Genomic DNA, 137,872 nt, shown 5'->3' on the forward strand with positions numbered 1-137,872 from the left:
TCTCCGGCTTCTACATGGACAGGGATGAAGCTCCTTTGGCCAGTTGGATTAGACTAAGCAGCCTCGAAAACTCCACCCTAATTGTTCTATCTTTATTGCAGGGACAAAGTCTACTAGCTTTCTTAACCACAAAGGCTTTTCGGTTTCTAGTTCTTGTTAAATTAACACCTTATAAATTAGAGCTTCAGTTTGGAAGTATTTTAAGCATACTGGGTACAACAAAGTATAGTTCCAGAATATCATTAATCATATGTGAGTGGGCCAGGTAGAACATTTGAAATTAACAATATACTTTCATGAATATTCCTCACTCCACTATCCCAAGAACCTGATGTCTTCCTTACTTTGTATATGTTGACACTTGAGATAGCCTCTAAAGTCGCTTTAAGCACCACCATTCTATTTTCCTCAGATATTTGCTAGTCTAATCAACTTATGAGGAACTGAAATATAAAGAAGTGACATTTAAAAGAATCTGAGTGTAGAAAGAACATTGGATTTAAGAACCAGAAAGACTTTCTGAGACAAAAATCTATATATCTGACAGGTAACCTTGAAGCTTAACTTCTCTAGGTTTCATTACTATCTCTATTTTTTGGGTGAATACATCATCAGTCCAGACTCACCTGTGATGCGAGATTTCATGTTTATTGAAAGCACATCAGAAGCATAAATTGCAATTTCCCAAGACCACCAAAGACATTTCTAAAAGAACTAAAAAGAAATATTTATTGAAGATTCTAAATGCCAGAAACATCCAAACAACATAAACATTCCAACTCAATTGTTTTTATAATTGCCCATGTAAAAAAAAATCACATGAAGGTAACAAGTGAAGGTGATTTGCTGTACTGTGTGGCTGTGGGAGATGTTCAGTGAGGTCACTGTGGCCAAATATGTACCACAGAGCAGAATATCACAGTAGCATCCTGTCCGTGATGTCACGACACAGTAATGTCCGTGATGTCACGACACAGTAATATTCATGATGAGACAGTTCTTCATCATTTCCATACCAGGCCTGTTGTAAAGTATTGGCTGCTATGGTACAACTGTTTATGGTGTGATGAACCATTTTCCTGTGATCATCATTCAGTTTCTCTACATTCCAAGTGAACGATCTTCAGGGAACCTTTCGACTGAGGTTTTTCTACCCTTTGTCAGCCACCCTCCGCCCTCAGTTTTCCATCAAAGCAGAAATCTCCTCATTTTCAACTAGAAAGAGATCATGAAATGCATTTTGCATGTATTTTTTCCCCCCACCTCATCCTCCTGAACAAGGAAAAGTTGTTGGAAAGAAAAGACAGGCGAATGTTCTCATGCAATCGTAACGATTGGTCTAAAGAAGAAAAAACTGAAAATCATAGATGGTTTGATCGCTTCCTCTTCAGCTTGTTCATGAGGGAGGGATTCTGCTCTAGGGCTTGGGGGTGGACCACACATAGGACACCGCCTGCCAGAGAGTGATGGCAGCCTGTTGTCCAGGGAAAGAAGGTATTCCCCCACCACAGCTGGGCAAGAATTGTCATTGGCAACTGAAGGAACAAGCAGGGGATATTGGGGGGCTGGGCAGGCTTGGCAGGAACAAGAGGTTGGAAGGACTCCTGGTTTTTTTCAGGAAGATGTGATTGTAGATATTTCTGTAGCTGGCAGGGAACTGAGGCCCACTAACTCAGGGCTAAGCAGGCACTGTGCCTTGTCCCCATGATAAGGAGGGTTGTTTGGCTAGCGGACCTTATCTGAGGGAGCAGGGTGGGCAGGGAGCAGCAGTCAGACCATTCAAGGACTTCCCAGTTTCCCAGGGCAGAGCAGGTCTGACACACTATAGAGACGATTGAGACCTACTGACCCATGCAGGCAAAGAAGCTCCTTGTCTGTAAATTATGAGTCATTGTTATAATCCATACCTCTTACCCCTACTCTTAAGTCAAACAAGAGGTCCTTTCAAAATTAGAGATAAAATTAGAAATGTTAGAAGCATTGTTGGGGCTGTTCCCCACCTTGCTCCCTTCTTTGGAAAAAGGTAGAAAGGCCAGGGCTGTGTGATGGCCTGGAGCCCAAGGTTATTCTATCTGCAGGCATACATTCTTGTTACCTGGTGAGATATGTGACTCAACATGGGAGTCCCTGTGGGCTGGCCCCTTGGAGTTTCTGGAACAAGGAAACAGGGTCTGTTGGTCTTGTCAGCCACTGGGAGCCATAACGTCAAAAAATAGAAGCCCAGTTGTGAGCACACTTAGTGAAAAATACAAAGTCTACAGTTAAATAAGGCATTTGTAACTGTTCATGGAAAGGAATTTTAGGGGAATGTATTGAGAATTGTTTTAATTGGAGATCCACATGAAAGGAGATACACTGTATGCTATATTATAATAAAATTAGTAATATAATATCTGCACTACTTACACACTCTGAATGAACTTGAAACAATGTTAATAAATGAAAATCTTTTTCCTGTGCACAAGAACAGTGATAGTGCCTTATTTTTTTTAAAATTTTAAATGTTAAATGATGACATTTCCAATATACAGCTAAGAGCTGAAAATATGAACAGATACTCATGGACTGACCTCCCGTATTAACAGATGGGAATATTTTGCCTTATTTGCTTCAGAATCAATTTTCTCACTTCTTAAGAAAAGATTTTAAGAAAGCATGAAGGACAGATGGAGCACCCTCCTCCCAACCTAACCTCTCTCCCTAAGGGCAACCGCAATTCTGACCACTTAGGTATGTTTAAACTTTTATTGTATAGATATATCCAAAAATGATATATACCATATTTTGTGCATTATATATTTATATAAACATTAGAAATCACATGCTACATTTCTTTTTGTAACTTATTGTTCTTATCAAGATGCTTTTACTTCATTCATGTTAGTATATGTAGATCGTTTGTTTGCTGCACTCTGAATTCTATAGTATTCTATAGTATTTCATTTATAGATCAGTTTAGTTACTCATTGGCCTGTGGTGATATTGTGATTTACCAAGAAATATAACTAATTTGTTGTGCCATGGGAAGGACCAAGATGGCTGAAATTTAGGCCAGAGAGAAGAAATATTACTTAAATGTAAAAAGAGCAATTTAGTTTTCCTCGTGCCTTGTAGAATTATATTTTTCTTGTAGAGTTATATCTTTCAAATTTCCTTGTTTCAAGAGTGGCTTAAGGTGAGGCAGAATTGTTCCTGACATACATTTTCCTCTTTTTTCCTTAATAATAGATCCCACTTTTTTTTTTTTTTTTCTGGGCTCATAGCCTCTTGGAATGAGGTTGTGTAGCTAGGTATGGTGAGAAGACTAATTTCTACTAAAGTAGAAGATAAACTTTCTCAGAAGTTTTCTTAAAGTGAGGAAGAGAACTCTTCCTTATTCTCTTTTGCACTGGCTGGAATGCAGACACAGTGGCTGGAGCTTAAGTAACCATCTCGGGCCATGAGGCAATAGCCCATGCTGAGGATGGCATGGAACCAGAAGAATTCTGGTTCCCTGATACTGTAGAAAAAGGGTCAGCAAAATGCTTCTATAAAGGGACAGATGATACATATCTCCAGCTTGGCAGACCATCCGGTCTCTGTCACAACTAGTCAACAGTGTCATGTTAGAGGGGAAACAGCCATAGATAATATGCAATGAATGAGTTCCAATACGTTCAAATATGTGTTCCAATAAAACTTTGTTTACAGACAGTGAAATGGAATCGCTTATCATTTTCATATGTCATACAAAAGGATACTTCTTTTTATTTATTTTCAACCATTAAAAAATATAAAGCGATTCTTAGGTCACGGGCTCGCAAAACAGGCAGCAGGTCAGCTTTGGTGCAGGGTCTGAATTGCCAGCTTCTGCTATAGGACCTTGTAGTCTCAGATCGTTTATCTTTAGTCTTTGTTTACAGGAAAGGGACAGTTTTGTTTTGTTTTGTCCTTTGTTTTTAAGATGTATTTGAGAGTTATTTGAGAGCGAGAGTTTGCGAGGCCCGGGGTGGGAGAGGTTAGTGGTGGAGGGCGAGGAAGAGGGAGAATCTCAAGCAGACTGTCTGCTGAGCCCGAGCCCGAAGTGAGGCTCGATCTCTCAATCCTGAGATCATGACCTGAGCTGAAATCAAGTCGGACACTTAACCGACTGAGCCACCCAGGCGCCCCAGGAGAGAGACACTCTTGCTGTTTCTGGGAAATGGAGTTTGCTCTGTGACTCAGCAGAGCTAAATCCGATAATAAGTAGATGCCACAGCCCCTAAGCTTCTTCACCACCCCCCCCACACACACACAGCGGTCCTGCACCTGTTTCCCTCAAGACTTCCACTGACTCACCTTGGCTTCCTGTCCCATTTCCCTTACATTTCATTGGACTCCCCACAGGCGCACTTCCTTTATAATTCTTTGTACAAGGACCTGTGTCAGGGTCTGCTTCTGGCAATCCAGGCTTTGTGGTGTAGCTGTTATGGCTCGAGGAATCCGTTCCTCAGGCTTTAATAAAGAGCAGAAGCAGAAGGCTGCTCCTTAGAGAACCTAAAACCCCATGTTCTAAGCGTGGCTTGTTCCTAGTGCAGCATAATGGCTGAGAGCTGGGGCTCTGGAGCCTCCAAGTTAGCTTCTCTGAGCCCCGAGATTCCTTACCTGTAAAATGGAGCTAATATTCCATCCCATTTAGCGCACAATGAATACTCTATAAAAGTTAATTATTATTGTCAATCATAACGTGTTGTCCAAGAGACACAACCACTGCTACTAGTGAATTTCAACACAGCGTCTTCTTTGTAAAAGACAGAACAAGTGGGACGTGCTCTGTGGGAAGCCGAAGAACTATGAGATGAGGGTTCTTTGTAGGGAATAGCTGAAGATCAGGACTTCTAAGTACAGTACAAATATAAAGCGAAAGACATAACCTGCTCTAAAACTTCAGCGACAAGTAAGGCAAAGGGCTGCGCTCTGAAACTAGACCCCCCGGGGCGTAATCCCGACCGGACCACCCACTGATTCTTGAGAGGTGTTACTAATTTATGTAATAGGGCTGCCAATGCTTCTCCACTAAGGTGACTGGTCACGTTAAACAAAACTGTGCACAGAAAGCCCAAGCTACTCCCTATGTAGGACTTCGTATGTACCAGGCAACAGGCTATTATTATCCACAAGCTGATTTCACAGACGAGAAGCAGGGAGATGTCAAACGGTGCTCGGGCACCTTGGCCCTGATGACAGATGGGGCAGTGGGGCCAGTTCCCAGAAAACCTTTTAGGGGTAATCACTGGTTCTTTCCTTGGCCGTGGAATTCCACTGTCTTGGGTCAGTATGCTTGAAACCAACACCCCCTGCCTCCAAACCCTCACTGGGGACCACAAGGGAAATAAAAGACCTTGTTGCTGTTGAGAGCAGGGGCAACGCAGGTCCTCTGACACGTTTTGCTCTTCTTGGTCCCAGCACGTCCGCATGGCAACCAGCGCCAGCCACACAGTGGGTCATACGTATCCCTGCACGGCGGCCTGGAAGCTGCCAGTGTTTGTGTATTGCTCCTGGTGGAGACCGTGCTTGCCATAGCACAGAGCCCCTGTGTGGGGAAGGCAACCTGCCAGAATGCCAAGGGAACACAGATCCCTTCTGTATGGCCATGAAACTCACCAAGGAGCCTTTCTGCTCTGCCTGGGGAGGGAGGCGAGAGGAAAAAGGAGAAACCACACGCTCCAAGGGATTCAATCAATATTTGCAGTCTGCCTGACTCACGAACGTGGTCCAACCAAATAAGACCCACCCTTATTTAAGTATTTAATAAATGATCGATAGCAGGATTGTATTTCCATGAGCTAGAGGGTTCCAACTTAGCGGCACAGATTTTTTTTTTTAATTCAAACTTTTTTTTGCCACATTCAGCAATTGCTATCAGATGCTGAATGTCTGTGGTCACACACTCAGCTTCCTGTTTATAAACGCGCTCTGTTTTCAGTGAGTCAGCGTTTTTTTTTGTTCTGCAGAGGGGTATAACAGCCGTGTCAGGCCAAGGAGGTCGAAAGAGCTTTGTGAAGGGCTTAGGGACATGGGCCTCTGTGTTTCAGACCTCAAGGTTTGTATGTTTGTGGCCAAACACAGCTTAAAGCTACTCTGCCCAGTGGTTTAGGTAGTTTCTTACCTGGTTTCAAGCTGCACTGTTGTCAGAGATAAACAAAACTAGATGCTAGTTAAAGTGATAAGGGCAGATTTTAACCAGTACTAACTACTGCAGTAGGGAAGAGAGTCTGGTGTGAACTCAGCTTGACTCGATATATGTACAGAGGTGACTGGACTTTTGGGGGAGAGAAAGGGGGATGGGGAGGGGTGAGCCGGGCTCAGGGGAACTGAAACCTTACAGCGGGTTTGTCAGGTTTGTACAGCGGATGAGGTCAGCTGGTGTGTTGAGGCAGTGATCCAGGTTAGTATTCTGCTCTCCCCTAACTCCCCCTGAGACTGGGGGGCAGAGGTCGTATTCATCCTGACGATCTCACTTCAAGGAATGTGGAGAAGAAGCTCCTTAGTCGTATGAGATACATGCCTGCCTCAGAGGGACCGCGGAAGGATTTACGATGGGCTCTGAGACAAGGTGCTTAGGCTTCGGCTGGAACAAGGGCCAATGCTTCTGAAAGCCTTGAGTTTTCTCCTCTGGCAGGCAATTCAAGGGGACTAAGGTCATTCCAAGCATGTGGCCTTGAGCTACTAGACCCTGTGTTAGTGTCTCTTCAAGTCTTTAGAAGCCAAGGCTGAGGCCTACTTGAGAAGAGGGCTAAGAGGAGCCTACAGTTTGGCCAAGGAGGGAATCTTTGTCATCGTGAAGCAGGCCAACGTCTTTAGCCTCACTCACGTTCTCTGGTGTGCTACTCCCTACCTAAAAACCGGACCACACGCCACCCTCAGTGCGTCCCAGCCACCAGCTGGGTTGGAACTGCAATGCCCAATCTTCTTCCAGGGAAACTGAGTTCTGGACTTTTCCGTCCCTCTTCCCCTCCAGCCACAGCCTACATTGCTCTGTCAGCCTGGATGTGGTTCTTGCTACCCTCTCTTTACATAGCCCCCCAGTAAGTCAACTGCAGCCACCTTCTGAGTTCAGTTTATCCCCATCTTTTCCCTGGAAAATCCTTCCCTGGTCGCTGAGAGCCAGCTGTGGCACTCCCACGCCGGGTGCTTCCCTCCGCAACATTTATCACTCTGAGCGCAGAGCCTGCTTGAGGTCTTTGTCCCCAAACTCTATGCCATAGGAGGGTGGGGCTGGTGCTCCATTTATTCTTGCTTTCCCATCACTCAGCTATAGTTGGTGCTTAATAGGTGCTTGCTAAGCAAGTGAATGGATGGATGGTAGCTGTCCCTCGATGCATCCTCGTAGCACTCTGTTCTTAACGGGATTCGAATCCCAGCTTCCCAACTTCTGAGCTGTGGGAGCTTGGGCAAGTCGTTAACCTCTCTGAACCCAGGTCTTCCGGACTGTACAATGGATACATGACCACATCTACCCCACAGGAATGAGAATGGAGCCTGGCACACAGGAAGGCTCAGAAAGTACCACTACTACTATTGTTTGTTTTAGGGTGCTGTTAGATAATCTCTGCTGGTGATTTGTTGAGTGAATGATGTGGCATCCCTAATGTCCAGCATCTCAGCTGACCCCTAGTCCCTGCTTTCTCTGCCCTCTGGACAACATTTCAACATTTGCCATTACTGCTTTTGTTTTCCAACTTAACAGGACACAGTGCTGCCCTGCCCCACCGCCGGCACCCCCCCCCCACAACTCCGAGCCCCACCTTGGCCCTGTTGGCTGATGTTCTAAATTGAAACAGATGCTACGTGCTGATGGAAGGTGAAGGGCATGGTTGGTATCTGGTCGGGACTTTCTGCCTTGAGACCCAGGAGCTCCTGTCCCTCTTCCCTATGTTCATGTCTCTGATTCTCTCCAAATTGTCTGGACTCAGGTCTGGCTTTCCTCACCTACCATACACTCCTCACACACACACACACACACACACACACACCAACAAAGCAACAGTAGCCAAAACCACCAATGGCTCCATGTCAGTCAGCAGAACCCAGGACCCTTCTAGTCTACAGCAGACCTTCAGAGGTGTTGGCCACACCTCGCCTCTCAGAATATTCTCCTTTCTTGGCTTCTATGATCCATGTTTCTTATGATTGCCCCCTGCCTCTTCTGTCTCCTCTGCAGATTTGGCCTTTCTTAACCAACCAGTAGGATCTCTCCTAGCATATGCCGCTCATGGCCAAGGCTTCAAATACAACCCACAGGCTCATGAACCACAAGCACCCTCTTGTCTTGAGCCTATCACACTTCTAAGTCTCTGTTCAAATGTCACCCTATCAGAGAGAGCTCCCCTGCCCATTGGAACTAAGAGAGCTCCACACCCCTTCTCACCCTCTCACCCACTTATCCTGTTTTAATCTTGTTCTTAGCACATGTTACCACCCGGGAAATGCTATATTGTTCATTATCTGTTCACCCATACCAGTGAGTAAGCTCTGTGAGACTTTGTGGCAGGTATTATTCTAGGCACTAGAGGCAGAGCAGTGACTAAAACATACTAAGTAAGGTCTTAGTGAATATTTGATAAATGGTGTGGGTAGAATTTAGGTTTCTAGCTACAATCCTTCTCCGAGCTCCAGAGCGATAAAAATCAACTGTTGTCTCAACAGTTCCTCAGGATGCCCCAAAGGTATCTCAAACTCAGTCTTTCTAGACCAGTGCTGCCCACTATTTCCATGGTGGAAATATTCTATCTCTGCATGGTCCAATATGGTTGTCAACAGTCACATGTGACTACAGAACTCTTGAGATGTGGCAATTCTCTTTAAATTAAATAAAGTTTAACTTAAATAGCCACATGTGGCCTAGGAGCTATCTGTAGGACAGTCTAGTTCTGGACTAAGCTGATGATCCTCCTCCCAAAACCTGGTCCAGAAGCCTCTATCTTATCAAATGGCACCACCATCCATCCACATAAGAAAGCAGAAAGACAAAAGTCATTCTTGACTAGCTCCCTTTCCTGTATCAACCAGAGCCGATCCTTCCTGAAGTCTTATCTATTTTATATACTTTTTATTTTTCTTTATTTATATTATCTATTTTATCTATTTTTATTTTATTTATTTACATTATATTATTATATTTATGTTTATTTATATTTTTATTTGTTATTTATATTTACATTTTTGTTATTTTATTTTTTATTTATATTATTTTGCTTCCTAGATTTATATTTTTTAATTTGTCCATTCTTTTTTTCCATCACTACTGCCAGCACAGAGAAAAATACATAATCTCTTACTGTGACTATTTCATTTCTTATCTTGAGCAAAGCCTCTTAAATGATTTTCCCATCCCACTTTATCTTTCTCCAATCCATTCTCCACATTCTACAAGAATGACTCCAAGTGCATGCAGTGTACCCTGATCACATTACCACCACCTCTCGTTCCTCCCCTGCTGCTTTGGATGGCCTGCAATTTCCTGCAATGGCTTGAGTCTTGCCCATCTTTCCTGAAGTGTGGCTTCTTTCTAGGCTCTAGTAGCAGTGGACTTATTTCTGTCCTGCATTTGGGCCATTTTCCTTCCCACCATAGTGTCATCTTCCCTAAGCACTAGACAAGGCCAAACCCCTATCACATGCTCCCATAACACCATGTACTACTACTCAGCCCTTTGATATTCATTTAGTCACTAATTATGTCTATCTGTCCCAATGAAAAATAAGTCTCCTAGAGCAGAGACCTCATATGTCTTGCTGACCACTTAGTAGTATCTGTCTAATAGTAGAGGCTCCATGAATGTTGCTGTGTAAATGTGTAGCCAGACATTCTTTCAAGATAATACAAGTTCTCTGTTACTATATATTTTCCTGATGCCACATTGAGTCAAAGAGTGTATGCAGAACATATTGGGTTTCTCAATGAATGTTTTAAACTCATAGCAAACACAAATGTTAAAGGTGCTTGAAAAGAGCTACTTTCTGAATCTAAAAATTCAAAATTTTCCCTGACTACCAAGGCCCATGTTCTTGTTACTACTGCTGCGTAACAAAATATCCCAAATTTAATGGCATAAAATGAGAATTATTTTATTATGTTCATTGGTTTTGTTATGAGTTGAATTATGTTCTCTTCAAAATTCATATGCTGAAGTTCTTATCCTCAGTATATCAGAATGACCGTATTTAGAGATAGGGTCTTTACAGAGGTAACTGAGCTAAAATGAGATCACTAGGGTGGGCCTTTATCCAATAGGACTGGTGTCCTTTTAAGAAGAGGGAATTTTGAACACAGACATGTATGGAGTGAAGATTTAGGGAGAAGATAGCTGTTTATAAGCCAAAGAGGAAGGCCTAGAATATATCTTTCCCTCATGACCCTCAGAAGAAACCAACCCTGCCCATACCTTGATTTCAGACAAGATCTGGAGGTTTCTAGCATCCAGAACTCTGAGAAAATACATTTTTTGCTCAAGGCACTCAACCTGTGGTACTTTATGATGGAAGACCTAGCAAACATAGAGTTAGGAAGACTCGAAGACCAGAGCACTTACACTGAACTTTCCATGTGGCTTGGCTCTAGGAACTCAGGCTCTTAATAGGGCAGTTTGGGACCTCAAGCTCATACATACTTCAGTGAACAAGGTAGAATTTTTATCATCTTTTCATGACTTAGTTTGAGACATTATCCAATGTCACTGTACTCTATTATCAAAACACATCCCTAAGTCACCCAAATTCAAAGAGGGCAGTGTTAGACTCCATCTGCTGATGAGGTAAGATGAAGAGCACATGAAAGAGGTGCATGTGAAATGAAAGATATTGGTGCCACCATTTTGGAAAATAAACTGTCACTGCCCAGAACCTGAGGGAGAGCATGAGGCATCAAACAATAGATTGAAACAGACTAGACACAAAACTAGTTTTCTTCTTTCTGAGGGAGAAGTTTTTCACGGAGAGGAGGGGAGGTAGAGAAGGAGCTATGCATGTGACTCCCTGAGAGAGATGGTGAGGACCCCCTTCTTCTGAGGTAAAGCCCTGGTAGTGAAGTGAGAGGAAGAGTCCCAGGACAGGAGGATGCTAAGGTAGAGGAGACCTGGGTCTTGCTGCTGGTCCTATAAAGAAGCTCTGACCACTACAGTACCGGAGTGGTAGAACGAGAAAGGCTGAATGAGGTAGGTGTTGGGATGTGGGTTGAGGGCAGCCCACATGGAAATCACAGAAATTTCTCTCAATAAGTGCTTCCTGGGGCCAGGATGTGTGGCTCTATCCCAGTAGAATCAAAGACCTTAGCAATAGAGGCCAGCTTCTTGATAATTCGAGTTTTTGGTGCCGCTAACTGTGGGTTTTACAGAGACAACATTATTCAGAGGTTTACCTTGTTATTCTTAAATTAACTATGATTTATTAAGTTTAAAATTTAAAAAACCTGGTTCTACCTGTAGCTTTGAAGTACAGTTTGTAGATCAAGATTACTAGTCTTGCAAATATTATTTGGGCAATTACTTTTTTTTTAAGATTTTATTTATTCATCTGATAGAGAGAGAGAGAGATCACAAGTAGGCAGAGAGGCAGGCAGAGAGAGAGGAAAGCAGGTGCCCCGCCGAGCAGAGAGCCCAACACGGAGCTCGAACCCAGGACCCTGAGATCATGACCTGAGCTGAAGGCAGAGGCTTACCCCACTGAGCCACCCAGGTGCTCCATTTGGGCAATTACTTTTTAGGTAACTGCCAAGTGATTATGACTGGGCGATTGCTTTGCTTAATATTTGGTTTCATTTACAAATATTCAAAAAATTCAAATCTCTCCAGTGACATTTATATTTGAATATGTTTAGTTTCACTTTATTTCCACTTCAGGTTTTTTAACTTTCCAAGAGAAATTGAACCAATTTATATGAATTACTTAAACTTCAGTTGGTGAGTCGAAGTTGGGTCTTAACTGTTGTGGGAGTATATGGAACAGAAAGATTCTTACTTAAAAATAACAAGTTAAAATCAATTACTTAATTATATACTCCAAATTGGAGTTATAAGGCTGACCTATTATTCTAATAGGCCTAGTTCCCTTAAACATGATGGGCACATGGAATATAAAATATTTTCAAAATACCTTAATGTAAAATATCAACATTATCACTGAGAGTCCTTGAACAGTTTTATCTGTAATTCCAAATCTTTTCAGTTCCACTGAGGAAACTGCTGTCTCACCCCAACCCTATTTAGGACTTGCTTCCTCAGCTCCTGGGTCGTCATCTCAGACCAGACCAGGGCCCAGATGACCTAGTCAGCGGCAGGAGCCCCTGGTGCGATGTATTTAGTTCTACTTGTAGTTGCTAGGTAGTGGGCATCATTACTTCAAGGAGATGACCTCTACCCTCTCAAGATCAAGTTACAAATATCCTAATTCTTCCATCTGCGCAAAGAGATTGTCAGGATTGTCACTTGATTGAAGTCCCTTTTAAAAAGACACTTAGAGGGGCACCTGGGTGGCTCAGTGGGTTAAAGCCTCTGCCTTCAGCTCAGGTCATGATCTCAGGGTCCTGGGATGGAGCCCCGCATTGGGCTCTCTGCTCACAGGAGCCTGCTCCCCCGCCCCCCTGCCTGCCTCTCTGCCCACTTCTGGTCTCTATCTGTCAAATAAATAAATAAAATCTTAAAAAAAAAAAAAAAAGACACTTAGATGGTTTGAGAAGCAAAGAAATGCAAAATCCAAAGAGGAACTAGCATTCTCTCACGTTTAGAAGTTCTCTAGGACTAAGATTATAAAAATGCTCTCAAGCTGAGTTTTATACAGGCCTCACAGCTTCTCTGATCAGTCACCCGGTCCTTGCAAGGTTATTCCGCGGACACATGAGTGAGCTGTTCTGTCTGTTCATTCTAGTCTCTATGGAGGACAACCATGGACCAATCTGCCATGCCCCCGGAGCTCTGCTAGGCTTTCTGACCCAGAGCCTTCGTCTGAATTAGTAACACATGCCCTTCTCTCATGCTGAAGCTGCCCCCACAAAAGGGCTCTAACTTGGAAAGGTGAACAATTTTTGCCTCTGGATCCAGATACCTTATAATGGGCAGAAGACACAATTTCCCATTGTTGTTGTTGTTTATATATATATATATATATATATATATATATATATATATATAAAAACAAGTTAAAAAATTATATATAAAAATATTAAAAAATTATATATATATATATATATATATATATAATTTTTAAGTTTTTTAAAATTCATTTGAGAGAGATACAGAGACAGACAGAGAGAGAGCACAAGTGGAGAAGCAGACTCTCCTGCTGAGCTGTGAGCACTGCCTGGGACTTGATCACATGACCTGGAGATCATGACCTGAGCCGAAGGCAGATGCTTAACCATCTGAGCCACCCAGGCACCCCCACAGTTGTCCATTGTAATCGCCTTGCCCCTCGGATTCCAGAACTGAAAATGAGAACCCTGGGCGCTTGGCCACCCCTGCATAAGAGGACAGGGTAAAAGAGTGAGGGACCATCTTGCACTGACTGCTTAACTCAAATAAGACTGAGAAAATCCAGAACCGCCGAGTTACCTTGACTGGGCAGGAATAAGATTTCTTCTACAGAGCAGAAGTCAAAAGCCAGATTCAATGCCAGGGAAATAAAGCCAATTTTGCACATTTATCTCTAAGGAAGGCTCCTGGGTCACATTCCTCACCCTTTCCGGGCCTCGCTTTCCACATCTGTGAAGTGGGGATGTTCTCTAGACCAGTGCTTCTCCAAGGTTGTGCTTGTGGTCACCTGGGAATCCTGTTGACATGTAGATTCTTTCAGTGGGGATGAGTCAGAGTCTGAGATTCTGCATTTCTAACAAGCTCCCGGTTGTTGCTACACTTTGAGAAGCAAAGTGGAGGCACTTCTAAGGCTTGTTATTTTATGGTTATGAATTATCCAGGGAGAACAATCAACTAACTGTCTCCTGCTAGCGACCAGCCCTGCAACACCAGAGCCCGCTTTTAAGTTAAGCCTCACATCTCCGAGTGGAAAAGGAGAAGTATCTTGTTTTTGAAGAATAATCCACCTCTCCCTTCCTCCATGGCCTCCCATGGCTCCCCCAACCCTAATCCTTCCATTTTTGCTTTCTTATAAGTTGTATGAAATCCCTGGCAAAAAGAAAAAAAGGACAGTGCTGCCAGAACCAAAGCTGAATGCATAAAAAGACATTGAGAAATATGTTTGGGGGAGGACAAAAATCTCTTTTTTGATAAACTTTAAATGAGTGATTAGAGAGAATGGGTGTGGGGACTTCTGAGTATTTTAGGGAAAACTGGGAAAATGATGAAATCTCAATGACACATGACACTAAACACAGAGACCACATATCCTGTTGACCAGTTCAGAAAATATGTTTCGGCCCACAATATTTAAAATAGAGATCCTCTCAGAAAATCTGTGGCGAAAGGTCTCTGCAAAGTTAGTTTGATGGAAGTTGTCAGTCCACTTCCCCTGGGGTAGAATATGTGTACTATAAACACACACATATATTTACACACACACATACACACACGCTGTATGCTACACACACATCTACACCCAGAGACACACTCATACTGTACACTCTACACATGCATGTTTTTTAAACCAGCAAGGAACTAAAGAATAATAATAAAATAGATAACCGAGCAAGGAACTAAACTACATTAAAATTAAATAAACTGGCAAGGAAGTAGCAAGAATGACCAAGGAATATCCTTTTAATAGAAGCTCCACTTCCTTCCTCACAAAATTATTGTGTCTCTTCAGTTCCCTTCCTTCTGACCACTCCAAGTGAGCCTGTGGGCTGCAATGTGCCTGAGGCTTCCTTCAATAAACCTCCCTTGGTTGGTGTTCCCCATTAGGCTCAGAGGCCCCATTCCAGGGCCACCAGACAAACCTGTCAATGTGAACCCAGATCAACGTAAGTTACCTGCTCTTTGGATCTTGCATGAACCCTTGTGTGGAGAACACAAACCCATCCACCTAGCTTAGTGAAAGACCAAAGCACCCACACCAGAACTTTCCATGTGGCTTGGCTCAGGCAGAACGCTAGAGTGGGTCCCAAATAGCTCGTATTCGCTAAGGACACACACTTGAATGAGCATGTTCATAGATTAACTTCTCGAATCTTCACAATGACTCTGTGAGGTAGGCAAAAGTACTCATTTCCAGAGGTTTGTTCTCCATTAAGAATAAAGAGAGATGAAAAGCAGAAAGGATACATAATTTTCCTGATGTTGCTTCTGACATAAGTTAGACTAAAATCAAACCAACCAACCAACCCAGGACAGTGCCTCAGCACTTAGTAGGGGTTAGGAAAATGTTAACCGTTATTGTGAAATATCCATCTCTACCGGTCAACCAGCCTAGTAATAATGATTCTTTGAGGGAAGCATTGTTCCGTCACTTCCATGTGAAGAAAACAAGGTTCTGAGGAGGCTTATCACCTGCCCCATCACATCCTCCCACAGCGGCCAGATCTTTGAGCTACACTCCAGCATTCGTTCATGGTTCAGGCTACCCATCTGTGAGGCGACCCTTGTGGCCACTCTTGCATGCTGGTCATCTTCCCGGTCAGATATGGACAGGCCGACATCCCGATTACATTCCGTTTATTCTCCCTGGAGCCATTCCCAAACCTCAGAGAAGAAAAGACTTGGGTTTCTAGCCACAGAAAGCTGTAGGTATTTCCTTAATTTTGATTCTAATAGGGAATTAAATCTGGAACACTTGTCAGACATTTTTATTTTTCCTCTTCTTAACTTTTACTCTTTATTTTCTTGGGATAGAACAAATATGCCTACCTAGCTCCAATCATAGCAGAGCTGAAATAACCTACTGCCTTGTAACATTTTGCCCACGGCCAACCCTCCACCACCTCATGTTCACTCTCTGCAGTGATATAAGATAACTCACAATGCTCACAGGGGCTTAGCCCTTCTGGCCATATCAACCTTTCTCATCTACTGGGATCCGGGATCTCTTGACATAAAATGTGTAGCATTACTGTTCGCAGAGCAAGTGAAATGTCACTGGCGTATTTTAAGGTTTACCCTCGGCTAGCAGGGAGAAAAACGAGTCCTCAGTCTGAATTCACACCAAGAACATTCTAAGTGTTCTGTATTGGTCCTGACAGCAAGCCTGCTGGACTGTACAGAAATGGGTGTTTTGTCCTCTGACCTCTGTTGTCTTGAACAAAAGATTTACCTTCTCTGGGTATCAATCTCGTTCATGAAACCTACTCAACCCAAATGTTGCCCTTGAGCGAGGCTGTAGAAGGATGTTGAAATAGATGATAGCAGAGGTTGCTTTCAGATCTGTTGATAAGTGCAAGATTCTGTGAGCGGGATGGGTTGGTAGGATTCTTTCTTTCTGTCATGTAGGTTCCTCTGGGATGTAGGCTTGCTCTGTCATGGAACTGGGAATCATAGCGGGAAACGATGATTAGTTTGGGGGCGTTCTCATCTGCCCTCGGTAGTCTCTTCTGGCTTTGAGCCTCACCCCTACTCCCACCACCCTCTGAGCTCTCCTTGACTTGCTTGCTGAACCTCTCCACTGCAAAACCCCTACAAGGCAGAGGTCGAAAAGCAGCCAACCCAAGTGGTTCAAAGAAACAGGCACGATCTCAGCTCCTTGTTCTATGGCTGGTGTGTGGCCCTGGGTTGAGCTCCTTCGGATCGGATCAGTTTTTATTAAAGTATTAATGTATTTCTCAAGGGGTGCAGTGCACCGGCGGGACATCTGAAACTGGGTGCAGAACAAGAGTGCTGCGTGCAACCGCATCTGCTTCCCATTACGCTCTGCGAAAGACAAAAATACAGCCCAAGGAGTCTAAAAATACTTCCTAGTTGTTAGCCAAAAATGCATTTATTCTTGGATTCATAAAAATGCAGGCCATGTGAAATATGTAGGGGGCATGCACTGTCATTGAAAAAAATTGACCAAAGAAAGAGAAGAAAAAGTTAAACTTGAAAATCCTTTATTGAAATTAAAAGGAGAAGGTGGAAATGATAAGGCTTGGGGTATGACTGGGAAGCCCAACACGAAACACTTGGCACCCATTTCTAAGGACCAGGCTGCTCTCCAGTCCCTCCTCAGGAAGGCCCTGAACCCTAGGCCAGGCTCCCCACTCTCACCACTTTGGGGCAACTAGGAAGGCTAGGCAGGAACCTACCCCAACCCCAAATCTCAGCATCTTGGTCTGTGCATTGCTTCTCAAAGCTCCTGGGATTCAGAACCAGTTTTTTTTCCTCCCTTTAAATCCATGGGGAGCTGGTATTTTTACAAAATAATGTAAGTTAATAAAAATGAAATTAAAAAGACATATAAAATGATCCCCACTCCTTTATTACTAGAGTCGACAGACACAAAATTACATTTCAAAAGTATTTTAAGGGGTTCCCGGGTGGCTCAGTTGGTTGAGCAGCTGCCTTCAGCTCAGATTATGATCCCAAAGTCCTGGGATTGAGTCCCGTATCGAGCTTCCTGCTCAGCAGAGAGCTTGCTTCTCCTCTCTCTACTTGCCTCTCTACCTACTTGTGCTCTCTATCTATCAAATAAATAAATAAAATCTTTAAAATATATATATTTTAAAAAAGAAAAGGACTAGGGGCAGCTAAGTGGCTCAGTCTGTTAAGTGTCTGTTGGACTCTTGATTTCACCTCAGATCATGATCTCAGGGTCATGAGATCAAGCCCCACATGGGGCACCATGCTCACTGGGGAGTCTGCTTGAGATGGTCTCCCTTTGCCCCTCCCCTAGCTATTTCTCTTTCTCCCTTTCTTTCTTTCTTTCTTTCTCTAAAATAAGTAAATCTTAAAAAAAAAAAAAAAAGAACTAGTATAAAAAGTTCCTGAACACACAACCACAATATCTGTACTTACTTGACATGGATCAGTAAGAACTGAGTGCCACACTTTGAGCAATACTGGTCATCAAAGAGCATATATCTGAGAGGTTCACAGCCCAGTCTAGCTGTCCCAGGTGGTAAAGGTGTACCCTTGGGCATTAATAACCATTCTGAGCCTCTGATGTCTACTCTGGAAAATAGGATGATACCTGCTTATAAGGACAAGGAAGGATAGAGGGAACATGCCTGGAGGGGTGGTGTTTAATAAATGCTATCATGGGTACCTGGGTGGCTCAGTAGGTTCAGCATCTGACTTCGGGTCTCAGCTCAGGTCTTAATCTGGGGTCATGAGTTCAAGTCCTACACTGGGTTCCATGCTGGTAATGGAGCCTACTTAAAAAAAAAAAAAGAAAAAAAATCAAAGGGTGCCTGGGTGGCTCATTTGGTTGAGTGACTAACTCTTGGTTTCGGCTCAGGTCATGATCTTGTTGGTTATGGAATCGAGCCCCACATGGGACTTCATTATCAGTGGGCTTCTGCTTAAGATTCTCTCTTTCCCTCTCCCTCTGTGCACATGCTCTGTCTTTAAAATAAATAAATAAAACTTTTTTAAAAAATAAAGAAATTTTTAAATAAATAAATAAATAAATAAATAAACAAGTGCTACCAGGACCTAATATTTCCATTACCACCTGGGTTAGTTTCCTATTGCTGCTGTAATCACGAAAAATTTAGTGGCTTAACACAGATATACTGTCTTACAGTTCTAGAGGTCAGAAGTCTGAAAATCACTGAGCTAAACTCAAGGGGTCTGTAGGGCTCTGTTCATCCTGGAAGCTCTAAGGGACAATCTGTTTTTTATCTTTTCTACTTTCTAGGAGCTGCCTGTGTTCCTTGGCTCATGGCCCCTCCTCCATCTTCAAAGCCAACAGCATAGCATTTCAGATCTCTCTCTGACTCTGTCTGACTTTTTTAGTTTCTTTCTTCCTCCTTAAAGGACCTTTGTGATTACAGTAGGCCTTCCTGGATAATCCATGATAATCCCCTTATTTTTTTAAAAAAAGTTTTTATTTATTTGACAGAGACAGCGAGAGAGGGAATACAAGCAGGAGGAGTAGGAAAGGGGGAGAAACAGTCTTCCCGCTGGGCAAGGAGCCTGACGTGGGGCTCAACCCCAGGATCCTGGGATCATGACCCGAGCCAGAGGCAAACGCCCAACAACTGAGCCACCTAGGCACCCCTAATCCCCTTATTTTAAAGTCAGTTGATTAGCAAACTTAACTCTATCCACAACTTTAATTCTCCCTTGCCAGGTGATATCCATATTCATGTTCCTACTGAACATACTCAAATTCTGGGGATTAGAATGGTGACATCTTTGAGGGGCATTTTCTGCATATGTCATTTGTTCAACAGACATTTATTGAGTGTCACTTTGGGAAATGTACAGTGCTGACTTGAGGAATACAACCAGACAGAAGACAGAGGTGGGTCTTGAGTTCATGGAGTTTGTACTTTAGAGAAGACTAACATCACATAAATTATTAATAAATACTGAAGAGTTAAAGTATATGATGAGCACATTGTCTGGGAATCCTGATGTCAGTTGAGGGAGAAGTTCATTTAATATATGTCTAAAGATACTATTCTGTGTGTGTTAACAAAGACCTTAATGGAAAGTCTTATAACAATTGCTTCAGACTTCCTGTATCAGAAAAACTTGGAAAAATTATTAAAACTGTTAAAATCTCAGGTACAGAGCCCAGGAATTAATATTTTTTATACACACTATGCACGTCATGAATACAATGATTCCTTCCCACATTACAATCTGAGAATCAGCACTTCACTTTCCAAACTGGGCTTGGTCAAAGCAACCAATGAAGTTTATCACCCCGCTCCAGGCCTTCTGTGTCAGATTCTTCAGGAAAGGGATTTGGGAATCTTCATTTAAAACCAATTGCCCGGGGTGCCTGGGTGGCTCAGTGGGTTAAAGCCTCTGCCTTCGGCTCAGGTCAAGGTCTCAGAGTCCTGGGATCAAGCCTCACATTGGGTCTCTGCTCAGCGGGGAGCCTGCTTCCCCCCCCACCTCTCTGCCTGCCTCTCTGCCTACTGGTGATCTCTGTCTGTCAAATAAATAAACAAAATCTTAAAAAAAAAAATTGCCCTTCCCCCACCCCCAACATAGACACCATGGATTCTTATAATTGGACAATTTTGGGAAACACAAGTGTAGTGGCAAGAAATAACCAGTGATCTGGGAATCAGGAAATTTAGCTTTTAATCATTTATTTTCTACTTTAGCAGATTCCCAGAACTCAAGGATCCACATTTATAATATTCAAACAGAGGTTTTGAATGGGACAATTTTGTCTCCCAGGAGATATTGGACATTGTCTGGATACATTTTTTATTGTCACAACTATGGAGAAAGGAGGCAAGAACGGGAGATAGGCTACTGAGAGCCCAGGGTTGTGGGGAAACCTCCTACAATGCACAAGGCAGCCCTTACAGAAAAGAATTACCCAGTTCAAAATGTCCACAGTGCCAAAGTTGAGAAATCTTGTATTTAAGTGATTTTTTAGAATGTGTTCCCAGGGAAAATCTGTAGAGGAGAAGGAAGAGGAGAGAGAAGGGTAGAAGGCCAAACAAGGGTGAGGAGCCAGGCTATGGCCTGTGGAGAAGATCTGAAGAAGGCACAACCTCAGAGATGTTCTGGTCAGAGGCAAGGGAGCGCTAGTATTTATACCCCCGTAGTTCAGTCACTAATTGTGGACTGCCTCTGTTCTAGTTCTCCACGTGTGGGCAAAGAGAGTATTGGCTCCAGTGTGAGAACTGCCTTCAGCCAAAGACCCAGATATTGGCTGTTGGGAATGAAAGCATTCAGAAATCCATGGAGAGGAAAACAGTGAAAGATCCTTAAGGTGGAGGTAGACTATTGACAAAATCTGTTACAGTAGAGCATGAGTTTCTAAACTTCTTTTTCACTACAAATCTTTATTAGAAAAAAGCTCTTCTTGGAAGCTCGATATGTACTATTAACAAACACAGGGTTGCGTTGGTTGAGGAAGAGAAGAGTGGAGCCTGTTCCCTCCACCTCAATCCCCACCCCTTGTCAACTCCAGGCTCCACAGAGTTAGAGCTTCCTGGAGAACATTAGTGATACGCTGTGTAAGTCTATCAGAGCTGCTACAACAAAGTACCACACATTAGGGGACTTAAACAACAGAAATGTAATCTCTCAGAGTTTTGGAGGCTAGAAGTCCAAAATCAAGGTATAGGGAAGGTCATGCTCTCTCTGTAGGCTCTAAGGAGAAAAATCCTTCTTTGCCTGTTCCTACCTTCTGGTGTTGCTGACAGTCCTTGGAATTCTTTGGCTTGTAGATGACCTTCTTCTCCCTGTGTCTTCACATTGTTTTCCCTCTGTATGTGTCTATTCCCAAATTGTGTCTTATAAGGACACAAGTTATATTGGATTAGAGCCCATCCTATTGACCTCATATGTATTTGGGGTTAACATATTAATCTACAAATTTTGAGAGACGCAATTCAGCCTATTACAGACAAAATCCCTAAAATCATTTTATTATTAAGCTTTAGTGTCCAATATTTCTACATTAAGTGGCTAACTCATCCTTTAATGGTGTTTTTTGAAGATTTTGTGTGTTAAGATTAAGTGACTTGAACACCATCCTCCAGAGTTCTCACCCTTAGTGAACCCCAAGAGCACCTCAAATTGCTACCTCATTCACAACCAATCCAACAGTCAAGTAAGAAGCCTGAGAGTCACTTACATGTACTGAGATGAGCCAAGCATTATTCATGAACATGAATAATACCACACACCAGACACAAGATTCTCTTCAGCGCTATTATCCTATATAATTTTAAACCACTCAGGAAGGTGCTCAGGGCAGGAATGTTATTCCCATGAGTCAGATGGGGAAACCAAAGCTCAGAGCATGACTTGCCCAAGGCCACATGAGGTCCAGCCTTCTGCCACTCACTAGTGAAGCCTAGTGCTCTTTTTAATAAAACCAGCTTACCTGGTTTCTTCCAGCTAATAAGGAAAGTTTTTATAGAGAATGAAACCTGTGGCCAATGCGTAGGAAAAGATGATATAATGTTTTTGACTAAACCAAATTTTCCTTTGAAGAAAAATTAGTTTACATCTTTATGAGTTGGTTGAAGAAATTTAACTTAAATTGAATGCACGTGAACTTAAATAGTGGGCTTATCATGTGTTAGGCATGATTCTAAGGGATTGCATGTATTAATTTTTTAATTTTTACAACAAGCATTATTATTCACATTTCATGGATGAGGAATCAGATGAGAAATCATTCCTGCTGGTACTGCTCCTAAAAGTACCAGCTAATGGTAACAGCAATAGTAGTAAAGATATCTGAATTTCTTACATGCTTTACATACAGCTTTCCCTCTGAATATTCACAAGGACTCCAAGAGCTGAGTTTTTTTCATTTTCATTTCATGGATGAATAAATCAAGGCTCAGAGTTCAAGTAGAATGGCATGATCCCATGGTTTATAGATGATAGATCCCAGACAGGTCCATCCAGCTTTTTTGTTCCATTTTCAGACTCTCCCAAACAGCTGGTCTGACAAGAATGGCTTTTGTGTATAAGTTAGACCTTTGGGGAGAGGGATGTTAGCTCCAAGTCTCAAATACCTCTAGGGCAGTAAGTAAAGTATTCTTTTCCAGAATTGGGAAATACCGAGGAATGGGCATTATGGCTAGACATTCTTTCTAGGTACACTTTCTAAGCTCATGTATTTCTTTAATGATTTTCTAGATTAAGAAAAAAATACAATATAGTGTCATTATCTTCAGGCAGCAAGATGCTAAAGCATCAAATTGGCATCTAAGTAAATAAAATGACTTATATTATAATTAACTGAATTTTAAACAACCTATTGGTACATTTTAATATACTTTGAGTAAAAGTGACAATATGCCAGTAGCCACAGTTTCAATATGTAAAATAATAAATAGAACAGTTTCTAATAGATAAGAGACATTCAACACATGCCATTTATGTGTGTTTACATATACTAACTCATTTCACACAGAGGCTATCCCAAATAAAAAGCAGATATGGTCAATTTTTTTCTTCATTCTTCTTTTAAGCTCCTCCACCCATGAAAACTTTAAAGCTAGAATTTTGATATTTCCATAAAGTACTTTGTTTCTTAGCAAGAATGTTCTGAATAATATCAGGAATATAGGAGATGGGTAAGAGTGTGCGTGGGGATGAAGAGATCTTTGTCTTATTCAATATTTTTAAGGATGACTTGACAATTATTTTAATTAGGCAATAGGGAAGCCAAGGGGAAATGGGTCCAAGTTATTTAGGAGAAGCTTATCCAGCTAAAACAATGGGTCAAAAATAATTTGGTCAAAAGCAGACAGGTTAACTTGACCATACAGTCAAATGACAATTTGGTAGAGAGCAAATATTCCAAACTCCAGAACTCCTTCCCCAGTTGGAGCAAATCTACCTGGTGGAAAACCATAACGTTCTTAGAAGAGAGGAGCTCCACAGCCTTGTCTGGATGGTTGCTGTCTACTGGAATGGCCATGGTATCTGCAGATATCCCGGGAGGAGAGAGTCTACTTTCCCTTCCCAGGTCATCAGGCAGGCCACTGTGGCTCAGGGTGCCAGCAAAAAGATACATCAGAGAACAATAGAACAAAGAGAAGGAGAGGAGGCATCACTAGACTTGACATCTGGCTCATTGAAAGTCCCCAGAAAGCAATTCTATCACCTACACACTCACTACTTTTTTGAGAAGATGGAGGAATCACGATGGACGGTATCCCTGATGTTCTCCAGGACCCACTGGTGGCCAGGGTACATTTAATCCACACTTTGGTCTGCCCAAGAGTGCTAGTATGAATCCCAGGCTATTCGGAAATTTGCCAGAGTATAGCAGCATCCTTTAGGAACCAAAACAAAAAACCAAAAAACTTTACCCTTTAATAGCAGTGGGGTTGCTACTTCAAAATTCAACATAAATATCAGCAACAGTGATGAAAAATCACATTGTTCCTTTGAAGACACATTTAGAAGCTCATAAGATTTTCTTTTCTCTCTCTTTGTGGTGAGTAGAGTGACAGAGAACACAGTAGTCAACTCATAAGCACCATTAACTGATTACATACCTATGAGCTATAAAGGGTTCTGTTTTTCTAAGGAAATGAAGGTCAAGGATCCACAAGATTATTTTAGTACTTCACAAGAGCCTTCTCATTCCTTTATTTCTCGAGAGCCTTCCAGGGGAAGGATTTTTCCTGAAATGGTCTTCTGAAGTTGGATCAAAGTAACTTGATTTGTAAGTAAAGTTTAGGATTACTTGATAGACACTGTGATATACCAGCCATCTTCAGGAATGAAAACAGCCATTAAAAGTGCTGTAGTTAGAAACACTCAGTGTCAAGCACTGAGATGAATTACCCAACACCTGCCTGGCAAAGTAGACCCCATTGCTGGTGGGAGGTGAGCCACAGGGAAACCCTAGTACTAGGTAGCAATGCAATTGTTAAGACTTTTGGCCAATGATGAACTGGGATGATACACTGGTGGAAAGGAATTCATTAGGTGGGGCTATCTATCAGGTATTTGAGAAATATGAGGGAAATAATATTTTAAAGGACAATGGCACTGGATGGCTATTGGTAAGCTCAGTGATCTGGAAAAAAATAATGAAAAGCCAAGTGTGATTAGCAGACAAATATAAGTTAACAGTGAATGTTGGAGAGAATTCTCTGGTAGCATGTAAAGAGGTATAATCTCCTATGGTGGAGGGTTGAGAAAGCTGGGAAGCAGCTGCAGGAATTTGACATAGTAGTTTAGTTTCCAGGAAGGTTAAACTCCCAACTAAGACAGGGCGCTGGTTGAAAAAGAATGGGACTTTGACACATGGAATAGGGACATCTGGCTTGATACCCTCCCTTCCTCTAACCTTCGCAGACTGCAAATGTGGCACCACTGCTTCCTACTAAGGGATAATATGCCTGTCTTTCTTGAAGGAAATACAAAAGTCCCTTTCCTGAAGGTAACATGCAACTTCTTCACTCCACAATCTGCTCCTACTCCCCTCCTGGCCACTAGATCAATAAATAGGGTTAGATTATAACATGATTGGGTTTTTGGTTTTACATAGTATATTCACTCCAGCATGCCCTCTTCTCTGAGACTGTTAATTCCCCTTTCACAGTAAGCCATGGCAATATCTGGCCTTGCCTCATTTCTTTGGGCCTTCCTAGCATCATGCTCAAAACATCTCCTGGGGCATTTTCCCATTACTTAGTTCAATATTCTAGGAGAGAGTTCCCAAATCAATCAACCCTCCCTCATTTACCTTTCTATTGTTACCCTTTATAGAGGTGACAGTCATCTTATCTCCATTTAATTCACCAGTCTGCCTCCTACAGAAACCAGATGGATCCTGAAGGATAACAGTGGATGGCAGAAACTCAACAAGTAGTAGTCCCAATGGCAGCTGCTGTGACAGCTAAAGCAGATCAATATTGCCCTATGCTCACAGTATGTTCTATATTCTTTTATAATCTTCTCAAAAAGAGTTTGATGCTTCATAGTCATTTGGAATGTACACTGGTGTGTGTTCACTATCTTGCTCCAAGGTGTGAACTCTCCCATTTTTTCTTCAAATAGAGTCTGAAAAGACCTGGACATCCTCTAGAACATCATATTGGTTTACTCTATGGATGGCATCCTATTAATCAAACCAGATAAGCGTGATGTGGTCAGTTCATTGGAGACCCTCGTGAGACTCGTGCACTCTAGAGAATGTGAGATAAATTCTTTGAAGATTCTAGGGTGAGTTATGGTAAAATTCTTAGGTACCCAAAAGCCAGAGGCCAGTGAGAACACACTCTCCAAAGCAAAACAAACAAACAAACAAACAAACAAATGAACAAATACTTCTTGTACCTCCAGCATTAAAAAATGAGTATAACAACTGATAGGCCATTTCTGATTCTGGAGGCAGACTAGTCCTCACCTGGAAGTGTTGTTGTAACTGGTAGAGCTGGTGACATGAAGGGCTGCCAGCTCTGAGTTGGGACCAGAAGGAAAGGACTTTGTAGTAGGTCTAGGCTACAAGGCTAGGACCCCAGAGTCCAGGCTACCAATTCAGAAAGTCAGGTGGAGGCAGAAGCAACCCATCACACAACAGAAGTGCTGCATCGAGGACAGTCCCCAGGCAGCACTAGAACACAAGCCAGCTGTATGGGTAGGTAGCTCAGATCACCATGTCCTCCATTACTCTTACTCTAGTACCCGTCCTTCAACTCACACCTGTCACCATATATGGGCTCCTTTAAGACCAGCTAACGGAAGAAGAAAAAGGCTGAGCTTTGTTTTCAAAGGGTCAGGTCATTGTGTACACCCTGGAAATGAATTGTGGTTGCATTACAGGCCCATTCAGGGCTGCCTTAAAAGACAATGCTGAGGAGAAATCATCCCAATGGGCAGAGATTTGAATGGTGCAACTGGTCTTCCATTTGTACAGAAGTGACTTGAGGTTGGAATATACACGGACCCACGAAGACTGCTGAGTGACTTGGCCAGATAGGCAGGGCCCTAAAGAGAGAAAGATTAGGAAATCAGGAACAAGGAGTCTGGAGTAGTTGCTTACAGACTGTGACAAGCAGAATAATGACCCCCAAAGATGTCCACACCCTCATCCCTCGAACCTGCGGATATGTTACCTCACATGGCATGGGACCTGGCAGATGTGATTAAGGTTATGGTCCTTGAGCCTGATTTTTTTAGGTGGGCCCAATCTAATCACATGAATCTTTAGAAGCAGAGAATCTTTCCAGGCTGCACTGGGAGAAAGAGAACAGTCCAGGGAGGGTTGGAGAGATGGCAGCCCAGGAAGGATTTGATGTTTTGTTGCTGGTTTTGAGTATAAGGGGCTATGTGCAAAGATGGGAGAAAGCCTCACAGAACTAAGGTCAGCCCCTAGCTGACATCCAGCAAAGATACAGAGTCTTCCATTCTACAGCCACATGGAACTGAATTCTCCCAAAAGCTGAATGAGGAAGAAAACTTACAGTCCCCCAGAGCCTCCAGAGAGGAATGTAGCCCACTGACACCGTGATTTCAGTTCAGGAAGACCCATACGGAACCTCTGACTTCCAGAATTGTGAGATAATACATCTGTGTGATTTTCAGCCATTGAGTTAGTGGGAATTTGTTATGGCAGCCATAGAAAATGAATGCGTGGATAGACATAGGATCTGTGTTTTGCTTCATTGATTTTAAGAAATGTGTAGCTGGGATCATTACTTAGCTGTCTGTTCTGAGTATCAGAGTCAACCTCAACTTTGTCTATTGAACATAGACTCGGCTTTGCTCAGGGCCTCCCATGACGTAGGATTTGGTTCCTGCTCTGAAGAATTTGACAATCTGGTAGGAGAGGTAGTTACGATACAAACAGCACTTATCACCTGCTGTTACCAAGGAGAGAGAGAGAGACAGAAGAAAGAGACACAGAAAGGGAGGAAGGAAAGGGAAGATAGAAAGGGGGAAAAAATCCCAGATACAATTTTTAACACTCAGAAGAAGTTAGTCATCTTTAAACAAATGTTTAATGTTGAGATGATAGAAACCACAAAGGCTGTCCTGAGTATTATCACTGGAGAAGATAATCCACTTTCTTTAAAACTCACTAAATGTGGAGCCCCCATACCATGGACTATTGTTCAGCCTTTAAGTAGAAATTCTGACTTATGCTTTAATATGAAAATGCTAAGTGAAATAAGACAGCCACATAGTGACAAATCTGTGTGACTTTTACTTACAAGAGGTACTTAGAATAGGTAGCTTCATTAGAGGCAGAAAGTCCAAGGGTGGTGGCCAGGAGCTGGGGGCAGGGTTGGGCAGTTCCTGCATAAGGAGCTTCAGTTTGGGAAGACTAGAAAGTTCTGGAGATGGACCATGGTGATGAGGGCACAACAGTTGAGTGTTCGGTGTTAAGCTACTGAAATGTCTGCTTAAAAATGGTTAAAATGGTACATGTTTTGCTATGGAAATGTTACAATGATTAAAAAATCAAATCTTAAAAACCTGGCCAAGAGTCACATAACTGAGCCCTCTCCCTGCTAGTTCAGAATGGAGGATCCAGTCCTGCTCAGTTATGAAACGGGCTGCCTCTCTCCTGTTCCTGTGTCACTTTAGATGAGGAATTTTACGTAACAGGGCTCGGGGAGGCAAAATGTATCCTCCTGCATTTCCTGTCAATCTCTGCGTTTTAAAGGAAAACGGGCCAGAGGATAGGTTCTGCTCTGTGACCACCGTCCCACCGCAGAGCCGTGGTCAGCCAACTTCATCTTTTCCCTCTTTCTCAAAGCTTGCCTTTCTCACAAACACAACTTTGGAATTGTCTGCTCCATTTTGGTTTCTTCTTTATAGACGGTGCTGGGTTCTTTTTATTCCCTATCTCATCCCCTAATCTTGAATCCCTGTTGCTGGCCTCCCTAGAAGCTGTCATTTAAATTGAGTGCGGAGTTAACGGTGTATGTGTGTTGAGGGGTAGGGGAAAGCATATTCTAGATGCCGCTCAATTTATAGTTTCCTCCTCTCGGCATTTTCAGCTTTCAAAATGGGTCTGGATATGGTGATTTTAATCAGAAAATAATGACACACACTTAAGTTTGAGAATATATTTTGGTAGACTCTCTTTAAAAAGGAAAGCAAAGCTAAAATAATGAACAAAACTCATGTTGGAAACCTGGAGAGAGCATATTTTCTCTTGCTAATGAGGAATTAAGGTGTAGCATGCAGTTAAGCAAATTCCCCTTGATCTGCAGCAGATACATTGTCGTCCATTGGGTCAGTTTCTGTGGGCTGGCAGGGAGTTCTGGGAGCAGAGGAGCAAATGTGTTCCTGAAGAGAGATGTGAATGGTACGTAGGCGGACGAGCCAGAGAGATCCCACAACCCACAGCAATCATCCCAGGGGGAGTTCCTAATGACTGTTGCCAAGGGAAGGTGTACATAACATAAACTATTATAATATAAATTTTATTCTATATATAGGATATATGAATCTATAAGTGAACAGCTGAAGCCAGAGTCATTATTACCAACAGTAAATGAAAAAAAGATCTGTATTTTACTCTCAAATTTCATTTGCCACGTCGTAAGTAGTCTAGTATGACCTAGGTAATATATGTCTATTTGCTCAGATTTATTGCTAAGGCAACAGTTTCTAATTCAGCAAGGTCTAAGAAATGAAATTTTAGAAGTGTTACAAGGAAAGTTTGGGCACAAGTTGAATTTCAGCTATGTAACTCAGGAGGCTGAGTTTGAAGCTATTTTAATGATGAGGGTCTTCGGTGTTCTTTAAGGAGCTGCTAAGTATGGGAAATATTGTCTGCTGTGGTTGGGCTAGTGGTTGGGGGATGGAAGCAGAGCTGATCCAAATATTGCCTTAGAAAGATTGATAGTATTGGGGAGAAAGACCCTCTTCTTCCCTTCAACATCCATCTATCTGGACTTAGCAAATTGACATAAATGGATTAACAGGAGAAAATCAGATGTAGTAGCGTACTCCTCAAAGGCACGAAATTCCAAAGACAATGAGGTAATAGGAAGTTTGTCTGAGCTAAGGAGAGGAGTAGGGCCAAGACAGGCCAGTAGCAGGCCAGTTTTTGGGAAACAAAAATTGCCCTATTATTCAGTTAAGTTTTAAGTAAAGGCGGGTCTATGTTAATAGCTTTCTTCCTGGTTCAGGTTCTCCTTTCCCATATAAATTGAGGCTATTGGGAACTTAGAGGAGAGCTTTTTCTGCACCTGCTGGGTTTTGTTTACTTTTAACTGAAAATAATGTTCAGGCCAAAATAACATATTTTGGGGGCAACCTGCCCTTGGCCCCTGCACTATCTGCTGAGAGAAAGGCCCCCTCTTTCCTTAGAGTTTGCCCAAGCTGAAGGGTGTAAGTCAGCAGCTGCAGAAAGCAAATTCTCTACCATGTAATTAAGTTTTTCTAAATGAAAAACTAAGATCCAGTAAAAAAAAAAAAGCAAGAAGAGAAATGATCAGAAAAAGAGTTCTGGTGGCATTATCACTGTCCCTCCAGAGTCTAGCACCAATGACTGCAAAATAACAGGACAATAATATTTAGTGGAGGAATAAATGAAAATCTTAACAATTGGAACGTATCCTAGGTGTCTACGAATGATAAAAATGAGAGCTCAAACCATGCTTAGGTATCCGTGTGCTTTCCCAGAGCTATGTTGTTTTGGTCCATGTGTACACTTGAGTACAGGGCTAGGTCTAAAATCACCTGTCTACCGGACCCCAAGAGATGAGACTTCTTATCCTGCCCCACCTCCCACTGGGCTCTATCTCTGCAGCTAGAGTAGAATTAATATTATCCACTGACTATTGCTGTGGGGGAACCGATTTACTCCATTTGTCTACAAAGGAGACATTTATTCCTATACATTGTAACACTTCCTGGTTTTGTATCCCTCAAATCTTTTAAAACTGCTGATCCCTTACCTGTGTTCTGCAGATCTCCTCTTAAAAGATTTTTTTCCCTAGGGAATTTAGAATTCTCCCCTTAGGGGAGATTTTGATATACATCCCTGCTGAGGAAATTGGCAAATATAGGAAATCCCCTGGGGGAGAATTATATAGACCTTTTCAAACTACATAAATGTTAAGGTCCTACAGTGTTCTTTGCTACTGAGTTAGAATATGTGAGGGGCGCTGGGTGGCGCAGTTGGTTAACACTCTGACTCTTGATTTCTGTTCAGGTTGTGATCTCAGGGTGCTGAGATCGAGCCCCACATTGGGCTCCATGCTCCCTGTGGAGTCAGCTTGAGATTCTCTCTTCCTTTCCCTCTGCCTGTCCTGCTAGTGCTCTCTCTCTCAAATAAATAAATAAATAAATCTTAAAAAGAAGAGTATCTGGGTTTGAAGCAGAGTGATTATTTCTAGAAAGCTCTATAGGTGCTTCTAATATATGCCCCAAAACTGCTGGGATTTACAGGGTACTTGAGAATAGAAGGAACCCAGAGCATGTTTCCCCTGCTCCCAAACCTCTAATGCACTACTTTAAAAAAAAAAAAAAAAAAAGATTGAGATTTAAATCCTTTTTAAAGATTTTTATTTATTCATTTGAGAGAGACAGAGAGAATGAGTAAGAGCCTGAGCAGGGGGGAGGTTCAGAGGGAGAGGGATAAACAGACTCCCTGCTGAGCAGGGTGCCTGATACGGGGCGACATGCGGCTTGATCCTGGGAACCCGGGATCATGACCAGAGCCAGAGGCAGATGTTTTACCGGCTGAGCCACCCAGGCATCCCTAATACCACTTTTTTTTTTTTTTTAAAGATTTTATTTATTTGACAGACATGAGAGAGAGAGAGAGAGAAAGAAAGAGAGAGAGAGAGAGATCTCTCTCTCCGGAGGCAGATGCTTCACCGGCTGAGCCACCCAGGCGTCCCTAATACCACTTTTTTTTTTTTTTAAGATTTTATTTATTTGACAGACATGAGAGAGAGAGAGAAAGAGAGAGAGAGAGAGAGAGATCGATCACAAGTAGGCAGAGAGGCAGGCAGAGAGAGAGGGGAAGCAGGCTCCCTGGTGATCAGGGAGCCCGATTCGGGGCTTGATCCCAGGACCCTGGGATCATGACCTGAGCCGGAGGCAGATGCTTAACGACTGAGCCACCCAGGCACCCCTAATACCACTCTTAATGTTAAACTCCAGGAGCACAGTTCAGAGGGGCTTGGAAGAGGTGTTCTATCCCTTCTCAGCTGAGCTTCCACTGAAGGGTACAGATCCCAACATTCATTCCCACCGAGGGAAATGCCTTCCCTCCTGGCTGGGGTCCCTCAGAGAGGGAGACAGAGTCCTGGGTGGTTTGTGTGATGCCTGAGCGTTGGGGACCATGAGCCCTCAGAAGACCTAGGACACACCTACGGTGCCCTCCTCCCTTCCCTCTCCAGGGCCTGCCTTCAGAACAGATTCCGCCAGTTCCACATTCCACTAGGAGGGAAAGAGGCCTGTCTGAAGCCTGAAGCAGATGCACATTACACAGAAATGCAGCTTTACAGCCAACTTTCCAGGATGTTCCTTAGCAAACACTGGAAGAAAAGCCCTCGGCTGGCCCGCTCTGCCCTCACCGGGCTGAGGTGGAAGGAGCATGGAAACTTCAGAGCATACACTGAAGAACGTTTCATTTAAACTTCGGGCTTTATTTTAATTTTGTCTGACTGAAAAAGGGCCAACTGGGAAATGGGCTTTTTATTTCCCCCTGAATATGGCCAGGGAAACTGGGGATTTGGAAGAGCCGGAGGGAGCAGTGGGCACATGGCAGTTCCCCGAGAACAGTTTGCACAGCTGCAAAAGGGAGTTTTCCGTGCACTCGCTCCAGGGCGAGCCAGAGGGAGGCGAGGGGCTGACGTCAGCGGGGCCTCAAGCCCGCGGACCTGGTCCCACACCCTCTCCCAGTACTCACAAAGCCCCCCACCACACCCTGGCTTTCGCTTCCAAACGTGGAGCTTCTGAAAGGTGTCAGAGTCCTGGCCGGGGAAAGGGGAACCACAGCTGGGCAGAGGAGAGGGGGCCAGCATCTGGGCCTGGAGGAGAGACAGCCTGTCACGTGGCACAGCCGGTTCTGAGGGGATCGGACTGAGTGTGTGGTGGCCGGACTTTTGGCGTTGGACCTTCATTTCCATCTTGCACTGCTTGAAGCTGATTTAGAAAGTCTCTCTTTCTTAAATAGGAATGTATTTTAGATGTGCAAAATCTGCTTACCATATTCTCCTGGCCTATTTGCCTCCAACAGATTTTGAAAGCCTCCTTTGTCCTGACGGTGCCAGCGCCTAAGCCACCCAGAACGTCCAGTTTTCCTCCAGATCCGCATCTTGAAAAGCAAAGATTATTAGCTCAAAAGCATTTTCTTTCCGTGGAGACCGTCACATGGAGTAGACAGTGAATTCACGGGGCTAGTGTCTCTTTAATGTGGCAGTAGGCACGGTGGCAGGGAGGGGGCCCTTCCCAGAGAATGTTCTCGGCACTAGGAGCACAGACGGTTGTCTCCCTGGCCCCTGGGCTCCCCATTCATCTCTTCTCTGTTGCACCTCGGCCACTCATGTTCGTTACTGATCTGATCTTCACCCGTTGTTTAACCCGTGAGACTCCCGATTTCCTCCTTTGCAGAATGAGGATAATTTCTCCCGTTACTAAGCTGCTATGAATAGAAAATGATATTGTGGATGTGGAAGTGCTTTAAAACGTTCTAAATGCTAAGTCAATGTCTAAACGTGAGCAGAGAGAGAGAAATACAGAGGCCAAGTGTTCAAAAGCACCGTCCACCACCTTAGTGCTTACCTGAGGTGATTTCAGAGTCCCCAGTCTTGCGGAAAGAAGCAACAGCCGCTTGGGACACATCACAAAGTGATAAAGGAAAGATGCTTCGGTAGACATCGCCTCTTTGCGAGTCTTACTCTCTGCAACTCACTGGCCAAGGACTAGAAGACCCTGGCCGTGGTCCTGCCTGTTCCAGTGCCCCCCACCACCCCATCCCCTGCTGTCAGACATACTGACCTCCCTCATCACTGAAGTCAGGGCTGAGACTGGAAAGGAACTGGGGAGACACATTATCCACCAGCTGGTTGGTATTTGTGTATGTGGCAAGTATTACTTTCTATGATCTGGACCCAATTTTCTTACCATTTTCCCTCAGAAATTCCGTGCCCCAGTCAAACTGGAATGCAACATATTACTTAAAATTTCTACACGTTTTCAGGACCAAAGAAGGTGGGAAAGGAGGTTGGAGTAGAGGGAACAGCATGGCGAGGGCACAGAGGGAGAAGATAAGAAATCCTGAGTGAGGTTGGGGTGTAGGCTGGAGAAAGTGGTTTTCGAAAGGTGGTGTGGTTTGGATAGGTGGGGAGGACAGGTAAGGGCAGGTATATAGGGTTTTAGAGCAGGGAGAGCTCTCAGAGCCTTTCCAGGCCAATGGCTTTTTGATTGTATTCTGCAAATTGTCAAGAATTGTACAGTGTGGGGCTCCTGGGTGGCTCAGTGGGTTAAGCCTCTGCCTTGGGCTCAGGTCATGATCTCGGGGTCTTGGGATCGAGCCCCACATTGGGCTCTCTACTCAGCGGGGAGCCTGCTTCCTCCTCCTCTCTCTGCCTGCCTCTCTGCCTACCTGTGATCTCCCTCTCTCTGTCAAATAAGTAAAATCTTTAATTAAAAAAAAAAAAAAGAAAGAATTGTACAGTGTGCTGCCTCCCAGAGGTCACCGTGTAAGGGAATTGAGGCTTGGGGTAAGGAGAGCCCCAGTATGCGAGAATCTGGACTCTGTGTTGGTTATCAATAAAAAACCTCATTTTTCTTAATTCACTCTACTTACAAGATGTCACATGAAGAGAGAGTTTTGAGTCAAAGAACAAGCAAGCAAAGAAGAATTGTAGGATCAAAGTGTCCAAGCCGGAAAGGGCCTTTGTAAGTGACTGGTGACATTTTAGTAAAATAGGTTAATCTCACCTACATTGCAAATCCTCACCCTGGAGCTCTTCTTTGCAGACTCTCTTTCACAAGATTTCTTTCCTCCCATTCCTGATTAATGTCCAAAGATGGCATTCAAAAGGTTGAAAACGTGGGTGGGGAAACAATGCTGGTAAGGCAGGGAACTGAGACAAGAAAGACAAAGAAGATGCCCGATGAGATTTAAAAAAGATAAAATACAGCCCTTTCCACAATAGGAAGGATAACTCAGAGAAGTTCTTCAGAATGTAGACGAAGAGGGGAAAGTCCTGGGTTATTAGCATAATAATTGGACAGGATGGAGAAATCATAAGTGTAGCTGATCAAAGAATTTGAAGAGGAAGGTAAACTTTCTCCACACCATTAAAAATGAATAAGGAAAAACTGGTTGACTTAGTTTTAAAAAATATTGTTTAACTCACTTCAGGGAAATAAGCTAATAGACACTGATAGAGACAGTCTTACATAGGTGGTTTGCATGTAGAATAGATAGATACAAGGGGAAAAAAAGGAGGAACTATCTTGATCTTTACCATCTATTAAACACAGTTTTTTAAATATACTGTATTATTCTTAGTGAAGGGAGGAAGAGAGATGCGCCTAAATGTCAAGTTCAAGTAAAATTACATGAAACTTCTCCCTTACCCTGAAATTCTGCCCTCTCACACATACATGCATACATATCAACTTATAAAACTGGTAAGGAAGGAAATTTCCTTTATTTGGGAAGGAGAGTGTGTCAAACAGAGAGTACACATACCAAAGGGAGCTAAGGTTAGTGTTGTAAATTCTATCGGAAGTAAAATAATATGACCAACTTGATACTGCTATCAAACATTTTTGTGAAGGTCCTAAACAATTCAGTAAGACAGGGTAAAATATCAGAAAGGAAGAGACATAGGGTCATTGTTTGCAATATGATTATACCTCAAAACCAGAACTAGGAGAGTTTAAAATGTTCAGATAAGAGAAAAATATTTAATTATCAGTTATTCGTATAACTGAAATATTTTAGAAATTCCTAAATATTTTACAAAGTTTCAACAATAGTCTTATGCTATTATATATGGGATCTTTTAAAAATTTTATTTTTCTAAGACTTCCATGAAAAACAAAAGACTTAAAATAAATGGATTTTTATATTGCATTTCCGCTTAGGAAGAGTCAGTCTCATATAAATTTCAATTCTTTCCAAACTAATCTATAAACGTAACATAATTCTAATAAGGTCTTAAGAACAATTTTTTTCTCTTTTTTTTTGGTGTAGGGAAACCACATTGATTCTAACTTTCCTTTGGAAGAGTAAATGCATAAGAAGAGTAATGAGTAGAGATCTGCCATCCCAGATACCAAAACATACTTTAAAGACACAGTAATTGAAACACTCTGGATTTGAATGATGTATTAAAAAAAGAGATCAGTGAAACAGATCAATGGCTTCAAACAGTCAGGCTTATCTGAAGCTACATGAATTTGGAATATGAAAGGCTGGCCTTGGACCTGCTGGCATCAAGCTGTGTGTTCATGATCATCCAAAGGGGAGTCACTCCAAAACAAGAGGCCAGGATGGAGAATGGCACAGGAGACCTCCATCAATGAGCCTCCCCACCGTGGACCAGCCAGGCTCAACGGTGGAAATGCAAAGACTACAAGGCCCCTTGACCAGAACTCAAAACAGGTCAATGATCCACTTTTTAATTTGAAGTCCCAGAGCCACAAGTCACCCAATGATAGCTATAAGACCAAGAACGAAGCAGGTGGGGGGATGCCCTGCCTTTCTTCTGACTTACTTCAGGGTTCAGTTTGGAGTCACGCTGTGGCCGGGAGGGTGGTGCGCCGTGATCGTATAGTGGTTAGTACTCTGCGTTGTGGAGTCACACTGTGCCTTTCAGGGGAAGTGGTACAAATACCACTGTTCAAAGCCATGTCCTGAGAGGCCCACTGCAGGTGGGGACACGAAGTGGGGTCTACAGAACTTTCACAGAGAAGTTGCATTGACTCAGTTCCTCCTGTAAGTTCCCAGTGCACTTGTGAGAGGGGGCCCAGCTGGGCTCGGGCTGAACCGACAGTGTGGCCACAACCCATCCTTGGGTGTGGAAAGAGAACCAAGGTAGAACACACCAGAACTGTCTAACTCAGCCTTCTCTACATTTGTTGAAACCTGATTTCCTGAAGAGTGGTCAAATGATGAGTGTCGCATTCTGTTGACTTTTTCCAAATCGTGGGCTGCCATTGTCAAACCTTGGTCATGATGTCCTTTTCAGGCAAAATGGCTGAAATAGAAGCCCATTGACTTGGGCAGTAGTACATGATAGTAGTAGTAGATGATAGCTACTCGTAGATGATAGGAGTAGTAGTAGCAGTAGTAGATGGGGTAGTAGATGCTAGCTGCTTCAGATGCCAAACTCCTGGAATCTCAGTTTCTTCCAAGAGCAGTGGCTTATATTATGCTCACGTAACATTTCATATGAGTTGGGAGGCTTTCCTCCATCTTGTAACTTTGCTGTATATATCATCTGATCTCCACGTTCTCCTCTACACAGCATGTGAAGGACGGAGAAAGAATATTGATCTGAATTCACTAGAATAGGCGTATACTCCACTTTTACTCACAGTCCAATGCTGGGTGGTCACGTGATCCCAACTTAAAGGTAAAGGAGGCTGGTAGTTGTTAGAGGAATACATGGATAATCATTCTGTCCCAATCGTCCATGGCACACTCATAATACGGGGAATGTTTCACAAAATGTCAAAACGGAAGGACAGAACAATATAAAGAGCCTTTGACTGGCAGTGCAAGTACAGGGTTCCAGAGCTATTTCTGCCACTAGTTAACCCTTTCCTTCTCCATACTTCAGTGTCCTCATCTGTAGAAGATAAAATGGGGTTGCCTGACAAATATTCTTTCTGGGTCAAAAAGATACAATTCTATGGGAAGCATGTGGATGACCTCTCAGCATTTCTACACCTAGAAAGCCTTAACAGGAGTCTTATAGATGAGACCAGAAAGAGGAAGATGCCCCCTCAGAAGCCTTTCTATGGATTGGTCTGTTGTTCATTCTTAGAGGCCCAGATTCCCAGACAAAATGCCTACCATGAAGGGTTTCAAACCATTTCACATTCATTCCTAATGTTACAACTGTAAAAACCTCAGAGGAGAAGGGAGTTGGGGTAAATTGGAAGGGGAGGTGAATCACGAGAGACTATGGACTCTGAAAAACAATCTGAGGGGTTTGAAGTGGCGGGGGGGAGGTGGGAGGTTGGGGTACCAGGTGGTGGGTATTATAGAGCACTGGTTGTGCTGAAAAAATAATGAATACTGTTTTTTCTGAAAATAAATAAATTGAAAAAATTAAAAAAAAAAACACCTCTAGGAGGAAACTTATAATTTTGCCTTAAAATGTCTTTGTTAATGCTTCTGAATGTGATCAGCTCTGATGTCTCCCTGGTATATTGGGGAAAATGTTCTAGGTCTTATAAGGCAAGACATTTAAGAGCACTCTGTTCTGAACTTAGCTCCTAAATTCTCTGTATTCTTCAAGGCACTTTCTCCTGGAGAAAGCTGCAGTCCCTCTTTCTGCAGGGCTGGAAGGTACATTGCTCAGGGAGGGATCTATTCCATGTGTGGACCTAGCTGGCAGACATTCAGTCAGCATCTGCGTTTGGTATGGGCTGTTCGCTTAGGAAGAAAATTATGATTTATGCAAAAAGCCTAAGGCTAGAGAATATGGGGCCTGCAGGAAACACGAGGCAAAGGATATGTTGGGGCTGAGTGTTCTAGTCTTCTTTGTCTAAATAAGATGACCTCTGAAAAGTTAATGGGACCTTTCCTTCTGAAAGCACAGAGGATATCTCTGCGTCTTCTGTGAACTAGCCTCTCTGTCTCCTCCTTAAAGTGGGGTACAGGAACACCTGTCTCTGCCTAACTTGCTCTAAAGAGACTAGAGCTCCAGACTCTTGCTCTGGGCTAATCTTCTGACTGCCCGGATGTGAAACCGTGTTATCACTCTTGAAAGCCACCTAGCATTTCTCACCCTCAACCTATTTTGTCATCAGGGCAGTTCAGATGGAAATTTATTCTACATGGAAACCTCAAATTATTTTCCTGTTTTCTAACCAATAAGCCCCTTTTCCCTCACTGCCCCTGACCCAACAACCTTCCCCTCCGCTCCTCAGAACCATGCTGTCCCCACCCACTCCTTGACTCGTCGCTAGGGTTGGTTCCAGCTCTCTACATGTTTCTGTAAGAACAGTTGTTTTCAATTACATTCCAAAGCCTGGGTGAGCATTTCTGAAAGCAGCTTCCTAGTTTTCAATTGGCCGTGGCAATAGCAGCCTCGGAGAAGAAAACTCTTTCCAGGAAGAATGCAAACCTCACTTACTCAGAAAGTAATTTGAGGCTTCTTTTTCCATCGCACAACAAAAATCACTGAGGGTTTTGCTGTGCTCATAAGGAGAGGCTTCTCAGCAAAGCACTCTGTGTGGAAGTAAGTGCTTCAGAGGTCCGGATGAAGGGGCCATCACATAGACTTGTGGCTTCCAGAGCTGGCCTGAAAGCCAAGAAAAGCAGCAGTGAAGGTCCAGATCTTTCACTTCTGGAGAGAGTATGAAATTCAGGCCAAATGAGACCTTACAGTCTTCAAAACTAAGGTGATCCTTCATCTGTGGCATGAAAAGAAGCTTGGAAGTTCCTGGCCAGAGTGCCGATTGATAGGAGACAGTGAGAAAAAGGCAGCATGATGGGACAGAGTAGGAATGATGGTATGTCAAGAAAGGGGGCCGAGGCCAGGCTCAGCCACAAACCATCTGTCTGTCTTGTGCTGGAGAAATTCCTTGTGTTTCTTTCAAATCCATTTTCCACCCTCTCCACCCCTGCCGTCTGTCTTGAGAGACTGCTCCCTAAGGGCTAAATCAAGAGCAACCAGGTCTTCCAGCTTCTGGCTGGGGTCAGTTGATGGCAGGTCCGGGCAGGAGATCAGAGAGAGAAGGTGGACCAGGCATTGGTTCCCCAGCTTTCTCCCCTGACCCTAGAAGGTGGACTGCTTCTATCCGCTGGAGGCATAGCGAGACAGCCATGTTCTCCAGCTTCTGGAACCGTGCCTTTCTTTTGTCCGTTGTGTCTGAGGGTAGTGATGGCTCTCAAAGCTCATAAGTCCTGAGGGTATTGACCCATACTTTTCATTTTTCCTGAGTCCTGTTCACATGTAGAGTCCATGATGCAATGCTTCTCAGTGCTGTAGTTTGTGTGTGTCTCCTGGGATCCTGAAGGCTCTATCACCCAGTTCAGCTTCAGGGTGTTATTAGGGGTAGGGACTTTGCATCTCCCAGGGCCCCTCCATAGAGTCTCCATGGAACATTTCATGGAGAATGTTCCATGAAAGCAGAGACTTTCCATTCTTGAACTTGAAAACTGAGGTCCAGAGAAGTAGTCCATTTATCAGGTCTACCTCGCTTAAACTGTGTTTAGCAGCCACTGGAGGGAGGGGGTGAGGGCATAGGATGACATGAGAACCCCCTACCCGTGCGTCAGTGACAGTAGCTCTGTTTTATCTGTTTAACAAAATCTTCAGCAGAAACAGCAAAATGTCAGAGAACGGAGATGATGGCCACAGAGTATTGTGTGCTGAGCAGAAAAGCTGGTATGAAGACTGGAAAGGAATGGGAGCGCTGGTGCCATTTTATTAGAAGAACCCGCACTCCTGGAAAAGTAGAAGGAAAGTGCAACGGAAGCATTTTGCATCGCCTGCCCGCCACCTGCCTTCCTTTTAGAATCAACCAGTTCTTAGAGCGCTAGTGTGGAGGGGGCGCAATGGCTGCCACCCCGCCCCATCACCGACCACAGAGAATTGCGCTCAAGCAGATGCCTGGCCCAGGAGAAATGCATCCTTGGCTTGGCTGAGAACACGAGCTTCTTTCTCTGGAGAATTTGAGCCAGGTGACCTCCAGTTGTCATCTCATGATGTTATGCCATAGAGCAACGGTCATGTGGTGCAGGCACAAGGGAGAGGCTTAGGCCTTCTAGAGGCTTTGGCTGGTCGAAGCAGCCGCAGAGAGCATCTTTCTTGGTTTCTCCATGTGGTCCCTTGTCTCAGCTTTTAATAACTGTGCAAACTCTGTCAGGCTGGCACTTTTTCCTTCTGTTGGACTCTAAGTGATTTCCCGGAAATTTACTAACAAATACCCTATTCTTCTGCTTGATTAAGAAATGAATAAATAAATAGATGGAGAAAGGACAAATCTTCCTTACAGAAGAATTCCACATGACATATGAAGATATTTCTCCTTTAGTCAATGAAACTTAAATTCCCTCCTTTTAAGTGTGGGCTGGACCTGGTGACTCCCTTCTAACAAACAGAGTACAGAAAGGAAAAATAGAGCTTTATAGTGAAGAAGCCTTAAAGATACTACCATAATGGCTGATCAAGGGGAATAGCACGAGCGACAGTCATGTAAAGTTCATGTACCCCCTGATATTTACCCCTTAAAGGGAAAAGGCATTTACTTCTGTGGCATTTTTGCTTTAAAATTCATAACTCCTATTAAATAATAAAAAAAAACAAATCAGATAAGTCCAACCTGAGCGATATTCTACAAAATGATGGACCAGTCTTCTTAGAAAACAAGGAAAGACTAGAAACCCCTCTCACAGATGAGAGGAGACAGAAGAGAGGTGACAACCAAAGGGAAAGTGGCTTCCTGATTTGCATCCTGGAAGAGAAAAGAGACATTGGTGGGAAAGCTAGTGAAATCCAAATAAGGTATGTAGCTCAGATAGTAGCATCACACCAACGGTAGTTTCTTACTTTTGATAAATGTACCACGGTTGTATAAGATACTACCACTAAGAGAAGCTGGATGAGTGTATGTGAGGACTCTCTGTACTATCTCTATAACTTTTTTATAAATCTATAATTATTTCAGAAAAAAAAAAAAACTACTGAGAAGTTCAATGAATCTCCAGGAGCACCAGAGGACCAGTTGTGATGGATACAGATCCAAGAACTGTTGCCAAAACCACAGTGTTTGGCCCAAAGAACTGGACCAACAAAGACTACAGAGCCCATGCTGGGCTGACACTTCAGGCTTCACCACCACTACCACAAAACTGGGAGCTTATGTGTCATTGCTGCCTCTAGAAACTGGATGTCACTTCTGCTACCACCATCTGTCACCAGAATGGAATTGGGACAGCCCCTGCTTCCTCCCATTGCTGGCTATGCTTACACACTAGCTGCAAGGAGATTGGGACTTGAGTATTTGACATTTCAATTCTATCTCTGGAAAGGAGCTCTATTTCATAAAATAGGAGATTTCCCAGACATAAGTATGCTTACTTGATGGAAAGAAAGATAATGTCCATTATGGTGATTGAGGTCATCTAACTGGAGTGGTCAGACAAGGTCCGTTGGAGGAAGTAGAATGTAGATAGGGCAGTGCTGTAGTGAAACCAGATTTGAAATAAAACTAAACAACATTTGGCACTGAGCCCTGTGGCAGAGGTGAGATTCTAATAAACAGAAATGCGTCATTCTCACACAAAAGTTGTGTTGAACAAGCAGTACATAAAGTGTAAGAAGAAAACCACTTTATTTTTGTCTTCTGCTGAACCTTTCAATCAACTTTGTGGGTCCACGTCTACTACGTTTTCAGTCAGGGGTAGGAGATGTCCTCAAGAATTTTATAGTCACTCTTGAGTAATACACACAATTCTAGGGGTCATTTTAAGTCACAAATTATAATTTCAGATTAGCATTAAAATGTCAGCCTTATGTAATAGTCAAAATTTCAAATTTGCTTCTAAGTTGAGCCTTCTTCCCTTCCTCTGGTTTGGGCCTGAAGTCAAGGAAGGAAAGGGTTGCTCTTCCCTCACATCTGTTCTTCTGACTAATCATGTTTCAGTCTCCCTGGGGTTGAAGCCCAGTAATGGTAATAGGTCATGGGAGCAGAAAAGTTTCTACTTATCTGTAAAGTTAGATTTTATAGTCTCTGTTTTTGTGCAAATTTAAAGTGACTTTTCTCATGAGCTTTCACGTGGTTCTTCAGAGATTTTTGGAGATCTCTTATCTGCAACTCCTTGGCAGGGCAAATGCAAATCTTCTCTGGCTGGTCACTTCCTTTTCCCTTTATTTTCTAGAAATCTAGGAGTTCCTCAGCTTCTCTCTACTCAAATCTTATGTTTCTAGGCCACCCTCTTGCATAGGACCTAAGATAACCCCATGCCAGCTTGCTCTCTGGACCCACTGCTAGTCCCCAAGAAACACTCATGTATTTACCCATTGACCTGACAGACTCTGGAAGGCCTGACCTCTATCCTCTCATGGGCACGTCTCCATTGTACCACCATAAAAGCAACCGGTAGTCTCTCTCACATACTTTAGACAATTCTGTTCTCCTCAGATGCAGGGAACATATATTAAGCTCAATGTAGGTCTCTCGAAGCCCTTTTTCCTAAGCTTACGTTGGAAGTTCAGACACTTGCATCCCTTTTCCTGAGGGTAGAAGAAAGGTAAGACTAATGGCCAGGAAAAAAAAAAAAAAAGCTCTAAAATTCTTCTCTACCTGTTTCCAATTCCTAACTCTTTTCCACCCAAAATACAAAGGAGGAGTTTGAGTTATCTAGCCTCTTTCTTGTCATTTCTTTTGAAAATATTTCAGCGTGGTAAGCCTTTTGCTTTCAGCTGTGGCATCTCTTCACTTGGTGTTTTAGATGAATCTTCCCTTTTAACATCTTGTGATGCTTGGATATCCATCTTCAAAGCAAAACCAAAACCCAAAAAACTTGTATGATCCCTCTTGTATATTCCCACTTGCTAGAACAACCTGAATTTCAACAATCATCTGGGGGTGTGCTGGGTTAGGGACAGCAGCAGACACAGCCACCTATGGTAGAACAATATATGGTCAACTTCTCCAGTGTATTTCTGGTGGATTCTCTTATCGTAGAGGCCTACTCAAATGCCAGTTATCTTTTCAAATGTGATCTGTGCACTACACCAAAACAAAATTTTTCTGCTTTTTCTTCAGATTCAGATTTCCTTCAAATTCAGATTTTTTTCTTTTTCTTTTTTCTTTTTCTTCAGATTCAAACATTTTAAATGCCTAAATTCATTCTATTTCTATTCCACAGTAAAACCAACCTTTCTAGATAAAACTTGTTTGATTTCCATTCAATATAAATTCTTCTGTTTGAGCTCATGCCCCTGAAGTGAGAAGCTTATAGCAAGAGTACTAACAGAATGCAAAAATCTTCAAAAAATACTAGCAAACTGGGGTGCCTGGGTGGCTCAGTGGGTTAAAGCCTCTGCCTTCGGCTCGGGTCATGGACCCGGGGTCCTGGGATCGAGCCCTGCATCGGGATCTCTGCTTGGTGGGGAGCCTGCTTCCCTCTCTCTCTCTGCCTGCTGCCCTGCCTGCTTGTGATCTCTATCTGTCAAATAAATAAATAAAATCTTAAAAAAAAAATACTAGCAAACTGAAGGCAGCAATATACAAAAAAGATTATACATCACAACCAAGTGGGATTGGTTAGTTAAATATCTTTTTAAAAAATCAATTAAGGTAATATATCCTGACAGTAGAATAAAGGACAAAACCACATGATCATCTCAATAGATTCAGGAAAAAAATGTGACAAAACTCAACATTCCTTCCTGATAAAAACACTCAACAAACGAGGAGTGGAAGGGAACTTCCTCAGCCTGATAATAAGTATCTACAAAAACCCTACAGTTAGCAATATATCTACCAACAAGAGAGAGAAACTTTCTCCCTAAGATCAAGAACAAGACAAGGAGGTCTACTCTCACCACTCCTATTCAACATTGTACTGGAGATCCTACAAAGGGTAATTAGGAAAGAAAATTAAATAAAAAGCACCTAGTTTAGAAAGGAAATAAAACTATCTTCACTTGCAAATGAAATAATCTTTATATAGAAAATCCTAAGGAATCCACTAAGAAACAATTAAAGTAAAAATACTACAACAGACTTTCGGGTTATAAAATCAATATCCAAAGATCAGTTGTATTTCAGTACACTAGCAATAAACAAAACAAAAATTAAATTAAGAATATAATTCAATTTACAATAGCATCACAAACAATAAAATATTTAGAAACAAATTTAACCAAAGAAGTGTAAGACTTGTACATTGAAAGCCACAAAACATAATTAGGGAAAAAATAAAAATTAAAAAAAAGACCTAAATAAATGGAAAGACGTCCCATATTAATGGATCAGAAGACTCAATCACTCAGCCATAAAAGAAGAATAAAATCTCATCATTTGCAGCTTCATGGATGGATCTAGAGGGTATAATGCTAAGTGGTTTCACCCATAAGTCGAATTTAAGAAAGAAGACAAATGAACAAAGGAAAAAAGAGACAAACCAAAAAATAGACTCTTCTTTTTTTTTTTTTTTAAAGATTTTATTTATTTATTTGACTGACAGAGATCACAAGTAGGCAGAGAGGCAGGCAGAGAGAGAGGAGGAAGCAGGCTCCCCACTGAGCAGAGAGCCCTATGTGGGGCTCGATCCCAGGTCCCTGGGACCATGACCTGAGCCAAAGGCAGAGGCTTTAAACTACTGAGCCACCCAGGCACCCCCAAAAATAGACTCTTATATACAGAGACACACTGGTTGTTGACAGAGGGATGGTGGGTAGGGGGATGGGTAAAATAGGTGATGTGGATTAAAGAGTACACTTACCATGATGGGCACTGAGTAATGTATAGAATTGTTGAATCACTGTATGGTACACCTAAAACTAATGTAATACTGTATATTAACTCTACTGGAATTAAAACAAGTAAGTAAATAAATAACTTTTTAAAAAGATACAGTAGTCTCTAAATTTATCTACAGATTCAATGCAATCTCTATCAAAATCTTTCTTGCCTTCCTTGAAGAAACTAACAAGCTGATTCTAAAGTTCATATGGAAATTAAAGGAGCCCAGAACAGCCAAAGCTATCTTGAAAAAGAACAAAGTTGGAGAACTCACTTTCTAATTTCAAAAGTTACTGTGAAGTTACAGTAATCAAACAAAGTGGTAGTGGTATGAACATGTATATTTTATATGTTATATATATGTCATATAGGATATAGACATATATATCACATATATAACATTTAATATAGATGTTATCGATAATGGAATAGAACTGAGAGTATAGAAATAATCTCTCACGGTCAACTCATTTTTGACATGGGAGCAAAGATAATTAAATGGGAGAAAGAACAGACCTTTCAATAAGCAGTGTTGGGACTAATTATCCACATGCAAAGCTTGACCTCTACTTCATACCATAATCACCATATATTAAAATTAACTCAAAATGAATCAAAGACATAATTTTAAGACCTAAAAGTATAAAGTCTTAAAAAAAAAAAGAGACCTACATTTTTATCAGTTTGGATTAGGAGATGGTTTCTTAGATACAAGACCAAAAATATAAGAACAAGAAAAAAATAGATAAATTTGACATCACAATTAAAATCCTCTGTGTTTTACAGGACATCATCAAAAAAATAAAATGACAACCCACAAAATTGGAGAAAATTTTTGAGTATCATATATCTGATAAGGATTACTATCCATGATATGTAAATAACTCTTAAAATTCAAGAGAATAAGAACAAATAATCCAACTTTTTTAAATGGACAAAGGATCTCAGTAGACTTTTTTAAAAAAAGATTTTATGTATTTATTTATTCATTTATCAGAGAAAGAGAGCATGCGCATGAACAAGGCAGGGGGCAGAGGCAGAGGAGAAGCAGATTCCCTGCTGAGCAGGGATCTCAATGCGGGACTTGATCCCAATCATGACCTGAGCCAAAGGTAGACACTTAACTGACTGAGCCATCCAGGCATTTCTTTAAAGTAGTTCTACAAATGGCCAAGTACATGATTGCATAGCTCCATGAAAATACTACAAACTATCGAATTGTATACCTTGAATGGATTATTTGGTATGTAAATAATATTTCAGTAAAGCTATTATTAAAACAAATGCTGAGACAGTCTTTACCTTGAGAAACCATGAGCAGTGCTGAAACGAAATGCAGAAGAATGTTTGTAAAATAATACAAAATGCAATAAATCCTGGTCTTGCTACAAGTTGCAGTGAATAAGTTATTGTTTCTCAAACCCAGCACAACCAGCAGAGACACTGCAATGAAAAGTTAGATTTTTAACTAGATGGTGGTTTGGTAAAGCTCTGACTGAATTTGGCTGATTTCAAAACAGAGCCTGGGGTTAGGGTCTGTGGCTACTACAAGACCTGCGGGCTCCCAGCGGCAGGCCGACAGCACTGTCCCACTGGCCTGGGCTGTGTGAGTTGAGGGGTCCCTCAGGGTGCAGGCCCTCAAGATGATAACCCAGAACTAACTGTTCCTAACGGTCCCGCGAGAACCGTGAGGCAGCGGACCCCCAGCCACAGGGTCCATGGTCCCAGGGCACACGACACAAGGAGAACTGTATCTTAGCCTTGTGTCCTAGCCTGGGTTTCCTTAACAGCAAAGGATCCTCTGTGAGCGGGAGCAGGAGTGAGGGCAGGGCTAATACTCGGGGCAGGAAGAGGGCCCAACACCCTTATGATTTGTCTTCCACCTGTGGGACATTCTGAGAAGCCCCACGGAATGCATCTTAGAAGAGTTCACTCCTGAGCTGACAAGAAGACATATTTAATCCCCAGCTCCTCTTCACCACTGGGTAAAGGCTGTCCTGTGGGGAGTTAACCTCCCACTTCTGGGTTGTGCCAGCCCAGGTTCCCACAGGTGTGCTGTGGAGACAGAGGGGCCTGGGAACACCGCGCCTTCACCCAGAGCCCTAAAGATGCCTGGAATTGGCAGAGCTGGAGGAAGAAGCCAAGCGGAGAGAATCTGAAGCGATGCTTGAGACTTGAGAGGTGTCTGATGCAATCATCCGCTAGGCTCTGTGAGGTCTCAGGATTAGCAGGGCCCAGTGAGGCGTGAAACCGTGGGCGCTTTGTTCAAAAATTACTGGAATTTCAAGATGGCTACAGGAGAGCATAAGCCAAGCTCAGAGCCCTCTTGAGCCCCGTGTGGCTTCACTGGTTGCCTATGCCCCTGAAGCTGGCCTTGTTCTGGACTCTTAAACAGCAACTTACCTCTCATCCCCACGCCTCCCCCGCACCCTGCCATGCGTGCGTGCGCACACACACACACACACACACACCCAGGGGATGGCCTGTGTGCATCTTCCTAAGGAACACCCCCGCTGAGGAACTGACTTTCCTCTTCCGTGTCTCTGTCTCTCCCTCAGCTCTGGCCACACAACTGTAAGCTCGGCCTCCATGGGGGTTGCTGACTCCGCTGGGGTGTGCTGAGGTTTTTCCAGGCCACAGTCAGATCTGGGCAAAGCAGAGAAGTTTTCATAAAGCTGCTTAGTAGTTTTCCATAAAGTTCTTTATTATAAGATTTTTGTCCTTACTTAAGAAATGAAATTATGGTGATGGCAAATAGCATTTTTTATTTCGGCAAGGTATGATATTATTTTCTTTAAGTGGCAGTCCTTGGCCAATGCTGGACTTCAGAAGAAAATTACTAGCCTGTGAATGCCTGAGAATAATGGGATGGGAGGTGGGAGAAGGGGTCCGGGTTTAAAATCAAAGACCTGGTGGAGGTAGGGATTTGATCGTGTTGGGACAGGAGGGGAACAAACCAGGGTTTTTTACCAACAGTTCAGCACCTCCCATCCCCCACAAGACAAGAGAACCGTCAAGACCCATGAGCTCCAGCCTGGACCTTAGGAATGTTCCTGGTGTGCTCTTTCTTTCATCCAGTTTCTGGCCAACGCTCTGTCCACTGAGGAAGGGGAAAGCACTGCCTGCCCAGTGGGACACGAGCGCTGGGGCAGCTCCTCATCTTAAGAACACATCCCCTATCTTCCACTTACCCACCAAAGTTCCACTATCGGTAACGTGCTGCTTTGGGTAGAATGCGAGCCCTCTGGTTTCTTTAAATGATTGAGTACATCGGTGCTTTAATTTTTATTTCCTAAAGATCTATTTATTTATTTGATACAGAGCATGAGCAGGAAGGGCAGAGGAAGAGGGATGAGCAGACTCCATGCTGAGCACAGAGCCCGATGCAAGGCTTGACTTATGACCGTGAGATCATGACCTGAGTGGAGACCAAGAGTCCAAGGCCTAACAGATCGTGCCACCCAGGTGCCCTGCATTACTTCTTTTAAAATGCACTGAAACTGTACATAAGAAAATGTTTCTGTGGCAGTTAGTATGGTGCCTGGTGTACTGAGAATGTTATACAAAGATGATTATGATCGATGATGATGATGACATTAACATCACTAAATCCTAGCAAAGCCCCAAAAGATAGGTGCTAATATTATCCCCAATTTTTGGCTGAGGAAACTAAAATTCAGAGAGGTTGAATAAGTTACTCAAAGTCACACTGCTTGGAAGTAGAGAGCCAGGATTAAAATAGATGCAAATAGTGTCTCTAGGCCTGCTGGGGCACTTTGAGGGACCGCTGGTGCAAGATTGGGCTGACGGGGACTTTACCGGTCCAGTGAACTCCCCCATTCTCACTGTACCACTGGATGGGCATACTAGCTTAAAAGCACTTCAAGTGAAAACACGAAGCCCTTTCTTAACCTCTATTTCTCTTTGTCCTTCTTTTTCCATACCTTCCTCTCTTGGCACTGCGTGTGTGACTCTGGAAGAACCTACTAGAGGAAACAAACCAGAAAGGTCCTCTCAGGACATCTTGCATCTGTAATATCTAGAAGCAGTATCTGATATTTAGTTTCATATACCCTAGGTGCCTAATAAATGTCCAATCATGAGAAGGCAGCCTCTCTCAGGTATCTGTCAAGCAGTCAGTGGTGTTACTGGAGCGCCCTAGCCAAAGGCTCCATCACTGAGCATGCCCCACAGAGAGCTCTATGCCTACTTTCAACCCTACATCTCTCCCTACACATGGCCATGCTCAAACTCATTACAATGCTTCTGAAAGATGTAGGAAGTATTAGCACAGTCCCACTGTCAAATTCAGGAAATGTCATCTGATATGTACCATCCACCCTCCAAATGTTTCTACTACAGTCCTGGAAATCTGAAAAACCAGTGAGTAAAGGTAGCACCTGTCCCACAGCATCTAATTAATGCAGGACTCCAAGGAAGAGCATGATGGTGGTGGACCAGGGTCCCTGAAAGATTAGAATTGGTCAATGCCTCCAGATATGGAAAAATGTTAGATGTTGACTCCCAGCCCACCGCAAAGCATACCTTCTTTTAACAAAAATCAGCCATTCTTCTGATATTAACCTTTGACATTCATTTATTAAATCTCCAGTGATTTGTTAAGAGGCAGTGAATTAATTGTGACAAAGACTAGGCAGTTGTAGCTCTGTGTATGGGAGAAACCATTTAAAACTGATTTTCCATTCCCAACACTTTAATTTTCAACACTAAACAAGCATTTGCCAAAACTTTTTATTTCATTTTTTTATTTGAGCCAGCACCAAATGGTAGGCATTTTTTTTTAATTGAATCCATCTGTAAATCAGAAGAATATTCTAGATGCTCTGGAAGAAAACTTTCCAAGCTCTATTAATTACTGAGTCTTGACATCTGGACCTCTCGCTGATATTCTTGCTCTAGCAGGCACACTCACAAACAATGTGCAATATCATTTCAAAGCACCGGTGTCTGTTTCGTTCCAATATGGATACTAATTTTATTTGTTTGAAGTTGCAGAGTTATCAGGAAAAGAGGACGGGAAATCAGAATTTTTGGCCAGGTTGGTAAACCTAACTTCACAGATCTTTTGGTCGAATCAAGCAAGAGGCCAATGTGGTCATAGAGCCAACTCTATCTGGCTCTTCCTCAAAGAACAGGCATTCTCCTTGCCCAGCCAAGAGAGAACACAAAACCCACTAACTGGACGCAAAGCTGTCCCTCAGCTTTCATTTTCTGTGCGCGGGCTCACGCACACACTGCTGTTCTGTTCCTTCTGAGTGCCTGGCTGCCTAGAAAAGCTTGAGAATAATTCTGAGTTGCATCGTGATCACACCAACTTTGGGTTAAGGCTCTCGGTCCTCCTCCTTTCTAAAAGGATTAAATACAAAAACACTTGAAAGGGGTGACATATAATTCAGGAATGCAGAAAGGTAGGGGAGAATCACTTTAGGAAGAAGAGTGGAGAAGTTTTCTTTAGTACCAGCTGTCCATAGCATTTGATCCAGGGCTCTAAGACATGGGTAGTTATTTCTAGGCCTAAATACGGTATGCTTCCTTTTATTCTGTAGATTATGAAGTCCGTTTCCACAAAGATCAGTTAAAATTGGGTTGGGACAGAAAAGCAACCTAGAGAAGCAGAAGAGGGAAAGGATGAGAAAAATTCTCGTGCACATGGAACACATCAGAAGCGTTAGACATCTGGGGACACTTTGACCTCATCTTTACCTTTGTAAATATACTGCCTCACTTTTTTTATTTCCTCCTGATGTGTCCCACCTGTTAATACAAGGTAAAATCTGTTCCTTTGTCAAGGAATATAAAGAAATGAGGCTGCCTGCAAGTTTTTTTTTGTTTTTTAATACAACCTCTTTTAAAAACATTTGCCAATTACAGTTTCAACCACATAATGGAATTTTCACTCTTTTATTCTGTTTTTAGGACATAGTTGCTGCTTAGAGTTGGTAATGAGTTTATTAATCTTTCACTGGGTAGACAAGAAGACCCTTCACTGTGGCATTAACCAGGGTTTCTCAACCTGGGGATTTGTCGAAGTTTTGGACCAGAAAATTCTTTGTTGGGGCTGTTCTGTGTAGTGTTGGATTTTGGCAGGACCCTTGTTTTATACCGAGTAGCACCTGTTGTGAGAACGAAAAATGTCTCCAGACTTGCCAACTGCCCCCCTTCCGGGGCAATGCTTCCTTCCACCCTAGAAACACTAGCCACTGGCTTTAAGACAATCATTAAAATATGAAAAGGAGATATTAAAGTAGACACCCCTCTGAAAGGTCAAAGTTCTTATTTCCCAAGTGTTTCATATTTGAGGAGTATTTTAGTAGATCTTATCCACTGCTTAGCCTCCCCTGATTACATGGTGGACTCATCCACTGAAATCTGACGTGGAAGAATCTTCTCCCGCCCCTGGAGAGATGAGTCATGAGAATTCCATTTCCTTTTGCCCATTTCTCAGTTCTGGTCTGAGACATAAAAGGGGGAAAATGTTTGAGAAGTCCTCCTTTTGTAAGATTAAAAATAATAGTAATTATAAATAAGTTCCTCTCTAAAAAAAAAAAAAAGTCTTTTTGCCATATCTGTTTTTTTTTCCCCACTAGAATGTCTGTCTTTGAATGTGAATGTACTGCTTGGAACATGAGCAGCCCCTCACAATCACGAGGAACTAAGGGGGAAAAAAAAAAAAGAAGAAGAAAGAAAGAAAAAAAATTAAATGCCAACAGCTTGAGGAAGGTAAAGCAGAAAGAACAAAAGAACTTCAGTCCTTGATGATATCTTTGAACCACTGAACCAGCCTTGGAATGTCCACTGTAGGCTGCTTGTTAGTTGAAATAATTCAACACTTTTTTTGCTTAGCCAAAGCAATAGCTGGCAAACTATAATTTGTGGAACTAAGAATAGTTTTTACATTTTTAAAAGGTTGTTAAGAAACAAAGGTTGTTAAAAATAAACAGCGATATGGGGCCCACAAAGTCTAAAATGTTGACGACGGGGCCCTGCACAGATAAAGTTTGCCAATCCCCAATCCAAGCCACTCATAGCTAATGTCTTGTGATTTGTGACCCAAAGCATTCTTAACTAAAACAAGTACTCATATCTTCATTTTACAATTATAGAAACTGAAGCCTGAATCTGCCAATCGTAGGCTCAACCAGACAAGTCAAATACAAATTTGCTATTACTTCGATTCATTGTAAAGTTAAGCCAAATTGAGGCATCACAAAATATTTAACAGACTTTTCTATTTCTTGGGGCTTCAAATCATATTTGTACCACAGGTTTGGTTTTACAAATTAGAATAGATAAAGCCTCTTGATAGAATACAGTATGCTCAGTGAATACCTTCAAAGGGGCGTCAGACTATTCTACTATCTGGAGCACCAAGGCATTTCCTGTCCTAGGAAGTCAAACCTCGAGACCCCAAGGAGGAAAAGACATTACAGAAATACACTAGGAATGAACTCGCTGATTTGATAAATCACCTCTTCTGCTTGCTGAAACAGTTCCTGAATTTCCTTGCTGACTCACTTAGAATGAATCCTTAGTGAAAAATATCCAAAGGCTTCCTCCATTAACTTTAGCACCCAAGTTAATACTGCTGATCCCAGTTGGACCAGCATGTTTGGTAGCACCTTGATAAAGGATTTGAATATTGGCAAAATCTTATACTCAGGGTCAGGTCCCCAAGAAGGCAGACAAAGCTCATTGTGGAGAGCACATCAGAGGAGTGTTGTATGAGTTACAATAAACATTTGCTCCCATCTCACCACGGGGGGCCATAACTGAGCACTGAGTGACTGGCAGGGCTGGGTTTTCCTCAGGTGGTCCATCTAACATTTCTTTGGCCTTGTATCCCAGTCCCTATCCTAGTACAGTAGGTGGTCAGTCAGGAACAAAAGCCCTCAGTCTACACCCAATACTGGTTGTGCTTCAGGGTTGGGTTGGTTTGTCGGCAGAGCTTGACCATATCGGGATCCAGATTCATCCATGTCTCCCAAGGAGCACATTTCTCCACTGGCTCAGTGGCTGGAGAAACCATTTGCTCACTTTGTGGGTCCCTGAAAAGACTGACCGGGGGATTGCTGGAGCTTTTTAGAAGGGGTGTCACTGTGACAGTGGGAACGGTTCTGCTCCTTTCTGGCCTAGGACTTGGGGTTGTAGGTTCCAGATTAGTCTGGGGCTTGATAAGAGGTTTTGTCTTTTCTACCTTCTGGCCCAGCAGCCAGACACACAAGGCCACTGCAGTTACTATCAGCAGGAAGACCACCACAGCCAAGGGTACAATGACCATCAAAGGATAACTGCTCTCCCTGGGCTGGGTGGGTGTTCCAGGACTGGTGTTGGTAGTGTCCAGTGGCCAAATGACCCTGGTTGGAGAGGCCTTGCCATCCAGAGTAGGCTCTTCACCACGGTGTTGTCCCCAGGGATTTGTTTCCTGCTGCCTGGTCTGGGCCAGCTTCCCCAGAGTTTCTGTCTTTGCCGTGGGTCCTGGGGAAACCATAGGCTTTCCCAGAGAGAGATCTGAAGTCACAAGGTTATGGGCAGTGACTAATAAAGAAACATCAGGGGTAAAGGTTTGCAAACATAAGGGGTCAGGTGACACTATGCTGAAGGCGAGATGACCTATTGCTGGCTGTATGTGGTCTGCCCTGAGCAAGAAGGTGAAGGAGTCATTCAGCATATCGATGTCTGTTAGGTTGGCATGTGCATGAAGCATCAACAACCCTTGGTCAATGTCCCTCTGAGAGAACAGAGTAGCATTTTCCATTGCTGTGTCTCGGCCCACTCTTCGTACAAGTCTCCCATGGACAGGGGGTTTGGTCACTTCAAATCTGGGATCACTGTTAGTCCTATTAGCAAGCTCAGTGGCATCAAGGTCCTTTCTTCTCAGCGGATAAACCACCCTGTTGGCGATTGTCAGGTTTGACCTAATCCGCAGTAAAGGCTGCACTTTGATGTTCAGCATTTGTCCCGTCAGGTTGCTTTCTGGTGTAAATAGTGAGAAATACAGCTGGTCCTCTGAGGCCGTGAGATCTGTCATATGGTAACAGAGTCTTCCTGAATGCAGGTCTTCCTGCTCAAAGCTGATGACCACCTGGTTTTCAATGAGCAGATGCCCATGTTGGAGGGGACTTGTCATCTTGTAAGTGATTTGAGGGCTTTTCCCATTGGTCATTGCTGATAAGTGAGTATTGGTGATGGGGACAGTTGTCTGGCCTTGTGGGAGAAGTAGGTCTGTGAGGTTCACAAGGGTGATGGAAATGGGGATGACATCCAGGTGGAAGAGCTTATAAAATGGGCGGTGTTGGCCATCAGTTACACTAAAGTAAAACACACCCGAAGATGGGCTTCCATCTTGTATAAACCATACCTGAGAGTTATCAATGTCAGCTTGCGTGAAATGGTGAACAGGTATGTCTGGATGGTGAGCCATTGCTAAAATGCCATTATTAGGATTACGGATGATCATATATCTGATCTCCTCTGGAGGACTGTCTAGATCTTCCACTCTTAGGTTTTCAGGTCCCACAACCAAACTATTCCCCTGCAGAACCTTCAACCGAAGCCCTTTTGTCTTTAATTCTGGTGCCTGGTCATTAACAGGGGAGATAGTGATGTTAAACATCTCTTCAAGGAAGTTGGCCTCTGGTTTGGTGGTAGACTTGCTCTTTTGTTTTGGCCAAACAGCAAAGGTAAAATTATCAACCAGAGATTCAGAGTCATCGTGAAGGTATAGGATTCCAAATTTATTAACTATATACTGAGAGAAGTTGGGTTTTCCTTTGGTAATATTCCTCTCTCCAACCATAATGGTTCCATGGTGAGGAAGAGATGTAACCTGGAACCAGATTTCATAATAAGATCTCTGAGATTTGGGCAGTTTCAACAAGAGGTTGGAAGCATCTAAATTAGATTGATCAATGAGAACTTTGTCTCCCTCCTTGACAGCAGCTCCTGTGAAAATACAAATATAAAGAACAAAGTGGCATTTCACTAGAACTTTCAGATGACACCTGTAAAATCTCTTTCTCTCTCAAATTTCCCAATCCTAGTGGATTATTCTAAACCCCTGTGTTGCTCAAGAACATGAATTAGCACTGTTACTCAAGGTAACAATGCATATAACAAATTGCATTTTAAGTATACATATCCTAACTATTAGGTCAGTATTTCAGGCAAGAGAATTCTAAAATCTTGAGATTCACTTTTAAAATGTTAATTTTCTCACTTATCTACCACTGGACCTTCTCTTGCCGTAGAAACAGGTGCAGCTTTCAATACCCCTTTCCTTTCAGGAACTTGCCCTATTGTTATTTTCATTTTCTATAAATGGTTTCCAATAGTAGGCATGGTAAAGTCCCCATTTGGAGTTACAAATAAAATCCTTTAGAGCTACTTTTCCATCTTCCCCCTAACTACAACTATTAAAGCTTGTGAGAGTAAAAAAAGCCTCAGAGGAAGAGCACACATAAAGAAATCCATTTTTATAACTGTATACATTTTATTTCAAAGGTTGATATCATGCCATTTCCAATTCATAAGGAGAATATTTATTTCTAAATTGTCCCTACTTTAATAATTACAGATAAGCCACGGACCACATCTTTTAGTGGCCTTACCTGTATTTGCAAGCAGACGACTCTGCCGACCAGGCTCAGTAATTTCATATGAAATAGTAATACGAAACTCCTCAGGACCTAGAGCTGCTGGTGGGGAGGACATTGTGAATGTGAAAGAGTCTTCTGCAGTCCAGCCGGTGTTCTCATGGTCCACATGCTGGTATAATATCAGCCGTTCACTGACCTGTGCAGACAGGAAGAAGAATCAGCCCCTGCCTTCCTGGATAATATGAGGACTAACACATATCCCAACTGAAGGAGATACAAGTTTTCTTCAGGGTTTATTCTCATGCTCAAATTAGGCACATATCTATGCAAACACAAGAACACTAACAATACGGTAACCTATTTGTCGGTGTGAAACTCAGTGTTCAGTTGCAAAAATAGTTTATCAGAGAAAGAAAACACATTGCTTTTGAGATATCTAAGGGTATGGTTTGTATATTATAGAAAGCATATAATGAACCTTCATTTGCCACTCTGATAATTTTAAAAACTATCAACTCAGAACCAATCCTATTTTATGTAATACTCCTACCCACATTGTGCTCAGTAGCTTATTTTGAAGCCAACCCCAAACACTGTTTTATCTGTAAATGTTGTAGTAAATATTGACAAAGATGGCTCTTTTAAAAACATAATCACAATACCATCATCACATCTAAATATTATCAACAGTTACTTAATATTATCAAATATTCAACTAGTGTTCAAATATATCTGATGATCTAGTACATGGTTTTTTGTTTGTTTATTTTACACAGTTGGTTCATTTGAGTCAGGATCCTTAGTAAGTCCCCACAACACATTTGTTTGATGCTTTTTTTTTTTTTTTTTTTTTTTTAAGATTTTATTTATTTATTTGACAGACAGAGATCACAAGTAGGCAGAGAGGCAGGCAGAGAGTGAGAGAGAGGAGGAGGCAGGCTCCCCGCGGAGCAGAGAGCCTGATGTGGGGCTCGATCCTAGGACCCTGGGATCATGACCTGAGCCGAAGGCAGAGGCTTTAACCCACTGAGCCACCCAGGCGCCCCTGTTTGATGCTTTTCATAGGAGTCTCTTAGTCTATAGGTTTACCTTCTCTAATTTTTTTTTCTTATAATTAATTTGTTAAAGAGTTTGGGTCATTTGTCTTACACAGTTTCCTATATTCTAGATTTTGCTGGTTACATCCCAATGGTATTGTTTAACATGTTCTTCTGTCACCTATATTTCCAACACGCTAGTAGTTAAATCTAGAAATGTAGTAAGAATAAGACTTAAGTTTTTGTTAAGACTGTTTTACAGGGTGTACTTTATATTTCTTCTGCATCTCATTACAAGACTGCTTTTTGGACATGTTAGTATTAATAGTTGAATTCAAGTGTTGCCAGGTTGATTTATCTATCTTAAAGTTCCCCACCAGCCTTATCACCTGATAGTTTTATAAAGTCATTGATATGAATGCTTAAGTCCCTTATTTTTGCAGTGGCAAGGCACTGATATTTTTAATCATTCCTTCTTCATTCTTTTCTGGAATTCTTCTATAAAGAAGAACTTTCCCTCATCAGCTATTTGGCTACACTGAGGTACAGCATATGCAGGAAAGACAGGATAAATACTCGATTTTTTCCCTTTATACCAATTTTTAGAAAAATGAGTCCTGTGGCTCCAATATGCAAACATACCCATTGGTTTTTGTTTTGTTTGTTTTGGGATTATTATAAACACATGAGTTTTAATATATGATATATTTCATTCCATTGCAGTTCTTACTCTCCTTGATGTTCAGAGTTTCCCACCTCACTTAGGGTATTTTTCAAGATTTAATCTAAGCCCCTGATGCCTAATGCCTATCAATGTCTTGTCTAGCTCAACTGATGGAGAGGGCCCCACCCAGTGTTTTATTGTCCAGATCTCTTGTGGGTAGTCTTCCCCTAACAACAGTGACTGCAAGTTCTAAATCTCAAACCACAGAAGGGAAGGCTTGAGATAAAATGTGTCACCCTTTCCTTCCTATAGGTCACTAAAATGTCTCACCCTTTCCTTCCTATAGGTCACATCTTTTTCTGACCTGCCTTCTATTATAGTATCTGAACTTATAGGTAGGTTGTTTTCAAGGTGTTTATGTCCACGTCAGAAGGGTCTAGGATAAGTTATCATAAAATTCACAGAGCAGCTGAGTTTATTTCATCAGTCAGTATTTGGAAATACTGTATTAATTAACAGAAGCTTGGTTGTGTATTGTTCTGGCTCAACACTGGTGCAATGGATGCACCTGGAATCAGAGTTCTAGAAAGGCTTTTGGCCTAGTGAGTTTCCACAGAATATGAGCTTCCTGTTTCCAGAGTGTCCAAAAACTGTTAATGAGTTTTTTTTCCTTTCCTATTCAAGAGCAAGGCAAGAAAATGCTGTCATTTGGGGATTTTAAGGGGGGAGAAGAAAGTATTGTTTCTCAACATTTCCTCATCAAGAAGCAAGGTCACTCATGAAGAATTGGTTTCCCCAAAGGTAATTTCTGGTAGTGACCACTGACTTGATCCCCTAGAAGTTTCTGGGGGAAAAATATCAGTTTTATTTAGCAGTTCTACTATTTCTATTCTTAGCTAGAGAGTTATGATAAAATATTCATCCTAAATGTATTGCTCTTCCTAAAAACAAGTGACAGTGCCATGGGTTTCGGACTGGAGAGTGGTTCCTAAAGTTTCCCATTCTGCTTGAAAGAGGCATACTATTATAAGACAAGAGACATCTAGCTTCTTAATATTAAAAGTAACATAGTTTACTGACCAGGAGGAAAAAATTTTCTTGGAAGCGATCTTGTCCTTTGCTTCTTTGGTTTAAGTAAAAATTAACTTCCCCCCAAAATACATAAGTTATTGGAATAATCTAAGGGTCTTGTGATGTCTACAGGATGAAGAATGATAGTCCCAGGGAAAGAATGGTTCTCAAGATGAGAGCAGTTGAGATGAAGGTCAAAAATCTGAGAGAAATTAATTGGAGAGGAGCCCTAACCATAGCTGTGTACTTTGGAAGACTCCCGAAGGAGAGGTCTGCTACCAGTTCTTTTTCCAAAAAGTCATTCCAAAAGTGAGAAATTGTGAATAATGTATTGACTCATTCTATGCTGGAGAGTGAGAGAATCAAATTAGATTCATCCTGAGTGTCTGAGCTTCAAGACTGGACAGCAGGTAATTGAAAGTGCCAGAAGTAAAAGGGAATGAGTGTGGCTATCGAATGTCAACTTGGCAGTCATGCCCTGAAGGAGCTTTGGGGTGAGTAGAGTCTTTAATAGATGACAGAGAGCTTTAAGAATCAGATTCCAGGGGCGCCTTGGTGGCTCAGTCAGTTGAGCATCTGATTCTTGATCTCAGCTCAGGTCTTATTCTCGGGGTTGTGAATTCCAGCCCTGCATTGGGCTCTACCCTGGGCAAGGAGCCTACTTAAAAATAAATAAATAAGAACCAGGTTCTAAGGTGTGGGTGTACGCATGTGTGTGTGTGGTGGCAAGGGCTGGAAAAGGGAGAAGAAGACCAACACTTATAGGGAAAAGTGTAAGGTAAACCTCAAGAGAAGGATCTCAGACAGGATTAGGAATTTTGAATAAAAAGTGGCCTTAGGGTCAACTTCCAACAGCTCTGCATATTTCTGCTGTATTAAATATAGATAGATAAGCCACTTAGCTGAATACCTAGGCTCTGAGATTAAGGAGACAGGAGAGAAGTTTTTATTTCCCACGGATTTAGATTAGCCCAGATATTTTCTCTTTTACAGATGGAGTCTTTCTGGAATGTCATTAGAAATTAAATTTTGTAGAATTCACAACTAGTAAATGCAGAAGGAAAAACAGAATGAGCAAAACCACCATTTGGCAATCACTACAGTAATAAATATTTCACAGGTAAGAATCCAAAAATGATTACTTATACTAGTGAGCTAAGTTGTGCTGAGAAACAGGGTATTTCAATAGTTCCAAAGTAGTTCCTCACAAAATACTTAATTACAGAAAGGGAAATAGTGAGTTCGCCAAGGAGAAACCAGAAGGAGAGGACCTAAGTGGGGGACATCACCAGCGACAGGGCGGAGTGAGCACCGGTGCTTCCTGACGGGAGGCTGGAGAAGAGCTTGGCCTCTCTCATGCCATTCCCACCAAAGCGCACAACCTGCATCAGACTGTGAGGAAATGTCCAATGAAACCAAAGTGAGGAACACTCTACAAATAAGTGGCCTGTTCTCCTCAAAAAATGGCCACATCACAGAAGTCAGCATGACTGCAGAATGTTTTCAGATTAAAGCAGACTGAGGACACCTGCGAACTAAATGCTTTGTTTTACACTGTGGATTTTTTCCTTTAGGATATTCTTGGACATTCTTTTTTTTCTAGAGGATATGCTTTGAAACAACTTGTGAAATTTGAATAAGATCTATAGATTATATAATAGCCCTGTATCAATGTTAACTTCATGATTTTGAAATTATACTGTGGTTATATGAGAAAGGCCTAGTTTCAAAGAAATATGAGCTGAGGTATTTAGATTAATCATGCCTGCGACTGACTTTTAAAATGTCAAAAGTGTGTGTGCATGCGTGTGTGCGAGAGAGAGAGAAGAGATATGATAAAGCAGATAGTTAAAAGCTAACATTTGGGCAATAAGGATGAATAGTATACTTTATACTCTTTTGCAATTGTTCTGTAAGTCTGAAATTATCTCAAAATAAAAAAGTTAAAAAAATAATTCTAAAAATGAAATCCCATAGTGTTTTACTATATCAACTTTAGAAAGGGACCAATGGTTTCTTTTCTCTGATGACCAAGTATGTGCAGAATGACCTGAGTAGTCCTTCCATTTGAAATGACAGTATGATAACATCTCCTTGGGTCTCTGAGATCTGTCTTCTGGATTTCACATCCTTGGTTACTACAGAACCACAGAAAAAAGTATTTGTCAGAGGCCAGAGGGATAGATTTGGCTCCAAAAAGGCCAGGGGCCCTACTGACTTTTCTGTGCTGGGTTAAAGTTTACAGCTGAGAGGCTGCTGAGAAGCTCAGAGAGGGTGGGAATTAGGGAACTCCTCTCCATCCCCCCAATCATTGTCCTAGTTGGGAGCAGAGCTGAGATCAGGAGCCAGATCTCCACACTTGAAGATAAGAACCCTTTCTCCTAGAGCACTGTATTGGACACCGCTTGGCTCCAACTGCCTGAATGATTACTCTTCTTCCTCCAAGGAGGAAGAGGACACACATTAATATAAAAATGGAAGCAGAGGAGTGTAGCAGAATTGGAACCACGGGTTGATCAGACCTACATTCAACTTTCAGCTCTGTGACATTTATGCAGGACATCTAATTTCTCAGAGCCTACATTTCTGCATTAAAATATGGAATAACATTTCGCTTGTATATATACACTTAACCTAGTTGATCTTTTGCCATATTGACATTCGAACCCACATGCCCTGAGCCTTTCAAAGTCTTTCAGAAAAATATCTAAGTCCTCATTAGCCAATTCTTTACTAGGACATCAGAGGATTCTGGTTAAGGTGGAAGGTTATACATATTTTTTTTAAAAATAAAGAACCATGGCATGAAAATATGAAGCAATGAGAAATTTCTAAAACATGCCTAACAAAAAAAAACTTTTCTTCATAAAGCAAAGAAATAGTTGGGCTGGAATTTTGGCACATACTGCAGAAACTTACTTCCAGTTTCTTTGTAAATAAGTATTAGCTCATCATCCTATGCTTGACATTTCAATAAATATTTGTTTAATGAATAAGCTACTTAAGAAGTGCTTTACAAAATTTAATTATAAAGTATGTTTATGCAATGAAACAGTAGAAACAAGGCGATCCAAGACATTTCTAACCCATTTATTTAACAAAAACACAAATAGTACCTTTTACTGAGCCCTGCATATGTGCCAGACACTCTGCAAGGCATATTATGTAACTCATTTTATTTAATTTTGTTTTAGGGGCCTTATTATATCCACTGGACAGATTAAAAAAAAAAAACCTGAGGGTGAGAAAATTTAAATAATTCACTCACAGCCAACAAGTGGGAGAGCCCAGTTTTTAATCTAGTCCCACAGGACTCTAAAAGTCACGTTTTTTTCCCACTGTACTGCTCCTTCACCATTGAAAGCTCAATGAGATTCTAGGCAACTAAGAAATTCTCAAGATATTTGCTCCAATTTTAAGGAGTTTAATAATATAAAAAGTCAGTTGGTAGGGATGGTTAGAGCAGACAGATGCCATTTTGTGGTCTGGCCTGGCTAGGACGTAATCACTATTGGCCAGAACTTGTAAGGATTCAAAGAAAGAGCTCATTTTATATACTGCATTCACTATAAAAGGAAAGCTAAAGAAAACCTGTGTTTTATATTTTCTTTTGTATTATTACCATTGTATATCAGGTACAAACTTTCTTGTAGGACTTTAGAGGAAAGAAGGTGGACTCAGGGGAAAGGAGTTTCTACTTGGATCAGGGCTGAGGGCAATTCCTTTCTGGTCCTGAGGTGACTAGCAGACAACTATTTTCTTCAGGCTAATCTCTTTAAAGATGAAGGCATTTTTATAGTTCCTCATTGTTTGACCACATGATTTTACACAAACCTCAGTGTTCTTCAGATTTTTTTGTGTGGGTGGCCATGATATCGTGTGTGTGTGTGTGTTGGCAAGATATAATTCTTAAGCATTCAAATATTACAAAGGGTCATTATGAGTGTCTTGGATGAACTTGGGGTGAAATGGGAGCTTTGATACAACATCCTTGGTGGAGTCAACCATGACATAGAATCTGACCATTTTTTCCCTCGAATTGTGTGTACATTCTGTAGATCCACAAAAGTACACATGGACAGGACTGAGTGTTAAGAGAATAAAATTGTCAGACCAAAGATGGCCAAAGATGGGCTAGAATGTTCTGGAGCATCTCTTCATTCTGAGGGTCTTTATAAATCCAGTTTCCTATGGTCCTGATAAGAACACAGAACATTAGTCTTTTATACTGCTCTCTCTCATGGTGGGCCTTAAAAGTCAATCTCAGGTTTGAAATTCCCACTGAAGAAGAGAGTAACCAAATTATCTTGGTGTCAGCTGGGAAAGGGGACCGGGAGAAAGGAAGATATGCAGCACGTTCACTTGGTTCTGCACAACACGATGCCTTTGTTAAAGGTCCCAGTCTCTAGACAGGATAACTGTTGTCCAGAAGAAGCAAGGGAAAACAGAACTGGCCAAAAGTCTCTATCGTGGGCAGATTTTCATTGAGAAAGGGGGCTGTAGAAAGCCAAACACTTCAGAAAGGTAAGGTCTCTAAGGTTCCATGTAGGTTAACCAGAAAGTCCTATAAGCTAACACTTGGAAAACCACAAGGTCCCATGCTCCTGAAGGATTAGCTCAGGCAAATGACTCCTCTTTATGTGCCCTTGCTTACTTCTATCAGGGCTGGCACCATCATGTGAGCAGAGAGCAGTCAGGTCTGGAGAGCTCAAGGTTTCCAGAAGAGGTCAGAAGTCTGGAGCAGCCCAGCGAGTGGCAGCTTGGAGGGTGCCCAGGTACCATGCTAGAGAAAGTGGAACTGGTTAAGTCCTAGAAGTGATTCTCCTTAACGGGAATGGATAGAAGACCTAAGTTCCTAAGTGGTGCTATCTGGAAGTCTCCAGCTAGAAATAAGCAACTGAAAACCAGGTCCAAATAATTACACTTGATCCTCTATGACAGAGCCAATCTCCACATAAAAATGCTAGATCAGAAAGCTTTTCAAGGAGCCCAGCAAGATAGCCATTTATAGCCCTACTTGGCAGAAAGGTCCAAATTCACATTTATATAGAAGTGAACATTGATTCTCATGGGCTTTATGCCATTACAAGCAATGGAAACCTTTAATAAAACTACCAGTCGGGATCACAGAAAAGGTGATTCATCAGGAAACACCAGAAGGTAGTATGTGACATCTTGCTTTTTTTATACATGAGTTTGGTTGGCTAAAAATGCCCCCCTTCTCCACAAAATATCAGATCCAAATCCCTTGAACCCGTGAATATTACCTTTTTTTTTTTTTTAAGATTTTATTTATTTATTTGAGAGACAGAGAGTGAGTGAGAAAGCACTAGCAGGGGGAGTGGCAGAGGCTTCCCCAATAGGGAGCCTGATGCGAGCTTGATCCCAGGGATCCTGGAATCATGAGCTGAGCTGAAGGCAGATGCTTAACTGACTGAGCCACCCAGGGGCCCCGAATATTACCTTCTTTGGCAAAGACTTGGCAGATGTGATTAAGGATCCTGAGATTGGAAATTCCTCTGGACAACCGAGGTGGGCCCAAACTGTATTCACATACATCCGTACAGAGGGAGACAGAGGGATATTTGATTCAGAGAAAAGAGAAGATACAAAAGTGAGCAATGGAGGCAGAGACTGGATGACAAAGCCACACACCAAGAAGTGCTGGCAGCTACCAGAAGCTTCAAAAGGCAAGGAAGGAATTCCCCATTAGAGCCTCCAGAGGGAGAACAATCCTGCTGACACCTTGAGTTTAGCCCAGTGAAATGGAGTCTCAACTTCCAGCCTCCAGAACTGTGAGGTCATGCATTTCTGCTGTTTTAAGCCACCAAGTTTATGGCCACAGGAAATTAATACAAGGAGAAAAGAGAAACCACTCTCACTGAAATGGGAATTCATTCTATCTGCTTTTTCAAAGGAAGAGCCAAAGTTCTAAGAAAAAGAAACGTATCTGGTTATTCGAAGCTACTGCGCCCGGACCCAGGAGCCAAATACCAGTTTGAACAGTGAATAGGTGAGCAAGTGACAACTGAATATTGCTACACGTGGAAAATATGCTGGCACATAGTCCAGTGAACTGTGATGGTAAAACCAAAACTGCCAAAATGACACATGGGTGGTAAATGTCCAAAATGACTACTGAGTCTAGTTAGCATGGAGCTTGCTAGTGAAGAGACCCCAAGAAACTGGGGGGCGAGGGGCAAGAGTGATCAGTAACACAAAGACACTGATCCTTCTCTGCTCTGAAAATGAAAGGCGCCAAGCTTAACGATCCCATTGGGCTCTCCATTAAGTTGCAATAAATTAGTTTCTGTTCTATTGGAAATGTGCTCACAATTTCTCAAAACATCAGTGTTATCTTGTGCAACAAACTCAGACTCTGGGAGAAAAGGTAACTGGACAGAATTCACAATACCACCCATGCATTGTATTATTTTCTAAGTGTGGCCCTGAAAGGCTGTGTTCATTGCATTGCAGTAACATTGACAAAAATGGATGATCTTCTCTCCACAATAGCTCAGAGGTTTAAATGCAATTACTGGCTTTATGGAAAAGAAAAAAGGCCAGACATCAGAAACCTCAAAACCAGAACACTTTGCTTTTTAATGATTCCAAATGATCTAAACATGCACTGGAATGAAAATCACTCAATTAGCCCTCGGCTCTACTTGGAGTGCTTCATAGAATTCAATTCATACTTTTTTGTTCACACATTCCTTGAAATAAACGATAAAGCTCCAAAGCTGTAAAAAGTTTTCATTTCATAAAATTTGATGATTCACCTTCTCTGTGTCTGTGTGTGTTTATTTCTTCAGGGTAGAAGAGAATGTTACTTCATTATCTTGGTAGGTTGACATGGCACGGTTCAAAAAAAAGTGAATTTATCTGGGATAAGAAAATATTTTGAGCTATTAACATTACAAATGTATTCCTACAATTATCCCTACATCCAGAATATGATATTAAGTGTAATGGAGGGTCTAAATTTTTTCACAAGCTATAACTATCCAGAGTCAGTGATTAAAATGGTCATTTTTGTTTATCCATCAAAAAAGCAAGAAAGGGTGTAGGTTTATGTGCAAAATGATTCAATGGCCTTCTCCCCCCAGCTGAGGATGGTAGAGAGCTGGAAACAATTTCGTCCTTTAAAGTAAAGGTGTGAAAGCAAACTCAACCATCAACTGCCTAAAACAATCTCTTAGCAGGTCATTGGCTAACAAATCAGAAAATCTGAAATTAGAAAAACCGGTGAAGAACGCCAAAAGCAATCAAAGCCATTTGATTACATGAACATGGCTGAATAGTTCTGAACTTCTATAATTGAACTTGATTCCTGCCTGAGTCATATCTCTCTGTTCACCAACCAGACTGAAGGCTGATCAAAGCACGAAACACATGCTCAATAAATGTCTTTGGTAAGTCATTTCAGAGAAAAGGTTGTGATTATCTTCATCACCTCCAAAGTCTGTCTCTACCACTTCTTTTATGTCTCAAATGGTTCTGGAGCTGCTGGGGAGTAAATCTGAGCCATCATGAAATGGCTGAGCACCAGCCAGGGTCCTATTCAATAGAGGCCATAAAATTGCAGATTTTAGGCAAAGATTTACAATCTATTTGCACATGAAAAAGGAGAGAGGATCTGGAAATGGGAAAGCCAGGAAGATGAATAATAAGTTTCTTCCTCTTCCCAAGTCACAAATAAAACTGCATTTTTAAAGACACAAGCCTAAACCCAATGGGAATGTCTTCAAATTAATGTCAGTTGTACTGAATTTATTGACTCCATTGCCATTGTATATGGCATATACAATGACACCCCCCCCCCGATATAATGTACTGCTTTAATGTCTTCTCATTTTATTTTGACAACAACCATGTTGTTTTCATATTCAGAAACACACACACATGGAAAGAGTCAGGGTTAGCACTTTGGTTTCTAGTTTTACCATTTCCTCAGTGTACTCTTTCCTCTCCCCACATTACTGACATGTTTTGTGACTACTGAAGTGGAAGAGTAGTCAGGGTATTTCAATGACATTTATTCATAGACATTTAGTCAAACAAATCCTGCCAAACCCACCTCAACTTGGCCACAGCAGCTGCTCTGGGGAGGAGTCCTTCCTCTGGCTCTCCAGGCTCAGGTCACTTGGACCCCGCCCCCAGCCCCGGGGCCTCATTCTGCCTTCCAGCCTCTCCTTTGCTCAAGGTCGAAGTGCTCTGTCCAGGCATGAAGACCTGACCTTGGCTATGCCCCCTGCTCTTATCATCATTCAGAGAAATGTGTTCTAGAACACCAGGGGCTCTTCCCCAAAGGAAAAGGGTAATTAGGTTACGGGGTGACAGGCAAATGTCATTCTCTTCTGATGACCTCATTTCCATTCATTAAATCACTGTAGCACATAAGGATAAGGATGGCAGCCAATTCTGGTGTCCCAGAAAAATTACCTCCCCCTGCGAAACCAGTCTTTTGGCTACTGGGAGAGGCAAGGAGCCTCTCACATTTCCAAGCAGCATTAGCTATCATTTAGTTCAAGTCTGCTGTGTGTGAAGCGGTATGCTAGGCATTCGGTACCCATGATTCATGCTAATCCATACGCAGGCTCCTAGAAGAAAGGACAGCCTGGTAGATGGGAGCATGACCTAGCGTCAGAGGCCCCCGGGGTCGAATCCAGGTTCCTCGGCCCCTGGGCTATAACTGTAGGCCGGTTGCTTAACTTCCCCCATGCTTGAGGACAGCACGTGGGACTGGATGAATGTTCAGAATGGCTTCAGTTATCATCATTACCGTTTTCCTCATTTTACACATGAGGAAATTGGGGCTTAAGAGATATGTGGTTTGCTCTAACCCACAGAGCTAACCCAGATCTGATTTTAGGGGCCAAGGGACCTGTCCTCTGCCACAAGCAGTTAGCAGAAGATCAAGGAGCAGCAACAGGGCGCTCAATTCCCAAGTGAGGTGTTTGCCTCATGCTCACACACTACAGGCATAGAGAGTGTGTGCCCCTGAGCTGAATTAGATGCTGCTTTACAACACAGGAATTGTCCCGTCTAGGAGTATACTTGCATAAAAGCCTGATACACAGTCTGGTGCCTTGTGTACAAGAAAAGGAGCCTGCCTTTGTCCTCCGAGACAAAAGCACTAGGCTGGGCTGCAGGCACGGTGGGTGTTTGGCTTGGACAGGGAAAGGCCTTGCATGTTGAGAAGAGCCACACACCTGGTCCATTCGAGAAGACTGATCTCCCCTCTCACCACTCCTGACTTGTGGCATGGCCCCGGCTGTGCTTCCAGACCAGCCTGCCCCTGTCTCCACAGAAAAGACCAACAGTTGGGCCGAAGTCTCCTGGTCCCAGACACCCCTTTGCAGGTCCCTTGTAGCCCTGAGTCCTAAACTTACCCTCCCTTGCCCCAGCCAACACCTGCCATTGCAAATACATTTCCTTGACACTTGCCTCTTGGTTCTTAAAGTGGAAGGAATCATGAGAGGAAAAAGAAAACCTTAAAATAATGGGATTTTAATCAATCAAGACTTTTATTACCTGCCCCAGAGCCTTATAACTAGTTTGGGGGTTTTAATTCCTGTTTATAATTGTGTTGTATTATAAAAGTAGTTTGTTTTCATAGGAAAATGTCTGTCAAACAGCATTCAGATTACCAGGCTAGCCCCCTGTGGTAGATTGCTCTGTTGTTCCAATTACTCAGGGCCTCCTCTCTGTGGGTGACTAACGGACCTTCCCCAGGCCACTGACATCGGGTTCGCTCATGTGACTTTCTTTAGTCAATGAGATGTGAGCATAGGTGACACATGGCACATCTGAGCCCAACTTTAAGAGTCATCACGAGGCTCTACCTTCACTTCATTTTCCTCTGCTCTAAATACAGCCGCTGCCCAAGAGAGGGGCTGCCCTTTGACCTTGGGTCCTGGAATGAAGGAGAGACAGAGAGCAGACCCACATCCGCCCCACAGACTGTGTATAGTCTCCACTTTGTTACTGTTAGCCACTGAGATTTGGGAGTTGTTTGTTACTACTGCGTAAGTACTGGATGCTGGCTACCATATTCACTACAGCTTGGTTGGACTAAACGCATCTAACAGAGTTTATATTTTCAATGAACACTAGTGGAAACTCGTGCTTGAAACAATCACCATCTGAAAAAGTGGGTTTTGTTTTGTTTTTTAAAGAACTAGGGTTAGGGCCAAGGCATCTTTATAGGGCTGATATCATTCTTGTCATTATTCAAAATGCAAACTGACCCTGGGCAGGCTTTGATGCCTTTGGGCACATTAAGCTCCTTAGAGAATTTAGTTTTTGACCTAATTTATTTTTTCTTCCCCTAGAGCGCATCTGTAAACAAGAGAATTCATACTTCCTCTTTTCGGTGCTACACTCAGAGCTTTTGCTAGCCTCATGATCTGCTCCCTTAAATGCATTGCAGACAAAGGCAAAGACAAGGCAGAAGCCAAATTCAATTTTGCTGCAATGCACAGAAGAGAAACGGCTTGGAGGTTAAAGGCGGACATGTGGTTCAGTCTTGCTGTTTCTTCTAAACTTAGCTTTGGAGTAATTATTCCTTAGAATTGTAAAGCCACAGCCAAACCATCAATGAAATCCATGTACACACTGTTTAAGAATGGAAAAAGAAGGCTGAATGGCATCAAGAATTAATTACATTCAAGAAGACCATTTGGGAATGTAGACTTGTAGAAAATAAAATCACATACAAGCAAACATACCTAGTAAGTCACATTCCTAGCATGCAAAAGAAAAAAATATATATATCAAAAGGCTTGAAGACTTATCCATTTAAATAAAAAGGTAAGTGGATGGTGGTGATGGTAAAATGCTGGTGAAGTTTAGAACACATGGTTCTGGATACAGGTTAAACACACACACACGGATTATGTACATATATACATGCTAAATAATGTATATAATTCTACACGTTAAATCTAGATGTACCCAGACATATCCTGAAGAATTTACTCCTACACCTCTGCTTTGGGTTTCCTTTTAAATCTGTTTTCATGATAAAAGGACTCCTTTTCATTTATTAGACACAGAGTTTGAAGTTGCTTAGAGTTTTCTGAAAACTGTGTGTGCCAAGTGTTTCGTTTGAAAACCAGCACAGCTGAAATGGTCATTGCTTGGGCCAAGGGGTGCATCGGCTGGGCTTCACAGGGTGAAGACAAGCAAGGGGCCACCGTGCAGAGCCTGACAGCCCTGCCCACCTGCGTGGACACCAGGACTCACCAGATTCTGTGTAAACACAGAAACATCCTCCGTGCTGTTGTCAGAATTGACTCGAACCAGCCTTCCGAGTCTAGGGGAACTTATAACCGTAAATGTTACAGTTCTGTTTCCTGTGCTGTCCGCGTCATTGGTCACAGCTCTCAGGTCACCAGATGAAAGGGGCTTCATGGAACCTAAGTGAAGATGAAAACATGCACTGACGTGTGAAGCATATGAAGGCTGCCAGTTAACGAAATGATCTTTATAGACCCCTGAAAATTCTGGAAAACACATGGTTACATGGGGGGACTGGCTAGCATGAAACTGTACCTTGAGGGGCCAGTGATCCCCAAGGCATCTACTGAAGGACGTGATTTGCTCCTGGGGCTGGAGATGAAGGAGGAAAATCAGATGAGATGAGCTCCTCCATCCCGGCCTGCATGGCTTACGGATCTCCAGAGAAAAGAAGCAATGCCAGTGTGTGGGCCCTGGCTCAGAGTGCAGAAAGGGGAGCGGCTGGGTGCCCCCAAAAATGCAGGAGACAGCACCCTCCCCTGGGAGGACAGGGGTGTCCTGGTTGATGGTGGTGGCAGGTGCTCAGTGGAGTATCCATCTGTGGACATCTGGGGAACAAGTCACATCTGGGGGACAAGTCACTCTTGAACAAACATGAGACATCTCCAGAGGACCCCAGACAGGCAGGTTGCAAGGACACTGTGGGGAGGGAAGGGGCTGTGCAAATGCCAAGGGAGGAAGAACTGGGAAGACATGAGTTTGTGTGCTAATGTGACCACATGTGGCAACTCAGAGCTAGAGAGCCTGGGTGACATTCACGTTAGAGCAGTGTTTCTCAAACGGTCTGTGGTGAAGGATCGGTGTTTCCCCTCTCCCCTAATCACACCTCTAGTCTTATAAAATACAATAAAATGCCACAGCAATGTCAGATTGCTATAAACAATTCTAAATACTTTCTATTCTTACCAGCTCACAGATCAGAAGATCCGTGGACCACAGTTTGGAGGCAGAGAGTTGGAGCACATACCCGTTTAGTTTGCACGGGTTTGGGGAATGTCCCCAGCCAGAGAGGGTGGCAGGGAAGAGATTCTCATAGTCCTCCTGGTCCAGAATCTCACCTTATCTCTTCCATGTTAGCCCTGGCTAAGGGCTTTATCATTATGCCTCGCACAGGTCACCCTTGGAGTAGGCACCCGATAAATTGTTTACGAAGTTGAGTCAACCACCCAAGAATGACTAAGCCTCTTGAGTGACATTTGTTTTGGTTTACTTACCAAGCATCATAGCCTTAGAAATCAAGGGCCACCAGTTATCTTATTTAAACCATATCAGGCTCTTAAAAGTGGGGACTGACTACAGCTAACACAAGGGGAAGCCAGCTGTGGGTAAGATTTTCAGATGTGCAAGCATTGTTCTGAGCCTTCCGTATGGAGGCTCCATTTAAAATGCAACATGGGGCACCTGGGTGGCTCAGTGGGTTAAAGCCTCTGCCTCTGGCTCAGGTCATGATCTCAGGGTCCTGGGATCGAGCCCCGCATCAGGCTCTCTGCTCTCCTCTCTCTCTGCCTGCTTCTCTGCCTACTTGTGATCTCTGTCTGTCAAATAAATAAATAAATAAAATCTTTTAAAAATAAATAAAATAAAATGCCTAGTGACAAACGCAAACATGAACAAGAGGAACTCCATCAGACTTCAAGGTGTCTGCTCAGCAAAGGAAACCATCACCAAAATGGAAAAGCAGCTGATGGAATGGGAGAAGATATCTGCAAGCCACATCACTGCTAAGGGGTTCACATTCGAAATATACAAGGATCTCATCCAATTTGAGAGCAAAAAAAACCAATGAGCACAATTTAAAAATAAGCCAAAGATGTGAAGAACTATTTTCCAAGAAGACATAGAAATGGTCAACAGGTACACGAAAAAGGCCTCCAAAAAAAAAAAAAAAAAAAAAAAAAAAGAAAAAAAAGAAAGAAAGAAAAAAAGAAAAAGGAAAAGGGCTTATCATCCCTCATCATCACAGGAATGGGAATCAAAACCTCAGTGGGGTATCACCTCACACCTGTGAAGATGACCATGATCCAAAAGACAAGAGATGACAAATGCTGATGAGGGATGTGGATAAAAGGGAAGCCTCGTGCACTGCTGGTGGGAATGGAAATTGCTGCAGCCACTATGGAAAACAGTATGGAAGGTCCTCAAAATATTAAAAACAGAACTACCATCCAGTGCAGCAATCCCACTTCTGGGTATATATCCAAAGCAAGCAAAACCATTATCTTGAAGAAAATAATTATATATGTAAGCACATATATAATATGTATTATTTAAGCTTTAAAAAAGAACGAAATTCTTTTTCATTTGTTGTCATTTGCAACAACATGGATGTCTCTGGAGGGCGTTATGCTAAGTGAAACAAGTCAGACAGAGAAAGACAAATACTGAACGGTATCACTTACTTAAAAAAAAAGAAAATTTAAAGAAAACCAAAAACCCCAGCTGAACTCATAGAAACAGAGAGTGGAAAAGTGGTTGCCAGGGAATGGGGGGAATGAGAAGAGGTTAATAACAGGTACAAGCTTGCAGTTATAAAATGAATAATGAATTATATAAAACGAATGAATAGCACTATACTGTATAGTTGAAATTTGCTAAGATAGTAGAACTTAAATGGTCTCTCACACACACAGAAAAGGGAAGTATATAAGTCGATAGCTGTTTTAACTTGATGGGGTAATAATCCTTTCATAATGGATATCAAATCATCATCCTATATACTTTGAAGAGCTTCAAATTTTTTTAGTTATACAAATAAAATGTAAATCTGAAAAATAAAACAATGTGAAACAGAGCAAAATGTCTGAGCCCCTGGGATAGGCACTAGGATCCGGGGGTGAGGCAGGAATGTCTGGTTGTGTCAGCCTCAGGAACATACTTGCGCCCCGGGTCAGGACTGCCTCGGCACAATTTTGGCTGTTACACACAAGTACTCAGGTGATGCTTGCAACTGCCTCCCACAGTTCTCTTACTTCTTTGCTGCTGAAATTTTTGCAGACACTGCCCTCTTCCAGCTTCTGGGGCTGGGGGCCCAGGATCTGAGGTCACCTGGGGAGGCCAAGAGGATTCATTCTGTAGCCTCAGTCAGTGTTACATAAAGTCAAAACTAAGGCTCACTCTTTGTTACCTGCCAACAGAGGCTTTCCTCATCCCATCTGGTGGATCGTGTATTAATGTGTGCAGTCTTTGGACACCCAAACTTCTCTATCTTCAGCTTTTTTCAGACCTTGTTCCCAGTCACTGTGCCTTCTTAATTATCTCCTTGCTATAAAAGACTCTAATTTTCACTAATCCTCCCCGTCCGGAGCTACCTTCAGCAGGTGGGGGATGGGAGGGACTCTTTCTTTAAAACAATATCATTTAATTTGGGAGAGAGGACCTACCAGAGATGTTCCAGGCCAAGAGCACTTTTTTCCAGCCAGGTTTATCAATCCCTCATTCCCATGTCCAGCTACCTAACCCACAAGGGTTCCTAGGGTTTCACTCCTAGTCAGCAGTCATCTGGGCATGCTCAGTCAGCAAGACTAGCCGGCTCCATGTTGTAATGGCCGGATGAACGTCTTCTAGCATTCAGCCCAGTTCACAGACTTCTAAGGTTCAGCCCAGTTCACAGAAAGCCAAACCTCAAAAGCCAAACCTCATTTCCCCCCCAACCCACCTCATTTTATCCGAGCATTGATAGTTTCATCAGTAATCTCCAGGCACTTAATTTAGGAAGGATTTCTCTCAGGTGCCACCCAACTGAACACTCCATAAAGTAACCATCCTACAAGGAGTGTGGTAATAAAAAGGCTCATAACCATATGTGTTTGTCAAGTCCTCGCTCTATATGCACCTCTTCGAGATTTGAGAAGCCAATCAGCATGTTAAAGACTAAGTCTCGGGGTAAAGAAATCTACCTTATTCTTCTTTGAAATCCAACATTTCTCAAACATACTTATCTCCTCTTGTGTTTGTTTCATGAAAAGCAACCACCTCCATCATGGTCACCAAACCAGAGGGCCTTGCTCATTTCTTCAACAGACATTATCAAGTATCTCGTACGAGACAAGCCGTAAGAAGGAATAGAGATATACTAGGAAGGAGCATGGACAGTCTTGCCATTCCTTTTGGATACTTGATAATCCTAAGAAATACAGATTTGTTTCCTCACTAAGAAGGGATAACAAGTCTCTGAGAGGTTAAATGATTCGCCTAATGGTCAAATGTAGGTCTCACTGACTCCAAAATGAGCATTTTTGTTTTTATTTTTTTTTTAAGATTTTATTTATTTATTTGAGAGAGAAGAGATAGCAACAGAGATAGTGAGGGAGAGCACGAGTCAGAAAGGAGAGGGAGAAGCAGGCTCGCCGCTGAGCAGGGAGCCCCATGTGGGACTTGATCCCAGGACCTGGGATCATGACCTGAACCGAAGGCAGTCCTTAACTGACTGAGCCACCCAGATGCCCCTCAAAATGGGTATTTTTAAAGTTGACACTATATCGTCTACACCGTACAACTTTAAGATCAGTGCTGGAATGATAACTGAGTTAGAAAATGGGATGAATCATTCAACAAACCCAACAGATTCTCCTTTCCACCTTCTGAACATGCTACCATGCCTCTTCCCTAGTCTTCACCTCTGCAGCCATCCTGTGCCCTCTGGTATGCTCCCCTCTTTGTTGCCATTCATTGCAATGCTACTCACTCTGCATGGGCAGCTCAGGAACTACCTTGCCAAGCAGCGCTCCCTGACTATTCCAGTCTATGGGGAATTTCCCTCCTGTGAACACGTACAGCTCACCAAGTCTATTCCACTCACTGGACCCCTAGCATATGTTTTGGATGGTTAGTGTACTCTAGAGGGTAAGTCTCCTATTTCCTCAATTAGTAAGCCTTTCATTTTTTTCCCTTAAGGCTTGACAATCTTTTCTTAGAGCTCTTAATTATCTCCCACTAAGTCTTGCAATATTCAAATCAGTGTTGCAAGATTAACGAACTAAAAGGTTTTACAAATCTCTGCTTTAAACTTGAGCAACACACTGTGATTTCCTTCTGCTTTCTTCTCTCCCTCCATTCCCACAAAGGACAGATGGCCCATCAGTGAGATGTGATTCCCTCTGTAGCGTGCTCGAACCCCAGGGGGATTGAAGGGACACAGTCTGCTATGGATACCCTTCACCAGTCAGCTTATTTTCTAGACCAGTTTGACAAAACTCTCAAGGTCAACCCCTCCTCAACACTCTTTGTAAAAGAGCCAAGCACCGTTTGGATCTGTACAAAAACTGGGTCCCAAGGCCACAACATGTTCTAACATGTCACAACTAAGGGTAAACAAACAAATGCATTTCATGGTAGCATTCAAGGTGAAAACCCGGTTATAAAACTTTCCGGGAAATAAATTTTGCAAGAAGAAATAGAATGTCCGTGCATTCATGTGTGTGTGTGTGTTTATGTACACACATCTATACGCAAAATAATGAAAATACACATTAAGTAGCCATTTTCTCTCTGTGCACACACAGAGTTCATTTAGAACTGCAGTCCTCCTTACTTTAAAATAACGGAGTTACAAAATGACTTTCAAATATGGCAGGGCTCAGAAGCTATGTTAACCTCAAAATATTCACCCGTTAAGTATTCTTATAAGTATTTTGGCTCACTCTACAAAATCCTTACAGGTCTCAAGTCAGGGCCACTTTTTAAGACTAAGTCCACAAGGAAGTCAAAACAGTCTGGCCAAAGTCTGCCGGGCGGCTGGAGAGAATCCAACTGGTACGGGATCAGTGTGAGTGAAAACAAATGTTGACTGATGCCGGGTTGCAAGATTTTCCTACTCCAAGAGAGTGAAACACACAAAATGTCTACGTCATCATTGCTGTTGATTAAATCACTATGCGTATTTTCCTGGTTGTGTATAACCATCCATCAATAAGATCAAGGAGACAAAATAAAAAGCCTCTATGATGACTGCATTCCCTGAGAACGAGTATTCTAAAAATTGAGACGGGCCTGGAACACAGGCACGCCCGGAAAGGAGAGAAGCTGCCGTGATTCCAGCACCAGATTTGGGGTTGGAGTTGGCACTTGCTCTTGGGGCTTATGATTCCTGTTAGTTATATGCTTTGTAACCGCCTGAGCCCCAGGGTTTTCTATCAATTTTGCATCATTCTCAAACAGAGGCGATGCAACTTACTCTTATATACGTTATTTCCTTGAAATCCCTCATACAATCCAGTGCGGTAGGCGCAAATGTAAAACACAGCAGAAGCACAGGGTATGAATAGCATCTGGATGTCCATTCTAGAACAGGAATAGATTTCCTGCTATTATGGTTTTATAAAATCTATTGTTCTATAAAAAGGAATATGATTTCCCTGATATTTCAGAACATATAGGTCAACTAGAGTCCGACAAGAGCAGCCGGACCTGACAGCTGACACCTGCAGTCACAGAGGGAGGGGAGTACAGAGACCCCCACTCCTCTCAGTCAAAGCTCTGCCGAATGGATGATGGAGGCAGAAATCACTCAGAGCCTGCTCCCTGCAGGACCGGCCATGATGGGAGGGGGCAGTCCTCAGGGAGGAGGGGGAGTACGGCATCTGTCATCATCCCCCCACAACTTCACACAGCCGCAGGGACCAACATCCTCGGGCGGCCACTGTAGAAGCCAGCTGAGCAAGGCTCACTTGTGTCCCTAGAGAGAGGAGGGGATGCGGTCATCGGAGCCACAGCCACGCCAGGGACTTCCGAGGCAGAACCGAGTGGGCCTGCACCACTTGGGACATGAAGCTAGGAAAAGCCTCAACGACAACTGGATCCACTGACCCATAAGGTCCATTCCAACTCAAAAATCTGTGACTGCAGTCATCATTCCCACCTCCACTCTGGTGGAGATTTTATCAAACGTAACAGCCACTTAATGGAGGTGCCCATGAAAATCCAACCTCCCTCCCACTGGCCACGAGCCGGGGCTGGAAACAAGTCACAGCCAGGGAAGGGAGGGTAACTCAGAAACCAAGAATAACAGACCACAGGTGCTAGCTTGGGGGAAGCTTGGAGAAAGTTGCCGCTCACTCGGGGCTGGGTCCAAATATTAGACAGAGGGCTAGGAAAATGATGTGTTTTGCATAATTCCACAAAGGTGACAAGGGAATCTGGGCCCCTTTCATATATTTTTCTTGCTGAACTAATGTTCAGTGAAACAGGTGCCAGAAACACAGAACTTCCTAAACTGTAGTGGCTATAACTCTCCTTTAATCTGACACAACCGTCATCAGTTACGAAACCAGACTTGAGCCAGAAGAGATGAAAAGTGTTTCATCTTTTGCAGATTTACTTTGATTTTAGAACACTTTTTTTCTTTTTTCTGGTAGATTACTGCCTTTTTCAGAAGACTGGGGTGTAGTAGTTTGCTTATTTTTAAACACTAAATGGCACCCTCGTTGCCTTGGGAAAAAAATCGATAGACACATCACAGTTATTCCCAGAGAAAAATTATAGAATATAAAAAGATTTTGGAATAGAAAAATCTGTGTTAACGTATCTTTAATTGGATTTTAATAAGATTTCTTTTCATGAGCTCAAGCGCTTCAGGCAACTAAAAATTGCAACATTTCTCCTCAGACACTGTGTTTCTGCTGAAGTTACAGTGATGTTTCTCCAGGTCTACCTTAGAAGGATGTGAGCCTTATGCACCATTTACCGGTTGCACAGCTGAATGACATCATCTCTCTAAGCCACAAATCCCACCAGCTTCCTGTAAATGTATCACCTACCTCATGTGCGTGTAAGGAGTAAAAGACTAGTACCGTCCGTGCCCAGCCCTGCGGACCTCAATTCTGGCTATACTTCCGAACCACCTGGAACTCAAAAAAATATGATGGCCAGGCCCAACAGCAGGGACTCCCCATTAAACTGGGGTAAGTTGGGGCCAGGATGCAGCTGTTTTTGGAAGCTTCCTGGTTGAGAACAACTGGGTTAGAACGACCATGGAATAATCATAATGGATAAAGTGATTACCATCTTTCTCCATCTCTGTTTGACTGGTAACACGTATCAAGTACACAAGTGACTGTGTAAGAGTTTTTTGGTTTTTTTTTTTTTTTTAAGATTTATTTATTTATTTGACAGAGAGAGAGAGAGATCACAAGCAGGCAGAGAGGCAGGCAGAGAGAGAGGGGAAGCAGACTCCCTGCTGAGCAGAGAGCCCAATTTGGGGCTCTATCCCAGGACCTTGGGATCATGACCTGAGCTGGAGGTAGAGGCTTAACCCATTGAACCACCCAGGCACCCCAGGTTTTTGTTTTTTGTTTTTGTTTTTTACTGTAATATAAATTTTATCGTTTTTCTATTCAATCTATCTTACTGCATTTTTAAAAAAATAACAAGTTTAAGAGTTTTTTCTTTTTTCATTCCCCCTGCCAGGGGCTAAGTCTTTCCCTATCCCTGCTGCAAGGGCATTCAGCCAGAGGCTCACTTTGATTTTTCCATCTCACTAAGCTGAGATTCTGGGCAAACAGCAATCCAGAGGCTTCAGGCCCCTGAAGCCAGCACTCAGTGAAATCCCTGATGCGCACATGGTTTCTATATTTAGAAAAAGAAAATCCAAGATCTCGATGATCACCACAGAGCCTGGCTCTCCTTGCTTCATCAAGGACCCTAAGGAGAGAGTAGGGGAATGTGGATCACAGGTCTCCCTTCCCATGGCCCTTGGCCAGCGCCAGCACACCCTCTCTGCCTAATGAGGGAGGGGAAAGAGACAGGGGGTGGAGAGAGACAGCCTTGCGTTTGCCAAGTGCCTGCAAAGAGAGGAGTCTTTCAGGACCTTTGTAACTGTTCTTGGTATCACTGTAAGGTAAATGATGACACTATTTAACCACGCAGGGAGTGCTTTCTAAATAAACTGAAAACCACTTCACCCCAGATGCTCTCAAGTGAAGATCTTACCTGGAGGGACGCCTGGGTGACTCAGTTGATTAAGTGTCTGCCTTTGGCTCAGAGGCATGATCTCACAGTCCTGGGATCCAGCCCTGTGTCGGGCTCCCTGCTCAGCGGGGAGTCTGCTTCTCCCTCTCCTTCTGCTGCTCCTCCTGCTTCCGTCCTCCCATACGCTCACTCTCTCTCTCCAATAAATAGGTAAAAATTAAGAAAATAAAATCTTACCTGGAAAGATGCTCAGTCCTCGGTTTACTTCTAAGCTAAGGGTCAGGGTTCGAGCGGTGATGCTAAAAATCTGTCGAGGTGCAAAGTTCAAACCATCGGTAACTTGAAAATTAAAGCCTCCTGACATGGGTCCTTCAAAAGAAGAATTACATTCTGGTCACCCTGGCTGTTGGGCAAAAGCGATCCACTTTCGCCCTCTCTCCCGCAAAGCAACCCCTATCAACTAGAGAAAGTGTTAATAGAGTCACTGAACTCCCCAAATCAAATACTGCCAAAATGTGATGCTAGAAGAACATTAATAAAGGTCTAAAATCCATACTTACCCGTCCCCCTTGCCCCTTCCCCATGACTTAATAGAAGAAAGTGTGACCTCCAAGAAATTTAAAAAAAAAAAATCTTTTTAAACATATTCACCACCTGCATTTTATTATTTTGGAATACATGCATGTCATGTTCATGTGTACACACACACACAAGCAATTTCTAAAATTCTGATATGCCAAAAATCAAAACTAGGGGGAAGAAAATAACACTTAGCCCCTCCCTCCAAATAATTTCTAATTATTCACTGATCTCGAACTAGCTCTTTTCTGCTAAGGTGGTAAAGAGCGGGGAAAGATCCAGGCCGGCTCTTGTTAAACTCCAGCAGGAAGAGAACTGTACCCCCACACTTCTGTCAAAGGGTTAGTGGTATCAATAAAGTTATAAATGAACGTATGCATGTGTGAGAAATTGAGACAGGCCCCCTATCGATCCCATTCCCAGGAGAGCTTTACCAGTCTGACTCACAAAGCACCAGGCGAGCTCCCAATGTAGACAGCCTGATGTTCGCATTCCCATCCCCCTTTGAAAATGTTCAGCCAGCAGTAAATCTGGAGGCCCCCAGGTCTTTGCATCATGTAATGGGTAGAAATGTCCTCTTTGTTGCCCTCAGGGACATGTGGCAAGGAACAAAGAAGGCAGGGTCAGACTCTGCAATTATGTACAAGTACTGCCTTGATAACGCAATTTAATAAAGGGCTGGTCGATGGCTTGACAGCCTCTTGAGTTTCTGAGTCTTCACAAACAAATGCTACAGACTTTTAAAAAATTTCCCAATACACTCAAGAGTCATCGTTTTTAAAAAGAGAGAGAGAGAAAATTGGGAGTCAGCCTAATTTCGAACAGGGGACCCACGATCAAATTTTGTTGGTTTGCTTGCTTTTACTAGAAGTAGCACTCTGAAGTTGCATTTAATGAAATATGAGATGAGGAAGAGAATGCTTTCTGCCCCTCGGCACTTTCCACATTTCACGAATCCAGAAACAATGTGGAAACGGAATCAAAAGGGACCCTATCAAAATACGTACTAGAATAGCATCCTGGGAAAGCCCTAACTTATCACACTGACTATGACCTTAGAGAGCAAAGGAGGGAAACACGAAAGGAGGGGAGACCTGTAGATTTTCTGTTGCGTAACCCCAGATCTTTCCGACAGTACTTTGCAAAGGGCAGCCTTAAAGGACACAGCCTCCCACATCTTGGTTTTATCAACCTTCTTAGGTTGTTATCTGAAAAATGAGTTAGATGAGTGGTAGAGCACTTGGCAAATATAAATGCTAAGAGAGACTAACGAAACCAAAGCCTTTGTTTGGGGCTGATGATGGACAGATGGAGCAGGAGAACCAACTGGTCTCAGCAACAGCCTGGTCTGCTCGGGGCTCCAGCCACTTTGCGGGCCATTACGGCCTCGGTAGTCAGTTAGAGAATGTAATGGATTGATTCTCAAAGAGAGTTACCTTTAACTCGCCTTCCTGCCTTTTTTTTTTTTTTTAGGAGAAATTATTTCCTCTACCAGCCAAAAGTGAACATGGATCTGGTAGTGGACAAATAAATAAATCCAGAGAGCTAATTTTCATTTTAGTCCTACAAATAGCAAGTGCACTTCTTTAACCTGCCCTGTCCTTCAGTGGGGGCGGCTGGCGGAGAAAGCACAGCTTCAGGGTCAGTGCAGCTTACTTCGTTCTGAGCCTCAGTTTCTTCATCTTTAAAATGGGGTCACTACTCCACATGGATCAGAGGACTTGTGCAGAGTAAATGAAATGGGTCTCGTGACTGAGCCACCTGTAGCACCAGGGATAGCCAGAGACTCAAGGATTCCTTTTCCTTGCAAACTGCATTGCTGTAGAAATCTGGAACTTCCCTTGGGGGAGTCTCCAGAGCCATTCTCTCCATTTTGATAATTCTTTAAAAAAAAATAAATAAATAGCCTTACTAGGCCCTCATCTAAAAAGACTTGGATTGTTGGTATCTAATAATCAAAACCACACAAAATTGGAGGAAATTTCCTATTACTTCAGTATCTTTTTAAATGAATCGTATTTTATTAGTCAGCTCATTGGTATACATTTAAAAAATGAGAACATACCTACATGGAAAAGATCACCCAGTTTAGAGACAAGACTTTGGTTCCTATGTGGGGAGATTTAGTATCTCATCACAATAAAATTAACCCCACGGGTTCCCGGGCTACAGGCTTAGAACTACTAGTTGAGAGCATTCACATAGTAAATTATCTTCAGATTATTTGGGGATTCTTTGTACGAGCTGCAAAGATAATCAGGAAATCACTACATCTGAATTTAGAAGATTTTTTAGTCTTTATTTTCTTGAGAACATTTTTCCAAGAAGTTCATAAAAATGGCTGACCAGCTCTGACTGGTAACTTTCCCATCATGCTCCCTGGCTCACGGCCCCCGCCCCCATTCCCTCGGCAGCTGGGGGAGTGGGCTCCTTCCCCCCTCCATCCGGTGACAGGGGCAGCCTGGAAACAAAGCCAAACTGGATCACCCCTTCCTCAGATTTACAAAATTACTGATTAACAGACGGAAGAAAAAAAGCCTTTTAATGTCCGGGTCTCTTAGGATTACAGCTATCTTCATTCATTAGTTTATTCATGTGTTTATTTATTTAACAACTATGTTTTGTTAACAACTATGTTTAAGAACACTAAAGTCTCCCTCGCGTCTGGAACACGACCTGGCTCATAAAAGATATTCAATATTATTTCACTTCTTTCAACACATTTTTATTGAGCACCTGCTTGTTCTCCTCACTTTTTGAGGTGCTGAGAACCTTAGAGCAAAGAAAACAAAGATCCTGCTCTTGTACCCTCTGGTATAGAAGACAGACAGCAAACAAACAAACAAAGCAGTCTAAGTTACAGTGGCAGGAAGTCAGGAAGGGATGGAGAGGGACAGAGAAGAGATGCTATTTTAATGGGTGGTCAGGAAAAGGCTCTTGGGAATGTTCTATTTGAGCCTAGACCTTACACGACCATGTGAGTAAGCCAAGTGTGAGTTAAAGGTACTCTCTGATGTTTGCTATCATTAGCCTTACTACAACGTGCCACTTAAAAAGAAATTACAGACCCCAGGAAGTCTTTAGATGACTTGTGGTTTTCAGTCGCAACTACTAGGTTTGACTATCATGTTAACCTCTGGTTGAAACACATTTTAGTTTTGCATTACTTTTCTCTATGACATACCCGTGTGTACAAACACTAGCTGGCCCTTGTTGATCTGAGCCTGGGTGAAGTTCTGGATGCTTCGGTCGGGAAAGGACTGGAGAGCCAAATGCCCGTTGCTGGGTGGAGTGACCCAATAGGTGAGGTCCTGCGGGGAGGAGTCCTCGTCTTCCGCACAGAGGACACTCCTGGTAATCTCAGTTACAGAATTTGCCCATACCTTAAAAAGAAGAGAAGCATAGATCTTGCAAAGACCACTTCCGATCATATCACATAAGTAAACCGGATACTATGCTACTCTGGCCTCTTGCACAAAGATTTAGAAACTAAAGCAATTCGTTAGAGCTTTTAAAGCATGAAGGTCCTTTTTTTTTTTTTTTTTAAGATCTTATCTATTTATTTGAGAGAAGGAGAGAGCATGAGCAGGGGGAGAAGCAGACTCCCTGCTGAGCAGGGACCCCCCCCCCTTCCCCCGCTCAAGCAGGGCTCTATCCCACGACCCTGGGATCATGACCTGAGCCAAAGGTAGAGGCTCAACCGACTGAGCCACCCAGGCGCCCCTAAAGCATGAAGATTGTAAATTCAAAACAGACACAGAATTAAATACCAGACGAAATTTGGAGCATGCTGTAGTGTTTGTTTAACTTTTGAGGTTTATAAGGTCCCAATAAAAAACAGTATTCATAATTATTTCTTCAAAATTAATTATTTAAAGTGAATATTTATTTATATAAAGTAAAATAACAAGAAAAGCTGGTAGTAACTAAACACCTTTTGCATGCCTGGCATATGCTAAGTATAGAAGCATAGGCTAAGATTCTCCATGGAGTCTCAGATCATTGTAGACCCTACCTCATAAGGTGGATTTTAAGAAGTGGATAATTTCATCAGCTCTTAAATATTGCAATGCCTCCTGTGTGGATAGCTCATCTACAACTATTTCTGAGTAATAATCTCTGTTTTCCAATTACATTTAAAATCTATTTCACTTGCCTAAACATCCTAGTTCCACAATTCATCATTTATTGAGCATCTATTATGTTCTGGTGCCTGTTCTGGATGCCTGCAACCCATCAGTGAACAAAACAGAGTCCTACCCTCACGGAGCCTACATTCCAACAGAAAGGGATGAAGGACTACAGGGAAGAAACAAGAGGCATAATAAAGGAACGAACTATAGTCTGTTAGAGGTTCATGGGCACCATGAAAAAATTTAAAATAAAGCCAAGCAAGGGGCTCAGGAGTGGGCGAATGTTAAATCAGAGGCTCATTTGAGAAAACCTGGAAGGAGGTAAAAGAGGAGCCATGTGTATATCTGGGGAAGAACATGCAGGGAGAGGGAGAAGCCCTAAGGTGGGAGCGGGCCTCATCCACCTGAGGGCAGCAAGAAGGTCAGTATGGCAGGAACAGAGTAAGTGAGAGGAGGAGGCAAGAAGATGCATCAAAAGTGTAACAGAAGGGCAAATCCGGCAGGATCTTGACGGTCACTATAAGAACTTTGGCTTTTACTTGAGTGCAATGGGGCATCGTCATGGGGCTTTTGGGGAGGAGTAACTTGGTCTTAACAGAACCCTGTGGCTTCTGTGTCAAGAACAGATCATGGAAAGGCAGGAGAAGAAGCAGGGACACTGATTAGGAGGTGACTATAGTAATCCTGGAGAGAGATGAGAGAAGAGAGTGACCCAAAGTTGTTGAGGTGGTAAGGCGTGGTCGAATTCTGGGTGTGTGTTGAAGGGGAAGCCAACAGGGGGGTCTGATGAATCAGATGTGGTGAGGCGTGGAAGAAGGCAAGGGGGCAGAATGGCTTCATGGCGGGGACCTCAACACCTAGAAAGACGGGGTTACCACCAGTTGAAATGAGGAGAGCTGCGGAGGGGGTGGGTTCTTGAAGTAAGATCAGGAGCTCAGTTGTGAACATGTTGAGCTGAAAACAGGTACTTAGACACTAAATCCCATTTGAAAGAAGGAGGCTCTTTCGAGTTTCTATAATCATGCAGTCACATGGCATTTCACGAACACTAAAAATGGGTGGCATTATCACTCACTAAATTTTCACATTTCTATCTGTATTTATAAATGTCTTCCCTATAGAAACACCATGCATATTTTCAAGCTTATGTCATTCTGTGCTCTCTGACTAGAACCTTATCATCTTCTATGCTTGATACCAACCTATTTAAAAATTTAATCCTGAGTGATTTAATAGTTACCTCTCTGATCTAAAAGACTGTTTTCTTTAGTAGTATAGGGAGTTTATGAAATATCTTAATTCTTGCTCACTTATTCCTAATAACTATTTAAACAGAATTTAAAGAAAGGAATATCAGAAATTATATAAGATTCCTAACTTTTCATGTGTGGCACAACATGCCACGTTAGCTATGTAACCTTGCGCACATGTCTTAATTTCCCTGTGCCTTAATTGCTTCATTAGTAAACTAGGAATGATAGAATTATTATATATAATGAGTGATTTAAGATATTAAAGTACTTAGAACAAGCTTCACCTGGCAGATAGTAAGAATTCAATAAATATTAGCTCTATGATATCCCCTCCTCTTCATCAGATTCAGTTCTGAGGATTAATCTAATTTTTTTAAATCATTACTTAAAAGTCATTTGGGGTGTCATGATTATGATTATTGGAACATTCTAGAACATGCACGGTAGGTTTTGTTTAATCCTCTCCATAATTTGGGGTGGGATAGTTCATCTGTTTCATGATGGTTTTGTCGATGGATGTTCCTGTATCTTGGCTTTTGGACTATGGCCACTGAGGATTTTTCAGCCCTAAACTCTAAGGGCATCAATTCTTTAACAGCTACCAGAAATGCTCATCAACCTAATGTTCAAATCATAAGGTTTTGGTCTTCAGTTAATCCATGGAAAGTCTACAGTGTTTATAAAATATATAATCGGACTATTGAACAAAATTCCACGGTCACTAATTCTACTTTTCCACTTTTCATATTTTAAAATCCATCCGAGTATGGTTTTTTCCTTTCTTTAAGAACTCACGCTGATTCGGAAACATACTGCTATGCTTGTCTCGTGACTCTGAGATGCTCATTTTTTCCAACACTGTGCACACAAAAGCTGAATAAAGCATGTTTTCCACGGCAGCTACTCCTCTATGCAACTCTGCTTTTGCCCCTTCTTGCTTCTGGAATATACTATCTTTCAAAACAACTGGAAAACCTGCCACTCAAAACAAGAACTAGTAACTTGAGGTCTTTATTTCCACTCCAACCAGATTTAGTTCAAGTAACAGCCCCACTCTTTGGGTGAGGCTTGACTGAGAGCAAAGTCCTTGGCCATAGCCATTTCAGGTAGATGGGGAGAAGAAAAACAAAGATTGAAACTTGAATGTGGAATTCCAAGTGATCCAAAGTCCACGAGACATAACAGTTTAAGGAATACATACCTGAAAAAAAATTAGCACCTTAATTGGAACACATTTTTAAAAATTCAACTTTAACTTATAAACGGAAGGTCAATGGGATTGAGAAACCTAATTATAATCCAGGAAAATCCTAATTATGATTCTAATGTTTAAAAAAAACAGAACTTTGTTTTGAGTTTCAGATGAGGAATGTGAAATGTTTATAAAATTACTATCCCACTGTCTGACCCTTCTAAGCCTTCCGTCAAAATCTCGGGCTTTGCTGCCTTAATTCGTCCACGGTCCCTGGCTCTCAACGCTCTTTTTAGTGATGACAAGTGCTTGTCAGAAACAAACAAATGATTCTATTTTTGGTATAAAAGACAACAACAAAACAAAATGTACAGTATTGAAAGCCAAAGTTGAAAAACAGGAAAATGAAGCCCCCTTGTGGACACAAATACATTTGATCAGGTATGCACCAAAATTTCTGGTGATGCTTGAATACAAAAGTACTCAGTAGAATATATTTCAGAGTAAAATGCAAAGGATTCACCAGAGTCGGTCTAATCCCAATGCCTAACTCCAGTTTGTCATGACGGAAATGATTTTCTGTACCACTGAATGACTTTGGAGACCAGCCAGCCACAGGTTCTGTGGCTAAAAGAAATGTTTAAAGTAGGTCAGGAGAAGCAAGTGTTAGGTTATGCTGGGACAGAATGGTTAATGTTCAGATTTCTGCCTTTAAACTCCTATCCAGAGTCTGAGATGCTATCAGCTGGTCTGCCCACTAGGCTCCTACTTCCTTTTCCCAGGTAGACTACAGAGAACCCTTCTTGCCCCTTGCTCCAAGCTCTGATGACAAGTAAGGAGTGTGGGTAGTCATATAGGATAATCTGAAGGTCTTGAGAATGTTCTGTTTGAAAAGTCAAAGACAGCATAAAACCCCACAACTATGGTGGTTAATTTTGTGTCAAGTTGACTAAGCTGCAGGGTACCCAGATATTTGGTTAAACATTATTCTGGGTATTTCCAGGAGAATGTTTTTGGATGAGATTAACATTTAAAATATTTTATTTACTTATCTATTTTTTATTTTTTTTAAAGATTTTATTTATTTATCAGACAGACAGAGATCACAGTAGGCAGAGAAGCAGGCAGAGAGAAGGAGGAAGCAGGCTCCTGGCTGAGCAGAGAGCCCGATGCAGGGCTTGATCCCAGGGTCCTGGGATCATGACCTGAGATGAAGGCAGAGGCTTTAACCCACTGAGCCACCAGTGCCCCTGAGATTAACATTTAAATCAGTTGATGGAGTAAAGCAGAATCACTCTCCCTTACGTGAGTGAGGCTCATACAATCAGTTGAAGACTTAAGTAGAATAACAAAACGCAAAAACTGATCCTCCTGTGAGTAAAGAGAATTCTTTTCTGTCTGACTGCCTGGGACATCAGCTCTTCTTGTTGACCTTCATATGGGAACCCAGCCCTTGGCTCTCCTGGGTCTCTAGCCTGCTGACAAAGCCTACAGATCTTGGAACGTGCCCAGCTCCATAATCATGTAAGCCAGTTCCTCGTAATAAATCCAGATATATGTATTTTTACATACATATGCACTAATCCACAACTCAGTCATGGTTTTGCTGTCAAGGAAGAGGAGGCTCAGAGAAATTTTGCTGAAGTTGAGCAATTTATAAACCTTGAACTCTGTTTTTGAACTTTAACCCAGAACTTTTAAGGCAGAGAATGCGATTCTTACCAGATAAATAAGTGAATAACTCAGAGAGAGCCAGAGTCAAATGACCACATCCATTGAAACTGGGAAGTTGTACTCTTCCTGGACCAGATCTAGGTTTTCCAGGGAAGAAGATAAGAATAAAGGAAATGGCCCTTGCCTCCAGCGACTCTTCCCTTTTTCTTGAGAGAAACGCTCTGGAATCAAGGATGGGGGCAGGGGTGGGAGCAAACTGCCTGAGCAAGCTCAAGGTTCTTGGCAGAGACTGTATTTCCTTAATTTAAAGTGAAGACGGAGACAAAGGCTAGCATATACACATTCTTCCTCTCACAATTTAATGTTCTGAAGATCTTAAATTGACAGGAATATTTCAATATAATAAAGCTATTATTAAGTTGATGGTGCCTCTTATAATGAACGGCAACTCTTAAAACGAACGGTACCTCAGAACGGAAAGCCAAACCCACAACAGGGCTTCAGTTCCTTTCCAGGAGGAAGCCCAAGAATTCACTGCTTTATTCCTTGGTCTCCCTCACCTGCAGCGGGCTCCTGCTTTTCTCCCATTATCGGTCTACATTTTAGGTCTGTCCCCTGGATCTTTCTCATCCTGCAGTTTTGCACCACAGGGCAAAGTACCCAAATCCTCGGCTGAGGTTCCTGGGTGAACACGTAGGTGTTCGGTACAACTGCTGTGGACCTACTCCCTGAATTCCACGTGAGCGGGAGCAAGAAGCCCTGCAGCTTTGGGGCTTTTTTCTTCCTAATGAAGACAGCCCTTGACCACGTGGATGCACTGAGAGAGCTCGAGGCAATCACAGGTAGCAGGCAAAGTGGCAGAGCATGGTCGTGAGACAGCCAGACTTTCCACTCCTTCCCCTAGCGCCGCGCTGGTCCTCAGTCCTCCCATGAGGAAGAGGACATCAGTAACAGCAGGTGCTCTGTAGGATTGTGAAAATGACACCACTTCCGGAAGATGTCCAGTACTGTACTCCGTAAGCACATAATAAATGTAAACTTTTATAACTATAATATAAAATAACTATAATAATATAACTTTTATAACTATAATATAAAATAATATAAAAATATAAACTTTTATAACTGTGCTTAATAATCCTGGACACCTACGATCCCTCCCTCGAGCCAACAATGCAGCGCTTAGATCGCTTTGCTAAGCATGAGTTCAGGAGATGGAAACACCCCAAGAATCTGTGAGAACAGAGGAAGGCCTACAAATGGGACCAGCTAGAACGTCCAATTCCCAGGACTGTGGAGTAAACGCAGGATAAAGTGACACGTTCTGAAGGTATCATTGCCCTTAGTTTTTCACTCAACACATAGAGGCCAAAAAATGAGCCGAGCCATAAAATAACATAAAGCACTAAAAATTCCATTCCTAAATCCAATTATATTGAGCAAATAAAAACAGATTTTTAAAAACCCCAGCCTCTTTCCATGTTTAACAACATAACATTTTCTAGGGAAGTTAGCCCCTGGTAAGCTCTATTCCTATCCACCATCTGACTACCCAATTTCCTCTGGACTTCTAAAGAATCTATTATTAGCTAGTGACCCTCATGAGTGGTGTAAACAAGGCTGAAGTTGTCAAAAACTTTGTGTGTGGAAAGATTTGTTTTTAACCAATTTCAAAGTGAACACCTTCAGATTCCTGTGTCTGGGCATACCCGATGAATGTGTCCCCTAGAGGCTGAAATGTGTGAAGGGTCAAGGATTCTTCCAGAAATGCAGCTCTCCTAAAGAAAGAAAGAGCCAAGGCAAAAGCCTGGTTTCTGAAACATGGGCCAGTATTGGTGGGAAACTGAGAGTTTATACTTTCATTTACACATCCAATCAGCAAGTATTTCTTGTTTATTATGTGTCAGTCATTGCTGGAGAGAGCCTGAAAAGGGGCTTGGACAAGTCACTGGGCTCGTGTGCTGCCACTCTGTCCTCCGCCTGTCATTTAGCTCTTAGGCAATTTCCTCATCTGTCCAAAGAAGGAAATGGTAACACATCTCTCAGTGAGCTATAAGCCCTTAGAGTGATACCTGGCACGTAATAATGGCTAGCAATTATTTTGTGAGCATTTGCTATTATAATAGCTACAACTCTTCTCCAAGCCAGAACAAATTCATGCCCAAGTCTTTAGAAGAAGGGACAGTAAGAAGGAGTGGTTTAAGACCAAGACAATCTACTGGGTGAAAGCTTTGGGATACTTGAGTGTAAACTGACACAAATGGGTTCACCAGCATTGACATCGGTATGCTGGTGTGGGAGAAAATGGTGCCATAAGAGCCAGAGGAACCCCTACGCATCAAGCCCTCTGTGTGGCCAATAGAAGCCATGACATTGCTTCAGGGCCCCAGATCAGGACAGGAGCCAAATGGTGGACATCATGTGATTGCCAAAACATGTTTATCTGTGAATGCCTAAGAAGCACCCCCAGGGGATTCTCAGAAAAAGTGAAGGGTGACGGAAGTTCCCAGAAACAGCAAAATACCCTCACATGACTGTACAGTGGTTTTTTAAAAATCCTGATACTGCTATAAGCCTTGGAGTTTTTCAGTAATAATGCTACCATTTATTGAGTCCCAACCACATGTTAGGAAGTGTGGGAGAGTTTTACATCATTTTCTCTCTTACTCCTCACAACTCTGCTTCTATTTCCCACCACCTCAATGACAGCACACTGAAGGACTAAATAAATTGCCCAAGGTCACACTTCCAATACAGGGAGGTGATTCTCACCTTCCCAAACTAACTAGAAAAGGCTGTACTTCGGGAAATACAGTGCAAATGACACCCACTCAAGAGAGACAACACGCCAGTAACTCATTGGGATTCCTCATCTCCCAATGGTTACCCAACAGAATGTCCCCATAAGAACTGCCATTTATTTAAAACCAGTAGGAATGTGTTATTCATACATACAGAGTCATATTATTTAACATTAGAAACAATACGAAAGAAAATCAAATGGGTAGCCCCAATGTTATTATGATAAATCAAAAAGCACGGAGCACCTACCTGAAGGATTCTGTTGGCTGTTATTACCGGAGCCTCATCATTTACTGATTCCACAGTCACAAAAAGAGTTTGGGGCAAGCTCTGTTTTCCAAGTTCTGAGCTATTTGCCAAGACGGTGAAATCATCAAGAAGCTCCTCGCTACCATCATGCATGTAGTAAATCAATTCATTTTCCACCTATAACCACCACCAACAGAAATCGCCAACTTACTGAAATGTGATTTTTAAAAATACGAAAATATAAAAATATGAATCAATTACTATAATCCCAATTTTTATGTCTCTCTACAACACAGGAGCATGGGTTCATCCTAGGAGGTCTGATTCTGAGTGTAAATTATGTTGGGAGGGCTAGTTTTCATGACATGATGCCAGGTCCTAGGAAAAAGGTGAAAGAGAGATGGAACAATGCAGCAGACGGTGTAGGAAAGAGAGCACTGGACTGCTAATCAGGAGACCAGAGTCAAAGGCTATTTCTAACACAGAAATATGCTCTAGGTAAGTGATCCAATCCAGCTGTCCTTTCCATGGAACAGCACCCACTAAAATTCAGACTCTATGTGGTTCCTTACAGTGACTAATTTGGAGTTGTGGATTACTTTGCTAGACAATTCAGAATGCTAGGTTTAGGCTCCAAAACTCCTACCCTTCTACCCATTTGTTAGATTTCGTTGTTTGGAGATACCTGGAGTAGAACAACTATTAAGTTACCCCAGACTTCTCTTTTCTGAACTAAGCATGCCTTATTCCTTTAACTGTTCTTTGTATGAGAGACTATACATGTAATCTCCTAGTTCTGTTCCTCCTTCAGAACACACTCATTTTTTGGGTGCCTGTCTTAGCAGATGTGGACCATAACTAGCTATCGAGCTAGCTATATAACTAGCTATCTTCTGTGAACAGAATATAGGGAAATATATCAAAATCAAATTTCTATCAAGGCAGATTTTCCTTACTGTAATAACACAAATGAAAACATTCACTTTTATCCCTGTTAGATTTCATTTTCTAATTTTCATTCTGAAATGGTTATCAAATGAATTAATTACTCCTCTTGGATTTGTAATAACCACAAATTTGATCAGAATGCCTCTCATGTCTTCAAGGCTCCGATGGAAAATACTGAAGAACACAGGATCATAATTAGAGATGAAGAAAATTTCAAAGCTAGAAGGAAAGTTGGCTTCAGTGAGTCTGTGACTCAAACACAAAATGGCAGAGAACTTCCAAAGCCCAACAGGAGTAGCTGAACTTCTGAATAAGTCTCTGGGGTTGTGTTTGTTTTGATAAAATACTGCCAGAAATTTTAACAGTTCAACTTTGCCCGTTCCTATGGTGCACTTCCTTTGAGCAAATACTTTTGATCTCTCGGAGGTGCTTCTGACAAGAGTTGAAAAGTTCAGGAAGAGTCTCAAGGGAAAGTTTTGGTCATTTGTCTACAGGTGCTATGAGAATTTCTTTGGAGTTCTGTGGGCAGAGGAGTTCCAGACCGCAGGCCTGACCACAAGTTCTGAAACACGCTGTTTTAAGCTACTTGAAAACAAACACATAAGATGGCATTGATCAGAATGTGAGAGAATTTGGACTTAAAACGCTTTAGGAACCTAGGATTTAAGACAGATTGCCTCCTCAGTATCTTTCCTGGAGAAATAGAGCATTTCTTCAAAGGAGTGGCACGCCCCCAAGTTATATGCCATTTAATATGTATTAATGTAAAAGTAAAGAGAAGATTTGGTCGGGGGTCGCTTATTTCTCAACTTCCAACACTAGAAAAATATATGCTGACCTGAAATTAAAAGATATCATAAACTTGTAGAAAATCTTGGAAGACTGAATAGTGTTTGGTTCCCTCTCACCAGTCATGTTCAGGGCAGTGTGGTGCCTCTGCTCACTTTCTCCCTCTCTCCTTGCTCCCCATCCCCCCCCCCCGCCCCGGGGTTAAAGGTGAAGTAGAAGGCCCTCCCATGCTGGACCTCCCTAACCTCATTCTCAGCTGTCTCCCCTCCCCCACCTGTGGTCCAGTCCCACTAAACCCCTGGCTGCTCCCCACCCAGCTGTTCACTCGTTCTTCCCTCTGCCTAAATACCCTCCCTCTGAGTCCACCTGGCTCAACCACCCATCCCCTCCTCCAGGCGTCTGCTCAGATGCTGCCTTGTCAACGGGACCTCCCCTGACCACTTGCTCTGAAACCAAACATACACAACACTGAAGGCTCTAGCATTTCCCAGCTCCGTTTCCTGCTTTCTTTTTCTCCATAACACTAATCTTCACTCAAGATGCCTTCCATTCCACTTAATTAATTTTTCTATTGTCTCTCTCTGCCTCCTTCTTTCTCCTACCAGGGCATTACAGCATGGAGTGATGCTGGGTTTGTTCACCCTGTATCCCCACTACCTAAAACTGGCGTGCCTGACACATAACAGACACTCAGAAACGATCTGCTGAATGAATGAAGAGCTAACATGGCCACGTGCTCTTCCAAGCCACTAAACACTATAGCCACCAACTGTTAAGGGTTGGTGGTGCTTTACATGAGAACCATGATGTTGCAAAGCCTGGCGACCTTAGAGTCATACAGGAAGAGAAAGCATGAAGGGGTCATCTGGAAGAGCCTGGACCTTGACTGTGAACAAGGCTACACAATACCATAGATCCTAGAGGGAACACACATACTTAACATAGAGATTTCAACCAACTATTCTAAACACACACTTCTCACAAAGCACAATCCCTAATGAACTGGCCAAGACAGGACTCAAATTTAGTGCTTGGTCTCTCACTTAGCATCCCTGAGGTAAACGGTAGTAAATTCAACTTGCACCAGAGCGAGTGGTCATTTTGGATGGTTTGTCCCGCCTTTGTGAAGGAAGACATGATGAAGAGATGCCCACAGGAATTCACTAAAGGATCACCGTCCCCGGATCCCCATCAGAGAAGCACTGATTTCCAAGGTTATTTCCAGCCCTCAGGATTCTCTGCTTCTTCCCACGGCTCCCTAATGCCTCCTGGTTCAGTCTAACCCTCCTGACGTGTAATTCAAGACTTTCCCCAGTCTGGCCTCAGTTCTCTCTGCCGCTCCTGAGCCCACCTGCAAGTCTTGTGGGCTATTTCCCGGCCTCCACAACCCACTCACTTTAATGCCTCCATATCCTTTGCCATGCTGTTGCCTTTGCTCATGTTGCTCTTTTGTTGTTGCTCCCTGTTTCTCCTCTGTTACCTCCCTGCTCTTTCCTTCTTTCCTCAAGTCTTGCTTAAGTGTTATTCCCTCTGTGAAGTCTTCCCTATTCTCTTCAATTAGAGTCAGATGCACTTCCTTAGCGCCACTGTGAGAAGGCCGTGCGAGGCCTCAGACGGCCCCTTGGAGTTAGAGCAAAGCTTGTGTGCCTATTGCCCCCGTCCCCCAGCATCTCCTGCGGGCAAGGAGTATGGCTCCTTACTATGCTCCTTGCACAGCAACTTGAACAGAAGGGTTTAGCAAATCTGTTCAAGTCCGTTGATAAGATGAAATCCTTAGAAGCAAAATAAAGCAGCCCACATGGGTTTACAGCTAACCGGACAAAGGTACCTGGAGATGCCAGGTCGGTGTTCATGGCTTCCAACCTGAGGAACGCACATTCCCAGGAGCTTACACAGGAAATGGTGGCAAGCTACTTTCAACCTTGAGAAAGTAATGGACATCATTCTTTTATTCATGATAAGAAAGCCAAGTGTCACACTAATACCAACCTAGCCCAAAGCAAAGAAACAGGACAGCAGCCCTGAGTTGAGCAGTTATTTTACACTGAACGCCAGGCTGGAAGTTGCATCCTGCTGCTTGACTGTGGGGACTGGGCCATTCAGCCATTGTTCACTGCGCTTACATAGGGCATGGCACAGAGTACGCACTCTGTCAGCATCTGTTAACTGAATAATGGAATGAGTAGATGAGTAGACCCACTTACGACTAAAGTGCGTCTGCGTTAACTATCCAGGTGTAACACTTCGAGCGGGCCTGACAGTGTGGACCTCCTCCAGCAATGGGCAGCCAGGGTGGCACAAGCTAGAAACGTGTTGACTTAGTAATCAAAGTGGGAGAACCTAAAGATGTTTCACCTAAAGAAGATAAAGTCCAAGGGAACTTGATAACTTTTTCTTTCAAATATTTAAGAGATTTCAGGAAAGGAGGTATGACTTGTGCTGTGAGCTATCAGAGTCAGGACTTAGAGAAGTGTCTAAGCAGCAGACTTCAGGACTAAACGAGTTTGAAAGAACTTTCTAACAATTGAAATATTTTTAAACCGGAAGTGCCCATTGCATGAAGTAATGAGTTTTCCACCACTGAATACACTGAAGCAATGGCTAGATAACCTTTTTATGGGGTTACCATGGAAGGGGCTTCTAGCATCTGCTAGGAGGTTAAACTAGATATTCTTTCAAGTCTCCTCACTCCTGAGAGTCCATTAATCTAAATAATGAATAGCATTTTTTTCTCTTATCCCACATGCCCAAATGTATTAACTGAGAATTATTACCTGTTTCCTGGTAAACTTCATTAGCTGTACTCTTGGAAAATCAGAATTTTCAACATAACCATGTTTTGGTGGTTTGAGTAGAACAAATTCACAATCAACTCCCTCAAAATATTTGTTTGGGATTTTGAGATGGTCTTCCAGAAGTGCTTTGGAACCTCCTTCTCGGACTGTGAAATTTTGTACCTCCAGAGGAATCCGCTTAGGGACGATATCCACTAAGATTTCAATTCCATTCACAGCTTGTAAATCATTCACCACATCGAGCAAAAAACGGTCGTGTTGTTGGTCAGGAGCTGTCTGCACATAAAGAATAGCCCCATCATCAATTTCCTGTTGTGTAAAAATCAGAGAGGACTTTGCATCGGCACCGAAGCTGCCTTCTTCTGGTAAAGATTTCTGGAGGTATCCATGCATCGGTGGAACACTGACAATGAACGTTGTCTCGGAAGTAATATTATCTTCGTGGACAGTCTGAAGTTCATATATGCGATACACAGACACAGAAAGGAAAACAGGTCAGTACTCACAAGAGTCAAGATCCTTGATGAACCAAATGGTTCTCTGTTAATGCCAAAAAATGTCTTAAATTACTACCAGGGTTGATACAGAGTTTAAGCCTGGGTCTGTTCTGGTGACCATGTCAATATTTGCATTTAGCTGTGGTTGCAAAGAAAAGTTATGGTCTACAACACTTGACTCACTACTAGTGCATTAACAAGGCGTCATTCACAGCAGCAAGACACCCAGGACTCAGCCAGCTGACTTAAAAGAAATAAAATGGTGTAAGGACAAGGAATAAAAGATGGTTGAAGAAGCAGAAGTTGAATCACTTAAATTGAAAGACTTTAGAGGAATTTCTTCTCTCCCCTTTTAGTTAGCTCAGCATTTTCGATATATATTTAATTTATTGATTCAGCAAAACCCATCTCAAAGCTGTCATTTGTAACTGATTTAGAGTCACTGAACTACACACGCCCCCTTGTGGTAAAACATAAACTCTCCAAGAGCCTAAAAAAGGACTGAGAAATGCTGGGGAGGCCCGAATTTCCTTAAGCTAACTCATTCAGTAAATGCTTCTGATTTGAGTTCACTTCCTCTTGATGTTATTGGCTGCATTTAGCAAACAAGTAAACTCCTTTACTGTCCCGAGGGTAGATTCACAACAGCCTGTATTTGTGGCCAGCTGTCATAAATCACAGTTTACAAACCCTGTACAGGATTACCCTAAAACAAACACTCTCTCCTAACTCTCATCAGCAGGGCTTTGCTTGCTGGAAGTTTTTAAGTAGGAGCCCCAGGAAACCAGGTAGTTTCTGATGTAAGGTCTCACCCTTGGCATTCCCATTGTCTGTGCCAGTTTTATCCATCCATTTCAGGAAACAAAATGAGGCTAATTCATAACTAAGGAAATTAACTGTGTAAGATAGCATCCTCTACTGTTTTAGGAATCCTTTTCATGTTTAAGCTGCTCTAAATTTATATACCCTGCTTCATCACATCACAAATGTAATCCTGACTAAATGAAATATTTGTAATGAAATAAAAATGAAAAAAAAAAGTAAAGCTCTCTTAATTTACAATAATATGTACATCACTTCCTAATTTCCAGTTCATCCTACACTAAACAAACATACATATTGTGTGCTGGTGTGCACTTGGCCTTAACATAAGGCTTGGTCACTTATACTCCAACTATAGCACTATCAGTAGTATCAGAATCATGAAACCTTCCAGCTTTTCCTTTCAATGGCATTTACATTTGGAAAAAAAAGTCATTCTGAATACCAGGGAGAAATCAACACAAAAATAGCTCTTAGAAGCAGATTACTCTGGAAGAATAAGAATGCTCAGTGGTAGGACAGTTACCTACCTGGAGTCTTCCTCTATTCAGTTTTACTGGTTTTCCTTCTTCAACTATAAGGGTCTTGATGAGCGAAACTTGGGCGCGATGTTGGTGTCTTTCTGAGTACACTTGTACATAGACGCCCACATCTATATGTATCGCCTTAACTTTCACTGTCAGGTTGAACACATCAGAGTTGCCGCTGCCATCATGCCTATAAATCACATGTCCCCACTTCAAGTCATGCTGGGAAAATGAGCGGGACACTGACTGGTTGACTAGCACTCCACCATGCTTTGGGGGCTGTAGCACGTGGAATTCGATCTCGTGGTCTGTTCGGACATCTTGGTTTGTGGTGACACTGAGGTTGGATGCTGTGAGGCTGCTGTCCTCTCCTCTTTGTACAATCAGCCCCGTGTTATTGGCTACCTGGATGTAGGGGTCTGACACACTGACCTCAAGAAGGGATGATGTATAATGGACACCATCTGTCACGAACAGCACAAAGCGGGCAGAGTCTGCACCCCGATGTCTGAAAAGCACTCGCCCTTCCCGCAGGTCATCTTGCCTGAACTGGTAGAGTTTCTGAGTGACATCATTGGCTCTCACCAGGTCCCCGTTTGGGATGCCCCGTCGGGTGTAGAGCAACTGGCCATCATCAAAATCTGAGTCGGGATCATGGTAACAGAGATCTGCCAAGGTCAGTAGGCGCTGGCCATTCCTTACAACACAAAAGACCTTATCTACCACACGTACTGGTTTCTCATCATTTTTTAACTCTACAGAAATGCCAACTTTGATTTCTGTAGATAAACGTTCTGCGTCAAGATGCCTGACCACTCCCTCTCGGCCTGGTCCTGAGGCGGAGGCCACAAGGAGGAATTCATCATGTTGGGTCTCAGAGTCATCGTGGACATACATCAGCCGCTCCCCCACTATGTCTCGATCAGTGAACGTAGTGATATTATCACGACTTCCCAGAGGGTCTGAAAAGTTGACAAGTTTCAGCTCCCCATGTTGAGGACTCTTGGTGATTATATATCGGAAGGTCTGATTGTCCGGTGTTTGAGCGAATAATTCCGATTTCATAATTAATTTCCCTTCTCCTTCTTTTACAGATAACCCTCTGTTAGTTACAATAATAAGGGTCCTGTCTGCTTCAAAGTTTATTCTGAAAGTATAATCTTTGGATTCTATGTGCTTTGCAACAATCAAGAACCTGAAGATATCTTCTGTGTCTTCCCTAGGCCTCTCCCGTGGCTCATAACTTATCTTAGAGTCTGCAATGTCTTGCTGGCTGAAGACGGAGTTTGTTTTTAGAACTTTATTGCCAACTAGCAATTTTCCTTTCTTAGGTGGTGTCAGTAACTTAAAACGCAGTTCTTTCTGAGTTACACTCATACCCTCTGTCACAGCCTGCAAGTGATCAGAGTTCAGTACTTGTCTGCTCAGCTTACTGACCTCGAGAGGAACATTTTTCAGAAGTACAAACTTTAGCCAGTGTACGGTAATGGGAAATACCAGCTCTTCACTGACTTTGCCTTCTATGTTCACTTTAAATTTAAAGTGATCTGTAACATTTTCTGGCTGTAGTTCTTGAAATGTGCTATGGTACCGGACCCGACCCCGATCAATGGAACGTTGAGAAAAGGTACTAACTTGTTTCCATTCACCCCTTGACCCCTGCTGCTGAATGTGACCAAATTGGGGTGGATGAGTGATAGCATAGCGGGTCTCCATCTCGTGGGGTTCACCGTTAACCTCCACTGACAAGTTACTCCGTGTAATCAGAACCGCGCCCCCCTGCTGGACGACTACCCCAGTTCTAACAGCCACTTCAAAGTCCCAAGGAATAGCCATGACCCGTAACACTACGGTATTGCTAACCAGCTCTCCATCGCTTGCTCTCAGAAGGATTCGGGAGTTCCGATGACCTCTGTGCACATAGAAAATGTTGCCATCTCTTAAATCCCCATGCGTAAAACTATTAATGGCTTTCCCAGGACCATTGGTGTTTTCTAAAAACCCAGAGTCTGAATTGAAGTTGCCAAGAACTGAGAAACTAAGACTCAAGGAATCTGTGTCAGGGTCTGACACGTCTATTACATTTGGAGTCAGTTGTTTCTTAGAATTCTCAAAGAGGAGGAGCAAGTTTCCTTCAGGGAGTTTAAGGACTGGGGCATCATTTACTGGGAGGACAGTAATGTTAAACACATATGGAACATGTCCTCGCAGATACAATGGCATTTCCTTCCTACTCGTGGATGAGATTGAAAATGTAAAAAAATCCCTAGGTTCTTCTGAGCCATCATGGACATACCAAATTTTCCCTTGCCCCAAATCTAACATAGTGAAAGCCTCCTCCATTCCCTGTGCAGGCGAAACATCAATTTGAAGGAACCCATGCAGGGGCATTTCCTCTATTTTAAATAGTATTTGAGAAGGATGGATGCCCACATCTTCGGATGCTACAACCACATTCATGTGCCTTTGTTCCAGTAAGGCTCGCCCACCCTCTTGGACCTCCAGGTTATTCAGACTTAAGAAATAGCTACTCGCCTGGTGAAGAAAAGGCTTGCGTGCCTTGGGGACGGTAGTGGAAAGGGGAACTTCTGAACGAAGCAGGTTTTCTGCTGTCGTTATGAAAGGGTTTTCATTATCACTACTCTGCAATTTACACCCGGCGGCTACATCTTTAGACACAAGGGCATTCTTTAATGCTCTCTTTACGGAGTTGGCTTCCAAGCCTCTTAAGCACCCTTTGAAAGAGACTCCTCGAGCAGATTTCCTAGGCACAGAGACAAGTTCTAACTTCTTAACTTCTTCTCCCTTACGGTTATCAAGACCTCCCACGAAGAGAGGACCTTCCGATACAAATGGTTTGCTTTGCAAGGGCAGCAACGCCCTCACCCCTTGCTCATCCACCATCAGGTCCAGATACTGTCCTGTGAGTCTGAGTTGAATAATGTGCCACCTGTTGTCACTAACTACGCTTAAAGAAGAGAGCTGGGTGTTACTTTTGCTCCTTCCTACATGAGCTTTCAACAGACCATGAACTATTTCCAAAGCAACAAAATTTCCTTGTCTACCTGGCTGAAACAAAAGCAAAGCTTGTTGACTACCAGTCTGCAAAGCAAATTCCAACAGCCCTTCCCCACGCACCCTCCATTCTGGGAAGGTGACGTAGGATCTGGAGCTAAAGAAATTGATGGCCTCATCCTCTCCTGCAAAAAATTCATCACTGCATCCTAGTGACACCTCATACACCTTCTTAAAACCAGGGTAAGGCCTGAGGGATGCGAGGATCTCCCTCTGGTTAAATATCACACCCTCCATACATCCACGGAAACCGGGAAGCTCTCCATCCAGGTAAGGGAGGTCAAGTTCACCATGGCCTGCTATGTAGATTCCATGTTGAAAGTGCAAACTGTGCGTCCCACGAGTGATCTGGCCAGTTGTCTCATAGTGTTTGTCGATAACCAGAGAGATAGTGTTTTTAACATAGTACAGTTCCACGAAATGCCAATTCAAGTCATCCACACGACGCCTTTGCTCAGAAAGGAGCACTTGTTCACCTGCACCCAAATTCACCCTCACCTGAAAGAGAAAGAATCATAATTAATCAGTCTCATCTCGTAATATCTTACTGAGAAAACAGGGCCATCCACAGAGAGAGAGAGAGAGAGAGAAACTTGGACTTGAAACCACTTTCCACAGGTATGGACTACACGATGAGGTTTAAAATGTTCAGAGTCAGACTATGTCAGGCATGCTGGTGAAATCAGAGGCTATCCCAACTTTTCTAATGGTACACATTTTTATTCTAGTAAAATAACAGGAATAAAATGGGTAGATATTTTGTTCTCTTTCTCTCTCATGGTTTTTCCTCCAGTAATTGAAAACTCACACATTTTTAAAGATTTAAGAAAATCTTACCCGTAAGTTTCCTGATAGAAGCTCTATTATACAGTACTCATTTTTCCCAGCTGCAAGGAAAAGTAATCCCTGCGGTTTACTGGTTTGAAATTTTAATTGAAGAGATAACTCAGGCAAAACTTCGATGATGTTGAGCTCCACATAGCTTTCACCATAAAAAGATGCTAGGGGAAAAATTCAATAAGGAGTATAAATGAGTAAATTCATTACACAATGACAATTCCACTTTAGAGTGTCTTCTCCCTTCAGGGACTGACCTTGTTGAGGAAAGCGGCCCTGCCCAAAGCCATGGCCAGTTCCTGGGGTAGCCCACAGTTCCAATGTGGGGGTACAAAGGTTCAGTGTTCTCTTGCCCCAACTCAAAAAAGCCCTGATGGGTCAGTCTCTCTTCAGAACTCCCAAGAAGGGTGGTCAAGCCTTCTGTTGAAACTGAATTGCAAGTCTACTTCTCCATGTACCCAATCCCGCTTCCTTCCCTGTCACAGGGATAATCCCACACCAGTGGTGGTGAACTGGTGTAAGAGGAGAAGGGACCACATTATTCAGCTATAAAAGATCAAGCCATGAAAGATACAGGGCAAATAGTAGCTATGAAGACTATGAAATTGGCTGTCTATTGCTAAATTTGAATAAAGCTTGGAAAAAAGAGAAGGAAAAGGTAGGAGAGATCTGCTGATAATTAAGTGTGAAAGCAAGAGGGCTTCCATGGTAGCATATAGAGTCCCCCTTTCCTACAGCAGGAGACCAGCGGAAGGTAAGCTCCAACAAAGCTAAGATCCTGGCTGGGAAAGAACAGAACCTTGATATAAGGAAATGGAGGCATCTGGGTTGATGTATTCAAATACCTTGGGTCCCTGGTTCTCTCTGGACCCTCTTAGCCTACAGAAGTGGCCTATTTCCCTACTAAAATTGGCGTGCCCTTGGCTGGAAAAGGATGCAGAGGCTTCTCCCCACAAGCAGCACTTGACCTCTGAAGATACACCCCCATCTCTCCTCCTGGCCACTCGATCAAAAACAAAGGTTAAGTCACAACATGACCTGTGTGGGGACATGTTGGGCTTGATAGGGGTGGAAAAGGACTAGACCCTAACGTAGCTGTAGGACCTCTTCAGGTGTATTCTACACCTGGTAGCTTCCAGAACACACATGCGACTGAGGGTGCTGATCACGGGGGCACATCGTGAAGCTGGATAAGGAAGAATTTAGATTTGGGGGAATTCTCCAAAGGTACTGGATGTAACACCCTGGCAAAGACTACCAGAAACGGTGTGAACTCACTGCTAAAGTGGCTCCTAGATGCATAGAAAATGCGAAACATTTTCTGTCTCACACTGTGAGCGACACGACAGAATTACCATGACAGATGGATGAGAGAGATGAAAATGGTACTTCCGGGATGGAGCATAAATAAGACCAGAAGGCACAATGAGCGCACAAGATGGCAGCCCAGAGCTCCATCATCACCCTTCTCGCGCCAGCACCTTTCCTCTGCTCACGCATATGGCTGCATGGGCGAATCCATGGTGCCAGCTGATGGAGAAACAGAACACCTGAGCACGGTTCACGATGAATCAGCATCATCCAACGGGAGTCTGATGAGAACAGCCGCCAACTGCACCATAGCTCCCCTTAGCGGTGACCATGAAAAACAGCAGCAAGAAAAAATGCTCCAAGTGGATAGAACTTTGGGTAGAATATCTAAATATCTAATCATCCACTTGACACACAGAGAGAAGTGGACTGAGGTTCAGATTAAAAAAAAAAAAAAAACAAACAAACCACACTGATCGAGAGTGGCAAATGGCCTGAACAGATCGTCAAGAGCCCAGGATGCAAAAGACGGAAAAAGTAGGAACAAGGAGGTCTGGGATTGACACGGATCACCTCTGCCCCCCCATAGGTTGGCACAGCAGGAGGCCATGGTGCCAGGGAGGGAGACCCAGTAGTCTGGGATCCCTTTTACTGAGGCTTTCCTAGCTACTTCTACTGCTGAATGCCCAACAGGCCTCCAACAGAGTCCAACACCCATCCCCAGTATGTTACTGTTCTTTGAAGAGAGACCAACTGTCCACTCGGTGTTGAGCTGACTTCAGTGAAACCCTTTCTTTTTTAGACTGGCCAGTGATTCATTTCAAAAAATAAAATATCCACATATTCAGGGTATCTATGTGCCTTTCTTGCCTCAGATAGCACCATTACATGAAGAGCTCATGGAGTGTTTAATCTACTAACAGGGGAAGCCAAATAACATCACATCGATCAAAGACATGTCCTTTACTCCAAGGAAGGTGTGGTAACGGGCCCAAGACCATAGGATCCACTGGTCCATAGGATCCACTGGTCCCATCATCTATTACACGGCTGAGGCTGAGGCCCCGAAAGACGCTGGAACAATCTGATGAAGGTACAGCTGAATCACCAGCGCAGAAGTAAGACTCTAGTGGAGTGAGGGTCTGTCCTCCAAGACTTGAAGTGAAAGATATTTACATGGTCTTTAAAGATCTTTAAACACCTCCTGCTGTATCTCCAGGAGATATAATATATGGGTCTGAGAACAAATGTCGGTCCCTAAGAACAGTCCTGGATAAGGCTCCTGCGTGATTATCTCCATCTCAGATTCTGCTTCCCGAGGAACCCAGTCTTCAATGTCTGCTTCTCTGTTCCTACAACACTCTGCGTATTCCTTTATTCCAGCATTCACCATGTTGTACTGAAATTCCTTGCTTATTCATCGATCTTCTGGAATAGTCTATGAGTTTCCTGTGATCAGGGGCCATCTCTCTGTTTATCTTCGCCTCTCTAATACCTAGCACAGTGCCTGGCCACAGGTGGCATAGCAGATTCTGTTGATAGCTCACTGAGATCCCTTTTAACAAGCTGGTATAACCTCCTCCCGCTGTTTCACTGTGTTATCCAGAAATTTCAGTGAAATTACACCCCCTGCCCTAAAGGGGGACCTATAGCCAATGACTGACTGAAACAGATGCATAAAATATGTAGAGCTCTGTGCTGCCATTCATATCCTAGAGCTCTCTCTGGGATCAGGCCAAGATTAGGTGAGCTAAACCCAGATCTTTGCTTGGTTTCTTCTCCTGCCCAATCCTGCTTCCTTCCTTCCAGCTCTCTCCTGGCCATCTCACTCAGCATTTTACTTTCACAAGAATCCCTGCCTGTGCGGCTCTCTTTTGGGAACCCAATCTAAGATAGGTAGCAAGCAAGCATTTCATGAACGAAACTACACTAACCTAAGAGACCCTTATTTTATAGTTGAGTAAACTCGGGTCTAGAAAAGCTTAGGGACTTATGTAGAGTCAACAGGTAGTTCAAAACAGAGCTAAGATCCAAACCCTGCATTCCCCACCTCAAATCCCCTGTTTTCACCAAGATAGAAGCTGATACAGAGATGACTATGATCTCTACAAACTTTCTCAGGTAGGTATAAAGACACTTTTCTGGTTAAAAAACAGCCATCAATAATTAAATTCAAGAAAACAAGAATGCAGCAATGAAGTAAAGAAGATGAAACAAGCATTTATAAGCCCACTAGCTCTCCTACCTAGTGTATGTGGTCCTGGCCTCCTGGTTACTGAATCCCCTCACTCTGATTTTTGACCGACTTAGAGGCTGTATTGTTAAGCTCTCAAAACCAGGAAATGTTTTCTAAATAATAAAATCTACTGCTGAGAATGACTAAGTAATATTATATTTTCCCACAGTTCACCTTCCTGGCACTAAATCAATTCCAGGATCAGCTGGTGGCTAGAAATTTCCATTGCCTCAGGGGAAAATCAAGGAAGCAGGTTTAAAACTTCCGGTCTGACAGCCTGAAGCCAGTTGCTCCGAATGGATCTCAAATTTTATGGCTTCTAGTAAGTGCCTCAAAATAACAATAAGAAAGCAATAGAAACACAAGAAAAACTGGGTTCCAGAAGAAGAAAAGTGATCTTCACCTACAGAAAAGGAAAAGGTGTGACTTTAGAATTATATGGGTAGGGCAAGTCAAGGTGAACAAAAATCAGAACAACTTCCTGGTTTTATGTGCTTATGTAAAAGGTGACAGGGCTGAATGGAAGCCAAAGTTTGGCAATAAGGTGGGTAAAAGACTTTCCAGGGAAAAGTAAACATTTCTATTTCTCTATCATTTCTCCTGGGGTGTGGGGTGGGGAGGAGGAGTAGGTATTTGATTCATTTTTTTACCTTAGAAATAGTTACCATTTTCCCCCCCAAAACTACAATTTCCTGTTTTTGTTTGTTGGATTCCAGTTTTGCTTCTTTGGGAAGCAAAGCAGCTTTGGGAATACTCTGGTTTACTATTTCTTGAGCACCTACTGTGTGCCAAGTACTATCGGGAGTTGGAGGCAGGAAGTTACTGAGACTAAGGGGGTTTGCGGGCTCTCCGAAGAGAAAGCTGCTCGGAAGGAAGAGTATATCCAATCCAGGCGATATTAATTGGGCAGTTGGTACAACAGCAGCTTGTTTGGGGCCCCGCTGCGGTAAGAAGGAAGGAGTCCTGTGCCTAGGAAGTGTCTCTCCCTAACAGATTAAGTGGCCCATCCAACACGTACTTCCGCTGTCCACAAATACAGCAAATAAACCACAAACATGGGGACTGAAAGGTGAATGACATAGACTGCCAATCAAGCAATTAGAGTGCCTGGGAAATGGAGAGCACAGCAGAGGCTCTCGGCCTAGCCCAGGAGGTGGATGGACTGAGGTGTTTCCAGCAGCAAGACAATGGCTTCCAGAAATACCTAGCGAGGGACAGATGTGAGCAAGAGGAGATAAATGAGGGGAGAGAAAGAGAAAGAGACCAGGGACTGTAAAGATCCAAAGGTCCAGTCTGGCTGAGCACTGTGTGTGTGTTGGGGGGGGGGCCCGGCGGGGGACAGCCAGGGTGAGTGCTGCAAAGTTGAGGGGGGGCGGCGTGGGGGCAAATGGTGGGACTACTAAAGGCCTTCCCTGAACTGTCAGTTTAAACTGGTGACACCTTTCAAGACCCTTATCATAAGCTCTAGTTACCTTCTTGATTTGCTTCCTGGGTTATTACCATCTCCAATCCCACACCATCCCAAACAGAATGTGAGGTTTTGAGGGCAGAAGGCTTGGCTAGTCTTCGTCACTGCTCAGTCCAAGGTGCCTGTAGGAGTGTCCAGCACACCGGAGGCACACCATAATGGCAACTTTGGAAGCCAAGGGAAGGGTTCAAACTCAGCTCAAAGAAAGCCATAAAAGGATCAAATAGGGAAATGCCATGCCCAGATTGCAATTTAGAGGACTCTGGCTGAAGTGCAGAAAATGGGCTCAAAGGCATGGTAGGGAGTAGGGAAGCAGGCAGGGGGAGAGGCAGGCGGGTTCAAGAGATATTTTAAAAGCTGGACTGTCTAGGAGGGAAGGGAAGAGGTCAGGGGGCAATCTAGATGATTTTCCGAATTTCTGGCTGGGTATCCACCTACCGAGAGAGAAGTTCCGGTTTTGTTTTTCTTTGTTTTGTTGGCACATATATGATGAGAAATTTTCAGTTACTTGGGGAGTAAACGGCTGACTGACCAACCGGATTCCCCACTGGCAGGGACCCACGAATGGGGTGGGGTCGCCTTACAAACCATCTAAGAAGGTTGTAGCTTATTCTGCACACAGCAGGGAAGATCACGGTTTTTAGTGGGGAGGAGACACATCAGTTCTGGATTTTAGAAAGATCGACCTGGTGAGTGTGTGAGGGCAAAGTCAGAGTGAGCTAGAAACTAATCAGGAAAGTATTCCCAAAAAAGAGATTTCAGAACTGTCTGCTTTCCCTGAAAACTAGAGCTGCCTTTTCATAATAATCCCATCATGGACAATTTTATACTGTACCTTTTTATGTATTGCCTGTCTTCCAAACATATTCTAAAGATGATATATCATAAGTGTAGAAGCTTACTTTGAAAATTAAAATACAAAACCACAAAAACAAACTTCTCTACTAAAGCGTCTGCATTATACAAAGTCCTAAGCTGAGGTGCTCAAGGAGGGTCAACGTTATAAAGCAGCTCTTCCTCACACTGACCCTGAGAGGCGAGTCACTGTGCTTGGAACGAAAAGCCACACTTTCACCTCACAAATCTTCTCTGAGGAACGTCTACAGTGTTTTACTGTGGCACTGACATTGCATGCTTTATCAAACCAAGGCCGAATATTTATCAAGTGATATCTAACCATCCAGAACATTCTGAGAAAGAAGAAAACTTCCAACTATGAAATAACATTTACCATAAACATTACCATAAACATTTACCACAGACATTACCATAAACATTTACCACGCCTGAGAGGCCCAACCTCCTCGGTTCTCATTAAAAACAAACCCCAACAAGGGACATCCTCAGAGTCTCTCCCACAAAACTCAGGTCCACGAATACAGAAGTCAAGCAACAGAGTCAGTGAACCAAGAGTTATTGGCTCCATGGCTGTAGGATGAGCAGTTGCTTAGTTGGCTTAGGGGGTGACAGGGACCTCTGGCACCACATTTCTCGGCCAAATATGCTGCTGGCCCTGTAGAAAGGTGGGGAAGGAGGGGCTAGCAGGCCGTGTGGGCCACTGGGAAGATGCAAATCTTGGGTCTGCAGGTGGGGCCAGAGCAATCTGGGGCCCTGGAATTCTTCTTGTAGAACGGGACTCACCACATTCTCACTCCTTGCTCCTTCCCCAAACATGAATCTCCATGCCCATTGCTCAGGTTGCAAAGAGAAGCCAGCCCATGCCCTGCCCTGAGCTCCTCTCAGGGCGGCATTCTCTGCCTCACACCTGCAGATCGGGGTCCTGCACCACTCCAGGGGGAGCTATTCCTGTAGGCTCCATAGCTGCCCCTAGCGAGGCTGGAATGAAGAAGCAGGGAGGCACTCCTGACCCCTAGCTAGGTGCTGGTTGAGCTGACAGCGCCCTCTTTAGTGACAGGGCCCACATCCTAGCTTAGAAGCCCTGCATATGGCCCTCCCGCACAGCTGTGTTTGCTCCCCGGCTCCCCAGTTCCTATTGCTACTGCAACAAGTTACCCCAAATGTAATGCCTTAATAGGACAACGATCTATTGCTTTACCGTTCTGGGGACTAGTTAGCCCTAAGTTAGCTTAGGTCTCACTGAGCTAAAATCAAGGTGTCTGCAGGGCTGCATTTTTTTTTCCCCCTGGTAGTTGGTGGGGAGAAATCTGTCCCTGGCCTTTTGCAACTTCTAGAAGACTGCCACATTTCTTGGCTGGTGCCTCCGCCAGCAGTCACATCATTCCAGCCTCTGCTTCCAACGTATCATCTTCTCCCTCTTACAATGCTCTGTGTTTGCTTACGGCCCACACGGATAAGCCAAGATAACCCCTCATCTCAAAATCCTTAATTGGATCACAGCTGGGAAGTCTCTTTTGCCACGTAAGGCAACATATTCTCTGTTCTGGGCATTAAGAGTGAACTTGCTGGGGAGCTGCTGTTCTGCCTTCCACAGCCCCCAGGTACATTGGGTCGTTCGTTCAGGGGCTCGGATTTATTGGTCACCTGTCATTTCTAGGTATTAGACTATGTGCCAGGAATACGGAGGGGAATAAAGCAGAAGCACTGGGAAAGGCCCCAGATGTAGAAGTTATGAGTTTTGTTTGTGTTTTGTATGGACCATGCAGTTCTATTTTTTAAAAAATATTAAATGGCGGTATTTTAAATAAAAGAGATTATAATCGGGGCACCTGGGTGGTTCAGTGGGTTAAGCCTCTGCTTTCAGCCCTGGTCATGATCTCAGGGTCTTGGGATTGAGTCCCAAATTGGGCTCTCTACTCAGCGGGGAGCCTGCTTCCCTCTCTCTGCCTGCCTCTCTGCTTACTTGTGATCTCTCTCTGTCAAATAAATAAATAAAATCTTTTAAAAAAATCTTTAAAAAAAAAAGAGAGATTATAATCGAACACCTGAATTTTTGGGTTTCCCTGCATGCACTGGCGGGGTACCTGTCCATTCCCACAGTGGGGGCGGGGAGGGTATTGGGGGTGAGTGGGGCTGGGGCCACCATGCTGGGTCCCTTCCTGCCGTACCAGCTGATGCTTGGCTCACAGCGACACACTGGTCATGGTGAGCATTTGGGTCCGGACACCACAGCCTTAAGCAGAAATGGCAAAGTGGAAAAAAAAAAGAGAGAGAAGAAAAGAAATGGCAAAGTGGGGTGCCAAGATATTCATTGTGGAACCTGAAGAAAATATTATAAATTCACAGCTTGCCTTAATCTAAAAAAAAAAAAAAAAAAAAGACTCTAGAATAATAAGAATTCTTTATTCAGTTCTAATTTACAGACTGATGGCTGTCCTGCCTCAGTTGTCCAGGTGAGACCAGGCATGTGTCTCACCTGCTGGGTACCAAGTCTCCCTGAGGGTGCAGTGGGAACTCTACAGGACAGAAAGATGGGCACTGATGCCTCTCTTTCCCATTCACTGACACACCAAACGCGGTCTGCCTGGACAACTGAGCTTACAGTTGTGTTATGTCACTGTAACTACACAAATCCTCACTAACAGGATCAGTTGCTTTTTAAAATTCCCGCAGATAAGCTAGAGATTAAAAATAGAAACAATTCGAGGACCAGTAAAGGCAAAAGGAACTGGAAGGGCTGGCCTTTCATCAGCGCGGGCCCAAAGTCAAAGCAGTAATATTCTAATGAGATCTGATAAGAAGGTCGTCAAAAATTGTTGAACTATTGACAACATGAGTCTAGGGCTGAGTACGTGTTGTACCTTGAGAAAGTAGTTAGTGATAGCAGGATTGATATTTGATTTGCAAATAGGGATATGCTGAGAACCAACACTAAGGCTATTCTTACTGAGACAGTATCTGTTTACCAGACAAAGTGGCTTCCCGCTATGGCAAGACTCTCCAAGCTGAGGACACAATCAGTCCCTCAAGGACTGAGAACAGAGTTCACCTACGTTTGACAATTAGATTTCTTCAAAGCAACAGGCTGAATCATCCAAAGAAGTCAGAAAGAAACCTAAAATCAGATCCCACATCTAGCTACTCAAGAAGATGTTCTTCAAAGTGCCCCAAAACAACTTTTGATGAGACCACAGTGTCCAGTATTTGGGCTGCCATTAGAGCCATGGGTGAGGAAATACGTTAAAAATATAAGAATCCTCCCTTACCTATGATTTCAGTTACCCATGGTCAGTCATGGTCCGGAAGCGGATGATCCTCCTTCTGACATATCTTCAGAAGGTCAGTGGCAGCCGAAAGCTACGTTACAAAGCCTACACCATTCACGTGGTTCATCTCATCACACAGACATCTCACAGCACCATGTGAAGGGTGAATGCAGTATAATAAGATATCTTGAGAGAATGAGACCACGTTCATGTAACTTTTAATATAGTCTATTTTTACAATTATTCTCTTACTATGCCTAATTTACAAATTAGACTTTATCACAGGTATATATTATAGAAAAAAACAGTACATGTAAGGGTTCAGTACCACACATAATTTCAACATCCACTGAGGGGCCTGGAAAGTATCTCCTGTGGGTAAGGGAGAACTACTGTATATGCTATGGAATTCCGCAAACGTTTCCTATCTGCATTCTGTACCCCTCCATGGGTGTCTAATCCGTTGGCTCTTAGCCTCATACCCAAGGTAATCGCGCAGATGATGAGGAAAGAGGGTAATGAGTAGAAAAGGAGGGAAATGAACATTACTGAGCAGTTGTCTGGCAGTAAGAAAGTCTTACACAGTGTTTTACTCGAGCCTCTCTGAAGAAGTCAAGTATTTCAATTGCACAGATGCAAAATTAAGACCTAGAGAAGGAAAACTAAGATTTCCCAAAGCCAGTCTGAGAACACAAGATTGCACCCAGGTTGAAGCCCTAGCCCATCTGACTCCAAAATTATGGACTTGACCATCACCCTACATTGACCACTGGTTCAATCAAACCGTTCCCTCGCTCCCAGATCTCCCTTTCTGCAACTGGAACCTTGCCTCTCAAAGCCACATCAAAGCCTCAGACTGCAGCCCCAGGCCTCCAGTACTGGGTGCAATCCACCCTTAGGGCCAAGCAGGAATCAGGGAAGGGATAGGAAAATGGGAGAAGGAGCTTGGAATGGCCCACACACAGGGCAGGGCCTGGGAGAGGGAGTGCTGCAGTCAGACCCCAAGCAACTGGGGTAAGAGTGAAGGGTCCAGAGTACAAATGCCATCCTGGCTGGAACTCGACTCCCAAGCTCCTCGTGAAATTATGAGGTGGTGTAGGCAGCAATGGCACTATTTGTCTGTTCTATGCCTAAAATGTAAATAAGCATGCAGATTTTAATCCGAATCCTACAAAGAGATACAAGGCCTTTGATTTATAATGTTTTATCTTTAAAAAGTCTCAGAGGAAGTCTTTCATTGAAATACACTAAACTACAAGGAGCCAAGGAGGGCGAGAAGGCCCAAGTGCACGACTGGTTGTGTAAAAAGTCCCAATAATTAGTAATCCTTCACTCCTGGAAAGCGCCATGGAAATGCAAAAGAATTTCCAGTGACTGAGGTCCAGCAAATGCAGGTGAACTTGTGGAGATACTTCTAGAACAAGAGGCCAGGCCAGCAACCAAAGAATTTCGGGACGAGTTTAAGGCCCCACAGGCCGGCAGGTCCCCGCAGCCGAGCACCTCCCACTGGCCCGGGCCAGGCGCAGAGCTGCACAGGCTCAGAAGGGAGGGCGGCAGGATTCGTTCGCTCTGCTGGGAGTGCACCCCGGAGTCCAGCTCCGAAACCCGCGGTCCGCGGCGAGGGCCCTGCGAAGCTCGGGAGGGGCCCCCACCCCGGGCCCTCACCCCGGGCCCCCAACCCGGGACTCCCCTGGGCTCCCCGGAACTGGCGGGGCGGGCCTCGCGCGGGTGTGTGGGGTGGGGGTGGCTGGGAGTTTCCCGCGGCGGCGCCCACACCCCCGCGCAGGGCCGAACAGTCTCCTCCCCGCCGCCCAGCCCAGGAACGTCCGGCCGCGGAGCTCGGGTCGGGGTCGCCGCGCGGCTTCCCGGGGCCGCCTGGAGTCCCGAGAGGGCCCCCACCCTCCGCTGGCAGGCGCGGCGCGGCCGGGGAGGGGACGGGAAGGGAAGTTGGGCGCGTACCTCCGAGCGCCCCGCGCGCCCCGCAGAGCCCCAGGCAGGCGGCGAGCAGGACGAGGCGGCGGGCCCCGAGCCACCCCATCCCGCCACGGCGGCCCCGCGCCCGCGCTCGCACCCGGGCGGCGGCCCAGCTACCTGCGCCCGCCCCTCTCCGCCCCGCAGCCCGACCAGGGGGCGCCGCCTCCAGCCAGCGCGGGGGGCTGGGCCGGGGCGGGGAGAGCCATTTGCGACCTGCAGCTGTTGCGCGCCACCAGCGCCCGCCCGGGCCGGGCCTTCTTCTCCCAGGCCGCGGGCGAAACCGGGCCGGGGCGGTGGGGGGACCGGCGCCCAACAAGGCGCCGAGCGCAAAGGGTACGTGGCCCCCGCTCGACCGGGCGACAGGTGCGGTGAAGTGACATGGGCCAGCAGGAGGTGGTGACAAAGAGAGGCTGGGGAAGGACTAATGGAGGAGGTGGGCTAGTTCCCCAGACCCGGCTGAGGGCGGAGGGTTTGTTCTGCCCTTTGCGGTATGTCCAGTGTATACCCTGCGCGTTGGCACCGGCAAATATGTGTTGGATGAACGACTCGGAGTGGGCGGTGATAAGATAACATAGTCATTGCTTATCAAATGTGAACCTCGTTTGTATTTAAAGGACGGTCCCCCAGGGTTTTTTTATTGGATGTTTTGGAGCCTCTGTCAGAGGAATTAATCAAGGCCCAAGGGTCGTGTGTGCAAAAACTCACCTTGTGGTTTGGGCCACATGTTCACAGGGAGAGCCTCCACCCAGGTATGAGGTTTCTGGTAAAATGGACAGGACCACGATCTGACAAGAACAGGATTTGACCAATAAGAGCCAAGGGCCTTCTAGATCAACTTCTCTTTGCCATGAGTTTCCGGGGCTCTGTTCTGTGCAGCGCTGGGGTTTGACAGAATGCTAACAAAAGGGCTGCAGGGGCAGTCAATGCCAGTGACGGTGTATTCCTGATAAAATTAAGGATGATTTCATATCCCCTTCCTTTCCTTTTTTAGTTCTGCAGTAAAGTGGGGTTTTGGGGTGTGTGTGTGTGTGTGTGTGTGTGTATGTGTGTGTTTAAGTTCAGAATCCAATTTTGACCTTTTTGTCAGCAGACAATCTGTAATTTGTTTTACTTGGGAGCAGAGGTGTTTGGCCTCCTGAGCACCTCCCTTACCCCTTTCTTCTAGCAACCTAGCCCTGCATCTCTAGGGGAACTGCTTCCTACTTCTTGCCCCTTTTCTGCCCCCCCACTTCTGGCTGACTCTGTCCTACCAAAGCGTTGGAGGTCACATAAGTCTGCCTGGGGCTGAGAGGTCAGTTCAGCTCCGACTGCACCAGGCATGCAGAATTTCCCCTGGCAGCCTCAGGGATGCACATAAATTTAAAATATGGGCGATGCCACACCAGACTCCCCAGAAAGGCCCCGGTGTGCACCAAGGAGGTTTTATTCAAATGTCACCTCTGGTTAAGAACACAGGCCTGGTTCTTTAAGAGATCTGTGTGCAGATCCCAGCTTGGGTACTAGAGACGCTGGTATGTGACCTTGGGCAAATCTCTCATTTGTCTTAACTTTGACACAACTTTGCTCGCGTGATTTAGCTAGCTCATAAGGAGTGATCGTTGAGCATGACCCCTGGTACAAGGTAAGGAATCTCTGGGCACTCTCATCGTACCTGGGAGCCCAGCCTAGTCTATGGGGCTTCTCTGGCTGGTTTCTGAGCATCCTTGGAGAGACACACAGTCCTAAAAATGAATCATCTTTGATCTGTCCTTCGGGTTGGAGGACTCTTATTTTCCTTCCATGAGCTTAGCCATATATACTGCTAAAGACTACTCATGTTATCCACAGAACAATTCTGATACCAGTGCTAATGTGTAGGCTTCCCCTCCCCCTACTACCAAGCAATACTCTGACACCAGCTGGGTACCACTGGACCCAGTTCTGGCACTATCTTTATGAGATTCCAGATTAAGGACTCAGTTACACAGGATCGCCCTCCACTTCAGATGCTAATCACAGGTCCAGACTGCTATGAGGCCTTCTGACTGAGTGGTTATAGATCAGAGGCTCCCAATGCTCCCCTACTGGGGATCAATTAATTTGCTAGAGTGGCTCACAGGCCTCGGGAAACCAGTTTACATATTAGATACTGGTTTATTATGTTGGGCAGCAGGAATTTGCGTTCCCTCAAAGGTCCTTGTAACTGGACTAAGAACCAAATAGACATGAGATAGATTAACAGATATATTAACAGATAGATTAAATTCAAGTTTAATAGTTGTACATATGGGGAGTCCACAGAGACATGGAAATTCCAAAGACAGACAAAATGAAGTAGATATGTCATTCTGAACTAAGGAGAAGGCGGTAGAGATCTGGGATTTCAGAGGAAAGGAGACAGGTGCTCTTGTACCCCTGTACCCCCACTACCCAGAGAGAACTTGAAAAATATCAACTTGTGGGAATCAATTTGAACTTGAAACTGGGTTTAGGAATCCCAGGTGAAGACTCAGGTGAAGAGCAAGGTCAAAAACAAAGGAGCTTCTGTCCTGGTGGAGTTTGGGGGCTGCCCAGTGGTGCATGGAATCCTTCCAGTTCACCAGCCTAGAAACTCTCTTAACCCCTCCTTTTGGGTTTTCATGGAGGCGGCCATTAGTGATGGGACTCAACCTTTAGCCCCTCTCCCCTCCTTGGAGGTCTGGGGATGGGACTGAAAGTTCCTACCTTCTAATCACAGAATTGGTTTCCTTGGCAACCAGCCACAACCTTTAGTTTACCTGAGGCTTTCCAAAAGTCACCTCATTTACATAACAATAGGGCCTTTTTTGTTTTTTAAAGATATTCTCATCACTCAGGAGTTCCCAAGGGTTTTAGCAAAAATTAAGCAAAAAATTAAGACAAAATATTAATTTCTTATTATAAATCACAAATCACACCACGTTAATAATTTCTGGCATTACCCCACTGCCCATAGTAGTTCTGATTTTTTTGAGGTTGAAGAATCCTAGACCCCGTGGGTGGGAGTCCCTGTAGCTTTGGCTCTAGATGTGGGACAAATCGCATACCTTATAGCAGCATCACTGTTTTCCCCTATAAATTGAAAGGATTGGGTTAAATGATCCGTAAAGTCCCTCCTGGCTCAAAATTCTATGATTCTCATTTGTCGTCATTGGCATCAGGACAGCCCTGCCTGATTTAAATAGAGCTCTTTTAATTAGTGCACAGAGAAACTTGAAATATTTGAACTTCTTTATTCAAACCCAGGCAATGATTGCTAATAAATGTGCAGCTTTTAATTTAGAAAAATCGCTCAAAGTGTCAGGATGAGACTAGGAGCTATCTTCCTGTAGAGTGCCACTTGTCCCTCTTCTTTAAATTCGTTGTAATCACTTACACGCTTCAAACATCGCGTGCGGTCTCCCGTCAATTTCCACAGCAGCTAAAACAGCTCTAAAATAATGAGAAATTAAGACGCTCGGTGGTTAGGAAAAGCCCAGTTGTAAATATGGTGACGCTAGGGATGTTTCTTTACAGTGTCTGGTGGGGAAATCTACGGGCATGAGGGTCACACTCAAATGTAGTTGCCGTGGCCGGCACTCAGCGGTTAAGCTTCAGCAACAAGAATTATTCTATTTGGGTTTTAATCTGAATACTGGTTTGCTCAGAAATAAACATATAAAGAACAGAGGATGAATATAGAGAAACGAAGGGATAAGAGTAGAGAGACGAGCACCGGTTCAGTGTTCACTGAACTCTGTCTCCCAAATGCGAAAGGCAAAGGAAGATGAATTCAAGCGTCTACTGTCAAGGACAGACGTGGCAAGGTAGAGAGAGGTGTAAGAAACACAGCAGTAGTTTTAACAAAGGTTAATTAGGGCCTGGGCCAGGCTACTGGGCCCGAGATCCTCTTCTCTGAAACTTTCCATGGCGCATATACTTCTGATGACATGACTGTTTGAGCGGTCACCTCTGATTTAGCCAACTCCACACCCTCTGACCCCACAGAATTGAGCAGGGGTGAGTTCCTGATCTGAAGGGCAAACAAGAATGTCAAAGGTGATACCCTCTCAAAGCTTTCAACCAAGAGGAACTAAGAATACAATGAATTTGTGGCAGTTACGGGGCCAAGGGGTCACGTGGAGATAGCGCCTTAGTGGGCATCAACCAAAGACCCACGTCACTGAACTCATGGAAGAACAGAGGCTATGAGCCCAGAGAGAAAGCCACCTGCGTCTGTCTCAGTGTTTGCAAGAGGAGATTGGTCCCTTGTCCCAGGGAAAACCTGATTATGAGGGACAGTCAGAGCCTCAGGCAATCGCCGTTAGTGGTTTCTCATTCCCATAAAACCCAGATAGGCCTCCTGAATTTTGTTTCCATGAAATTCTTCTGAGCTCTTCTGCTAAATCCACACTTTGCCGGAGCTAGTATACAACTCTAGCTTTCACAAATCCAGGTGTGCATGAATGATTATCTTTCTATATTTTTCCCAAACTCAGCTTGCTTTCAGTTTTGACTTCCCAGTTTGCTGTGGTGTATCTCAGTCACTGAGGTTTTTGCTCCTGCGTCTCCCTCCCTGAGTTGTGTGGAAGTTCCGTGGGACTTAGGTATAGGGCCAAGACATCAGGGGAGACTGAGAGAAGAGGCATGGTGGTTCGCTGAGACATTCCTCACCCCATGTGGCCTTTGGATGTCAGTCTATACAGGCTTTATAGAGACAGTCTCAATCCCCCATGAATAGCTCTGTCAGAAACTTTTCTGTTTCTCCCAAGCTACTCTGAATATTGTCAGCCAATCTGGGGCAGGACTCTTTGTGAAGCTGGGTAAGGCCTTGGCTGCCAAGACTCACCACAGATATTTTCTCTCCTGGTGTCTTACTGTCTTCTTGAAGCCCATAAAGCTCCATGTAGGGATTGCACTGCTTCCATGGGGCCCTGCCTTTTTTTAGGATCCACCAATGTCACCATTCTGGCTGCTTCCCCTGATTATCCTATCCCCCAAGGCAGGAAACCCTATTCCTCTCAGTCTGCTGGGTGTTGAGAGGAGCATTATATAGACCAAGATGGAGTTCAGCCACTCAGGAGAATTAGATATGAAATCATGCATGTGATTATTGAAAAATAAAGTTAGCGTTCTTATAAATCTGAGATGCAGATGGGGACTTGTATCTGCCATATTCAGGAGCCCATCCAGGAGTACTGAGAACTCTCATGGAACCCAACCTACTCCCAGATTAGTTTGAAGGTGATTAATTTGCAGCAGTTTCTTTGAGGCAATGGTTGTGAGCTCAGCGGCGTTGATAATCGGAAATGAGGTGAACTCTGAGAAGTCACTGCTAACTTTAGAAACACCAGTCTTCAAAAGATCATCTCTGGATACTTGAAATCTCTTGGGAAGTCAACAGAAAGAAAGAAGAAAGGGCAAATGCAACCTTGTGTGAGTTTGCCACAGAGATTAAATTCTCTGAGTTCTAGAAAGCTGCCTGAGGAAAGTGAGGGTGTCTGTCAAGGATTCTGAATTTCTCAAAGAGCAGAACCACCAAGCAGGGGGAGCAGAGGGATTCCAGCCAAACCCACTACCTGCAACAGTGAAGAGGTTCTTCTTACCTTGCAAAACCCACACAGCTAAGGCCATACTCATATACCACAGTGGCCTGGAGCCCATGCAGAGTCTCTCATCCAGGCCAGTGGAGTGTCGGCCCAGCCTAAAGTGACTGTTTCAAGATAGATGTTCTGAGTAGAAAAGGGGAAATTTCTCCAAGTGGGAAAAGGCAAAAGGTTTTTGCTCTTCCTTGGTTGTAGAAAGATAAACACTTGATGGGAGTTTCTACGTCAGAGGAGAACCCACAGCTAATAATGTGGAAGCCGAGGCATGTTTGCGGATGGTTGGCGGGGAGAAGCTTGAAAATTGGGGGACTGGAGCTGGGCCAGTCTGTCAGGAACCTAGGCCCATTCAGCCTTTTTCCGTGGGAGGTGAAGAACCCCCAAACCCAAGTTTACATACTAACTGTAAGGGGGGGGTACAATACAACTGAGCAGCAGTTGAGTAACAGCCCCATGATTTGTGGAGGTGTCTTTTCATGTAGGTTCTATAACCTCTGACTGGGTGAGTGGTAAGAGGTTCAAATCCCAGGTCGAGCGCTCAGTAGGGCAAGCTATTGAACCTACACACCTCTGCTTTAGCATCTGAAAAATGGAAATGGTGAAATGAGACCATCTACATAACATGCTTGGTCCCGGATAGGAGGCAGCATTTTGGACTGCTAACTATACCTGCCCTTAAGGAAAGTGAGCTCTCCCTTCCTTGAAAGATTCTGTTCAAAGACGTGCAAAGACCAAGGGCAAAAGGAAACAGGTGGGTGTGGAAGGAGGCAGGGATTTGTTTCATTGAAAAAAAATTACTCCCCTGTACTAGTTTGCTTTCCAGGAGCAGAACCCCACTAAAGAGACTTTACATAGAACAAAAGGCCATAGATGATGGACGTGAGGGGTACAGGGCCATTTTTGGGGTTTGAGCTAGACTTTGACAAATGGGTGGAAATGTCATGAGAACCCAAGACGAGGGGACCCAAAGGCCTTCAGAACTGTTTTTCTAGAGTGTGAGGATAGAAGTCAGTTGACCATGGGTTAATAAAGCAATGAGGGTTGTCCCAGAAGCAAGTCAGTGTGAAGAATTTCACTTCAAAAATCTCCATGTGTTACCTGCCTATCCTTGTCTGTTTTCCTGTCAGTACCAATGAAGTGATGGGAAAAATATTTGAAATCACATGACTGTGCACCATGATTGCCGGGTAGGGGGTGTCCCCCCACAGTCTGCATTTTGAAACCTATATTAAAAAGAACGAGAAGGTTGGGTTAGCTGGTCTTGGAGGTGTCTGCCAGCTCGGACATTCCATGCTGCCTTGAACAAATGGACTTTTACAGAGGCTTTTCAGCAACACAGAGCACACAAAGCCGGCTCTTGTCTGTGGCCACAATGGCATTCTTGTAACCTTCCCACGAGCGGTGAATCCTCTTCTTCCAACTACACCATTTTCTGCTTCTCATTCAGAACCAAGCCTCCACCAAGCCACGGACTTTGATGTGAAGTCACCCACCGAGTGACAGGGGGTCCCTGTGGCCAGCTCCAAGTGGGAAACTCTCCCCACAAACCCACCCACAGGGCTGGTGTAGAGTCAGGCCCCGTGCGAAAGCCCTGTGTTGAGTCCCCAAGCTCCAGGGTAGTTTATGGCCACTTAATATGTTCACAGGAGGCGTGTGGACTCCTCAGCAACTGGGAAACCAGAGTGTCACCACCACCCACTGACCAGCCCCAGGGACTCAGACCCAATACCGACAGGCACCAGGCCTCATTAGGGAAGACACATTTCTGCCGAACTTGCATTTCTAATACAAAGCTGTGTTCTGGTAACCCTAGTTAAGGAAACATAAGAAACCACGAGCAACTATTTGGGGCTATCTGAGGACAAAAAAAATGATTTTTAAATTGTTGAACTCTGCTTTCCAAAGACTATTGCCTGCTGTATTTGGCCTCCCCCTTATGGAAGTTATACATGTGACTGAGTCCTACCTCCAACCGCAGCTGGTGAGCCTGGAAATATGAACATGACCTAAGGGGACCCCTTGGCCACGAGGATCCTGCAGATCCAGAGCCCTGAGTATTAAGTCTCTTCCAGGCAGAAATAAAGAGCCTCACCCACTTTTTCATAGCCCCTTCTCAGCTCACCTGCCTAGGATCCTGTGTGTCTGGTGCCACCTGCAGGAATGGCCGAGTATTCGATATCTTCCTCTGGGATTAGTTGATCCTAACTGTACTGGTGACAATGACTTTGGAGGAGACCACACGTGAGCAACCTGAGAGAGACGTCAAGAGACCGGGGGTTTCTAGTCGTACGGGGGTTGAGGAACTCTCGAATGTTTATTACAAATGCTCAACCGTGCTAAAGCCATCCAAAAAGAAAAAAAAAATGTCAAGTGAGATGAAAATGAACACCGTCCAGTGGTCTAGCCACTTAGATAAAGCTAATTTTGATGAGCATAGCTCGAATAACTCAGTGGGAGACAGAAATTATAGTGCCCTTAGTGGGTGGAACACAACGAAGGGACATCATGTGTGCCTCGTGCTTCCAAGTGTTTGGATGGAAGAGGAGGAAGGAAGTTAGAAGAGGAACGAAGGAAACATAATATCAGGAAAGGGATTTGTAGAATTAGAGCTTGCTTTTAGATGGGGAAGAAGGAGAGATGGACGATCCCAGGAGAGGGGATGCTAGAAGCAGGCCCCAGAAGAAGCAGGAGGGAATGGGGTCCAGACACAAGTTCACACTGATCTGGAACTGGAAGAGAGAAGGGGAGGATGAACGTGAGCATCTGGCAAGGTATAGGTCAGAGCCCTGAGAACTGAGCTTGATGGCTTCAGTTTTCTCTGTGAAATGGGATGCAGGGTGTCTGCTATGTGTGGATGGGCTCCCCCTGGGTCAGAAGGACTTAGAATAATCCTTGGTGTGATCCTTCTTCTCTCTCCTTTTGGTGTAAGTTGGGGCTGAGGACCCAGAGGGAGCTCCTCCAGGACCAGCCAAGAGGCTCCCTCGATTCATGCAAATCAAACTCGAGCCAGAAATCATGAAGACAGAGTACACGGAACAGCTTGAGTGGCAGAGAATAGTACACAGGCTATCTGGGAGATGCTCGGAAAGGAAAGGAGAATGAGTCTCTTCACTGCTTGGGGGCTAGAAGTTTATATTGGAAAGGGGTCCAGGGTGTGTGTTCCTTTAGGAATCCAGGGTCGAGTCTGATCAGAGGTGAGGGACAGGTGCACAGTAGGTTTTATGTTATAAATCACTGAAGGTGGGGGTCACTGATGCCAGTGTCAGCTGGGGTTTGTTCAAGGCGAATGTTCTGGAACATGATAAGGATCCAGCCCTTAGATGTTATCAGGTGTTTGAGGCCTCAGAGACACTCAGAAAATGACTCACTTTCTTGCTTCCTCCTTTGCATAGGAACATAATGGTTTTTACTCAGATGCAAGGAAAAATATAGAATATGAGTAAATATGGTCTAGCAGGAAATAGCAGAGATGGACCCCCCCCTTTTTAAAAAGATTTTATTTATTTATTTGACAGAGAGCAGCATAGCCAGAGAGGGAACACAAGCGGGGGGTGGGGGCAGGAGAGGGAGAAGCAGGCCTCCTCCTGAGCAGGGGGCCTGATGTGGGGCTCAATATGGGGCTCAATCCCAGGACCCTGGGATCATGACCTGAGCTGGTTTAACAACTGAGACCTACAGGTGCCCAAGGGGGAGCCTTTCTAAGATGGAGTCCCTTCAGGTTCCTTATCTTCCTTTTGTTACATAAAATTGTTTATATGTACATTGACATTACTCCTGGTATATCCAAGATAGGCCTGGTTTAGGTCTGTGGTCATGGTATAATTACATATAGTAATAATTCAATCTCTATAGTATCCCAGTTACATCAATAAACTATATATATTTGAGAGAGAGAGACTGGTCTTTCTTCACTCTGCACAACTGTGTTCTTTCCTTCCATGGTACAAACTCCTGCCTCAGATGCAGAGGAAGTCAAGTATAATACCAACCCAGTGTCGGCACTGTTTTAGGTGGAGTAGAAGGCTAAGTTTTCATGACATCTGAACTTCTGACGGTTGGGTGGCGTGGAGACCAGGACATCTATCAATGCTGCTTCTGTAACCTATGCGTAAGGAGACAAGAAACGTTTATGATTTTAGAGATTTCTCAGAACAAAAGCCAACATCCTTACAAAGGCCTACAAGGCCCATATGACCTGTGATTACCTCCAACCCCCCACCGTTCCCTCTTGTTTACTCCTCTGTGGAAAAGAAGATGGCCTCAGAATTTATGTGAGGACAACACTGCGGGATGGACGGAGGGAAGTGGCTAGAAGTTCAGCAAACTCCACAGCCCAGATCCTTAACACATCAACGTTACAGACTTCATTTCATAGCCTAAGACAGACCCCAACCACCACCGCCTGAGAGTGCCAGAGGAGCGCTGTGGGATTTCTGTGATACACAGATGGAGGTCGAGGGAACTTGGCAAAGGCTCGGGAGGGGAAATCTAGGGATCGCCAGAGGATGGGGAATAAGGTAGCCCTAAATTAGCAAACATCAAAAGCTCACATGGAAAGAGTGGCAGTTGCGTGCCTTTTCAAGAGATTACCATGCTTCCTAGCCAAACAACAGCAACCTGTCATTTTACTACACTTTATCTCCTTTCTATAAGTAGCAATTTGTGAAACCTAAAGCTCTAGGGAACAATAAGACACCAGATATGTCTGGGGTAGGGTGAGAAGGAAAAGTTGACTTCACACTAGACAATCACCCTAACTGCGGACATTCCCCCCTCAGGGGCTTGATGCTCCCAGTTTCCTCTGCCCGGATTACGTCTGCGGGTCTGTGCTGACACATCCTTCTATGGGTCACCTTTGGAAAATAACTCCTTATCCCACTTAACCTGCTTAACTTTCCCCCATGGCGTCTATCACTGAACCTGGTATTTATTGTCTGCTTTCCTGTGTTATGATGTGGACTCCAGGAGGGAGGGACATGCTTTGGTCATTGCAGCAGCCTCAGGATCTAGAGCCATGGGTTTTTAATGATAATATGTTGAAGGAATGAGTAAATAAACGAATGAGTAGGTTATTAAGAATATTAATGCCGTGTCTTCATGGAATTTTGTAAGTCCTCATGATCCAATTGGGGAGAGGTTCTAAGAGAATAAGTGATTCTTGATTCTCACAATATGAGTAGGTGAGTGGTCTCTTTACCACTCAGGAAAATGTACTGGGCAAGAAAACTATGCTCAGTTTCTGAAATCAAGGATATAAAAAATATTAATATTTAAAAACAAAAACCAGGCAGAGGAGGCATTATTGTCAAACCCATGTTTCAGATTGGCCTTGAGATGTGGAACAGCATTTGCTCAAAATCATCTAGCCGATGAGTCTTAATCCTAGGATTCAGTCTTCTGACTGAGTATAGAAACTGAATCCAGTTTCTATAGCTGAACACATGTCCCTTCCTACAACAGAGAAAGAAAACTCTTTCTGGTCACCTCTCACCTGGTCTCTCATCCCAGCTCCCCAATATCTGTTTGCATCATGGTCACCTGTCACCACATCCAATGGCGTGTCTCTGTTCTCATAATATCCTACCTTTGGTAGCATTCAAGTTGACTCTTCCCTCCTTGAAGCATTTAGTGTTCCTGGCTTTCATCCCGCATAGCCTTCTTGGCAGGCTCCTGGTGCTCCAAGCAGCAATCTCTGCCTGCCGCCAAACCCCGGAGCTCAGCTATTCCTCCTCCTTTCTTCTCCAACTGCAAACCCTTCCCCACCCCCTGGTTTGAGGGAGTACATGGAAATGACTCCCAAATTCGTATCTCTAGTTCTGAAGATACCCCTGGGTTTTAGCCCTACTCGCGTTGCCAAAAGCCTTGTTATGGACTGAATGTTTGTGCTACCCACTCCCCATCCATGCGTTGAAATCCTACTCCTCCATATGATGGTAAGAGAAGGTGGGACTTTTGGGAGGTGATTAGGTCATGAGAGTGGAGCCCTCATGGTGGGATTAGTGCCCTTATGCAAGAGACCTGAGAGCTTGTCTTCCTGTCTCTGCTCTTGGCCACGTGAGGCTAGAAGATGGCTGTCTGTAAACCAGAAAGCGAGCCCTCACCAGGTTCCAGATCTACTGACGCCTTGATCTTGGACTTCCCAGCCTCCAGAGCTGTGAGAAATACATGTGTATCCTGTAGGCCACCCAGTCTATGGTATTTTGTGATAATAGCCCGGGGCTGCACAAGGAGAGCTTACTCGCCTCCCCTCTCAGAGGTCAAATAGACATCTCAAAATTAATGTGACAAAAATAGAACCCTTTGTTTCTGGCCCCCAGCCTGGTCCTCCCTCATCTCTGTATCTAAAACCACATGGACCCAGTGGTTCAAGTTCAACCTTAAGAATCAACTTTCAGGGGCGCCTGGGTGGCTCAGTGGGTTAAAGCCTCTGCCTTCGGCTTGGGTTGTGGTCCCGGGGTCCTGGGATCAAGCCCCACATCGGGCTCTCTGCTCAGTGGGGAGCATGCTTCCTCCTCTCTCTCTGCCTGCCTTTCTGCCTACTTATAATCTCTGTCTGTCAAATAAATAAATAAAATCTTAAAAAAAAAAGAATCAACTTTTATTCATCTCTTCTTCTTACATCCCAAGTTCTGCATCTCTCCTTCTAAACATGACCTGAATCGGCCTGCCTCACTCCATCTCTGCTGCTGCCCCATGCTCATCACCATCATCTCTGTGGCCTAGCCCCAGGGGCTGGAACAGTGGCTGCCACATAGCAGGTACTCAATCAATATTTGATGAAGGAATGAATTCGAAGGTTTGTTTTTGTTTTTTTTTCAACTAGGAGTTGCCAGTTTGGTGATTTCGTGGGTGGATACTAGAGAACCAGGAATTCCTTCTGCAGCAGAAATTAGAGACCCTGGAAAAAACTTAGACATCAATGAGGTGTACCTACCATTACCCCAAAATGCTAGCCCTGCCCTTGCTCCCCTGGGACCTTTCTGTTGCTTTGCAATCTTCATGACATCTCATAATGAGAATCTATGCTGGAGATAAGACCTGGGGTTTCTCACAGGGAAATAAAAATCAGTCTTGGCTTCTTCAAGGACTGTTCTCCCAGAGCAATTGGGAGTGAGACCTTAAAATGATGGAAGAAAATTAAAGCAGATAGGCGCCAGTGGGGATTTTCCTCTGTTTCCTCGAAGAGTTAGCTCTAGAGACTCAGGGCGGTGGGTGGTGATTCCTTTAGCCAAAATTAGGTTCCCGGTGAGCCCATCAGCACAAGCCACCCAGAGGTCCCTTTTAGGTCCCACAGTTGCCAGAACAGTTGCTGAAACTGAGAAGGGGCATTCCAAGTGACACCATCATGATTTATCTGCATTTCTCTGCATTCCCTCTAGCCTCTAACCCTTCCCTCTCTCCTTCCTATTTAGGAATCAGGCAATAGCTTCTGTTATTCTCTCACAAGAGAGAAAGACACATATCTAGAGGGAAATGAGATGAAAGAAACTATGGGATGAGTGAGGACTTTCCCTGTCTGCTAGTAGGAGGGTTGGGACCCAAAGTTGAGCCTCTCTAAAACGAAGGCCCTTGGGCGCCATGACACCCTGGCTCCCATACCCGCAGCCCTGAGCCAGGCACTTTGCTAGAATATTCATGGACACCGGCAGGGGCTTGGAAGATGTCACCTGATGAAGTGGTATCCAGGAAACAGCTGTGACTCCATCACAGTGTGTGTTTTGGGGGACCACTGCTTGGTGCTTCATTGAACCTTGTAGGATCAGAGAGATCCTCCTGGTGGTGACTCACCCCACTACTCACGTCACAAAACATGGGGAATCCCCGTGTCCCTCCTCCTCATGAAACCTGGTTTCCCGACAGAGACTTTCGAATGAGAAGTCTTGCTCAGCTCCTCACAGCCATTGATGGGCTGCTGACACTGTTGCAAACCGGCGGTCTACATTTGTTTGACCATCAGCAAACGTCCGGTTCTTTTTTGGTAGATATTGGACGCTCACCTTTTGGTGGTTCGAAGTCAGGGAGGCCAGGGTTGGAAGACCCCATCTACACCATAACCCACTACAGGGTGGTGGAACCAGAGGGATACATTCCCCCCAAGTCATAATTTAGTCCCACAGTCTGTGGAGGGGAGAAGAGGCCCATCTGTCCTGGTCACACAATTGCGTTCACAGGAATGAGTGGGCACCCATCTTCGTAGTCAAGCCCAGTGATCACATCCTCCTTCTGGCTAGCAGAAGTAGGTCCAAAGGGATTTTTAGATCTGGAAACCAATTATTAAAACCCTGGGCTTTGCAGAATTTTAAACACCATTCATTCAAGGACAGTGAGTCTTAAAAAGAATCCAAATCAAACTCTATCTCACACCATGAAACTTAATACTTATAATTATCTGACATCCCTTATGCTACTTAACATGCTTTTTAAGGTTTTATTTCAGTAAGAGTCCTTTAAGTGCCCTGAAATTGACTCCTGGGGTTTAGATTTCTGTTTAGCATTCTGCGTGACTAACCCTGTGATTTTCAAAAAATTATTAATCACCTCTAGAAAGAAGCTTGGAGTGAAACTTTACATAAAAATTATAGTTTAGGGGCACCTGGGTGGCTCAGTTGGTTAAGTGTCTGCTTTCGACTCAGCTCATGATCCTAGGGTCCTGGGATCCAGTCCCACGTCCGTCTCCCTGCTCAGCAGGGAGTCTGCTTCTCCCTCCTCCTCTACCCCTCTCCCCTGCTTGTGCTGTTGCTGGCTCTCTCTCTCTCTCTCAAATGAAAAAATAAAAAATCTTTTAAAAAATCATGGTTCGTACAAAGGATTTTAAAGTAAGTTAATCTAAAGACAATATAACATTATCTCTGCTCCTACTTGCCAGGAGTAAGCCCTAGTGCTACCCCACTCATGGGTAGCCGTCCTCTTCCTTCCAGTGTAAAGCAACCAGCCATCAGTTTCTCCATTTCTATTTCTCGCTTACTCATAATACTTCCTCCCCCTTCCCTTCTCTGTCTCCGTCTCTCTCTCTCTCTCTCACACACACACACACACAGCACACATGCAGACCTTCAACTTCACTTCTCTGCCTGAGTGGGAAGGAACAGAGGAAATTAGGCAACAGTGTGCACTTTCGCTGACCTCTGTTTCCCTGGCTCAGCAAAACTCACGATTTAGTTCATTTACTCTCCACGGGGCATTTTCCAGAAACCATAGGGAACATGAATGCTAGGCGCATGACTGGAAGGCTCAGAAAAACCTATTTGTGTGAGTGTGGGGTTTCAAAGCCTACAAAAGCTGTGGTGTGAATGGCACATGAGTGATCCCCGCTGCACCCAGTATGGACTCTGTGATTGAAGGGAAGTGGCTTCCTGGTAACACACTCACCTGCTAGGGCCCCAGGATAAAGGCTCAGAACTTTACTCCCTCCCCAGTCACATGCCCTCCCCAGCAAGCCGCTGTGTGGGGGTCACCTGTCCCTCTCTGTCATGCCACACGGCAAACCTTACTTAGCACCCGCCATCCAGCCCCCGCCATGAGCTCTGTTGAGTCCTGATGATTGGAATGCCCACATCGTTATTATATACCACACAGTTAGATCTAATATTTTAGAGATCCTCATGGTATCTTGCACGGGGCAAGTCCTTCACTATTATTTGTGTCCATTTTCTCTGTCGTTTACTCATTCACTTATTCAATGATTTTTAGACTCCGGATGGAATATTCAAAAGTGACTCCAAAGGGGTGATTTCAAGGTAGATTAGTTCTTCCGTGTTGAGCTCTGTTCTCTGGGACCATGTATTTCAGGTATGTAGAAAAGGCATGCAAGTCAGATCATGGAGACAAGAAGAGTTTGAAGGGAAGCTGGTTCAGGCTGTAAACTAGCCTACCTCTCTTCCCAACATGTCTCTTGGATCGATAAGAAAAAAAAATTACTAATAATAACAACAACAAAAATTAGTATTTGAGAGTGTTTGCTTCTTGCTGGATGCTGCTATGAGTGCTTTTACTCATTTAACCCACATTACAACTTTAAAAGATAAATACTATTAATATCCCTGTTTTATAAATCTCATGGGGCCTGGGACTCTGCTGTTAGGGATTCATTTAAACCACATCCTCCTTCCGGCAATTCCCTCAATTTCAACGCACAAGCTCCTCAGTGTGACAATGTGATGGAGTTCTTCAGATGAAGGACAAAGCTTCGTGTAAATTACTTTCCAAAATGCCTCCCCTCCTAGAAGTGTGCACTTCTTGCCAGAGCTGGAGGAGGGCTCTGAAGAGGAAGCACAGGCAGGTGCAGAGACAGGGAGTGGGATAAATACCTCCACCACATCAGTCTGGGAGGCCCGGCCTTGGGGTTTAACCAGGCATTGACCGCCCATGTGGACCAGAACAACTTCTGTGTCTTTTTAATGCATGGACCCCACACTAAACAAGAGTTTGGGGAAAGGGAATCTGAGCCTTAGAACAATGGCCTGCCATGCCTAGACCCGGCATTCAATCCACTTTTGGTTGTCAGGTGAGGGTGATTTTACCCCCCAGGCCACATTTTGCAACGTCTGGGGAAATTTTTTGTCGCGAGTTGTGGGAGAGGAGCCGGGGTCGACCAGTATTTCGTGGTTAGAGGCCAAATATGCTGCTACGCATGTGACACTTGCTCAGGACAGCCCCCTCACCACAGAGATGATCTGCTCCAGAACAGAAACAGTGCTAATGTCGAGAAACCCTGTGAATCCATTCGGAGCTGCACTCCTGCACGCGTGTGGGGGAGCGCGCACCGCTGGGAAGTGACTAATCATCAGCCCAAGTCCAGGGGCGTCCTCTAGTGGCCATTGCGAATCTCTGGTGCCTAAATCCAATGGGTGCCTCCAGGTCTCCATTCTTCATGGAATTGCTGCAAGGGGGTGTCCTATCCCTGACAGGTACTGTCCCCTCCCCCACGCACAGGAATTTACCTGACAGCATGCAGCATGAGGCTTCTCTCCTCAGGAGAACTCTCCTCTAATCCCCCAGTCCGTTAATTTTATGGAAACAGCTTTGTGTGACAAGACAGGTATAAAGGTTTCCTTTCCTGAAGTGGGAGCACGAAAACCAGCGAACTCTTCCTCGTTTGTGCCAACTAAATAGAACAAGTCAGTGCGGGGCCTTGTACTCCCCAACGCAGCAGAGAGGAATCTTCGTTGCTCTCCTAAGTTATTAATGAGCTTAGCAACAACAGCAACCTCCTTCTGGTGCCCATGAAACCAGCGAACCTCCTTACTTGTGCGTACATCTCTGTGACACCCTCTTGACATTGATCCTCCATCCTCAAAACAATAAAGGGGCATTATTAGTGCTTTTCTTTCTTATTTCTGTAGTTTTTAAGCTCTTAGATAATTGCTTTGATCCTTATGTGAAGTTTGCATAAAATGCCGAAATTATTGGGAAAATGTAAGCCTGAGACTCATTCTAGGTCCTTTTCTGACTGAGTCGGGTGAAGCTATGTGCTCCCCCAATCCCCAGACCATGTCCACATAAGTCAAGCTAGGCTTCTGCTAACTTCTTCTGATCAAACCACTCAGCCTGCTAGAATTGATAGGGGTAGGTGTGGAGGTGTGCCATGCTTCCCAGCCTCTAGAGAGCTGATCCTTTCAAGTAACTAATAAAACACCCATGTAACAGCGATCGAACTATGCGGCCACAGCCCTGGGCTTCCCGGGTCTCATATCAGCAGTCTCATCCCTCCTGTGCTGGGGGTTGTGAAGAGGTCTGGTGAATGGTTTGCCAACCTGTGGAAAGCTCGGAATCCACCAACTTAGAATGCTTCAAAGATTTTACGTTCAAAGGGAACCTTGAACAATAATGACCCAAGTGGTTCTTTCATCCCATGCATAACTTGACCATGGACACTTTATAAGAAACCAAAGAATGAAGCGCTGAATACCAGCTTGTTAAGTATAAATCACTGTGGCTTCTTGAGACTGTATATGTAGGAGGAAGAAGTGTTCATGATGCTTAGTTTCAAAGCACTTATTTTTTTTTTCAAGGTAAAATATGTTACTCAAACATCAATTCAACATGAATCTCTACTTACAAGAGAAAATTCACCCTTCCATGAGAAGGTTTGGAGACCTGGTCAACCATGATCTGCAGCATCCGCGAACGCGTCTTTTTTAAAGTTTTGTCTTGGTGGCAACAGGTAGTGAGGAATAGCTCGAGTGCTCCAGGCAACAAAAGCTAATAAGGGAGAATTCGGATAGTCATCTTCAAAGTTAATAAACCTAACCGATAGCTTCGATCACTAGAAAAATAATCTCTCCAATTCCCAAGCAACAAAATTTCTGCAAGGTTAGATTTAGGATCCTGAAACGGGATGTGCCACTTGAGGGCGCCATCGGGTTTTAAGAAAACTGCTCTGTTGAAGTGTGGAGTTCTATGAAATAGGACTGAGTTTAGGTCTCACTTCTAGGAAACGGAAGGGAAACTAATCTAGTCTCTTTAGACTCAAACAGCATCAACCAAGATTCAGCTGACAAGTTCTAAATTCCCTTTTTACAAAGCTGCCTTTATCCAGCCAAATGAAATAAAAAAGGATACTGTGTTAAAAGATGCCCTGTGTATTTTTGTAGAAGAGACAGTTGCTTAAGATCAACATTCCAATGGCAAGTGAGAATAATAGTGGGAACAAATTGCATAATACGAGCCTTCTGACTTTAAACTGGAAATCAAAACTGTTCGGTTTCCATGGGGAAAACTTTGCTTTACTTGGGGGTTTGAAAACTCCCAGAGAGAAGAAAAGCTGCTACATGATCTCAGCTTCCTTATCAGGCTTTGGCTGCCTGACGCAGGTTCTGTTGCAGCGGGGACCAGCAGGAGAAGAGAGAGAAGGCTGGCATTCCTAAAGAAGGTGCTGTAGAGACCTCCTGTGGGAGAGAGTATGTGAAGGCTCTAAAGTGTTCGAGTTCAAGAAAGTGTATCAGTGTTCACGCAGAATTTTCAGAATGAGATATCCTGTAGGGGAGTCGACCATTAGAGAGAGTTAAAGAGAACAGAACAGAGGGGATTGATCCCAGTTTGAAGTTCCTGTCCCTGCCTTCTACCTCGCCCAGTCTGGCCAATTTTTGGTACTCAGTGTGAGGTCCATGCTCTCCGTGGAGCTGTCTTTTATTTTTACGAATGATCATTTTGTTTCTTAAATTTTCTTCTGCCATTATTTTGTTCTAATTGTTTCATATATGAAACCAGCCTTCCCCCACAGGACTGTAAGAACCCTGAAAGCAAGAAACAAATACTCTATCTTTGGAATTCCTTTGGCCCAGCCCAGCAACATGTCAGGAACATAATCAAAGTTTCAAATTTACTGAGTCGTCTAAAGAGAAATAAGAAGATGAGAAACGTTTCCTACCACTTGCTTGTCTTTAAAGGAAAGGAAGGTGATTACTATTAGTGAAAAAGCTTGAGAATGTCAAAGACTTGAACAGAAATATGGATTCAAGTTTAAAAAACACACTCATAGGGACACCTGGGTGGCTCAGTGGGTTCATCCTCTGCCTTCAGCTCAGGTCATGATCCCAGGGTCCTGGGATCGAGCCCCGCATCAGGCTCTCTGCTTAGCAGGGAGCCTGCTTCCTTCTCTCTCTGCCTGCCTCTCTGCCTACTTGTGATCTCTCTCTGTCACACAAAAATAGACTCAAAATGGATGAAGGACCTCAATGTGCGAAAGGAATCCATCAAAATCCTTGAGGAGAACACAGGCAGCAACCTCTTCGACCTCAGCTGCAGCAACATCTTCCTAGGAATAACGCCAAAGGCAAGGCAAGCAAGGGCAAAAATGAACTATTGGGATTTCATCAAGATCAAAAGCTTTTGCACAGCAAAGGAAACAGTTAACAAAATCAAAAGACAACTGACAGAATGGGAGAAGATATTTGCAAACGACATATCAGATAAAGGACTAGTGTCCAGAATCTATAAAGAACTTAGCAAACTCAACACCCAAAGAACAAATAATCCAATCAAGAAATGGGCAGAGGACATGAACAGACATTTCTGCAAAGAAGACATCCAGATGGCCAACAGACGCATGAAAAAGTGCTCCATATCACTCGGCATCAGGGAAATACAAATCAAAACCACAATGCGATATCACCTCACACCAGTCAGAATGGCTAAAATCAACAAGTCAGGAAATGACAGATGCTGGCGAGGATGCGGAGAAAGGGGAACCCTCCTACACTGTTGGTGGGAATGCAAGCTGGTGCAGCCACTCTGGAAAACAGCATGGAGGTTCCTCAAAATGTTGAAAATAGAACTGCCCTATGACCCAGCAATTGCACTATTGGGTATTTACCCTAAAGATACAAACGTAGTGATCCAAAGGGCACGTGCACCCAAATGTTTATAGCAACAATGTCCACAATAGCCAAACTATGGAAAGAACCTAGATGTCCATCAACAGATGAATGGATCAAGAAGATGTGGTATATATACACAATGGAATACTATGCAGCCATAAAAAGAAATGAAATCTTGCCATTTGCGACAACATGGATGGAACTAGAGCGTATCATGCTTAGCGAAATAAGTCAAACAGAGAAAGACAACTATCATATGATCTCCCTGATATGAGGAAGTGGTGATGCAACATGGGGGCTTAAGTGGGTACGAGAAGAATCAATGAAGCAAGATGGGATTGGGAGGGAGACAAACCATAAGTGACTCTTAATCTCACAAAACAAACTGAGGGTTGCTGGGGGGAGGGGGTGTAGGAGAAGGGGGTGGGATTATGGACATTGGGGAGGGTATGTGCTTTGGAGAGTGCTGTGAAGTGTGTAAACATGGTGATTCACAGACCTGTACCCCTGGGGATAAAAATATATGTTTATAAAAAATTAAAAATTTAAAATTAAAAAAAAATAAAAAAATAAAAAAATTAAAAAAAAACAACACACTCATAGTGGACGTTTGTCCTTCTTAATGTCTGCCTAGTTTGCCTAGTCTCCCATCCTCTGTATTTATGAGTCCATGTTTTTTTGTTTGTTTTTTTAGATTCTACATATAAGTGAAATCTTACAGTATTTGTCTTTTTCTAACTGACTTCTTTCATTTTGCACAAAACCTTCTAGGTCCCCTCATGTTGTTTCAAATGGCAAAATTTCTTTCATTTTTATGGTTGAGTAATATTCCACTGTGTATGTGTGTGTGTACACTGTGTACCATAAATAAGTCACAAAGATGAAAAATACAGCAGAGGAAATATAGTCGATAATATTATAATAATTTATACGGTGACAGACGATGACTATACTTATCCTGGGGACACTGAGTACTGTACAGAATTGTCAAATCCCCATGCCGTGTATCTGAGACTAATATAACATTGTATGTCAACTATATTCCAATAATAAATATTAAAACATGTACACACACATATTAAATTTTCTACCCTTGAGGCTGCTTCTTCTTCTTCTTTTTTTTTTTTTTTTTGAGGTAAATGATCCTATAACCATGCAACAATGCAAGAGCTGTGTTTTAGGAAAATGAATCTAATAATATTGTAAATATTAATCAGAAGGAGGAAAAACTAGCATCTAATACTCATTATTATTTATCAAATGCTGACTGTGTGCAAGCCTCTTTATTATCTTTAAGCTCCAAGAATCTTTCTTGGAGAGAATTAAGCAACTCATCAAAGGCCTGGAGCAAAGGCGTGGTAGAACTGAGATTCAAGCTCTGAGTATGCGATCCAAAGGTTATGATCCCTTCCCTACGCTGAGGCCTGTCTTTCTGGGATAACGGGCCAAGCCAGCACTCAGCCTGGGCTGGGGGGAAATGGTGATGAGATGTGGCCGCAGCCCTCCTCTGCCAGCTCAGCCTTCGTGGGTGGCGTGAGCACCGGCCCGTCCCTGGTTCTATCAGGGGTCTGGGCTCCAAGCCTTGCGGGGGTTGCTGTGTGACCAGCTGGAGGCCTCCCATCTCACTGTGGTCTCATCTCAGCACCGGCCAGCCATCTGGAGAGCGGGGATCACATCCAACTTCTCCTGGCACTTCCAGCAGGGCCTTGCCCATCACTGGCACTCAGCACGTGCGGAATTGAACCTTCCAGAGGGAGACAGGAAAGTCCTACCTCCAGTTATGGCAGTAGGGCTGGAAGGGAAGCGTGGATTCCACTGCCAATACCAAAAACATCTAGAATTAGCAGCAAGTACATGTGAGAGTTAGGAAGGCTTTCACGTGATTCTAAGAGTCTACGTCCAGGAAAAAAAAACCTCCTCAGAGGAGAGGTGGTTAGAGTGGGCAGGGGTTGGGCATGACACACTTGGAGCGTTACACCGACATCCCAGACGGAGTCCTCTGGTCCTAGCTCAAAGTTGTGAGACCGGCAGCTGGGAGACCAATCAACTGGGAATGTGTATTCGGAAGTTGTTCTGCCGATCCTGGTGGCCGTGACCTAACCATCATCCAAACTTTTGCTGCTTTTCATTTCCTCTCACGCCACACTACTTGCCCAGAGGCACCATTGCTTTTCGTCCTGATTATCGTGGATGCGTCTTTCCTGGTTGCTGTGTTTGCACTCCCGGCTCACCCCTGACCTGTGCTCCACACAGCAGGCGACGGCATCCTTCTAGAATGGCATTCAGTTTGCTCCTCAGCTAAAGCCTGGCCATGCCCACGTGAGTCCTCACAGAAGCCTGCTTGGCCCCACCTGATGGGCAGCAGCCCCTTCGGCATCCTCAGACCTCACCGTCCATCAGCCCCTGCTCCGCTGTCCCACCTCTAGCAGCACCAGCCTCCCGCCTGCCCCACGGGTCCCACCCGCACCCTGGGCATCTGCCTGTGCCTGCTTCTCCTGCTGGAAGCCTTCCCTGCTGCTCATCCCTGGGATTCATCCCCTTCCCTACTGGAGGACTCTGCTCAAACGTCATTTTCTCCTTAAAGCCTCCTGTAACCCCTCACTTTCCAGTGACAGTAACCCCATCCCAACCGACTCTCCTGGCCCTGTATTTTTTTTTTCCCCTCCCCAGGGCTTATCACCCTCTGCCATTCTGCATATTTTCTCTGATTACTAAATTTCTGTTAATTGTTCATTGTCCATATTCTGACACTAGAGGCTGTGTGTGTGTTTCAGGAAGCATTAAGAACACTGCCTGACGCGTGGTGAGCAGTAAGTGAATGTTAGTGGAAGGCATGTTGAATTATTGGTGCAGACTAATAGTTTTAGCTGAGAGATTGCCAAGGGCAAGCACATAAAGAGAGGAGAAGCGACTTGGTTTTGTTTTGGTCTTTCTCTTTTCAAGTTTTCGTTTAAATTCCAGACAGTTTTAGGAGACGGCATGAGAGACGGGGACTTTGAACCAAACTTGGGCACAGAGCACCCAGGTTGGTGGTCACCCAGAGTCTTACTGCTGAGCTGGGACATAAGCCTCTCGTCTGAGTCCTGGATCACCTATTGGTCAAGACACCAAGCAGCTTCATCTCTCAGAGACTGGAAAGCCCACTAAGGGTGAAGGGGGGGCAGTCTCAACCGTGGGCGACGGTTATCAATGGTCATCGCACATCAGGACACTGGGGCACGGAATCGCTGCTGACAATCTGACATCACATGTCAGATCCTGGATGCCCAGGAGAAAAAAATAGAGGATAATTTTTTGGTCTGTGGCAGTGGCAGTAACTTTAAAATAAGGCAGGAATCAAATGGATCTCCAGATGTGAACTGTCATCAGAACACGAGATAATTTGTTGAAACACAGCAGTAGTTTTTCTAAATTGTCCCTGGAAGCATGGAAAGATCAGTATACTTTCTCCAGGAGCTTTAACTGCCACCAGAGATGTCTAAAAGACCCTGGGTTTTGTATCACCTGATGATGCGGTGACCATCCCGTTTCCCCTAGCTTTCCCTTATAAGTCTTCTGTTATTTGCCTGGAACTTTGACTGCACAGTCAAGGGGGTCATGTGTCTTGAATCAGGAAACATGGTCTATTGTCTTCTGTCCAAACCCACAAGATTATTTCTGAAGACATCAGCCCATCATAAGTCCCTGGAAAATCGGTTCAGTGAATCAAAGCTGTGTGGTTAATTGCCCGTGGCCCTCCAGACACAGCTGGCAGGCCCAGGGTTCAGCCAAGCAGCGAGACTCCATGGCAAATATCTGCTGATTAGCTCCGCAGCCAGGCAGGAAATTGGAAAGCCAAAGGGCATAACCAGATCTGTGGAAAATAACTGCCTGCTCATCAGTGAATCTAGATATGAGAAGACCTCAGAGAGCATCATTAAAAAATGGCAAACCTCTACAGTTGTCAGCAGCGATTCCGTGCCCCAGTGTCCTGACGTGCAATGACACTGATACAATCGTCATCATCGCCACCATCGTCAACAGCCTCAGGAGCAGAACGTAACTGTTAAGTTCCCACCGTCTGTTCAGTGCTACTCGGACCATCCAGCAAGCATTTCGTCCAGGGGCCTCATCATTTAGATGTTCACTGAATAATCCAGAATTGTTGCCCAAGGCTGACGCCACCTTTCACAGAGGCCAGCTGCCACTGGGCTGATGGCTTTTCTCGTAGTTGTTGTTTTAACCTTTCTGATATCATGACTCATGCTCTCATCAGACACAAGCGACATTGGATTCCCTGCCTGGGAAGAATAATGAGCTAAACTATCTGAATAGTATTTTCATGAGTATGAACCCATTTGTTCCTCACAAAAACTCCGAGGGGCAGGTGTTATTATTTTTTTTTAATAATTTTCAAGTGATAAAATGGAATCTCAGGTAGGAAATGTGGCCTATTGATTCATAGTCTTGGATAAGTGGTAGAGTCCATGTTTGAGGACTCCAGGAGAAAAGAAAATTCCAGAGACCTCTAACCTTTCCAGAGGAGAGCCTTAGCAGTTCACAAAGAAAAAGAGAGAGCATGAACCTTCACTTGGAAAGATATTGCTGACACCTCTGTATATGTGTGTGTGTGTGTGTGTGTGTGTGTGTGTGTGTAAAAGGAATGAGAGAGATAGAGAGAAAGACAGAAAGAGAATGACAATGAATCCACTCGTGCTGATTCAAGAAGACTGAGGTCAGGAAACAACATGCATTTCAGTACTGAGGTTGAAGAACAGGTTGCTCATAGGGTCGCTGTGGACAGAGCCCACGGGGCCCCTCCTGATAGGCAAACCAGGGAGCCCGAGGAGTTGAGACAATCAGAATAGAACCTACATCTGGAAGGGAGAGAGTTCAGTCTAGTTGACTACCTTAAATTTAAGAAGCCACAAGTGGCTACTGAACTAGAAAGAAGGGACCAGCCATACAATCATTTCAAGTTCCTGAATGGGCCTTGATTCTGGAAGGAGAGAGAACAAGGAGTATCTGGAAATGGCTGCACAGTGCAGCAAACCTGTGTGAGACTATGTGACAACAGACCCCGCTCTGTGACACTGTGTGACAACAGACCCCGCTCTGTGACACTGTGTGACAGCAGACCCCACTCTGTGACACTGTGTGACAGCAGACCCCACTCTGAAGAGTTGTGCCCCACTCTTTCTTACCTGAGTGATGGTCTCTGTTGCTCTTGCTGCTCCTGCTTGGCCCTCCCCTGTCCCTTCACCTCCCTTTGCCCTTGAACTTGGCTTGATTCTACTCCCCATCCAGTACCAACCTAGACTGGACTTCCTCACAGAAACCTTCCCACTTTTTGCTCCCCGTGCCTTCTAAGACACCATTTTTATAATTTCTTCTTAGGTTCCCTTGTGGAATCTGTGCCCCATCAGAGCAGAGAATCTGCCCCTCATGTCTAGTAATGAGCCTCCAGCTCCTAGGAGAGAATCTGGTACAAAGAAGGGGCTCAGTCAGTACTTTTTAAATGGAATTGAGTGAAGATTTTGGATTCATGTTAGTGGACTCAGCAAATGCTGTGATCCAATGATGAGATGATGCCATTTCAGAGGAGAAACATGGACGGAGGCTATTATCCTTGAGGCTTCATCTTTGAAAGTACTACTTTCCTTCTGTAACTTTTTCTTGTGTTGGTTAACTTTCCAGTGTCATCATCTTCTGGAATTCATGTCAAGAACATAGAACAGATTGATTTTCCCTCAGGGGCTACTAAGGGATTCTCCATGTTTCAGGAAGATCTATTGCTTTGGAACAAACCACCTCAGCACTCACTGGCTAAAACAACAATTATTTATTCTTTCTCACAATCCTTGAGTCAGATACTGAGTTAGGACTTGCTTGGGCTGCTCAGCTCCACAGGGCATTGGCTAGTGTCACTGACTCAGCTGCCTCTAGGAGGCAGTCAGGCCGGGCTTCATGGCCCAA

The 137,872-nt window shown here is 43.7% G+C and overlaps 1 protein-coding gene across 1 annotated transcript; it reads right to left on the reverse strand.

Annotated features, from left to right (window-relative positions):
• Positions 1–49,877: 49,877 nt before the first annotated feature.
• LOC101689246 (chondroitin sulfate proteoglycan 4) lies at positions 49,878–116,902 on the reverse strand. Its single transcript, XM_045079430.1, has 13 exons — positions 116,846–116,902; positions 115,892–116,029; positions 112,726–112,805; positions 112,006–112,430; positions 100,908–101,071; positions 96,999–100,568; positions 95,129–95,599; positions 90,618–90,794; positions 82,499–82,697; positions 78,973–79,104; positions 69,778–69,950; positions 55,768–55,951; positions 49,878–55,102 (listed from the first exon to the last, which is right to left on the reverse strand). Exons 1-13 carry the CDS (start codon positions 116,900–116,902, stop codon positions 53,055–53,057), a joined length of 7,818 nt encoding a protein of 2,605 aa, XP_044935365.1. The 3' UTR covers positions 49,878–53,054.
• Between the last annotated feature and the right edge of the window lie 20,970 nt (positions 116,903–137,872).

Source organism: Mustela putorius, unplaced genomic scaffold, assembly GCF_011764305.1.
Source record: "Mustela putorius furo isolate JIRA1106 unplaced genomic scaffold, ASM1176430v1.1 tig00000407_pilon_pilon_pilon, whole genome shotgun sequence".
NCBI classification, from domain to species: domain Eukaryota; kingdom Metazoa; phylum Chordata; class Mammalia; order Carnivora; family Mustelidae; genus Mustela; species Mustela putorius.

Excerpts from the sequence above, each read along its gene's own strand:
- LOC101689246 (XM_045079430.1), bottom strand. The coding sequence starts at position 116,902 with ATGGAGCTTTATGGGCTTCAAGAAGACAGTAAGACACCAGGAGAGAAA. Across the intron at positions 112,806-115,891 it reads AGAAGAGGATCTCGGGCCCA|ATCGTGGTCCTGTCCATTTT; the intron begins GTAGCCTGGCCC and ends TGTTCTTGTCAG. Across the intron at positions 90,795-95,128 it reads TGAAGTTTACCAGGAAACAG|GTGGAAAATGAATTGATTTA; the intron begins GTAATAATTCTC and ends TGGTGGTTATAG.